The sequence below is a fragment of the Heptranchias perlo genome, chromosome 7 (genome assembly GCF_035084215.1).
Source record: "Heptranchias perlo isolate sHepPer1 chromosome 7, sHepPer1.hap1, whole genome shotgun sequence".
Taxonomy (NCBI): domain Eukaryota; kingdom Metazoa; phylum Chordata; class Chondrichthyes; order Hexanchiformes; family Hexanchidae; genus Heptranchias; species Heptranchias perlo.
In genome coordinates, this window is record NC_090331.1 from 11,667,748 (window position 1) to 11,780,049 (window position 112,302).

Consider the following 112,302-nt stretch of genomic DNA (forward strand, 5'->3'; position numbering starts at 1 on the left):
TTTCACTCATTCATCTGACGAAGGGGATAATCTCCGAAAGCTTGTGATTTTAAAATAAATTTGTTGGACTATAACCTGGTGTTGTAAGATTCCTTACATTACTCCTGAGTTGTGCCTTGTAGATGGTGGAAAGGCTTTGGGGAGTCAGGAGGTGAGTCACTCGCCGCAGAATACCCAGCCTCTGACCTGCTCTTGTCGCCACAGTATATATATGGCTGGTCCAGTTGGAAGTTTCGGGTCAATGGAGACCCGCAGGATGTTGATGGTGGGGGATTCGGCGATGGTAATGCCGTTGAATGTCATGGGGAGGTGGTTAGACTCTCTCTTGTTGGAGATGGTGATTGCCTGGCACTTGTCTGGTGCGAATGTTACTTGCCACTTATGAGCCCAAGCCTGGATGTTGTCCAGGTCTTGCTGCATGTGGGCTCGGACTGCTTCATTATTTGAGGGGTTGCGAATGGAACTGAACACTGTGCAATCATCAGCGAACATCCCCATTTCTGACCTTATGATGGAGGGAAGGTCATTGATGAAGCAGCTGAAGATGGTTGGGCCGAGGACACTGACCTGAGGAACTCCTGCAGCAATGTCCTGGGGCTGAGATGATTGGCTTCCAACAACCACTACCATCTTCCTTTGTGCTAGGTATGACTCCAGCCACTGGAGAGTTTTCCCCCTGATTCCCATTGACTTCAATTTTACTAGGGCTCCTTGGTGCCACACTCGGTCAAATGCTGCCTTGATGTCAAGGGCAGTCACTCTCACCTCACCCCTGGAATTCAGCTCTTTTGTCCATGTTTGGCCAAGGCTGTAATGAGGTCTAGAGCCGAATAGTCCTGGCGGAACCCAAACTGAGCATCGGTGAGCAGGTTATTGGTGAGTAAGTGCCATTTGATAGCACTGTCGACGACACCTTCCATCACTTTGCTGATGATTGAGAGTAGACTGATGGGGTGGTAATTGGCTGGATTGGATTTGTCCTGCTTTTTGTGGACAGGACATACCTGGGCAATTTTCCACATTGTCGGGTAGATGCCAGTGTTGTCGCTGTAATGGAGCAGCTTGGTTAGAGGCACAGCTAGTTCTGGAGCACAAGTCTTCAGCAATACAGCCGGAATGTTGTCGGGGCCCATAGCCTTTGCTGTATCCAGTTCACTCAGCCGTTTCTTGATATCACGTGGAGTGAATCGAATTGGTTGAAGACTGGCTTCTGTGATGGTGGGGATATCGGGAGGAGGCCGAGATGGATCATCCACTCGGCACTTCTGGCTGAAGATGGTTGCAAACGCTTCAGCCTTGTCTTTTGCACTCACATGCTGGACTCCGCCATCATTGAGGATGGGGATGTTTGCAGAGCCTCCTCCTCCCGTTAGTTGTTTAATTGTCCACCACCATTCACGACTGGATGTGGCAGGACTGCAGAGCTTTGATCTGATCCGTTGGTTGTGGAATCGCTTAGCTCTGTCTATAGCATGTTGCTTCCGCTGTTTAGCATGCATGTAGTCCCGAGTTGTAGTTTCACCAGGTTGGTACCTCATTTTTAGGTATGCCTGGTGCTGCTCCTGGCATGCTCTTCTACACTCCTCATTGAACCAGGATTGATCCCCTGGCTTGTTGGTAATGGTAGAGTGAGGAATATGCCGGGCCATGAGGTTACAGATTGTGCTGGAATACAATTCTGCTGCTGCTGATGGCCCACAGCGCCTCATGGTTGCCCAGTTTTGAGCTGCTAGATCTGTTCTGAATCTATCCCATTTAGCACAGTGGTAGTGCCACACAACACGTTGGATGGTGTCCTCAGTGCGAAGACGGGACTTCGTCTCCACGAGGACTTGTGCGGTGGTCACTCCTACCAATACTGTCATGGACAGATGCATCTACGCCAGGTAGATTGATAAGGATGAGGTCAAGTAAGTTTTTCCCTCGTGTTGGTTCGCTCACCACCTGCCGCAGGCCCAGTCTGGCAGCTATGTCCTTCAGGACTCGGCAAGTAGTGGTGCTACCGAGCCACTCTTGGTGATGGACATTGAAGTCCCCCACCCAGAATACATTCTGTGCCCTTGCTACCCTGAGTGCTTCCTCCAAGTGGTGTTCAACATGGAGGAGGACTGATTCATCAGCTGAGGGAGGGCGGTAGGTGGTAATCAGCAGGAGGTTTCCTTGCCCATGTTTGACCTGATGCCATAAGATTTCATGGGGTCTAGAGTCAATGTTGAGGACTCCCAGGGCCACTCCCTCCTGACTGTATATCACTGTACCACCACCTCTGGTCGGTCTGTCCTGCTGGTGGGACAAGACATACCCAGGGATGGTGATGGAAGAGTCTGGGATGTTGGCTGAAAGGTATGATTCTGTGAGTATGGCTATGTCAGGCTGTTACTTGACTAGTCTGTGGGACAGCTTCCCAATTTTGGCACAAGTCCCCAGATGTTAGTGAGGAGGACTTTGCAGGGTCGACTGGACTTGGTTTGCCTTTGTCGTGTTCGGTGCCTAGTGATCCGATGCCGGGTGGTCCTTCCGGTTTTATTCTTATTGTGACTTTTTTTCGCGAGATTTTACAACTGAGTAGCTTGCTAGGCCATTTCAGAGGGCAATTAAAGAATCAACCACATTGCTGTGGGTCCGGAGTCACATATAGGCCAGACTGGGTAAGGACGGCAGGTTTCCTTCCCTGAAGGGTATTAGTGAACCAGATGGGTTTTTACGACAATCCGGTCGTTTCATGGCACCATTACTGATACTGGTATTTTAATTCCAGATTTTATTTAATTAATTGAATTGCTGCCATGGCGGGATTTGAACTTACGACCCTGGATTATTAGTCCAGGCCTCTGGATTATTAGTCCAGTAAAATAACCACTATGCTACCTCAAGGGAGTTGGAACTCAGAAGTGAGGAAGTGATGTTCAGTTGTATAGAACCTTGGTCAGACCCCATCTGTTCAGTTTTGGGCACCAAACATCAGGAAAAATATGTTGGCCTTGGAAGGGGTACAGCACATTTCACCAGAATGATTTTTTTAAATTCGTTCATGAGATGTGGGTGTCGCTGGCGAGGCCGGCATTTATTGCCCATCCCTAATTGCCCTTGAGAAGGTGGTGGTGAGCCGCCTTCTTGAACCGCTGCAGTCCGTGTGGTGACGGTTCTCCCACAGTGCTGTTAGGAAGGGAGTTCCAGGATTTTGACCCAGCAACGATGAAGGAATGGCGATATATTTCCAAGTCGGGATGGTGTGTGACTTGGAGGGGAACGTGCAGATGATGTTGTTCCCATGTGCCTGCTGCTCTTGTCCTTCTAGGTGTTAGAGGTCGTGGGTTTGGGAGGTGCTGTCGAAGAAGCCTTGGCGAGTTGCTGCAGTGCATCCTGTGAATGGTACACATTGCAGCCACTGTGCGCCGGTGGTGAAGGGAGTGAATGTTTAGGGTGGTGGATGGGGTGCCAATCAAGCGGGCTGCTTTATCTTGGATGGTGTCGGGGCTTTGAAAGGTTAAATTATGAGGGCAGGTTGCATAAACTTGGTTTGTATTCCCTTGAGTTTTGAACGTTGAGGAATGATTTAATTGAGGTGTTTGAAATGATAAAGGGATTTGATAGGGTCGATACAGAGAAACTATTTCCTCTGGTAGGGGAATCCAGAACAAGAGGGCATAATCTTAAAATTAGAGCTAGGCCATTTAGGAGTGAAATCGAGAAGCACTTTTTTCACACAAAGGATAGTGGCAATCTGGAATTTTCTCCCCCAAAAGGCTGTGAATGTTGAGTCAATTAAAATTTGCAAGAATGAGAATGATAGATTTTTTTTGGATATGAAGGTATATGGAGCAAAGGAGGATAAATGGAGTTGAGGTACAGATCAGGCATGATCTAACTGAACGGTGGAACAGACTCGAGGGGTTGATTGGCTTACACCTGTTCATACGTTTCCTAAAATTTCTACTGTTTAACCCGTTTTTCACCTTTTTTTAAAGCTACAAATTTTAACCCGTGAAAGTTCACACCTCATCAACTGTGCCTGGGTTTGTTCCTGCAATGATCACTTCTTTGAATTGAATTACGCTGAGAGACTCTGCCGCCGTACCTCTCGCACAGTCCGCAACCATCTCATACACCAACTCTACAGCAGACGCCACAACCTCGAAACCAAGATAGAGTCCATACTCTCAACCTGTACTCAGGACACAGCAGACCAGCTACGATATACCGCCAAACAGACGAGGCAACGGAACTACGCTGCCTACATGAAAACCAAGAGCAGGAAGCTTGAGAAACTCGGCATCACCACCAGCATCGACCAAGCTTCCCCTGGTACCACGGTTGCAACCACAGGGAAGTCTATCGTCAATTTGTCCGACCACACCCTTCAACCAGACGAAATCGAAGTTCTCAGCCGAGGGCTCAATTTCTGCCCCACTACCAAAATGGACCCCACTAGTCTCGCGGCGGACACAGAGGAATTCATCAGGAGAATGAGGCTCCGGGAATTCTACCACAAACCCCAAGATTTCAGCAGCGAACCCAATGAGACAATCGACGTTCCGGAACAGCAGAAGAGGAAAGAGTCAAACTGGACTCCTCCGGAGGGTCGCTGCCCTCAGCTGGACATGTATGCTCAAGCTGTCAGGAAATGCATCAATGCCAGATTCATCAGGCGCACTCAGAAGACAGTCCAGAATGTCACCCGAGCACAACGCAACGCCATCAACGCTCTCAAGACCAACCGCAACATCGTCATCAAACCAGCGGACAAAGGAGGAGCCATAGTCATACAGAACAGAACGGACTATTGCAAAGAAGCATACCGACAACTGGACAACCAGAAACACTACAGACGGTTACCCGCAGATCCGACCAAAGAACAAACCCACCAGCTCAACAAACTGATCAAGACCTTCGATCCAGACCTTCAAAGCATCCTACGCACTCTCATCCCACGTACTCCCCGCGTGGGAGACTTCTACTGCCTCCCAAAGATACACAAAGCCAACACACCCGGACGTCCTATCGTATCAGGCAACGGAACCCTGTGTGAGAACCTCTCTGGATACATCGAGGGCATCCTGAAACCCATCGTACAGGGAACCCCCAGCTTCTGTCGCGACACTACAGACTTCCTACAAAAACTCAGTACCCACGGACCAGTTGAACCAGGAACACTTCTCACCACGATGGACGTCTCGGCACTATACACCAGTATCCCCCACGATGACGGCATCGCTGCGACAGCATCAATACTCAACACCAACAACAGCCAATCTCCGGACGCCATCCTACAACTCATCCGCTTCATCCTGGATCACAATGTCTTCACCTTCGATAACCAGTTCTTTACCCAAACACATGGAACAGCCATGGGGACCAAATTCGCACCCCAATACGCCAACATTTTCATGCACAAGTTCGAGCAGGACTTCTTCACTGCACAAGACCTCCAACCAACACTATACACCAGATACATTGACGACATTTTCTTTCTATGGACCCACGGCAAGGAATCACTAAAGAGACTACACGACAACATCAACAAGTTCCATCCCACCATCAAGCTCACCATGGACTACTCCTCAGAATCAGTTTCTTTCTTGGACACACGAATCTCCATCAAAGACGGGCACCTCAGCACCTCACTCTACCGCAAGCCCACAGACAACCTCACGATGCTCCACTTTTCCAGCTTCCACCCTAACCACGTCAAAGAGGCCATCCCCTATGGACAGGCCCTGCGAATACACTGGGTCTGCTCAGACGAGGAGGAACGCGATGGACACCTACAGACGCTGAAAGACGCCCTAGTAAGAACGGGATATGACGCTCGACTCATCAATCGACAGTTCCGACGGGCCACAGCAAAAAATCGCATAGACCTCCTCAGGAGACTAACACGGGACGCAACCAACAGAGTACCCTTTGTTGTCCAGTACTTCCCCGGAGCGGAGAAACTACGCCATGTTCTCCGCAGCCTTCAACATGTCTTCAATGACGACGAACACCTCGCTATGGCCATCCCCACACCTCCACTACTCGCCTTTAAACAGCCACCCAACCTCAAACAGACCATCGTTCGCAGCAAATTACCTAGCTTTCAAGAGAACAGCGTCCACGACACCACACAACCCTGCCACGGTAACCTCTGCAAGACATGCCAGATCATCGACACAGATACCACCATCACACGAGAGGACACCACCCACTAGGTGCATGGTTCATACTCCTGTGACTCGGCCAACGTTGTCTACCTCATACGTTGCAGGAAAGGATGCCCCAGAGCATGGTACATTGGCGAGACCATGCAGACGCTGCGACAACGGATGAACGGACACCGCGCAACAATCGCCAAACAGGAGGGTTCCCTCCCAGTCAGGGAACACTTCAGCAGTCATGGACATTCATCCACCGACCTTCGGGTAAGCGTACTCCAAGGCGGCCTTCGAGACACACGACAACGCAAAATCGTCGAGCAGAAATTGATAGCCAAGTTCCGCACCCATGAGGACGGCCTCAACCGGGATCTTGGGTTCATGTCACGCTACACGTTACCCCACCAGCGAACAAATGTTATCTGTTTTTAATATAACGGGTCAGTTGCTGTCTTTTCTATGTTTCTACCTCTCTATCTCTGTTTTTTTTTGTTTGTTGTTTTTTTTGGTGATTTGTATATTCTGTGAGACCTGGCAGGTAACACCTGTCTGTCTGCACACTGATTGCCTTGGCAACGGGCAGTTGAAAAAACTGTCTGTAATCACCAAGCATTGTTCTGTGAATTATAAATGCGATTTCATTTCGAGGATTTCATTTCGACATCGTTCACCTGAGGAAGGAGGAAGCCTCCGAAAGCTTGTGAATTTAAAATAAAATTGCTGGACTATAACTTGGTGTTGTAAAATTGTTTACAATTGTCAACCCCAGTCCATCACCGGCATCTCCACATCTTGAATTGAATAGAATGGAGAAACCTTGCATTTATACAGTGCCTTTCTTTTCTTCACTATGTCCCAAAGTGCTTCACAGTCAATGAATTAGAATCGTAGAATCATACAGCACGGAAGGAGGCCATTCGGTTCACCGTGCCTGTGCCAGCTCTTTGAAAGAGCCATTCAATTAGTCTCACTGCCCTGCTCTTTCCCCATAGCCCCGTGAATTTTTCCTTCAAATTACTTTTGAAGTGCAATCACCGCTGGTTTTGTAATCAGCCAATTTGTCTTCAATAAGCTTCCACAAACAGCAACAAGATGAATGACTGGTTAATATGTTGTGGTCGTATTGGTTGAGTGATGAATCCTTGCTCGGACACTGGGAGAACTCTTTGCTTTTATGTCCATCTGAATAAATTAACTTTGATTGTTTAAACATTCTACCCGTGATCTGACTTTGTTAAAATACATGGGACTTAATTTTTTCAGTAGCTGAGCTGTTACAGCATCATTCTTTCACGCAGTTGATGGATTAATCACAATTACAGTGGGTACTTATTCATCTATTCATTTAATTGAATGCACAGCAAAGTGAAAAACATTCATTTGTTTCTCTTCTCTCTGAACCTTCTGGGCATGTTTTTGTTTTTGCAATTTAAAATATGACAGTCGGAATCACAGTTCGTGGTCCTGTCATGTTAATAGGCCAAGAGTGAAGGAGGTTTTAAAATGTAAAAGTTAAAAGTAATTATGCTCCAGAACCTCATGGTTTTTCTATAACAAACGAGGATGTTTAAAGCAAAGGTTGTGGGGGGGGGGGGGGGTGGGGAGGTTTGGGGGGCTGGGGTGGTGGTCAGTGATTTTGTTTTGGAAGCTTCTGAATTAAAAACATTTGACAGCTCAGCACTACTCTTCCCATCCCTGACTGATTGGGCAAGATTTGAAATGCTTCATAGACTCTACAGGAACAGGAGGAGGCCATTCAGCCCCTCGAGCCTGCTCTGCCATTCAATTAGATCAAGGCTGATCTGCATCTCAACTCCACTTTCCCCGCCTTTGCTCTGTGCGCCTTGATCCCCTTACCTAACAAAAATCTATCGATCTCAGTCTTGGAATCTCCAATTGTCCCCCAGCATCCACAGTCTTCTGAAGGAGGGAGTTCCAAATTTCTTCTACCCTTTGTGTGAAAAAGTGCTTCCTGATTTTGCTCCTGAATGGCCTAGCTCTAATTTTAAGATTATGTCCCCTGGTTCTTGATAATCTCCCACCAGAGTAAATAGTTTCTCTGCATCTAACTTATCAAATCCTTCTAACATTTTAAACACCTCAATCAGATCACCCCTCAATCTCCTATACTCAAGGGAATACAAGCCAAGTTTATGCAACCTATCCTCATTATTTAACCCTCTAAGCCCCAGTATCATTCTGGTGAATCTGCGCTGTACCCCCTCCAAGGCCAATGTATCCTTCCTGAAGTGCGGGGCCCACAACTGAACGTAGTACTCCAGATGGGGTCTGACCAAGGATCTATACAACTGAAGCGTAAATTCCTACCTTTTATATACCTTGACCACACCGACTGCAGCGGTTCAAGAAAGTGGCTCACCACCACCTTCTCAAGGGCAATTGGGGATGGGCAATAAATGCTGGCCTTGCCAGCGACACTCATCCCATGAACGCATTAAAAAAAAATTCCAGCCCGCTATAAATAAAGGCCCACATTCCATTAGCCTTTTTGATTGCTTTTTGTACCTGTCTACTGGCTTTTAGTGATTTATGTACTTGGACTCCCAAATCCATTTGCTTTTCTACAGTCCCTAATTTCTCGCCATTTAGAAAATACTCCGATTTATCTTTCCTGGGTCCAAAGTGGATGATCTCACATGTGCCCAGATGGAACGCCATTTGCCATTGTTTTGCCAACTTACTTAGAGTCACTCTAAGGACATTGTCCAACTCTTTCACAGAACATAATCCTTATTAGATGAAAATCCTTACGTTAATTGTCATGTCCTGAAATCTCTCGGTGGGATAGCCATGTTCTCTTCTTCTCTCCTGAAGGAGTTGACTTTTTGCTGGCGTACTGTTTCATGATTCCAGTCATTATCTGGTAGGTCATTTTTCATGTGTGAACCTTGACAATGAGTCAGGCTACTATTCAACCATAGGAGTCATCCCCACTGATCCTGTCCTCACCCAACATCCACATGTGCACCTTCAGCAGGGATTACTGGATAATGATCAGCAGTGGGAACTCAGGCCACTCTTCTCCTCCTGAACTCAGGGTTCTGAGGTCAATTGTAATGATGCCCTGGTTAAGATCAGTTAATTGAGAACAGAACCGGGGATTGAACCCGGCTGTATGGCTAAGCTACTCACGAGATAAACTTGCAATGTGAAAACAGATTTAAGGACGATCATTTGACACAGTTGAAAAGTAAGATAAGACCAATTTCCTCTCATTCTTAAGCACTGAGTTTCAACTTTAGCTGCGCTGCCCTGCAGAGATGTCAAGTTGAGATGAGGAAGAGGGAAGAATGGAGGGACCATCACCCCTGGGCTGCTCTTGCTCTTGAGCTATTTATGCAGCTCCAGTTTCTCAGCAGCAATTGGAGCAGGTCAATCACTTGCCCTTTTGGTCTTGGACATTGCATTGCTCAGGGGACTTAATTATAAAGTAGTAGAGGAGAAAAGTACTCAGAAAGGGGAAGTTTCAATCTCAAAGAAAATAGATCAACTGAACCAGGAACCGTATCGACCACCAAAGTTAATTAAAAAGTAATAGACTTGGTGCAACATTGGTTGGGAGGGAGGGAAGACAGAACTCAAACAGAAGATAGAAGAAATTGCTGATAATATCAGTGATAAACATTGCAACCACGATGTAACCTCTGCCTCTTCAGTGATGTTACAGGATGTATTTCCTTTTCCTCTGTGTTTGTTCCCAACCCCCAGCACTCAAGGATCAAGGCCCTGTCTGTTCATTTTGACATAACAAAGTGGTTTTGGGAAAGAGCATTTAGTATAAGTCAGCAACAATGTCGGGCGGGAGGTCCCTAAAATATCCATACTTTCAAAGGTTAAAATAAAACATTGAAATTTGTACAGTTAAACCTAAATTGCTTTATATAGATGCACGTTCTTTCTTTGCTTTGGATTTAATTTCTGACAGGGCAGGTTGATTTTTCCTTCTGATTTGACCCCCTCCTCAATGTTAAGTCTCAAGAATTAAAGACTACTGTCCCATGAAATCAGTCTGTTAAATTACACTGGTTATATTCACAAGTGCTATCCTCACTTTCAGATAGCCATCCTTAATGCTTTGTTACTGGGCGAGTGGTAGCAGAATCAAAGAAAGAACTAGCATTTATACTGTGCATTTCACATCCACAGGACATCCCAAAGTGCTTCACCGCCAATAGATTACTTTTGAAGCATAGTCACTGTTGTTATATAGGCAAACACGGCAACCAACTTGTGCACAGCAAAGCCCCACAAACAGCAATGAGATAAATGACCAGTTAATCTGTTTTGGGTTGTGTTGGTTGAAGGATAATCGTTGGCCAGGACACTGGGAGAACTCCATTGCACGTCTTTGAATAGTTTCTTGTATCTTTTCTATCCAACTGACCATTCAGATGGGGCCTCATTTTAATGTTTCATCCAAAAGATTGGACCTCTGACAATGCAGCACTCCCTCAGTACTGCACTGAAGTATCAGCCTAAATTATATGTTTAAGTCCTGGAGTGGAGCTTGAATACATAATCTTCTAACTCCAAGGCAAGAGTACTACCAACTGAGCCAAGCTGATTTGTGGTGATACAAGTAAAGGATGAGAGCAAGGAACCAGAAACTAAGAAATGGTGGTGGTGGTGGTGGTGGTGGTGGTGGTGTCAGAGCAGAGGCATTGGAGGAGGAAGAGGGAATGAGAGGCGGTGGATAGGATGAGGGGGACTGGATCAGAGGCATGGGCAGGAGCAAATCATCAATATGGCGGAGAGGGACCAGAGGTACAGGGACCAGAGGTACAGGGAAGCAACTGTAAATAAACAGAGACAAAGGAGATTTCAAATACATTTTAAAAAGCTACTTTGTGAAAGGAAGTAAACAGAGATAACCATTAAAAGAATCAAGAATAGACTCAAGAGCTAAAAAATTGGAAAGAACTTTTTTTTCAAAGAAACCCTCAATCTCCATGAGATGGTTAAGCTTTAAAGTGACTCCCAATGCCTCACTGCATCTTCCTAGTTCCAAACTGACATGTACCTGTTATACAAACATGATTCCTAATGGTCAATTTGCACTAACATACATGAAAAGGCAAATTGTGTCTTGCACAACAGCCAACCCTATGAGTTCTCACCTGTTTCAACATATCTGAGGGGAAATGAATGGGACACAGGGAATGTATAATGACAAGACTCTGGGAAATTAGCAAAGATTTGGGTGAACGTCACCAATTATCTGCATTTCACAAAACACTAGTCTTAACTGAAAAGGAGAAGTCCGCATATTTCAACATGTGTGCAACATATTACTCCGAAAATCATAGTGAGGTTGGAAGTGGTGGCAAAATTCACCAGTGGCTGCCCCACAGTGTTGGTAAAAGAGATGGTGACCTGTTCACCAGGATAGGTAAAGATGAGGGATCTCTGCCTTCTTGGTGTCACACACAAAAACACAAAAAATCAGGGGCAGGAAGCTCCCACCTATAACAGGCAGGAGCTTCATATGGATATAAAAATGTGGACAGGGAAATCTTGAGTGCCATTTCCTTACTTTTGTGTGTGCAGGATGTCAATGTTAAGTGGATGTCCAGGGTTGGTTGATTAATGGTAAGTTAATGGAAGTTCACTTAAAGAGCACAGTAATGTTAAGGTAAGTGTATTTCAGCCATTTCTTGATTGCGTTCCTTCTGCTGGCACTTTTTGCCAATTGTTCTGCTGCATCTTTTCTTTGCCACCAGTACCAATGGGTTTCCCACTGAGAATTCCTAGGCTTTTCTCGAGGAAGAAGAGGAGGGCCAGCAAAGGAATCCAGGCCATTCAGGCTGCCTGTGCCCACTCGATGGTACCCGCACATTCACATCTACAGATTGGTGTGTGCATTTACCTTCCTTTGTCGGAGGATTAATGTGTGCTGATGCTCCTCTTCCCAAAGGAAGCTGGGACTGCAGACCCAAAGGGGTATAAATTCGTCTTGTGCGAGAGAGCAGAAAAGGGACGGCAATGAATCGGCAGCAAGAGATTTCAGTGAGCATACTGGCTCACTCAGCATTGGGAGCAGCTCATCATCTGATTTCATAAACGCTGATCCTGCCATCCAACTCTTCAGTAAACATTGCCGTTTCTCCACTTTATCCTTTCGTTTACAACTTTATCACGGAAATTACGCTGTCCATGTAGGTACTTCAGGCGCACACTTGGGAAATCAGCTGAGAGAACTCGGGGCGATGTCAAGAAGAGCTACCGTCAGTCATGGCTGTACTGCCGCATTAGGTTGTGCAAAAGGAGCCAGAAGTGTGATTTTCCCAATTTCATCCTCAGCTGCCCATGATTTTCAATGAAGTTTCCTGTGACAAATCACTGTCCTTTAGCATAGCGCTACTCAAACCACAACTGAAGTTAGCTGTAGCTTCAGTGATGTGGTTTTAAAACAATATTTCCACATCCAAGTTCAGGTGAGGACGTATTGTTTGATGGAAGCCATTTGCTAAGGCCTGGTCAGAACACCTTTGCAGCTCTGAGTTAAATCAGATTCCCAAGGAAATGGGTGTGCGTTGAGTCAAAATAACCTGCAACAAACTAAATGTTGAGAAAACGTTGGCCGTCTGAATGTGAAGTCATCCACAACCAAAACACTGGAATTTGTACATGTTCTGGGAATTGATGGATTCATAGAGACACACGTCACTGAAAAGTACTGCAAACTGTTTGATAGACGACTCTTATGTTATGAACAGTTACAAAGTACTTTGGCAGCTCAAATTGGCATCTGATCAAAACACTTCAAAAAGAAGCTGCGCATGTTCCAAGAAGCACAAAAACATTAAATGGTTAGCCTTGTACATCAAGCGAGGAGAGCCAAGGCAGCCTATAAGATTCGAAAAACCGGGGCTTCTTTCACTGGAACAGAGAAGGTTATGGTGTGGGGGGTGGGGGGGAATCTATTGGACTTTGAAGAATTGGCAACAAGGGAGTGTAGATGGAGGATTAGCACTCGAAAAACGCAGGGCAAAGTTAGAAGAAATGTTCTCATGCAAAGCGTTATTGGAAACATAGAATGCTTTCCCCTAGGTTACTGTTGAGGCTGTGACTACAACTTTATTTAAAAGGAAATTGGAAAAATCAGGAATGTAAAAAGGTGCGGGGAAAGAGCAGGAAAAGAGTAGTTAGCTCCAGTTGAAGAGCTAGTACTGGTACAGGTGTGAGAGGCTGAATGGCCTCCTTTTGTGCTGTAATTTCTATGATTCCCAGTCAACATCGAGTTACATCGAAACTACAGCACAGAAACAGGTCATTCGGTTCAACTGGTCTATGCCGGCGTTTATGCTCCACATGAGCTTCCTCCCTCCCTACTTCATCTAACCCTAGCAGCATATCCTTCTATTCCTTTCTCCCTCATGTGTTTATCTAGCTCCCTCTTAAATGCAGCTATGCTATTTGCCTCAACTACTCCATGTGGTAGCGAGTTCCACATTCTTACCACTCTTTGGGTAAAGAAGTTTCTCCTGAATTCCCTATTGGATTTATTAGCGGCTATTTTATATTTATGACCTCTAGTTTTGGTCTCCCCCACAAGTGGAAGCATTTTCTCTCTGTCCAGCCTATCAAACCCTTTCATGATCTTAAAGCTCTATCCTATTCTGTAGAACTCAACTAGTTTCTGGGACAATCTTAGACAACTCAGTCAAGACCATGAAGAAGAGTGATAGTTGCATCCGACCCTGTGAGGGCTGGAACAACACTCCCACAGTAATTCGGTTCCACCGTGCACGCAAGATGCTGCTTACATGTTGGGGGAGGGGGGGGGTGGGGAGCAGAACAACCCAGCACGGCATGCCAATATAACATCGCAAGGCAGCACTGAATCATTGTTATGTGGTTGTGAACAGGCAGAGGCCAGGCCAACTGTTTTTGTAAGCTTGACGATACACAAGGCTGCTCTTCAGATGTTGAAGCGTTTTGTTTAAAGTGTCGCTGTTTACATCTGCAGCTGAGTTTATTAGGGCCATCTGCGAGTAAAGGAAATGGTCTGACTGCCGCGGGGCACCTGACACCAGCCATTCTCTCAGCAGCTGTCCTCGTTCTGTTGATGGATAGAGCAGGCCTTGTTTAACCTTCAAATGGTTTCACCGTGGGAGTTGCGGAAGCAGAATAAATCTATATATCTCGGAGCACTGGTAACAATGAAGATTTGGAAAGTTAGGTTTGGAGAACCTCGGGGTCGATTTTAACCCCCAGTGCGCGGACCGAATGCAAGACACACTCGCTGGCCTACGTTTGAAGGCCTGGGGTGTTCTTTTTTTTGTATTCCTGGGCTTCATTATCGTGCCACCGGTCAGCTGCCCGCCCGAAACGGGCAGAAAGCGGCAGCTGGCCGCCGGGCGGGACAGGAAGTTCGGGCGGCTGGCGCCACAGGAAGGCTCGCTGGCAAGCAGGGAAGCTGCACAGGGAGGGGGTTTCGGGAGGGTCCCCCGGGTGGGAAGAGGGGGAGTCCCGTGAAAGGGAGGACCTCCTTGTGGAGCCCGGAGGAGCAAAACTGCACTACCCGGCCCCACAAAGGTACACTTAACTTGCAGGACATCTGCACCCCTCCAGTCAGCTGCCAACCTTCCACCTGGTGGGAAAGCTGTGATGGTCTCCCTGCTCAAGCCCCGGGTTAAAATACAATCAGGGGCTTATTGACTTATTAGGACCCTAATGTGCGTAAATTCATGAGGACCCCACCTTCTTTAGGCAGGAGCCTCAGCCGCCTGCAGACCCCCGTAAGTTGAGACCGCAGGTGGCAGCAAAGGGACGAATTCTGAGTGGGCAACTAACCTGCCTGGTTTCTGCCAGGCGGGTAGGGTTAAAATCGACCCTCTTGTCTGTGTTGTTTTGTTTTAATCTCTCGCCAATTTCCCTTTCCTCTGCTGAAGGAATCGGCTCCCCCGCTGGAGTTCTGTTCCACAGGCAGAGTTGCTCTCCCTTACCTTGTCCAAATGGCCGTTCTTCATGCATGAGGCTTGATCGTGTCAGTAGGCTGATCAGCTGTGGCAGGCGCCACAACCGCACCCGATCCTCTCCCCATCTGATGTCCGCACATTTCGAGGGGGGGGGGGGGGGTCACTGTATAGCGGGCAGAAGCAGAAACCTTGCCGGATCTTCCTCTCCTAACGTAGGGAGACCCCAGCCTGTGCCACTAGGTTTAGAGGGTGCTAAAGTTCAGCACAAACTGGGGATTGAACCTGGGCTCTTCCTTGTCTGCACAGCACAGAGACAGAAACCAGGAATTTCCCAAATGGGCGGAAAGTTGCAGGCCGTGGGAAGAGGAAAATCTCTGCCAGAGACGTTAGCAATGAGCAATGGTAGGAAACTGCCATTGATTGGATCAATAGGTCAGGAATTCCACTTTTCTCTGTGGCTGGATATTGCTTGACAACAACCAAAGAAGGAGACATTTGGAGGGGTCAAAGAGCTGGGTTTTAATATATATATAAAACAAGAAGGTATCAGCTGTGGCTCATTGAGTAGCACTCTTGCCTCTAGAGTTAGAAAGTTGTGGGTTCAATTCCTTGCCCCAGAAGTTAGACCATAAAATTTACACTAACACTCCAGTATGGTACATTGTTAGAGGTGCTGTTGCTCAGATGAGATATTAAACCAAAGCCCTCTCAGATGGACATAAAACATCCTGGGGCACTATTTTGAAGAGGAAGGGAGATCTCCCCAAAGTCGTGACCAATATTTATACTGTACTAACATCACTGAAAACACAGATTATCCAGTCATTATCACATTGCTGTTTGTGAGAACTTGCTGAGTGCAAATTGGCTGCTGCGTTTCCAACATTGCAACGGAGACCACGCTTCAATAATACTTCATTGGCTGTAAAGCGCTTTGGGACGTCCTGAGGTCGTGAGAGGCGCTAGATAAATGCAAGTCTTTCGTTCTTTTTTTTTTCAAATCCAGCCCAGGCTGGTGAGATGAATATCTCCTCTGACTGCCACCTGTAAGGGTCCTATGTGAAATGAGTTTGGCCAGTCTCACTCCATTTCCTAGTGGGCATGGGCCTACTGCACAAACCTGTCCCTAATTTGACACCAATTGGCAACAGGATGTTGGGAAATGAAGAAAAAGAACTATCACACGGGTGCAGCAGGGGGCGTTCTTCTGAAGTTGGGGCTGATGCATGTTGGTACAGCAGGGAGTAGGGTTGCCAACATACGAATGTAAGAAATTGATGGGCAGGAAAAGGTCCGCTGGTCCATCAAGCCTGCCCCACATTCCTGATGGCCAGAGCATCATGACTAAATACTTCCTCCCTTCCTCCCTTCATCACCCCCACAGCCAAGTAATCTCATGGGAGAGGCAGGGTTGTACTGGAGTGTCCAGGAATTGAAAATTAATCTCCAGGACACTGCTGGGAGCAAAACCCAGGAGAAAAATCACAGAGGCATGAAAAAAAAATCTCTTTCAACACTTTTGCTTATTAGATATAAAAAGGGTTGGAGTTGGGAAAGAACGGGATGTTTGACTGACAGTCAAGAATCATCCAAACAGGTCATGAAGAGACTATCCGCTTTCCAACTGGTGTGGGAGGGTGGTGCGTGGGGGAGGGGCAGTTGGAGGGAGGCGGTCATGTGATGAAACCTTCAGGAATACATCCAGCCAGAGTTGGCAACCCGAGAATGGAGGAAGCTTTACTCTGTCTCCAGGCCTGCTGCATCTAGCCTGGAAGTGCTTGATGCTGACACTGGGTGCCTGAAATGGGAGGAATTCCATTGCTCAGCATTAACACCTTGATGCGCATAAAATGTCTGCTAGGGAAAAAATAATCTCAAAGCCCCATCACAGTACAGTAGCCAGTGAAACTGTACAGTATTGAACAACATGAAAAAACTGAGAACTAATATTCTCCCTTTGATTTTAAATTTACTGTCAAAAAAAATCAGAACAGGTGCAGACATATAAAGAAAGAAGAAAGAATTTGGATTTATATGGCGCCTTTCATGACATAATGTCCCATGAAGCCAATTAAGTATTTTTTGAAGTGTAGTCACTGTTGTAATGAAGGAAAAGGCAGGAATAGCACTTCTGGTGATGGTACAGCACAGAGAAGACGACCATTCAGCCCATCATGCTGGCCCTGGCTCTTTGAAAGAGCTATCCAATTAGTCCCACTCCCCTGCTCTTTCCCCATAGCCTTGCAATTTTTTCCCCTTCAAGTACATATCCAATTCTCCCCTTTTGAAAATTACTATTGAATCTGCTTCCACCACCCTTTCAAGGCAGTGCATTTTAGATCATAACAATTTGCTGCGTAAAAAAAATTCTCCTCATCTCCCTTCAGGTCTTTTGACAATTATCTTTAATCTGTGTCCTTTGGTTTCCGACCCATCCGCCAGTGGAAACAGTTTCCCCATATCTACTTCATCAAAACCCCTCATAATTTTGAACACTTCTATTAAATCTCCCCTGGTCTATGAAGAACAATCCCAGCTTCTCTAGATATGTTGTTTGTTACTCACTTAATTTTGAATGAGGACATAGTTAGCCATCCTTAGCAGTGAAGTTTAAATCAGTACTACCGGAACTGCCCTAATCTATATATTTTAAAAATCCTGCATATGATATGCCTGTCTACAAACCTTACTTCCTGATGCCATGCTGTGTGGTCACTTTTTTCTGTCAACATTTACCATTGTAAATTGCTATGTCAATACTTCCCATTCTATTTTGTTATGTCAACTGTCACAATGTAGTTGCAGGATCTGATCACTTGGTGGCTCTGTGGATGGAGTTTCTGTAAACAAATCTTACATTCACCCACTGAACGTAGGCAATGACATGGGCAATTTACTAGTATATTCTATTTATATTACTAATTTTAAATTGTTTCTGTTGCACATAAATTACAAGATAGAGTCAGATGAAGAAGGCCCTCCAGCCCATTTAATCTCATTTGATCTCATCCTTACCATCCCTACCGTCTTATATATCTGTATGCAGAGTACAGCATGGAAGGTGACATGACACATCATGAGTAAAGATAATCAATGTGAATGAAGTGGAATTTATAAAAGCAGAATAGACACTGTGTCGCTTTTCATTCTGTGTTCATTTTACACAACATGTATACAACTGACACAAACCAGAAGTGTTCATTGCTTATGAATTATCAATAAGAACACACAGACTTGAAAGAACAGGAAAAATGTATTTGGTTCAATTCGCTCATCCTTTTTTTGTTTACTTCTATCCCTACCTAGCTGCCTTTTAATCATATCCCTCAATCCTTCCTCTCTCCAGAAATGCATCGAGTTGCATCTTGAGCCATACAACTTAAAGGAGTGGCTGACTCCACCCAACCCAGGTTGACATCTGTGGCAGACTTGAGTTCATAACAGAGAGATTAGGAGGGGCGACCAAAAGCTTGGTCGAAGAGATTAGTTTTGAGGATGTTTTTAAAGGAGAGTGAGGTGGAGAAGCAGAGGGGTTTAGGGAGGGAATTCCAGAGTATTGGGTATCTGAAGTACTCAGTATTAAGAGCACTATGCATCCCAATTACCTTTCCACCTTAATCAAATGTTTGAATTACAAATAATAACATTTGATTAAGGTGGAAAGTTAATTGGGATACACTAATAAGGATCACTTTGAATTCCAAATAATAAGTGATCCTGATTAGTGGTTTGCAAAGTCAAGAAAACTCTCGGAAAAGTGTCAAACTAGTGCCTCATGCATTATTGTACAGGCAGATATCTGTGTCTAGAGCAGCTGCACTTTTCCTAGACTGCAGATGTTAACCACATGAGGTATGCTTACTGAACGGCTAAAACAAACTATGACCTGGTGTATACAGGTTACAGACAAGTTGTGCTCATTCAGTGCCAGTCAAATGTTGACAGACTGATGTTGCGCTGGGTTGTATTTAACAATCGCAGCAGGATTCTCACAAACACAGAAGATTTATCTCATCTTCACAGCTTTTAAACTGCAGCCAGTGAAGAGAAGAAGTGATTTATAAACAGTGTGCATACCTCATGGTTACTAGAGTGACATGATATTTATACAAATGGAGCTAATCCTTTAACATCCAGCCGAGCCGGCAAGTTATATAAATAGAGTACGTGTTATCCTGAGTAGTGTGTTGCCACCCAACTGTGCACTCTCCACTCTCACCACTTCCTCTCAAGTCCTTCCAATATTGGGCCATAATTTGCAATGGCAGGGTATCTAACACCGCCTGCCGTTAGTTAGACTTGCCCTAGCCGGTTTAGGTTTTTAAATTTTTTTTGCGTTGCAAGTTGCTGAAAGTGCGAGCTGATAACGTCGCAGCGAGGGAGACAGGGCATCTGGGACCCGAGTGAACAACTGTGAACCTCCTTTAGCAATCCGATTGAAGGATTGTGAAATAAACAGCACAAGGACTGAGAAGGAAGTGTAAATTAGAGTGGGTGGATTCAATGTCAAATCAGGTACTGAGGGAGAAATAAAGAGAGGGAAAGATTGGATTAAGAGAAAGAGGAAAAAAAGGAGACAGAAAGGAAAAGTAAAAAAAATAAATTAAAAATTTTACATTTTTTAAAATCTCGAACAACAATTAAAACCTGAAGGAATGAGACTCCACGCTTGTAATAGTTAATTTTCAGTGTCAGAGAGGTTGACTGGCGGTAATTAACACTTATCACGTTGTTAAAAGGGTTCTTAGACTGGAATGGACAGTTTCCAATCCAGCTATAGCTCAGAGGCCGCCCCAGTCAAAGTCACCAACGTCCTGTGTGACTGCAACTGTGACTCATTGTAACTTCTCATCCTCTTTGACTTCTTTGCTGCCTTCGACACTTTACCGCTCCACTCTGCTGAGCTGCCTCTCAACCGTGGGTCCACTCTTGTGTCACTGCTCTCTCCCTTCGAGTGCATCAACCTCCCTGGCTAAGCACTCAAGCTGAATCTGATGGTTCACAGCCTCTGAGTTCTGTATGACCCTAAGCTGAGCTTTTTACCCCCATATCTGTTTTGTTGTTTCCTTTCCTGCCTTGTAAAACACTCTGACGAGCTCTACACAAATGTAAATTGTTGTTGTGAAAGGCATCTTTATGGACTCTGATGTGCCAACTGAATTGTGAATGGAATAGATTGAGATGCCAGTGTGAGTTGAGACAGTTTGAATCATGTTAATTGTATGTATATCAATTAGTATTAATTGTATTCAGGTGGTGCATATCAATTGGGCACTCTCTTGTATCCATTTATAAGTGAGCTGATCTCGGGTGTGAGATGGGTATAATGAGGATGTCTATAAATAAAGATGGGGAAACAACATAAGACCAGGCTGTAGTATTCTAACTGTCACCACCTGATCATCCAGTTTATTATAAGTCACAATGCTTGTGTGTTAGCTGTGATGTCCAAAGACTGCAGGGAAGTTATGGGAGGTGAAAGCAGCCTTGTAGGTGTTTAAATTGTAGTGAGTTCATGTAGGGAAGGTGTTGACAAAGGACAAGGATCAAGATCATAGCTGCTGATAAGCAGAGATGTGTTGTCAAAGTGGTTACCCAATCTGTCTCCCAATACAGAGAAAATGGCAGGGTAATTATAGTGTACTGGATTAGAATAAATATGTGTAAGTTGGCATTGCACATGGAGAGACTGTCTGGGGTCCCAGACAATGTGGGAAGAAACAAGCAAATGGTTGGGCACTGCATCTGCTGTAGTTGCATAGGGGAAGTGTCTTGGCTGCTTCTCCACGGGCTAGAGGAATCCAAGAGTGAGCAAATGTGTTGCAGAGGGATCGGTCCCTTTGGAAAGCTGAGAGGGGAGGCAATGATGTGCTTAGTTGTAGGATCACACTGCGGGTGACAGAAATGGTGGGAGATGATCCGATGGAAAGTTAGCAGAACACAGACTCTCATTCCCTCCCTTAAACCCCCCCCCCTCTCCTTTTTAAGTTGCTCCTTAAAACCTAACTCTTTGACCAAGCTTTTGGTCACCTGTCTCTGATCTGTGGTGAACTAATTGGTTGCTGCGCTTGATTGCAATTCAGTGGTCCCTGCTGGAAAGTGCATCTGCATGCATGTTGGGTGAGGGCAGGTTTAGGCTCAACTGTGCGATGTTTATGATAACTCTCACTGTCGTGGTTTTGTTTTATTTCACTCGACTTCTCCCAGTTGTTGCCCTTTTAAATTTTACTTCTGTCTGGTGCTGCTTTTTAAACTTTTGTCAAAACCCTTCTAGGGTCAGTTAGTAACCTCTGGATCAGAAGGTTTGGGGGGTGGGGGTTGAGCCCATACCAGAATCTAAACGTGCATTAAAACTGAGGGATCTGTTTGGATGGTTCAGATGGATGTTAAGGATTCTGTTTGAAGAGCAGGGAACTCTTCCAGGATTCTCACCAACATTCCTCCCTCAAACAATACCACAAAAACAGATTAACTGATCACTCGTCTCATTATTAGCTTGTGGGATGTTGCTGGCACAGAATGACTGCACTTCAAAGTGACTCATTGTGCCAATAGCTTTCAAACATTTTGATGTGGTAAAATGCTACATAAGTTAGGGAATTCTTTTGTGGTTGAGAAACTAAATCGCAGGCCCTATTACAATCTTTCTACGTATCGCTCTACAATTTCGCAGCAGCTGCAATCTTCACTAGCGCTGTACAATGGATGCCAAGAGAGTAACACCTGCCTTTGGCAAAGGTTGATGTTTGCTTTGAGGAAATAATCCGCTCATTGATGAGATGGCAAAAGAGAAATGCTGGAAATCTGAAATTAAAGACAGAAAACACTGGAAATGTACAATGGTCAGCTAGCATCGAGAGAGAAAAATCTGATGATTGGTACCACTGGTATTGGAAATCTGGAACTTTCTCCCTCTAAAAGCTGTTGAGGCTGGGGGTCAATTGAAAATTTCAAAACTGAGATTGATAGATTTTTGTTAGGCGAGGGTGTTAAGGGATATGGAACCAAGGCGGGTAAATGGAGTTGAAGTACAGGTCAGCCATGATCTAATTCTATGGCGGAATAGCCTCGAGGGGCTGAATGGTCTATTCCTATGATCCTATGTTCAGATTAGCCCACCTTTTTGCTTCGAGATGCTGACCGAGTTGCTGTTTTTATTTCAGTTATTGGTTCATTTATGGAGCTACTAGCAGATCTCCTGTGGTGTTGCCCAGGGGTGGCCTGAGGTCTGGAGTCTGATGTTTACTGCAGCCACGTTGCAGGCGGTACGCGACACAGATTGCTTACCCAGCAAACTTATTGAGGTAATATGTCATGTGTCTGACTCAAGGGAATATTACACACGAGGGGGCCATTTTACAAAAAGGAGAGAGGAAGGTAGGAGCAAATTAATTGAAATAATACCAGGGCTTAAAGGGTTACATTAGGAGGATAGGTTGCATCACCCTGGCTTGTATTCCTTTGAGATTAGAAGGTTGATGGGTGATGTAATAGCGGTGTTTAAAATGATAGAGATTTGATGGAGCAGATAGCGAGAAACTACTTCCTCTGATGGGGATCCTGCACAAGGGGGCACAATCTTAAAATTAGAGCTAGACCATTCAGGAGTGAAATCAGGAAGCAATTCTTCACAGGAAGGACAGTGGAAATGTGGAACTCTTTTCCCCCCCCCCCCACCCCCCAAAAAAAAGGCTGTGGATGCTGGGGGTCAATTGAAAATTTCAAGACTGAAATTGATAGATTTTGTTGGGTAAGGGTATCAAGGGATATGGAGCCAAGGCGAGTAAATGGGGTCGAGGAACAGATCAGCCATGATCACATTGAAAGGCGGAACAGGCTGGAGGGGCTGTATGGCCTACTCCTGTTCCTATGCACACCTATGGAGGGAATATTTAAAAGTTAAAGGGCTAGAAGCCGATGTGATTGATCACCCAGTGCACTATACAGTGCTATAAGAACATTTTTTTTTACAAGTTGTTCAGCTAGCGCCGAGCTGTCTGGTCACACTACGCTGCAGCAGACTGTCGTGGTTTCCCGCAGCTGATCTCCACTCTGTGAATGCAAGTTCTTTCTATCTTTCAATGTACCAAGTTGACAGTTTGCAGTCAGTCTGCTCAGTTCAGCCAAAAACTACTTAAGAAACTCATCCTCCTCCTGTATTCTCTGGTGGAATTTGAAATGTTCAGTAATAACCAGAAGTTTTGGATTGAAATGTTTGTTCATCAGGTTGGACAGTTCAATAAACAACTTGATTGGGGGGGACGCTAAATTTCTCATTAAACCTTAAATTTAAGTCCCACGGAAATGTTTCTTAGCTGCATCTGTGATTTTTATTGCTGCAAAATATGATTGCATTGTTTGGACATACTTATCCTGGTCATAGCCTTCTGGAAAGTTTTCAGTTTTTTTCCATATGTTTCCATACTGGTTCTATTCTGTATTTGTACTTTTAGAATAAAAATCCTTGTATCCACTTGGTATCTTTTTAATGATTATTTTAGTGGGGAGACATCCAAAACAGTTTGCATTTCCCATATAAGTCCATGGGAAATGCTAACTGAGTAAAAATATGAAGCTTATTTTAGTACTAGCAGATCCCCAGTGGCACTGCTCATGGAGGAAAGTGAAAACAATTAGTATAAAAAAATTTATATGCTAAATATTATCCATACGAATGAGCACACAATATAGTTAAAATATTATGTTTGTGCACACTTCCTGTCTGTGCAGTTCCCATTATAAATTTCTATATCTACAATTATAGTGGGTTTTGCCTATGTAAGCTTGTTACAATAATTGTAGCATGTTTACATTACTGTGGAGAACATTTCTGGACTTTCTCTTCCAGCTCTGCTGCCATCTTGTTTTTTTTTTCTCAGTGATTTGTCTTCTCCTCAGGTAAGTTATTTTTAGCCTTGGTTTTAAACTACTAGATGCATGGTTTTAATGTACAGGCCTGGAATTTCCTCCATGGGTGCAACCCGGAAGTTAGGCCCGAGAATGTGCCCGTTCTGCTGATATCAAGTTATGCTCAAATTTCCCGCAAATCTAACTAGGATACACCCGAATGTAACATGAGCGGAAATCTGTGTAAAGAATCAGGGCCCAAGGAAGCGCTGAACTCACCCCATATATTTCTTCTTTAAGTCTGAAAATTTAACTTTCTACTCATTTAATCATTATTCATGCACATCAGGTGCGGCATGTTTCAGAACCTGCAATCGGGGAAGCTTTTCGATTTTTAACATGGCTTATACTGATGCCTTAAATATCCATTCAAAGAAAAAGAAAATACAGTGCAGGTCTCAATGAGGATAAATTTTAAAAAAGCTCAAAAAATTGCAATTAACCACGAGGAAAATGGATATTTGGGCGCAACTACACAGGGAATTCCAGGCCGCAGTGTTTTCATATTATCGAGATTAGTGTCTTATTTCTTCCCTGTATTGGTTATGTAGTAAAACTGCTGCCTATTGGTTTACTGCTGCTGGGAGAGGAGAAATTCAGTGGTGCTGAAGCTTTTAAAATGCTGCAGCTGATGAAAGGGGCACATGTTTTTTTGGCAAGGACTAGCAGAACAATGCAGCAATGAGTGAGGGAGCAGCAGCCTCAGTGGGTGGGGTCAGCAGCAGGAAGTGCTGCCAGATTTACTGATGCAGAAATAAGGTCCAGGGGAGAAGGTGTCCCTGGGACTGAGCAGGAATCTCCATAAAGGGTGGTCCAGAACTTATGGAGGGAGGTGGCATAGTTAGTGAGTGCTGCATGGTAGTTAGTGAGTGCTGCCTCACTAACTACCATGCAGCACAGAGAAAAGGATTAATGAGCTCACAAGGTTGGCTAAGGAAAGTGAAGGCACGTCCTATGTGAACGATAAGAGGCATGACACACCTCCTCACCTCTCATGCCCCCTTGGTCTCATTGCATGGGTGATAGGAAAAGTGACCTATTCACAAGGAATTTCTAGAAACAATAATGCATCATGTGTACCATCCACAGGATGCACTGCAGCAACTCGCCAAGGCTTCTTCGACAGCACCTCCCAAACCCGCGACCTCTACCACCTAGAAGGACAAGAGCAGCAGGCACATGGGAACAACACCACCTGCACGTTCCCCTCCAAGTCACACACCATCCCGACTTGGAAATATATCGCCGTTCCTTCATCGTCGCTGGGTCAAAATCCTGGAACTCCCTTCCTAACAGCACTGTGGGAGAACCGTCACCACACGGACTGCAGCGGTTCAAGAAGGCGGCTCACCACCACCTTCTCAAGGGCAATTAGGGATGGGCAATAAATGCCGGTCTCACCTGTGACGCCCACATCCCATGAACGAATAATAAAAAAATAACTCCAAACCACTGTGTAAATTCACATTTCCTGCCACAATGGGTCCCTCCGTACTGCAAAGTGTCAGCCTGGATTATGTGCTCAAGTCTCTGGAGTGGGACATGAACCCACAACCTTTTCACTGAGAGGCAAGAGTGCTACTCACCGAGCCACGGCTGACCCCTGCGAGTGCCATCTCCTCCACAGAGGGGGGAAGAAACAAACACCCTTGGCTGAGGAGCCTATGGACCAAAATTTCAGGGGCCCAGTATTCAAAGGAAGAATGGTGCAGAAGCAAAGTTCTCATGCAGGCAGTGGAGATGGTTTCTATACATGTGGTTGAGATGATAAAGTGCGAGGTGTCCATCGCTTGCATCTGCAACACTTCGCAGGTACATTTCGCTCAAGCTGTAGAATACCCTGGAGAGGGTGACGATCCAGGAGATTTCCTCAGCAACAAGGTGCCAGGAGGAGGTTCTAGGGCACTAGTGGCTTCTGGAATGGCAGCTAACATTGCTCCATGAGATGCCTTGATGGTCAACCTGAACACAACACTTTCACAGGGCTTCCAAGACGTGATTGGGACCAGTCTGTAAAGACACCAACCAGTAGTACCTGTGATCCTGTGCCCTGCACCAGTGGGCTGCAAGGAGGGGGTCACAGAAGTTGTTGTTCTGATGATAATGACAATGCACCTACTTCATTAAGGCTTCCTCCAATGCCAGCAGCTGAGGGGGCTTCAGATCATGACGACATTGGTAGGAGTGACCACCACACAGTCCTTGTAGAGGCGAAGTCCTGTCTTTGCACTGAGAACACCACCCAACGTGTTGTGTGGCACTAGCACCGTGCTCAATGGGATAGATTCAGAACAGATCTAGCAGCTCAAAATTGGGCATCTATGAGGCATTGTGGGCCATCAGCAGCAGCAGAATTGTATTCCAGCACAATCTGTAACCTCATGGCCCGGCATATTCCTCACTCTACCATTACCAACAAGCCAGGGGATCAACCCAGGTTCAATGAGGAATGTACCTAAAAATGAGGTGCCAACCTGGTGAAGCTACAACACAGGACTACATGCATACTAAACAGCAGAAGCAACATGCTAAATACAAAGCTAAGTGATTCCACAACCAACGGATCAGATCAAAACTCTGCAGTCCTGCCACATCCAGTCGTGAATGGTGGTGGACAGTTAAATAACTAACGGGAGAAGGAGGCTCTGGAAACATCCCCATCCTCAATGATGACGGAGTCCAGCACGTGAGTGCAAAAGACAAGGCAGAAGCGTTTGCAACCATCTTCAGCCAGAAGTGCCGAGTGGATGATCCATCTCGGCCTCCTCCCGATATCCTCACCATCACAAAAGTCAGTCTTCAGCCAATTCGATTCACTCCACGTGATATCATGAAACAGTTGAGTGCACTAGATACAGCAAAAGCTATGGGCCCCGACAACATCCCGGCTGTAGTGCTGAAGACCTGTGCTCCAGAACTAGCCGCACCTCTAGCCAAACTGTTCCAGTACAGCTACAACACTGGCATCTACCCGACAATGTGGAAAATTGCCCAGGTATGTCCTGTCCGCAAAAAGCAGGACAAATCCAATCCGGCCAATTACCGCCCTATCAGTCTACTCTCAATGGTCAGCAAAGTGATGGAAGGTGTCGTCGACAGTGCTATCAAGTGACACTTACTTACCAATAACCTGCTCACCGATGCTCAGTTTGGGTTCCGCCAGGATCACTCGGCTCCAGACCTCATTACAGCCTTGGTCCAAACATGGACAAAAGAGCTGAATTCCAAAGGTGAGGTTAGAGTGACTGCCCTTGACATCAAGGCAGCATTTGACCGAGTGTGGCACCAAGGAGCCCTAGTAAAATTGATTCATGGGAATCAGGGGAAAAATTCTCCAGTGGCTGGGGTCATACCTAGCACAAAGAAAGCACAGTGGTTGTTGGAGGCCAATCATCTCAGCCCCAGGACATTGCTGCTGGTGTTCCTCAGGGCAGTGTCCTAGGCCCAACTATCTTCAGCTGCTTCATCAATGACCTTCCCTCCGTCATAAGGTCAGAAATGGGGATGTTCGCTGATGATTGCACAATGTTCAGTTCCATTCGTAACCCCTCGGATAATGAAGCAGTCCGTGCCCGCATGCAGCAAGACCTGGACAACATCCAGGCTTGGGCTCATAAGTGGCAAGTAACATTCACGCCAGACAAGTGCCAGGCAATGACCATCTCCAACAAGAGAGAGTCTAACCACCTCCCCTTGACAATCAACAGCATTACCATCGCCGAATCCCCCACCATCAACATCCTGGGGGTCACCATTGACCAGAAACTTAACTGGACCAGCCACATAAATAATGTGGCAACAAGAGCAGGTCAGAGGCTGGGTATTCTGCGGTGAGTGACTCACCTCCTGACTCTCCAAAGCCTTTCCGCCATCAACAAGGCACAAGTCAGGAGTGTGATGGAATACTCTCCACTTGCCTGGATGAGTGCAGCTCCAACAACACTCAAGAAGCTCGACACCATCCAGGACAAAGCAGCCTGCTTGATTGGCACCCCATCCACCACCCTAAACATTCACTCCCTTCACTACCGGCGCACCGTGGCTGCAGTGTGTTCCATCCACAGGATGCACTGCAGCAACTTGCCAAGGCTTCTTCGACAGCACCTCCCAAACCCGCGACCTCTACCACCTAGAAGGACAAGGACAGCAGGCACATGGGAACAACACCACCTGCACATTCCCCTCCTAGTCACATACCATCCCGACTTGGAAATATATCGCCGTTCCTTCATCGTCACTGGGTCAAAATCCTGGAACTCCCTACCTAACTGCACTGTGGGAGAACCTTCACCAAATGGACTGCAGTGGTTCAAGAAGGCGGCTCACCACCACCTTCTCAAGGGCAATTAGGGATGGGCAATAAATACTGGCCTCGCCAGCGATGCCCACATCCCATGAACGAAAAAAAAATCTGGCACCCCTTGACAATGCAAGAGAATGGCAAGCAGAAACGGGTGCTCAATGACAGGAGCTTCACTGAGATAAGTCACCTCAGTCCTTGAAGAGTCCGGAGGAATCTTCCCAACCTCTCAAACTCTTATCATCAGGGAACACCTCATTGAAGTAGATTAGGAGCTGGAGTAAGTAAGGTAGCTCACATAAAGGGCGGACGTGGTGGCAAGAAATAATTGCAGTTAAATGTAAGAAATTATTGGTAGCTTTTATTGTGGAAAGTAAATATTGCTTGACTGCATAGACTTCAGAGTTCATTTCTGCAAATGTTTGCAACTTAATGGCCTTGGGATGATGAAATGTAATAATGCAGCTTCTGTATTATGAAAGCAAGGTACAAAAGCCTTTGGGAATTAAATAAAAACAGAAAATGCTGATATCACTCAGCAGGTCAGGCAGCAACTGTGGAGAGAGAAACAGAGTTTATGTTTCAGGTCGATGACCTTTCGTCAGAACAAGTTTTTGCTAAAGCTTCAGTCAGGAATTCAAAATTGGCCTTCCCAATGCAATATCTACCTCGGGGATACCACTGTGCTGTTCATGCATTACAACAGTGACTGCACTTCAAAAGCACTTCATTGGCTGCAAAGCGCTTTGGGATGGCGAGGTCGTGAAAGGCGCTATATAAATACAAGTCTTTCTTTCATACCATCACTCATAGTAGCTTGCAGTTGGGATGGAAATTACGTGGAAACCTAAGCTATGCCTACCTGCTTTCATTTATAGGTCAGTGGGATAAGCTCTGGGGTGGGCAGTACAGCAGACTTGTTGGCTTAAGGAAGATAATTTTGGTGGAACGTGTTTGGGACGGTATTGAAGCAGAGGGTGGTGTAAGGCAATAATTTTTGGGCATCATTGGGGCGTTAAGGTCATTTTACAAGCTTTAACCCCCAACAATCCAAAAATGAGCGGTGATAACAATGTGCTACCCTTGAGGTTTTATGGTTTTGCTACGCTGAAGGTGCTTGATAAATGCAAGTTGTTGTTGTACATAGCCAATTGGTCTCGAAAGACTGGAAGCTTATGCACCCCTGCGTAGATGCATATGTTGGAAAATTGACAGAGATTGTTTGCTACGATTAGTTAACAATTCCATTATCGTTGCATCTTGGGACTCACCAGGATGGTGGAAGGGGAACTGGATGGACTTTGGTCTTTCTCCATCCAGCAATTCCTACCTTCCTCAAATGCAGCTGCATTTTGGTTCAAACATGACTTTTAAAAAAAAAATATAAGAACAACTCCTTCTGTTTAAGTGGGTTTTCACTCTTACTCCTCACAAATGTCACTCATCATCCCACCACTGCCTCCCAGGCTCTCCACCCTCCAGGTGAGCAAATAGCGCGCATGCGCAAGACCCGCGCTTTTCGCCCTGCTCGTTACGTCATGGCACAAGTACGGGCATGCGCAGACCGAGCTGCGCCTCTGACAGAAAGGCGCATGCGCGCGTTGACTTACGGCGACGCGCCGTCTACCCGGCCGGCGAGAAGGGATTTGAAATTCGGACACGAGAGGCGGAAGGAAGGGTGGTGAATATGAGCCAAGGTTAGCCCCCCCGCCCCCGCCCCCGCCCCCGCCCCGGCTGTGACTGGCCGGATATTCGTATAGGAATGAAAAAGTGTTGTACGGGGGCGGCGGCCGTGGGCCGTGTTGGTGGTTACCGGGCACTGGTGCGCTGCTGATCTCCGTCCCCCGAGTGCAGGGGCCTTCTGCCCGGAGTGCGTTGTGTAGGTTCAGTGCCTGAGAGTGTATTGGAGCTGCTGCCACTCACACTCCTTCACACTCACTCACACACTCACACTCTCTTTCTTTCACACTCACTCTCACTTTCTTTCTTTCACACTCACTCACTTTCTTTCACACTCACTTTCTTTCACACTCACTCACTCACTTTCACACTCACTCACTCACTTTCACACTCACTCACTCACTTTCACACTCTCTCATACTCACTCACTCTCTCATACTCACTCACTCTCTTGTACTCTTTCCAGGACTAACAGAATTGTTCAGCTTCAACCTCAAGTGAGATTATTAGGCAGCTGATCCAACCCTGAACTTCTCATTTGCAAGACATTGGGGGAAGATTTCTACCGCTTGCTATTTATAGCAACATCTTTAAATGCTTTCTTTATGATTTTTTTTTGCATGAATAGGAATAGATAGGGGCATGGATGCTGAGTCCTTTGGGGAGAGATTAGGATGGGTGACCGAATGCTTGGTTGAAAAGATGGTGAGCTCCGGAGGGTGTATGAGGGAGTTCTAAACGGTGGGGCTGAGGTGGCTGAAGACTGGCACCATTGGTGAATGACGGGGACTGGATGCACAGCTCGATTGCTAAATTTAAATCTGAGATAGATAGCTTTTTGACAATCAAAGGTATTAAGGGATATGGGCCAAAGGCGGGGATATGGAGTTAGATCACAGATCAGCCATGATCTTATCAAATGGCGGAGCAGGCACGAGGGGCTGAATGGCCTACTCCTGTTCCTATGTTCCAATGTTTTACAGATGGTCAGAGTTGCAGAACCAAAGTCACGGGATGGGATCTAAAGCTGGAGGAGTTTTCAGAAGTATTTGTGGGAGGAGGGAATGAAGCTGTAGAGGAATTTGAAACTTCATGCATCAGGGGCTAGTAGCCAGTGTAGGCCAGCGAAGGCAAAGGAAGTCTGCTCTTTGACTCCTTCAGTGTATCTTACCTATTCTTCCTTCCAAAATATGTCACCTCACATTTCTCTTAATTAAATTTCATCTCACGTCCTGCTGAAATCACTTACGTTTTTGTGTCGTCAACAAATTTTGATATTGTGCCCCATAAGAGTCTACATCACTTTTATATATTGAGAAGAACAATGGTCCCAACACTGGCTCTTGGGGACATTTGTCTTTATATCCTACTAGTCCAAAAATCATCCATTAACCGCTAACATAAAAGCAGAAAGCGCTGGAAAAGTGCTGTAGGTCAGTCAGCATTTGCGGTGAGAAGAGATGAGTTAGATTTTTTGGTGTAGACCCTTTATCAGAATTGTTCTGACGAAGCGGCGACACCTGAAATGTTAACTTGTCTGTTCGTGCCACAGATGCTGACCAGCCTGTCTATTGCCAGCATTTTCTATTTCTGTATCAGATTTTGAGCTTTTGTTTATATCCATTAGTTACAACTGTTTTCTGCCCTTTAGCCAATCTCCTATCCATATTCTCTTTGATATACTGCAAGACAACCTTGTCAACAAGTCTCCTTTGTGGCACCTTATTGTTACTCTCTTACTTTTTCAAAAAACTATTAAACTGATAGGATAGCTTGCCATTTACAAATCTGTGCTGGCAGAATCTTAATTAACCTATGCCATTCTAAGTGAGTATTAATTGTATCTTCGTGTTATGGTCTCAAGAAACTTTACTCACAGCTAGTTTTAGACTGCCTGTTGTACAATTACCTGGTTTATCCCTTTCTTCCTTCTGGAGCAGAGATGTTACATTGGCAACTGTCCAGTCCTGATTGGTAACTTTGATTAGGGTAGCCTTGGTAGTCTTGGTAGTCTTGTTGAAGTTGTACAGGGCATTGGTGAGGCCACACTTGGAGTACTGTGTACAGTTCTGGTCACCCTATTATAGAAAGGATATTATTAAACTAGAAAGAGTGCAGAAAAGATTTACTAGGATGCTACCGGGACTTGATGGTTTGACTTACAGGGAGAGGTTAGACAGACTGGGACTTTATTCCCTGGAGAGTAGGAGGTTAAGGGGTGATCTTATAGAAGTCTATAAAATAATGAGGGGCATAGATAAGGTCGATAGTCAAAATCTTTTCCCAAAGGTAGGGGAGTCTATAACGAGGGGGCACAGATTTAAGGTGAGAGGGGAGAGATACAAAAGGATCCAGAGGGGCAATTTTTTCACTCAAAGGGTGGTGAGTGTCTGGAACGAGCTGCCAGAGGCAGTAGTAGAGGCGGGTACAATTTTGTCTTTTAAAAAGCATTTGGACAGTTACATGGGGAAGATGGGTATCGAGGGATATGGGCCAAGTGCAGGCAATTGGGACTAGCTTAGTGGTATAAACTGGGCGACATGGACATGTTGGGCCGAAGGGCCTGTTTCCATGTTGTAACTTCTATGATTCTATGATTCTATGGTACTGTAGGCAGGGGAGAAAGTGAACTGAAGGGATTCATACAAGGAGTAGTGGGAGAGGTGAACACTTGGTGGCAACAATGAAGACCTCAGAGAGGAAGGGTAGAGCGGGGCAGTAGTTGGAGAGGACAAAAGAGTGAAGGATGACCCTTTTGAGGAAGGGATCATGATGCAACTTGGAATGGATGGGGGAACTGAACTTAGAGAGGGAGCCATTGATGATGCTTGCGACCATAGGATCAAAGAAAGGTGGTTTTGCGGTCAAGAGTTGGATTGAGGAGGATTGGTGCCAAAGATGCAAGATGTCGGTGTTATGGAGGAATTGTAGCAAAGGAAATGAAGGTTGGGGAGGCTGATGAAGATGAGCTTGGACCGCAAAGAAAATCAACGAGTTCCTCAGTTGCCATTGAAGGAAGCGGAGGATGTGGTTAGTTGTCAGAAAGATACTTCTTAGCCTCCAGGATAATCCTGGAGTAATTGGATGATTTGATCCCTCCTCCCTTCCTTCTGCTTCCTACCCTACCCCACCTCAATCCAATTATCCCCCTCGACTTTAACCCTGCTTGAACTGAGTACTGCACTTGGTCTTGACTCCAGTTTGCAACACCATGGGAGAACAAGTAGTATATACTTCTAAGTCATAGGATTAATAGGAACAGGAGTAGGCCATTCAGCCCCTCAAACCTTTTTCGTCATTCTATTAGATCTGTACCTCAAAAGTGTTCGAATCTTTAGTAGTAGCATCCTTTTGATGAGCACACAGAGGGGGGGGGGAAATAAATTGCCGGATAGTTTAAATGGACAGCAAATCATTGATGGTTGTTGCTCAAAGCCTGAGTTCTTGTTTTTGTGATTTTAGATACACCTTGCATTGAGTCAGTCTGGTGGTGGTTTGCACCGACTAAAGTTTACAGCACGAGGTTAGAAAAAGCTTGGTGATCCTGGTAATCACGTGAGAGAGAAACACGCTAACATTTTGCGAGGGGACGTTTTCAGTAAGGGCACTTCTTCTTTTGATAAATTATGATGATCCGATTAAATGCGGTACAGTAATCTGTCATTTTTATGTATTTTCCTTTTGTTAGATACTAAGCCGTTTAACCCTGGGGAGGTCAGGGCTATCGTGGCATCATTGCAGCAGCCTGCAGTGTTTCTTAACATGGTTTCTGATTGGCCAGCACTGAAGTGGGATGTGGCGTATCTTTCACATCTCATTAATGGAAAACCATTAAAGTTCAGGATTGGTGAGAGGATGATGAATAAAGGTAAGGGATTGCAGCTGAACTGTCTCATTTACTGATCACACTTTGGCTTTTTTATATAACAAAGTAACTGAGTTAGACAAATTTTTGATCAGCAAGGGAGTCAATGGATATGGGGAAAAGACGGGAAAGTGGAGTTGAGGTAAAAATCAGATCAGCCATGATCTCATTGAATGGCAGAGCAGGCTTGAGGGGCCGAATGGCCTACTCCTGCTCCTATCTCTTATGGTCTTAAGTAACATAAAGGCGTGTAATTAAAGTTACACGCTTATCTCACACTTTTTAAAGTCAAAATTTGCATTTAACACAATTTACTAATGCTTTATTACAGAGAAATACCACAGTTTTACGGTGCATTGAAGCACCAATGTGTGGTGTCACACATATACAGGTGATATGTGGGTTCATGGCTATTGTCTCCCCGACTGCTGAATTCACTTCTATCCTACAACCTTTTTTGTCACTTTTATTGGTATGGACATTGCTCCTCAGAACTTTTCTCTTATTTCTTATAAGCAGCACACCATCCTTCATGTTCTTCCACCTCTGCACATCCCCACTGTGTTGAAATCAAGGCTCCTACTCTTAATTCATTATTTTCCAGGATCTCAAAACTATGGAACTCCTTTCCTCCCTCAGTCTTCCTTCGTTGCACAATCATGGCTTATAAAACCCACACTTGGCACTGCTTCCCATTTGCTACTTTTCAATTTAACTCGCGTTCTCTTCTACTCTTTTCAACCTTGCAGTGCCCTGCACTCTGGTCTTTGGTTTCTCACTGTTCCACATCTCAGACATGTGGTGAGAGGGGAGAAGTGATGGAGATTCTTCAATGAGCTGTGCTAACGCATGTTTAGTGGCTAGTTCGTTGTGACAGTGGCTCCTGTTTTGGCAACAGTTGATGCATGTCTTCACAAGCCCAATGAAGTAGGTGAGAAAAATAACTAAGGGTGAGGTAGGAGCGAGATTTTCATATCTTTACCAAAAAAACCCTTTTATTTTGGTTTTACTTAAATTGACATTGACTGCTGTTGTCAGATTTGGAGTTGGCTTCAAAAATTGGTTCAAAAACTGTTGTTTTTCAGATTGGAGGGTGTTCCCCAAGGGTCAGTATTAGGACCACTGTTCTTTTTGATATATATTAATGACTTGGACTTGGGTATAATTTCAAAGTTTGCAGATGATACGAAACTCGGAAATGTAGTAAACAATGTGGAGGATAGTAACAGACTTCAGGAGGACATAGACGGACTGGTGAAATGGGCAGACACATGACAGATGAAATTTAACGCAGAGAAGTGTGATGTGATACATTTTAGTAGGAAGAATGAATTTTAAAGGGGGTGCAGGAGCACAGAGACCTGGGGGGTGTATGTACACAAATCTTTGAAGTTGGCGGGACCATTTGAGAAGGAAATGGAATCTTGGGCTTTATTAATAGAGGCGTAGAGAACAAAAGCAAGGGAGTTATGCTAAACCTTTATAAAACACTGATTAGGCCTCAGCTGGAGTATTGTGTGGTGCCCAGAATTGAACACTTTAGGAAGGATGTCAAGGCCTTAGAGAGGGTGCAGAAAAGATTTACTAGAATGGTGCCAGGGGTGAGGGACTTCAGTTATGTGGAGAGACATAAGAAATAGGAGCAGGAATAGGCCATACGGCCCCTCGAGCCTGCTCCGCCATTCATTAAGATCATGGCTGATCTTCAACCTCAACTCCACTTTCCTGCCCGATCCCTATGTCCCATGATTCCCGTAGATTCCAAAAATCTATCGATCTCAGCCTTGAATATATTCAACGACTGAGCATCCACAGCCCTCTGGGGTAGAGAATTCCAATGACTCACATCCCTCAAGACTGGAGAAGCTGGGGTTTCTCTCCTTAAAGCAGAGAAGGTTAAGGGGAGATTTGATAGAGGTGTTCAAAATCATGAACGGTTTTGACAGAGTAAATAAGGAGAAACTGTTTCCAGTGGCAGAAGGGTTGGTAACCAGAGGATACAGATTTAAGGTGATCAGCAAAAGAGCCAGAGGTGACATGAGGAAGCATTTTTTTTACGCAGTGAGTTGCAATGATCTAGAATGCATTGTCTGAAAGGTGGTGGAAGCAGATTCAATGTTAACTTTCAAAAGGGAAGTGGATCAGTACTTGAAGGAAAAAATTTACAGGGCTGTGGGGAAAGAGCAGGGGAATGGGACGAATTGGATAGCTCTTTCAAAGAGCCAGCACAGGCATGATGGGCTGAATGGCCTTCTCCTGTGCTGTACCTTACTATGATACTGTGATTGGTACTTGCCGTATTGTTTTGTGTAGATCTAAAATTGATTGGTCACCTTGAAAATGGGAAGGAAAAATGCCTTTTCTGAATTTTAATTGACTTCATAATTCGATTTAATGTTGTAAGGTTTTTTTCTACAATTGGTGCACCTGAAGCCATTTCCACCCACTCCTATGAAAATTAACTTACTGTCCCAGTAATTTTAAAATACTTCATTATGTGTTTCCACCAGATTGAAATGCTGTTTATATTACCACAGCATACTGTTCATATATATATAGATATACCTATATCTTGTGTGCTTTCATGTTTGTAATATTACCATATCTCCGTTCGTCTCAACGGTGATTATTTTCTATTCGTTCATGGATGTGGGCGTTGCTGGCAATTTATTGCCCATCCCTAATTGCCCTTGAGAAAGTGGTGGTGAGCCGCCTTCTTGAACCGCTGCAGTCCGTGTGGTGAAGGTTCTCCCACAGTGCTGTTAGGTAGGGAGTTCCAGGATTTTGACCCAGTGATGATGAAGGAACAGCGATATATTTCAAAGTCGGGATGGTGTGTGACTTGGAGGGGAACTTGCAGGTGGTGGTGTTGCCATGTGCCTGCTGCCCTTGTCCTTCCAGGTGGTAGAGGTCGCGGGTTTGGGAGCTGCTGTTGAAGAAGCCTTGGCGAGTTGCTGCAGTGCATCCTGTGGATGGTACACACTGCAGCCATGGTGCACCGGTAGTAAAGGGAGTGAATGTTTAGGGTGGTGGATGGGGTGCTTTGTAAATTCATTTTGAAGCCTAGTCTCTCCACTATCTCTCATTTGTCACACTGCTTGTCCGATGAGCAAACATTTCCTCCAGCAAACTATTGGAAAGACCAAAGCCATTGTCTTTGGTCCCTGCTGCAAACTCCGTTCCCTAGCCACCAACTCCATCCTTCTCCATGGTCACTGTCTGAGGCTGGACCAGACCGTTTGCAACCTTGGCGTCCTGTTTAACCCTGAGATGAGCTTCTGACCACATACCCGCTCCGTCACCAAGATCGCCTAATTCCACCTCAATACCATCACCCATCTCCACCCCTGCCTCAGCTCATCTGCTGCTGCAACCCTCATCTATGCCTTTGTTACCTCAAGACACAACTATTCCAATGCTCTCCTGGCTGCCTCCCACCTTCCACCTATCCAAAACCCTGCTGCTTGTATCCTAACTCGCACCAAGTCTTGTTCAACCATCGCCTCTGTGCTCGCTGACCAACATTAGCTCCCGGCCCAGGAACGTCTTGATTTTAAAATGCTCACCCTTGTTTTCAAATCCGTTGATGGCTTTGTCGCTTCCTATCTCTGTAACCTCCTCCAGCCCTACAACCCTCTGAGATCTCAGCGCTCCTCCAATTCTTGCCTCTTGCGCATCCCCGATTTTAATCGCTCCACCATTGGCGGCCATGCCTTCAGCTGCCTAGGCCCTAAGTGCTGTAAGTCCTTCCCTTAACCTCTCCGTCTCTCTACCTCTCTATGCTTTAAGACGCTCCTTAAAACCTAACTTTTTGACCAGCTTTTGGTCACCTCTCCTAATATCTCCTTATGTGGCTTGGTGTCAAATCCTGTTTGATAACGTTCCTGTAAAGTGCCTTGGGACGTTCTACTACGTTAAAGGCGCTATATAAATGCAAGTTGTTGTTGTAGTCTCCCATTCTTTCCACAATTGCATTTCTGAGACTATTCATGGTCTTATTGCCACGTGAAATATTAGTAAAACTAATTGAAGTTAAGCTGCTTATTGTGTCTCGACTCAACAGCTGTAGTAGTGGTACTTGTAGTCAGAGGGCTTCCGGTTTTAAGTCCCAGCTTCAGACTGCACCTTTTGCCGATTCTATGAAATTAACAAGCCTAAAGCATGACTTAAGACCACAGAATATGTGAAATAGACTTCCATCCAAAGAAGCTGATACTGTGTTGATAACAACCTTTAATGAATAGCTGGTGGAACACCCAATTAAGAATGGGATTGAGAGTTATAAGGATAAGTACAGCTAGAGATAATTAAATGCTGTGTAAAATTCATTTGTGTGTAACATAAACGCTATTTTATCTGTGCTTTTCGGTATGGAAGTTTTATTCCATCTTTTCCTCCCCAACCCCCTCCAACCTCTGTAACTTCCTCCAGTCCTACCACCCTCCGAGATCTCTCCACTATTGTCGGCCGTACCTTCAGCTGCCCTAGATCTTAAGCTCTGGAATTCCCTCCCTAAACCTCTCTGCCTTTCTACCTCTCCTCCTTTAAGACACTGCTTAAAACCTACCTCTGACCAAGCCTGTCCTAATACTCCCTTATGCAGTTCGGTGTCAAATTTTGTTTGATGATGCTCCTGTGAAGCGCCTTGGGACGTTTCACTGCATTAAAGGCGGTATATAAATGCATGTTGTTGTTGTGCCGGTGTTGGAGAGCTAGATCTTGGGATGGAGCAGGCTGGGAAGAATCAATCAGTTATAGGGACTGTACGAGAACCCAACCTGGCAAGTTCCACCTGCCCGACAGCTGCAAACTGGCTTCGGGACCTTGTGGGTCTTATCTGCGTAAAACAGATAGATTTTTGCTCACTAGAGCAGAGAGGGAGAGAAAATAAGTATTTTAGAAGCACAATAGCCATTTAAAAACAAAATGTTGCAACTGAGATTATGGTATATTGGAGAGCGTGCTAATGAAGATTTAGTGTAATGTGTTTTGGCTTCCCCAGTGCTCAGGCAAAGTTGCTAAATTGCGCATAAATGTAACCTGAGATCATTCATGCTTCATATTGGATTGGGAGTGTTGGAGGGGGGTGGGGTGGTGGAGTTGTAACTGGGCCATTTAGGATTGATTCTTATATAAGTACACTTTCTGACAGAGGTGCTCTTCCCCATCTCAGGCCAGATCGGAAGAAGAATCAACCGTGTAATTGTCCAAAAGGAGGACAAGAAAAGTAGAAGGAGAAATGTGAATACAGATTATGTTGCTTCACTCCCTAGATATTAAGACCCCAATTTCCCCAAGAGTTTCACTGGAAAAAGACAATAACTACCAGGATTGTGGCCTGTGGATTTTCAGGGCCTATTTTCCCATTTACTCAACTACCGTGTATAATAAGTAATGCTCAATGGGAATAATAACATAGTGACAAATTCCTTAAAACAGCTAAGATTGTTGATGGTTTGGCATTCTGTTATTGCACTTCTTCTTAGATGTACATTTGAGCCCAGGCCAGACTTGATGACATGACCATCTCCTCTTGCTGATGGCGGTGCGGGCTGCATATTGAATGTATTGAAGTTACTCAAAGCAGTCGTTTAAGCACAAAGTTGCCCAAAGCTTGCTGCAAATTTGGCACTAATTTAGGTATCTCCAATAGAGGGGCTGCAGAAATGGTTATATTTTAAGTAGAAAGATGCATGTTAGAAAAATCACACCGGTGCAGTAGGAAGTGCACTTTGAGGTTTCAATTAAGGCACATTGTTAGGGCAGAAGACAGGGGGAGTTTAACTCTGCTTCTAATTGATCTAGGAGTGCTAACTGCTGATGTGGGGTGCCAAAAGTGAAAATGTTCCATTCCTTAGAGCTAACTATAAAAAAAAGACTTGCATTTATATAGTGCTTTTCACAACCTCAGGACGTCCCAAAGTTAGGAACATAGGAACAGGAGTGGGCCATTTAGCCCCTCCAGCCTGTTCCGCCATTCAATGCTATCATGGCTGATCTGTGACCTAACTCCATATTCCCGCCTTAGCTCCATACCTCTTAATATCTTTGGTTAACAAAAATCTATTATTTTCCGACTTAAAATTAACAATTGAGCTAGCATCAACTGCCATTTGCAGAAGAGAGTTCCAAATTTCTACCACCCTTTGCGTGTAGAAGTGTTTCCTAACTTCACTCCCGAAAGTCCTGGCTCTAATTTTCAGACTATGTCCCCTAGTCCTAGACTCCCCAGCCAGCGGAAATAGTTTCTCTCTATTTATCCTATCAGTTCCCCTTAATATCTTGAAAACTTCGATCAAATCACCCCTTAATCTTCTAAATTCCAGGGAATACAACCCTAGTTTGTGTAATCTCTCTTGTGATTTAACCCTTGGAGTCCAGATATTATTCTAGTAAATCTACGCTGCACTACCTCCAAAGCAAATATATCCTTCCTAAGGTGCGGTGCCTAGAACTGAACACAGTACTCCAGGTATGGTCTAACTAGGGCTTTGTATAGTTGTAGCATAACTTCTACCCCCTTGTATTCTAGACCTCTGGATATAAAGGCCAGCATCCCATTAGCCTTTTTGATTATTTTCTGTACCTGTCTGTGCCATTTTAATGATCTATGTACATGGACCCCTAAGTCTCTTCGGACCTCCACTGTTTCGAGCTTTTCACCATTTAGAAAGTACTCTGATCTATCCTTTTTAGGTCCAAAGTGGATGACCTCACACTTGACTACATTGAAATCCATTTGCCACAGTTTTGCCCATTCACTTAATCTATTAATATCGCTCTGTAATTTGATCCTTCCATCTACACTGCTTACAATGCTGCCTATCTTTGTGTCATCGGCAAACTTGGATATGTGGCTGTCTATCCCGTCATCTAAGTCGTTGATAAATACAGTGAATAGTTGAGGCCCCAATGCAGATCCCTGTGGGACATCGCTAGTCACATCCTGCCAATTTAAGTGCCCGCCCATTATTCCTACTTTCTGTCTCCTGCCACTCAGCCAGTTTCTTAACCAGATCAATAATTTGCCCACAATTCCATGAGCTTTAACTTTAGCTAATAGTCTCTTATGAGACACTTTATCGAATGCCTTCTGGCAGTCCATATAAACAACATCCATAGACATTCCCCTGTCCACTACTTTAGTCATCTCTTCAAAAAAATTCAATCAGGTTCGTCAGGCATGACCTACCCTTTACAAATCCATACTGGCTCTCTCTGATCAGCTGAAAATTTTCAAGGCATTCAGTCACTATCCTTAATTATAGACTCTAGTAATTTCCCGACAACAGATGTTAGGCTAACTGGTCTACTACTCCCTAGTTACCCCCTCTCACCTTTCTTAAATAGCAGAGTGACATGCAGTTTTCCAATCTAAAGAAACGGTTCGTGAATCGAGAGAACTTTGGAAGATTATAGTTCAGGCATCTGTGTAATGTTCTCACCTACTTCCTTTAAAACCCTGGGATGGAAACTATCTTGTCCTGGGGATTTGTCACTGTTTAGTTTCTTCATTACTGTTAATTTGCTAATGTTAATTATGGTGAGTCCCTGTCCCTGATTCAAGATTAGTTTCCTTGGAGTGTTCGGCATGCTTATCCTCTTCCTTTACTGTAAATACTGACGCAAAGTAATTATTTAACATGTCCGCCATTTCCTTATTTTCATTTACAGTATCACCATTGTCAGTTTTTAAGGGGCCCACATTGCTCTTGACACCCTTTTTCCTAATATAATTGTAAAAACTCTTTGTGTTGATTTTGATAAACCTTGCAAGTTTCTTTTCATACTCCCTTTTTGTAGCTCTTACTATCTGTTTTGTTAAATACTTTTGAAATGTAGTCATTGTTGTAATGTAGGAAATGTGGCAGCCAATTTGCACTCAGCAAGGTCCCACGAGCAGCAATGTGATATTGACCATATTTTGGTGGTGTTGGGTGAGGGATAAATATTGTCCAGGACACTGGGGAGAACTCCCCTGCTCTTCTTTGAAATAGTGACATGGGATCGTTTACATCCACCTGAGGGGGCAGACAGGACCTCGGTTTAATCTCTCATCCGAAAGACGGCACCTCCAACAGTGCAGCGCTCTCTCAGCACTGCACTGGACTGTCAGCCTATATTTTGTGCTCCAGCCTCTAGAGTGGGATTTGAATCTACAACCTTCTGATTCAGAGGCGCGAGTGCCAAATTTACCATGCTACCATTGAGCCACAGCTGACACTGTATCTTCGTACTAATGAGCTCAAGTGTTCGTTTTCTCTTTGTCCCTTGTTTTTTTCCCCTCTCCTCCCCTTCTCAGATCGTTCTAATCCATCAGCAGTTTTGTCAGTTATGATTAGTAAATCATCAGCTGGGCTACTGCATGGGTTTTTCCCCATCAAAAAAGTTCCTAATCGATAACAAGGAACAGTTGCTCAAAATCTGAAATAAAAACTGAAAATATTGGAAATGCATAACAGGTTTTTCAGCATCTGTTAGGTTAATGTTTTGGGTATGGGCCCTGCATCAGAACTGGAAATTGCAAAGGTAAGAGAAACTGGGATTGTTCTCCATAGAGCAGCGAAGGTTAAGGGGAGATTTAATAGATGTGTTCAATGTTATGAGGGGTTTTGATAAGAGTAAATAAGGAGAAACTATTTCCACTGGCGGGAGGATCGGTAACCAGAGGACATAGATTTAAGGTAATTGGCAAAAGAACCAGAAGGGAGATGAGGAGAATTGTTTTTACACAGTTGTTCTTATGATCTGGAATGCACTGCCTGAAAGGGTGGTGGAAGCAGATTCAATGGTTCCTTTCAAAAGGAAATTGGATGTATGGTTGAAGGGGAAAGAATTGCATGGCTATGGGGACAGAGTGGGCGAGTGGAACTAATTGGATAGCTCGTTCAAAGACCTGGCACAGGCAGGATGGAGTGATGTCATAGACAACAGGAAAATAGAAACTGGGTGCAGGTGGAATTGGAAAAATCCAATGTTGCAAATTGGTCATAGATGCATGAGCGGGCAAATACAGCTTGGTGGGATCAGCTATGTTGATAGCATTTATGAGCAACTGTGTCAGAGATTCAGAGATATTTTGTAACTAGTACAATGTTGTTATTATCTTAAATTCCTTAGAGGAGAAGAAAATTCCAGTGATAGCACTTTTCGTAGTGGAGTAATTCCTTCTCCATCTCATATGCTTCTCTTGTTAATTTTGTGTGTTTTTGCCCTTGTGGAGACAGACGTTTTGTGTCTGTACTTCCTTCCAGAGCATTTCTGGTCAGGCAGGTTAAAAGGGGGCAGTCTGTGTGTATCCCTCAGCAGCTCCGTTGACTTTAATGGGAGCCAGTACTTTTGCTTTGAGGAAGATGAGAACCAAATACGGAGCCACGAGAATACAGTACTGCTGTGTGGGCAAAGGATTGAGTTACATTCCAACTTTGGCAAGACTGTAAAACAAAGCAGCTTTTATTCTTTTATCTCCACTGAATCACTGGTTCGGTTTTTCTGCTTTCCTTTTGGGTCTAATCATTTGTGGATTGTTGTAGCTCTTTCCTGTCTCACTGACTGGCCATGTTATTTCACCTGCTGTGTAGATTACTCCTTTTTTTTAAGGATTAACGTTCTTCTGATTAAAGTTCAAGCGACTATTTTTGGCAACAAGAAAGTAAGTACAAAATCTCCTCAACAAAGAACAAGCAAATTTTTAAAATCATTTTGTATGAAACTTGTATAATGATAGTCAATGCTCAACGAGGAAAGAGAATGTAGTGACGCTACTTTTGTTCAAAGCTCTCCATTTTTATAGAAGGAAATCACTAGACATTTCTTAGACTTTTTTTTCTGAATATCAATTTTAGCGCTGACCTGGAGATCATCCATTCCTGCTTGGGCTCTCTGGTCATATCAGTTACAGGGGGCGTCTGAGAATGGCTGCTTTGCCAGTGGGGGGAGGGGGAGGAGGAGGAGGTGGAGGTGGTGGTGGTGGGTGGGGGAGATTGTGTTGACGGCTTCACACCAGCTTATGCCCTGGAGTCATCAGGGGCCGGCTGGGAATACCTTAGTGGGGCTTTGTAGCATCCTTCAAGGCAAGGTGGAGTTGCAACCTCCCACTGTTTGCACCTCGGCTGGTCTGCAGTGCAGTTATCTGTAATTGCTGTTGTCAGAGTGGCCGAGCAGGGAGGGAGACGCCACTCAAGATCTACAGGTCAGTGCTAAAATTGATTTTTTTCTCTTTTTATTAAAAAAAAAGTTGAAATATCTGGCAATAGTATCATTTTCTTCTACAACACTGGAGAGTAGTTTGAGCAAAAAGTACACATCCCTTACACTTCTTCCTTTTTCAGAAAATGGAAACTTGTAGCCCCTTTTTGCTCTTGAAGTTTTCCCAGATGCTCACCTTCTGTTCCCAAGGGAGATGAGCTGGAGACTGGCTTCCAGCCCTTTACATTACTGTACGGCTGGCTGCTTGGAGTCGTGCAGGAGTGGCTTCGGACTCCATTTGACGTCTTTCCACAATGGCTGAGCTGAGATTGGAAATCTCACTCCGTGGGAAATTACGGGTGGAGAACCCACACCCTATCGTTTGTTGGAGCCCCACTGAGGATGTGGATGTCAAAATAACATTCACCTCCAGAGTTTTCTTCTCCTTTAATCAAAACACAATTTAAATTACTTTTTAAAATAAAACTACAGCCACGTGAACTTGCTTTACTATGTTTTTGAGGAACGTGGGTGATCAGCTATAGTCCCGCAGTGCAGACTGCACCAAATTAGAAAGGAGTAGAAGAGAAGATGAGGTAAATCGAGGAGTAGTGATTAGGGAATGTCAGTTTTGGTTTTAAAAGCCTAAGGATTTTCGGAGAAAGGATGGATTTGAGGGGAGGTAAAGTGTTGTGAAATTTACTAGCAACATACTATGCATAACAGCCGAAATGAACTTTTCAACTTCTTCGTGCAGCTATGCAAACACTGGGGCTTTGTCCAAATCATAAATTTGTGACTTAGTTGCTGCATCAGAAAAAGGATATGCACCCTTCTGCAGAGAAGGGAAGTCGAGCTTTTCCTGCATCTCATCTCCACTTTAAAATTACATTTCTCTCACAATATTGGGCCTTGCTCCCTGTTTGGTCATCAAGTCAGTTTGTCCATATTCTTCCCTCTGCTCAAAATACTCCATTGTTGAAAGAAAGATAGACTCGGGCCTTTCACGACTTCAGGACGTCCCAAAGCGCTTTACAGCAAATGAAGGCCTCGGTTTAACGTCTCATCTGAAAGACGGCACCTTCGACAGTGCAGCACTCCCTCAGTACGTCAGTGGAGTGTCAGCCTAGATTTTGTGCTCAGGTCTCTGGTGTTGGACATGAATCCACAACCTACTGACTCAGAGGTGAGAGTGTGCTACCCACTGAGCCACAGCTGACACTTTTTTTTAAAAGAGAACATTCTCCACATTGAGGTTAAATTACAGTCTGATTCTAAACAATTTTACAACACCAAGTTATAGTCCAGCAATTTTATTTTAAATTCACAAGCTTTCGGAGGCTTCCTCCTTCGTCAGGTGAACGATGTGAAAATGAAATCCTCGAAATGAAATCGCATTTATAATTCACAGAACAATGCTTCGTGATTACAGACAGTTTTTTCAACTGCCCGTTGCCAAGGCAATCAGTGTGCAGACAGACAGGTGTTACTTGCCAGGTCTCAGAATATACAAATCACCAAAAAAAACAACAAACAAAAAAAAAACAGATAGAGAGGTAGAAACATAGAAAAGACAGCAACTGACCCGTTATATTAAAAACAGATAACATTTGTTCGCTGGTGGGGTAACGTGTAGCGTGACATGAACCCAAGATCCCGGTTGAGGCCGTCCTCATGGGTGCGGAACTTGGCTATCAATTTCTGCTCGACGATTTTGCGTTGTCGTGTGTCTCGAAGGCCGCCTTGGAGTACGCTTACCCGAAGGTCGGTGGATGAATGTCCATGACTGCTGAAGTGTTCCCCGACTGGGAGGGAACCCTCCTGTTTGGCGATTGTTGCGCGGTGTCCGTTCATCCGTTGTCGCAGCGTCTGCATGGTCTCGCCAATGTACCATGCTCTGGGGCATCCTTTCCTGCAACGTATGAGGTAGACAACGTTGGCCGAGTCACAGGAGTATGAACCATGCACCTGGTGGGTGGTGTCCTCTCGTGTGATGGTGGTATCTGTGTCGATGATCTGGCATGTCTTGCAGAGGTTACCGTGGCAGGGTTGTGTGGTGTCGTGGACGCTGTTCTCTTGAAAGCTAGGTAATTTGCTGCGAACGATGGTCTGTTTGAGGTTGGGTGGCTGTTTAAAGGCGAGTAGTGGAGGTGTGGGGATGGCCATAGCGAGGTGTTTGTCCTCATTGATGACATGTTGAAGGCTGCGGAGAACATGGCGTAGTTTCTCCGCTCCGGGGAAGTACTGGACGACAAAGGGTACTAGAATCATAGAATCATAGAAGTTACAACATGGAAACAGGCCCTTCGGCCCAACATGTCCATGTCGCCCAGTTTATACCACTAAGCTAGTCCCAATTGCCTGCACTTGGCCCATATCCCTCGATACCCATCTTCCCCATGTAACTGTCCAAATGCTTTTTAAAAGACAAAATTGTACCCGCCTCTACTACTGCCTCTGGCAGCTCGTTCCAGACACTCACCACCCTTTGAGTGAAAAAATTGCCCCTCTGGATCCTTTTGTATCTCTCCCCTCTCACCTTAAATCTGTGCCCCCTCGTTATAGACTCCCCTACCTTTGGGAAAAGATTTTGACTATCGACCTTATCTATGCCCCTCATTATTTTATAGACTTCTATAAGATCACCCCTTAACCTCCTACTCTCCAGGGAAAAAAGTCCCAGTCTGTCTAACCTCTCCCTGTAAGTCAAACCATCAAGTCCCGGTAGCATCCTAGTAAATCTTTTCTGCACTCTTTCTAGTTTAATAATATCCTTTCTATAATAGGGTGACCAGAACTGTACACAGTACTCCAAGTGTGGCCTCACCAATGCCCTGTACAACTTCAACAAGACATCCCAACTCCTGCATTCAATGTTCTGACCAATGAAACCAAGCATGCTGAATGCCTTCTTCACCACCCTATCCACCTGTGACTCCACTTTCAACTCTGTTGGTTGCGTCCCGTGTTAGTCTCCTGAGGAGGTCTATGCGATTTTTTGCTGTGGCCCGTCGGAACTGTCGATCGATGAGTCGAGCATCATATCCCGTTCTTACGAGGGCGTCTTTCAGCGTCTGTAGGTGTCCATCGCGTTCCTCCTCGTCTGAGCAGACCCTGTGTATTCGCAGGGCCTGTCCATAGGGGATGGCCTCTTTGACGTGGTTAGGGTGGAAGCTGGAAAAGTGGAGCATCGTGAGGTTGTCTGTGGGCTTGCGGTAGAGTGAGGTGCTGAGGTGCCCGTCTTTGATGGAGATTCGTGTGTCCAAGAAAGAAACTGATTCTGAGGAGTAGTCCATGGTGAGCTTGATGGTGGGATGGAACTTGTTGATGTTATCGTGTAGTCTCTTTAGTGATTCCTTGCCGTGGGTTCATAGAATCATAGAATCATAGAAGTTACAACATGGAAACAGGCCCTTCGGCCCAACATGTCCATGTCGCCCAGTTTATACCACTAAGCTAGTCCCAATTGCCTGCACTTGGCCCATATCCCTCGATACCCATCTTCCCCATGTAACTGTCCAAATGCTTTTTAAAAGACAAAATTGTACCCGCCTCTACTACTGCCTCTGGCAGCTCGTTCCAGACACTCACCACCCTTTGAGTGAAAAAATTGCCCCTCTGGATCCTTTTGTATCTCTCCCCTCTCACCTTAAATCTGTGCCCCCTCGTTATAGACTCCCCTACCTTTGGGAAAAGATTTTGACTATCGATCTTATCTATGCCCCTCATTATTTTATAGACTTCTATAAGATCACCCCTTAACCTCCTACTCTCCAGGGAATAAAGTCCCAGTCTGTCTAACCTCTCCCTGTAAGTCAAACCATCAAGTCCCGGTAGCATCCTAGTAAATCTTTTCTGCACTCTTTCTAGTTTAATAATATCCTTTCTATAATAGGGTGACCAGAACTGTACACAGTACTCCAAGTGTGGCCTCACCAATGCCCTGTACAACTTCAACAAGACATCCCAACTCCTGCATTCAATGTTCTGACCAATGAAACCAAGCATGCTGAATGCCTTCTTCACCACCCTATCCACCTGTGACTCCACTTTCAACTCTGTTGGTTGCGTCCCGTGTTAGTCTCCTGAGGAGGTCTATGCGATTTTTTGCTGTGGCCCGTCGGAACTGTCGATCGATGAGTCGAGCGTCATATCCCGTTCTTACGAGGGCGTCTTTCAGCGTCTGTAGGTGTCCATCGCGTTCCTCCTCGTCTGAGCAGACCCTGTGTATTCGCAGGGCCTGTCCATAGGGGATGGCCTCTTTGACGTGGTTAGGGTGGAAGCTGGAAAAGTGGAGCATCGTGAGGTTGTCTGTGGGCTTGCGGTAGAGTGAGGTGCTGAGGTGCCCGTCTTTGATGGAGATTCGTGTGTCCAAGAAAGAAACTGATTCTGAGGAGTAGTCCATGGTGAGCTTGATGGTGGGATGGAACTTGTTGATGTTATCGTGTAGTCTCTTTAGTGATTCCTTGCCGTGGGTCCATAGAATCATAGAATCATAGAAGTTACAACATGGAAACAGGCCCTTCGGCCCAACATGTCCATGTCGCCCAGTTTATACCACTAAGCTAGTCCCAATTGCCTGCACTTGGCCCATATCCCTCGATACCCATCTTCCCCATGTAACTGTCCAAATGCTTTTTAAAAGACAAAATTGTACCCGCCTCTACTACTGCCTCTGGCAGCTCGTTCCAGACACTCACCACCCTTTGAGTGAAAAAATTGCCCCTCTGGATCCTTTTGTATCTCTCCCCTCTCACCTTAAATCTGTGCCCCCTCGTTATAGACTCCCCTACCTTTGGGAAAAGATTTTGACTATCGACCTTATCTATGCCCCTCATTATTTTATAGACTTCTATAAGATCACCCCTTAACCTCCTACTCTCCAGGGAATAAAGTCCCAGTCTGTCTAACCTCTCCCTGTAAGTCAAACCATCAAGTCCCGGTAGCATCCTAGTAAATCTTTTCTGCACTCTTTCTAGTTTAATAATATCCTTTCTATAATAGGGTGACCAGAACTGTACACAGTACTCCAAGTGTGGCCTCACCAATGCCCTGTACAACTTCAACAAGACATCCCAACTCCTGCATTCAATGTTCTGACCAATGAAACCAAGCATGCTGAATGCCTTCTTCACCACCCTATCCACCTGTGACTCCACTTTCAAGGAGCTATGAATCTGTACTCCTAGATCTCTTTGTTCTATAACTCTCCCCAACGCCCTACCATTAACGGAGTAGGTCCTGGCCCGATTCGATCTACCAAAATGCATCACCTCACATTTATCTAAATTAAACTCCATCTGCCATTCATCGGCCCACTGGCCCAATTTATCAAGATCCCGTTGCAATCCTAGATAACCTTCTTCACTGTCCACAATGCCACCAATCTTGGTGTCATCTGCAAACTTACTAACCATGCCTCCTAAATTCTCATCCAAATCATTAATATAAATAACAAATAACAGCGGACCCAGCACCGATCCCTGAGGCACACCGCTGGACACAGGCATCCAGTTTGAAAAACAACCCTCGACAACCACCCTCTGTCTTCTGTCGTCAAGCCAATTTTGTATCCAATTGGCTACCTCACCTTGGATCCCATGAGATTTAACCTTATGTAACAACCTACCATGCGGTACCTTGTCAAATGCTTTGCTGAAGTCCATGTAGACCACGTCTACTGCACAGCCCTCATCTATCTTCTTGGTTACCCCTTCAAAAAACTCAATCAAATTCGTGAGACATGATTTTCCTCTCACAAAACCATGCTGACTGTTCCTAATTAGTCCCTGCCTCTCCAAATGCCTGTAGATTCTGTCCCTCAGAATACCCTCTAACAACTTACCCACTACAGATGTCAGGCTCACTGGTCTGTAGTTCCCAGGCTTTTCCCTGCCGCCCTTCTTAAACAAAGGCACAACATTTGCTACCCTCCAATCTTCAGGCACCTCACCTGTAGCGGTGGATGATTCAAATATCTCTGCTAGGGGACCCGCAATTTCCTCCCTAACCTCCCATAACGTCCTGGGATACATTTCATCAGGTCCCGGAGATTTATCTACCTTGATGCGCGTTAAGACTTCCAGCACCTCCCTCTCTGTAATATGTACACTCCTCAAGACATCACTATTTATTTCCCCAAGTTCCCTAACATCCATGCCTTTCTCAACCGTAAATACCGATGTGAAATATTCATTCAGGATCTCACCCATCTCTTGTGGTTCCGCACATAGATGACCTTGTTGATCCTTAAGAGGCCCTACTCTCTCCCTAGTTACCCTTTTGCCCTTTATGTATTTGTAGAAGCTCTTTGGATTCACCTTTGCCTGATCTGCCAAAGCAATCTCATATCCCCTTTTTGCCCTCCTGATTTCTCTCTTAACTCTACTCCGGCAATCTCTATACTCTTCAAGGGATCCACTTGATCCCAGCTGCCTATGCATGTCATATGCCTCCTTCTTATTTTTGACTAGTGCCTCAATCTCCCGAGTCATCCAAGGTTCCCTACTTCTACCAGCCTTGCCCTTCACTTTATAAGGAATGTGCTTACACTGAACCCTGGTTAACACACTTTTGAAAGCCTCCCACTTACCAGACGTCCCTTTGCCTGCCAACAGACTCTCCCAATCAACTTCTGAAAGTTGGCCTTTCCCCAATTTAGAATTTTAACTTTTGGGCCAGACCTATCCTTCTCCATAGCTATCTTAAAACTAATGGAATTATGATCACTGGTCCCAAAGTGATCCCTCACTAACACTTCTGTCACCTGCCCTTCCTTATTTCCCAAGAGGAGGTCAAGTTTTGCCCCCTCTCTAGTCGGGCCATCCACATACTGAATGAGAAATTCCTCCTGAATACACTCAACAAATTTCTCTCCATCCAAGCCCCTAATGCTATGGCTGTCCCAGTCAATGTTGGGAAAGTTAAAGTCCCCTACTATTACCACCCTATTTTTCTTGCAGCTGTCTGTAATCTCCTTACATATTTGCTCCTCAATTTCCCGTTGACTATTTGGGGGTCTGTAGTACAATCCTATCAAAGTGATCTCTCCCTTCTTATTTTTCAGTTCTACCCATATGGACTCAGTGGGCGAACCCTCGATGTATCTGGTGTATAGTGTTGGTTGGAGGTCTTGTGCAGTGAAGAAGTCCTGCTCGAACTTGTGCATGAAAATGTTGGCGTATTGGGGTGCGAATTTGGTCCCAATGGCTGTCTGACTAGTCTGATTCTAGTTCAGGGCTTCCTGTAACTGTTCAAATTGAATTTCCCTACATTACAACAGTGACTACACTTCAAAAAGTATTTAATTGGCTATAAAGTGCTTTGGGGTATCCTGAGGTCATGAAAGGCATTATATAAATGGAAGTCTTTCTTTCACTATCTGTATTTCTAATATTTTTTTGCTGATTTTTTTTTTCATTTGGTGCATTTTAAATCTGCCCTTCCCTTATTCCTCGTATTCAGTCCCTTGTGATTTTAAACTCTGCTTAAAATAGTCTGATTTTTAAAAAAAATTTCAAAAATCCTATGAAATATGGATCTTGTCGTTATGTAAGGCTCATTTGCACAAGTGGGGGTTTTTTGTTGCAGGTATTCCATCTGGTTCCTAAAGGTGTGTGAGCAATGATGGTAATGATACCACTCTCACTCTGCTGGGGATCAAGAAGGAAATGTGAAATAGTTGCACCAGGGAGAAATAATAGAATTTCCCAGTTGGGTTTAGCCAGTCCCTCTCTGTTTTTCAGATCGAGTTTTTAAAAAAAATGATTTCCTCAGCTTCTGCCATGCTGCTTGATTTATTATTTCTCCTTGCGGTATTATGCAGGGAATATTTAAGTGTTTCGTTTTGTCCACTGTTAATCCTTTCAGTCTCAATAGAGTTTTGATAGATTTAACAGTTTTAATTTGCTCCGGTGTTAGAAACAGCCAGTGCGTGAATTACACCAAAGCACATTTAGCGTCTTATCGAAACAGGATTTGTTTCTAAAAAATCAAATTGGAAATCGTATAGGGCATGACCTTTTCCTGGAAGTTAGCTACATCTCATCAGCAGCAGTCATCTTTGGAACTTGGGTCATTTGTGATATTTTCATTAGCCTATTATGCTAAATTCTGATGAAACTACTGACCCATTCAGCTTAACCTTTGGTTCAATGATAGTTGAAGAATTGTCAAGGTTACGGCGTGTATTGTGATACACGTAGACTATTATAATCTAATTTAATCCTGATTTCAACATTTAAATTTTGACATAGATTTTAATTTTTACGTAGTCTGGGAGAAGCAGAACAGCTCAAGTAGTAAAGGCGATTAATTCCTATAATGACAAAAAGCAAAATGCTGCGGATGCTGGAAATAAAAACAGAAAATGCTGGAAACACTCAGCAGGTCAGGCAGCATCTGTGGAGAGGGAAACAGAATTATCGTTTCAAGTCGATGACCTTTTCTCAGAACTGGAAGAAGTAAAGATTTAACATTTTTTAAGCAAGTACAGAGTCAGGGGAAGGTGGTGGGGGGAGGGTGTGCGGGGAAAGGAGGGAAGGAAAGAACAAAAGAGTTCGTCTGTGATAGGGTGGAGGGCAGGAGTGATTAAGTGACAAATGGGATGATGCTGCAAGGCAAGGAGGGTGGTAATGGGGCAAGTAAAGGAACAAAAGATCGGTCCAGAGGAGGTGTAAATGGCAACAGCAGAACCATTACCAGCACATGCTCTCCGAAAAAGTGGGACAGTGGTTATGATCTGAAGTTATTGAAATCATTGAGTCCGGAAGTTTGTAATTTGAGCTTCATTGGAACAGTGTAGGAGGCCGAGGTCAGAGTAGGAGTGGGACAGAGAATTAAAATAGTAAGCGATTGGAAGCTCAGGGTCACGCTCGCAGACTGAACGGAGGTGTTCAGCAAAGCGATCACCCCAATCTGCGTTTGGTCTCCCCGATGTAGAGGAGACCGCATTGTGAGCAGCGAATATAGTGTACTAAGTTGAAAGAAGTACAAGTAAATCACTGTTTCACCTGGAAGTAGTGTTTGGGGCCCTGACGGTGGGAACAGAGGAGGTGAAAGAGCAGGTCTTGCATCTCCTGCGCTCTCACGGGAAGGTGCTGTGGGAAGGAGATGTTGAGGGGCGATGGAAGAGTGGACCAGGGTGTCGCGGAGGGAACGGTCCTTTTGGAATGCTGAAAGTGAAGGGGAAGATGTGTTTGGTGGTGGCATCGCGTTGGAGGTGGCGGAAATGACGGAGGATGAATGTGGAGGCTAGTGGGATAGAAGGTGAAGACAAGGGGGACCCTATCATAGTTCTGGGAGGGAAGGGAAGGGGTGAGGGCAGAAGTGCGGGAAATGGGACAGACACGGTCAAGGGTCCTGTCAACCACAGTGGAGGGGTATCCTCGGTTGAGGAAAAAGGAAGACACTGGTGTGGAAGGTGGCATCGTCAGAACGGATGCGACGGAGACGGAGAAACTGGAAGAATGGAAGAGAGTCCTTACAGGAAGTGGGGTGAGAAGAAGTGTAATCAAGGTATCTGTGGGAGTCGATATTGGTTGACAGCCTATCCCCAGAAATGGAGATAGAGAAGTTGGGGAAGGGAAGGGAAGAGTTGGAGATGGACCATGTGAAGGCGAGGGAGGTGTGGAAATTGGAAGCAAAGTTGATGAAATTTTCCAGTTCGGGGCGAGAACAGGAAACTGTCTTCAATGTACCGGAAAAAGAGGTGAGGGAGGGGACCTGAGTATGACTGGCGCAAAGAATGTTCCACGTATCCCATGAAAAGGCAGGCATAGCCAGGACCCATGCAGGTTCCCATAGCGACACCTTTGATTCCACTCACTTCCTCCAAATAAAAGGAGTTATTGTTTAATGTAAGAACAAATTCAGCCAGGCGGCGGAGGGTGGTGGTGGATGGGGACTGGTTTGGCCTCCGTTCAAGAAAGAAGCGGAGGGCCTGCAGGCTGTGCTGGTGGGGGATGGAGGTGTAGAAGGACTAGACGTCCATGGTGAAAAGGAGATGGCTAGGGCTGGGAAACTGGAAACTGTTGAACTGGCGGAGGGCGTCGGAAGAGTCGCGGATATAGGCTGGAAGAGACTGGACAAGGGGAGAAAAAGAAAGGGTGGAGATAGGAAGAAATAGGTTCCAAGGGGCAAGAACAGGAGGAAACGATGGGTCTACCAGGGCAGTCCTGTTTGTGGATCTTGGGAAGGAGGTAGAAGTGGGCAAGGCAAAGTGGGTGGTAATGGGACAAGCAAAAAAAACAAAAGGTGGGCCTAGAGGAGCTGTAAATGACAACAGCAGAACCATCACCAGCACCTGCTGTCCGAAATTTCTATAATGTATTCAGGACAGTTTTCTAGAACAATACATTTTAGAACCGACAAGGGAACAGGCCATGCTGGATTTAGTGATTGAGTAAAGAATCAGAATTAGTTAACAATCTGATGGTAAGGGAGAGTCTTTCAAATAGTGGCCATATTATGATTGAATTTGATATTAGGTTTGAGAAGGAGAAGGGAGGGTTTTAAATTTAAGTAAGGCAAACATCGAAAAATGAGAGATGAATTGACCAGAGTTAATTGTTTAAAAAGCATTGGAGCTAATTACTTGCCATTAATCATATTGGTAGGAAAAAACTTGTATTTATATAGCACTTTATCTTATCTCTCAAACTTCCCAAAATGCTTCACTTACAATGAATTACTTTGATGTGCACAGCAACTATTATGTGCACAGTAAGATTCCCTACAGCAGTGAGCCGAAGATCAGTTAATCTCCTGACTCCCCAAAGCCTTTCCACCATCTACAGGAGTGTGATGGAATACTCTCCACTTGCCTGGATGAGTGCAGCTCCAACAACACTCAAGAAGTTTGACACCATCCAGGACAAAGCAGGCCACTTGATTGGCACCCCATCCACCACCCGAAACATTCACTCCCTTCACCACCGTGCACTGTGGCTGCAGTGTGTACCATCTACAAGATGTACTGCAGCAACTCGCCAAGGCTTCTTTGACAGCACCTCCCAAACCTGCGACCTCTACCACCTAGAAGGACGAAGGCAGCAGGCACATGGGTACAACACCACCTGCACGTTCCCCTCCAAGTCACATACCATCCCGACTTGCCAATATATCGCCGTTCCTTCATCGTTGCTGGGTCAAAATCCTGGAACTCCATAACTAACAGCACTGTGGGAGAACCTTCACCACACGGACTGCAGCGGTTCAAGAAGGCGGCTCATCACCACCTTTCTCAAGGGCAATTAGGAATGGCAATAAATGCTGGCCTTGCCAGCGATGCCCACATCCCATGAACGAATAAAAAAAAATCTGGTTTTGTTGGTGGTAGAAGAAGCATTGTTGACCCGGGTACCAGGATCAACAAGGTCATCTATGTGCGGAACCACAAGAGATGGGTGAGATCCTAAATGAATATTTCACATCGGTATTTACGGTTGAGAAAGGCATGGATGTTAGGGAACTTGGGGAAATAAATAGTGATGTCTTGAGGAGTGTACATATTACAGAGAGGGAGGTGCTGGAAGTCTTAACGCGCATCAAGGTAGATAAATCTCCGGGACTTAATGAAATGTATCCCAGGACGTTATGGGAGGTTAGGGAGGAAATTGCGGGTCCCCTAGCAGAGATATTTGAATCATCGACAGCTACAGGTGAGGTGCCTGAAGATTGGAGGGTAGCAAATGTTGTGCCCTTGTTTAAGAAGGGCGGCAGGGAAAAGCCTGGGAACTACAGACCGGTGAGCCTGACATCTGTAGTGGGTAAGTTGTTGGAGGGTATTCTGAGGGACAGGATCTACAGGCATTTGGAGAGGCAGGGACTAATTAGGAACAGTCAGCATGGTTTTGTGAGAGGAAAATCATGTCTCACGAATTTGATTGAGTTTTTTGAAGGGGTAACCAAGAAGATAGATGAGGGCTGTGCAGTAGACGTGGTCTACATGGACTTTAGCAAAGCCTTTGACAAGGTACCGCATGGTAGGTTGTTACATAAGGTTAAATCTCACTGGATCCAAGGTGAGGTAGCCAATTGGATACAAAATTGGATTGACGACAGAAGACAGAGGGTGGTTGTGGAGGGTTGTTTTTCAAATTGGAGGCCTGTGATCAGCGGTGTGCTTCAGGGATTGGTGCTGGGTCCATGTTGGGCCGAAGGGCCTGTTTCTATGTTGTAAACTTCTATGATTCTATAAGTCCCTGCCATAAGACCATAAGAGATAGGAGCAGGAGTAGGCCAATCGGCCCCTCGAGCCTGCTCCGCCATTCAATGAGATCATGGCTGATCTGATTTTTACCTCAACTCCACTTTCCCGCCTTTTCCCCCATATCCTTTGACTTCCTTGCTGATCAAAAATGTGTCTAACTCAGCCTTGAATGTATTCAATGACTCAGCCTCCACAGCTTTTTGGGGTAAAGAATTCCAAAGATTCACGACCCTCTGGGAGAAGATATTCCTCCTCATTTCCGTCTTAAACGTCTTATTCTGAGACCATAGAATCATAGAAGTTTACAACATGGAAACAGGCCCTTTGGCCCAACATGTCCATGTCGTCCAGTTTATACCACTAAGCTAGTCCCAATTGCCTGCACTTGGCCCATATCCCTCTATACCCATCTTACCCACGTAACTGTCCAAATGCTTTTTAAAAGACAAAATTGTACCCGCCTCTACTACTGCCTCTGGCAGCTCGTTCCAGACACTCACCACCCTTTGAGTGAAAAAATTGCCCCTCTGGCCCCTTTTGTATCTCTTCCCTCTCACCTTAAATCTATGCCCCCTCGTTATAGACTCCCCAACCTTTGGGAAAAGATTTTGACTATCTACCTTATCTATGCCCCTCATTATTTTATAGACTTCTATAAGATCACCCCTAAACCTCCTACTCTCCAGGGAAAAAAGTCTCAGTCTATCCAACCTCTCCCTATAAGTCAAACCATCAAGTCCCGGTAGCATCCTAGTAAATCTTTTCTGCACTCTTTCTAGTTTAATAATATCCTTTCTATAATAGGGTGACCAGAACTGTACACAGTATTCCAAGTGTGGCCTTACTAATGTCTTGTACAACTTCAACAAGACATCCCAACTCCTGTATGCCCCCTAGTTTTAGATTCCCCCATGAGGGGTAACATCCTCTCAGCATCTACCCTATCGAGTCCCCTCAGAATCTTATATGTTTCAATAAGATCTCCTATCGTTCTTCTAAACTCCAATGAGTATAGACCCAACCTGTTCAATCTTTTCTCATAAGGCAATCCTTCTTTACCCGGAATCAACCTAGTGAACCTTCTCTGAACTGCCTCCAATGCAAGTATGTCCTTCCTTAAATAAGGGCACCAGAACTGTACGCAGTACTCCAGGTGTGGTCTCACCAGCACCCTGTACAGTTGTAGCATGACTTCCCTGCTTTTATACTCCATCCCCCTAGAAATAAAGGCCGATATTCCGTTTGCCTTCCGGATTACCTGCTGCACCTGTATGTTGACTTTTTGTGTTTCATGTACGAGGACACCCAGATCCCTCTGTACCGCAGCATGTTGTAGTATTTCTCCGTTCAAATAATATTTTGCTTATTTATTTTTCCTCCCAAAGTGGTTGACTTCACATTTTCCCACATTATATTCCATCTGCCAAATTTTTGCCCATTCACTGAACCTGTCAATATCCCTTTGCAGACACTTTGTATCCTCCTCACAACTTGCTTTTCCACCTATCTTTGTATCATCAGCAAATTTGGCCACAAGACACTCTGTCCCTTCGTCCAAGTCATTGATGTATATTGTAAATGGTTGAGGCCCCAGCACTGATCCCTGCGGCAACCCACTAGTTACGGATTGCCATTTTGAAAATGACCCTTTTATCCCGACCCTTTGTTTTCTGTTAGTTAGCCAGCCCTCTATCCATGCCAGTATATTACCCCCAACACCATGAGCTCTTATCTTGTGCAGTAATCTTTTATGTGGCACCTTATTGAATGCCTTTTGGAAATCCAAATACACTGCATCCATTGGTTCCCCTTTATCCACCCTGCCCATTACTTCCTCAAAGATCTCTAATAAATTTGTCAGACATTATTTCCCCTTCATAAAACCATGTTTACTCTCCTTGATTGTATTATGAGTCTCCAAATGTCCTGCTACTACTTCCTTAATAATGGATTCTAGCATTTTCCCAATGACAGATGTTAGGCTAACTGGTCTATAGATACCTGCTTGCTGTCTCACTCCCTTCTTGAATAGGGGTGTAACGTTTGCGGTTTTCCAATCTGCTGGGACCTTTCCAGAATCTAGTGAATTCTGGAAGATTACAACCAATGCATCCACTATCTCTGTAGCCACTTCCTTTAAGACCCTCGGATGCAAGCCATCAGGTCCAGGGGTCTTGTCAGCCTTTAGACTCATTAGTTTACCTAATACTTTTTCTCTAATGATAGTGATTGTTTTTAGTTCCTCCCTCCCCTTTGCCTCTTCTTCAGATAGCGCTATACTGCCCGCCTGAACCGCTGGAGGCAGATGGAGCCTTGGTTTAATGTCACAGTCCACGGTGGCATCTTGGACAATGCAGCACTCCCTCAGTACTGCACTGACGGTCAGCATTATGTGCTGAGATCGTGCAGCATGACTTGAACCCACAACCTTCTGACTCAGTGGTGAGAATACTACCGAGTGAGTCAAGCAGGTACTGCTAGTAAGTGCTAAGCATAGATAGTCATTAGTTCTTGGTTTTCTGTTATCATAGATAATCTAAGGGTAAATATGGAGCAACCTCACCTTTAAGGGTAGCAATGAATTAAAGCAGTTCTCTACCATAACACAAACTAACCTTGATAGCAGTTAATGTTAGTCAAGGAATAGGTTGATTTGTTTTGTATGTTAGTTGAAACAGAATTTGTAGGGAAGGTCTAACGAAAACACAATAACCCATATCTGAGTACAGCTGCAGTTGATGAGGCATAACTAACCATCAGCAAAGGGTTATGACCTGAATAAAGCAGAAAACAAAACTATTTCTCAACAAAGTTTGGGTGCCATTTGCTCATTGTTTGTTATTCTACATGAACGGGTTACGAAGCTTGATTAAAGAAATACCACTAAGCCAGAAAGAATTAACGGACAAGGAGGAAGCTTAAATAATGTCTGTACAAGTAGTTAAATATCAAGTCACTTCATCAATGTCTTTATTGTTTTTGCGGCTGTCTGACCCAATGAAAGGAGAAGTTGGGCTCTAATCTTTTCTGGGTTTAACAGACGCCATGAACGTTTTCATATTAATTGTGGCAAATGGTTATATTTAAATCATTTTCTTGTGAATTTTGTACTCATCGAGGCAAGGAATATTAATGCTGGGGAAATGAATATTTTCTATTTCGAGCGCCCGTTCTCTGCATCAAGCATTCCGAGGTTAGGCATAGCATCGGTTAGGGGCAGTGTATTAATTTGCCTCAGGCCCAACCTCAGAAGAGTGTTCCCTACTCTGCCAGTGTAACATTTTTCCATTCTTCATAATAGCCGTCCTGTAAGCTCTGTGAATGAGATTGACAATTTAATGCCCATTAATATAGGAAAAGTGGCAGTTGTATGCTGTGATTCTACATTTACTGGGGACTGAATTGAGACTGCCGAAACTCATGTCACGTAGGGTGTTTACGACCAGCTTTACTTCATTTTTTTTAAAAAGCAAGCAATGCTAAATATATTAAAAATAAAACCCTTTAACATTACAATAAAAGCACGAATTTACTTCCTTAAACTTTTAGAAAGCACAAGCTTTTCCTCTCATTTTTTTAAACCTATATGTAATTTATCATTTATTTACCAAGAGAAAAAAAAAGCTATGCTAAATTTGGATGCTAATTGAATTTCACATCAAAAATTCTAGTGTCATCATACATTATGCGTCATACCATTCTGCGGCATAATCGAATGGTGTGCCAACTGTCTGCAGCTTTAACTGTCGATTGTTTAACGAGTGTAAGGGTTTATGTGTTACCGTCACACATAATTTTGAGAAGTGTCCACTTAGGAAAGCTTTTAATCTATTTAAATCAGTGTACCTTTGTTGGTCACTTTTTCTGTGACGTTCAGACTGCCTTTTAAATCGTTTTTTGTAAATAGAATCCCATGGGGTATTTTTGGAATGTGGCGCACCTTTCTATTTTAACGATTGTAAACAATTTTACAACACCAAGTTATAGTCCAGCAATTTTATTTTAAATTCACAAGCTTTCGGAGGCTTCCCCCTTCGTCAGGTGAACGATGTGAAACGAGGCATAGCACATTTTAACCTACTTCTTTCCTAATTTTAATATTCTGCTGTTAAAGCGCAAGATAAAATCTGAGTACTGTCATTTAACAACCTTCTGCTCTAGCTAATAAAGAACATTAAACGATGATTTTGTAAAAGGGAGAGTTTAAGATGTGCTACTGGGCATTATATAAGAAAAAAACATTAGTAGTTTGATACTATTGTTTAGTGGTGTTTTGTGTTCCAAAGGAGTTGGGGGTGGGTGGGTGTTGGTTGTATTTGTGTGCAGAAACAATATTTCAGTGAGCGAGTGGTCAATCTGTGGAACAGACTCCCTAGGGAGACTGTGGAATCAGTTCGTGTTGATTCATTCAGATGCAAATTTTTTTTTTTATATTCGTTCATGGGATGTGGGTGTCGCTGGCGAGGCCGGCACTTATTGCCCATCTCTAATTGCCCTTGAGAAGGTGGTGGTGAGCCGCCTTCTTGAACCGCTGCAGTCTGTGTGGTGAAGGTTCTCCCACAGTGCTGTTAGGAAGGGAGTTCCAAGATTTTGACCCAGCGACAATGAAGGAACGCCGATATATTTCCAAGTGGGGATGGTGTGTGACTTGGAGGGGAACGTGCAGGTGATGTTGTTCCCATGTGCCTGCTGCTCTTGTCCTTCTAGATGGTGGAGGTCGCGGGTTCGGGAGGTGCTGTCAAAGAAGCCTTGGTGAGCTGCTGCAGTGCATCCTGTGGATGGTACACACTGCAGCCACTGTGTGCCGGTGGTGAAGGGAGTGAATGTTTAGGGTGGTCATGATGTGGAGATGATGTGGAGATGGCACCCCATCCACCATCCATAGGGTGGTGGATGGGGTGCCAATCAAGCGGGCTGCTTTGTCCTGGATGGTGTCGAGCTTCTTGAGTGTTGTTGGAGCTGCACTCATCCAGGCAAGTGGCGAGTATTCCATCACACTCCTGACTTGTGCCTTGTAGATGGTGGAAAGGCTTTGTGGAGTTAGGAGGTGAGTCACTTGCCGCAGAATACCCAGCTTCTGACCTGTTCTTGTAGCCACAATATTTATATGGCTGGTCCAGTTAAGTTTCTGGTCAATGGTGACCCCCAGGATGTTGATGGTGGGGGATTCGGCGATGATAATGCCGTTGAATGTCAAGGGGAGGTGGTTAGACTCTCTCTTGTTGGAGATGGTCATCGTCTGGCGCGAATGTTTGTTAGATTTCTTTCAGAAAATAACATTTTGGGATACTGTACATGAGTAATTTGAGATTTGATGTGGTAAGTGTAGCATCGCTTGGGAGGAACAGGTGACTTTGGACCTATGGTTCCCAAAGCTCTCCACCACTGGGGTTCTCCTCACCTCATGTCTGAGTCTGTTGTAGATTAATTGATGGAGATTGATTGCTACGTTTAGTCAACAACTCCGTTATCATTGTATAATGCGACTGCCAGGAGGGTAGAAGGCGAACTAGATGGACCTTGGTCTTTTCTCGCCTAGCAATTCCTATAGTTAGAGGTGTAAACGCGCACATTATACGCAAGTTCAGTGCACAATATACTCAGAAACCTAGGGTAGGGCTGCTTTCCTGTACACAGCTCAGTCACCTTGAATGTGTATCTTTCCTAGTTCCTCAGTTTGAAACGCACTGTGAGTATGTACAGGCCACGCTGCAGGAGTTCTTAGTCTGGCTTCACGGCGAACCCGATCTCCCACCAGGACCGTTCAGCTCTTTCCCTCGCTCTCAGTATTGGGCCTATGCGGACTATAAGTACATCGCCATGACGTTTGAAGAAAAGGCTGAACTCTTTCAGGTAAACAAATGGTTCAGAATTTGTTCAGACCAAACTCGCCGTTGTGAGATTTTGTAAAAATACCATTCAACACCATTAGCCCAGAACAAAATGTTTTGTTAATCAGAAGCACATGCTCGTTACAGTTGTAACGAGATGCTTGTCTTTTGGAGGAGACGTTAAACCGAGGCCCTGTCTGCCCTCTTGGGTGGGCATAAAAGATCCCATGGCATTATTTCGAAGTAGAGCAGGGGAGTTCTCCCCAGTGTCTTGGCCAATATTTATCCCTCAAACCAAGATCACTAGAACAGATTATCTGGTCATTATCACACTACTTAGTGGCATCTTGCTGTGTGCAATTTGGCTGCTGAGTTTCCTACATTACAAAAGTGAATACAGTTCAAAAGTACTTCATTGGCTGTAAAGTGCTTTGGGACATCCTACGGTTGTGAAAGGTGCTATATAAATGCGTGTCTGTCTGTCATGCTTTCTTTATATAAAAAAAAATTCTGGTAGAATATTGATTGAGATTTCAGTGGATAAAAAATGAAACATTCCTGCCAGTGATGGTTTCTGTCCTGCTGGCCACAGTGCACACAGGGTTAAAATTAGGTTCACTTACAGAAAACAGTTCTGTCTGGCTGTATGTACACACACAAATCAGGACAGGCCAGAAACGAAGGACAGTTCAGGAAGGCCTTGATATGCGAGTGTTTGGGGCAGTTGTTATTGTTGGATGGGGGACATGTCTCATCAAATGTCCAGTATTTTTGGATAGATTCATCTGTTTCCCCAGGAAGTGGCTAAGCCATTCAATTGGTGTGTGTGTATCTATCTATCTATCTATCTATCTATCTATCTATCTATCTATCTATGTCTATCCCTCCATTGAGTTTGAGGGATACAATTTTTTAAGATTCCTTTGTTCCGATACATCATCAAAGGATTTTGGAGGTGTATTTGGGGCTGACTTCCTCAAAGCCATCAGAGATAGGGGCAGGTGAGAGATGACTTTGTTGCAGGTCAGCAGCGAACTGCTGTGCAAGATTAATCAGAAACCGTGTTTCTGAAACCAAGTGGCAAATGGTGTTCAACCCAGAGAAGTGTGAGGTAACGCACCTGGGGAGGTCAAACAGTAAAAGGGAATACGCAGTAAACGGGAATATATTGAGAGGAGTAGAGGAAGTGAGAGACCTTGGAGTGCATGTGCACAGGTCCCTGAAGGTGGCAGTACAGGTAGATAAGGTTGTGAAGAAGGCATACGGAATGCTCTCTGTTATTAGCCAAGGTATAGAATACAAAAGCAGGGATGTAATGATGGAACTGTATAAAACGCTGGTAAGGCCACAGCTGGAGTATTGTGCGCAGTTCTGGTCACCACATTCCAGAGAAATTACATCCTTCCTGTAGAGAGTGCAGAGAAGATTTACAAGAATGTTGCCAGGGCTTGAAAATTGCAGCTTCGAGGAGAGATTGGATAGGCTGGGGTTGTTTTCCTTGGAGCAGAGGAGGCTGAGGGGAGACTTGATTGAGGTGTACAAAATTATGATGGTCCCAGATAGAGTAGACAGGAAGTACCTGTTTCCCCTGGCGGAGAGATCAAGAACTAGAGGACATAGATTTAAGCTGATTGGCGAAGGATTAGTTGGGACATGAGGAAAAACTTTTTTATCCAGAGGGTGGTGGGTGTATGGAATTCGCTGCCCAAATTGGTGGTCGAGGCAGGGACCCTCAATTCTTTTAAAAAATACCTGGACCTGCACCTAAAGTGCTGTCAACTGCAGGGCTGCGGACCGGGTGCTGGAAGGTGGGATTAGAAAGGGCACCTAGTTGTTCATCGAACCAGCGGGGACACGATGGGCCGAATGGCCCCCCTTCTGTGCTGTATCTTTTCTATGGTTCTATGAAGGTTCATATTCAGTGTTAGCACAGAAGCGACTTTGTTCTTTTCTGTCTCCCAATGGGATGTAGTTAACTCTGTCTGTCTGTCGCCCGCCCGCCCGCCCGCCACAGTCGGATGCGTCTTTTTGAAGTCACGAAATGATGTGGTGCCACATGATGTAACCTGTAAGCCAGAACACAGTGCCGAGGTTTTGAACCCCTGGGCTGACTGCAGTTACCTGGATATTGGGCACCTAAATGCAAAATGCAGTTCTTGAATGTGAGGCCTAGCTTACAGGAGTGGTCTGTGGCGCTGAACCCGAGGAAAATAGCTAGTGTGTGGAAAAAAAAAGCCCAAAATATAACGAGCGCACAAAAATGTTGCACTAGGTGCTCACTGCAATGCCCTCTTAAAAATTGGATGTTTACCAATAGAGAAAACATATAAAGAAAACTGACAACAAGAAGACCGTTTGTTCCAGCACTCTTTCGAAAGACTTGTATTTATATAAGTGACATCACATTTCAAAGCAACTTCTCAGAATGCATTGTTTTAATTACTTTAGATGTACAATGGCGGTCTGTCCTTACTAAGATCCCACAAACAACAATGTGTCTTTTGGTGGTGTTGGTTAAGCCAGAGAATGCAGGCCAGGACACCAGGAGAACTCCCTATCCTGCTTCATAAGATGCCCTGGAGCCTTTAACGTCCACCTGAACAGGCAGATGGGGCCTCTTTTTAAAGTCTGATCTGAAGGATGGTACTTCCAACAGCATTCCCTTCCTCCAGTCTGACAGACATTTAAACAGACATTTGACAGACATGTTAAAATGAGGCACTATTAAATTATGCTATTTTGTGTGCCGGGGGAAAATGTGGAATTGAGTGCAGGAAGTGGCTAAAGAAAAATGTTTTTTTTTTATTCAGTCATTCATTCATGGGATGTGGGCGTCGCTGGATAGGCCTGCACTTATTGCCCATCCCTAATTGCCCCTGTGAAGGTGATGGTGAGGCCCCTTCTTGAACCTCTGCAGTCCGTATGATGAAGGTAGCAGGATTGTACAACTGAGTGGCTTGCTCGGCCATTTCAGAGGGCAGTTAAGAATCAACCACATTGCTGTGGGTCTGGAGTCACATATAGGCCAGACCGGGTGAGGACGGCAGGTTTCCTTCCCTAAATGACACTAGTGAATCAGATGGGTTTTTACGACAATCCGGTAGTTTCATGGTCACCGTTACTGATAGTAGCTTTTTCTTAATTCCAGATTTTATTTAATTAACTGAATTTAAATTCCCCAGCTGCCGTGGCGAGAACTGAACTCGCATTTATTAGTCCAGGCCTCTGGATTACTAGTCCAGCAGCATAACCACTATGCTACCGTACCTGGTTGATCGTCAGCGAGCTGAATGCAAAACTGCTGAATCGGTCTGCCAGGAAGGACCTGTTTTTAATGGGTCTTCCAGGTTGCTGATCGTAGCCAGTCCCTGCAATTTGCATCCAGCTTACATAAGAACATAAGAACATAAGAAATTGGAGCAGGAGTAGGCCAATCGGTCCCTCGAGCCTGCTCCGCCATTCAATAAGATCATGGCTGATCTGATCCCAACCACAAATCTAAAGAACACAAGAAGTCGGAGCAGGACCCGGCCACACAGCCCCTGGGCCCTCTCCGCCACCCACAGGGCATTGACCGATCCGAACTCAGCTTCATGTCCAATTTCCTGCCCGCTCCCCATAACCCCTAATTCCCTTTACTTCTAGGAAACTGTATTTCTGTTTTAAATTTATCTAATGATGTAGCTTCCACAGCTTCCTGGGGCAGCAAATTCCACAGACCTACCACCCTCTGAGTGAAGAAGTTTCTCCTCATCTCAGTTTTGAAAGAGCAGCCCCTTATTCTAAGATTATGCCCCCTCGTTCTAGTTTCACCCATCTTTGGGAACATCCTTACTGCATCCACCCGATCAAGACCCTTCACAATCTTATATGTTTCAATAAGATCGCCTCTCATTCTTCTGAACTCCAATGAGTAGAGTCCCAATCTACTCAACCTCTCCTCATATGTCCGCCCCCTCATCCCCGGGATTAACCGAGTGAACCTTCTTTGTACTGCCTCGAGAGCAAGTATGTCTTTTCTTAAGTATGGAGACCAAAACTGTATGCAGTATTCCAGGTGCGGTCTCACCAATACCTTATATAACTGCAGCAATACCTCCTTGTTTTTATATTCTATCCCCCTAGCAATAAAAGCCAACATTCCGTTGGCTTTCTTGATCACCTGCTGCACCTGCATACCAACTTTTTGATTTTCTTGCACTAGGACCCCCAGATCCCTTTGTAGTGCAGTACTTTCCAGTCTCTCGTCATTAAGAAAATAACTTGCTCTCTGATTTTTCCTGCCAAAGTGCATAACCTCACATTTTCCAATATTATATTGCATCTGCCAAATCTCCGCCCACTCACCCAGCCTGTCTATATCCCCTTGCAGGTTTTTAATGTCCTCCTCACTCTCTACTTTCCCTCCCATCTTTGTATCATCTGCAAATTTTGATATGTTGCACTCGGTCCTCTCCTCCAAATCGTTAATATAGATTGTAAAGAGTTGGGGACCCAGCACCGACCCCTGTGGAACACCACTGGTTACTGGTTGCCAGTCCGAAAATGAACCATTTATCCCAACTCTCTGCTTCCTGTTCGATAACCAATCCTCCACCCATGCCAGAATATTACCCCCAATCCCGTGATTTTTTATCTTAAGTAATAATCTTTTATGTGGCACCTTGTCGAATGCCTTCTGGAAGTCTAAATACACTATGTCCACTGGTTCCCCTTTATCCACCCCGTACGTTATATCCTCAAAGAACTCAAGCAAATTTGTCAGACATGGCTTCCCCTTCATAAAGCCATGCTGACTTTGTCCTATTAAATTATGCTTATCTAAATGTTCCGTTACTGTCTCCTTAATAATAGACTCCAAAATTTTACCCACCACAGATGTTAAGCTAACTGGCCTATAATTTCCAGCCTTCTGCCTACTACCCTTTTTAAATAACGGTGTTACATTAGCAGTTTTCCAATCTGCCGGGACCTCTCCTGAGTCCAGGGAATTTTGGAAAACTATCACCAAAGCATCCACAATCCCTACTGCCACTTCCCTCAAGACCCTAGGATGGAAGCCATCAGGTCCAGGGGATTTATCCGCCTTGAGTCCCATTATTTTACTGAGTACCATCTCCTGAGTGATTTTAATCGTATTTAGCTCCTCCCCTCCCGAGAGTCCCCTGTTTGTCCAGTGTTGGGATATTCTTAGTGTCCTCTACAGTAAAGACTGAAACAAAATATTTGTTCAGCATTTTTGCCATCTCCATGTTTCCCACCATTAATTTCCCGGTCTCATCCTCTAAGGGACCTATGTTTGCCTTAGCCACCCTTTTTCTTTTTATATAACTATAGAAACTCTTGCTATCTGTTTTTATATTTTTTGCTAATTTCTTTTCATAATCTAACTTCCCTTTCTTAATCAATCCTTTAGTTACTTTTTGCTGTCTTTTGAAGAATTCCCAATCTTCTATCCTCCCACTAAGTTTGGCTACCTTATATGTCCTTGTTTTTAGTCGGATACTATCCTTGATTTCTTTACTTAGCCACGGATGGCTGTCATTTCTTTTACACCCTTTTTTCCTCAGTGGAATATATTTATTTTGAAAGTTGTAAAATAACTCCCTAAATGAACACCACTGCTCATGTACCGTCTTACCCTTTAATCTATTTTCCCAGTCCACTTTAATCAATTCCGCTCTCATACCATCATAGTCTCCTTTATTCAAGCTCAGTACGCTTGTTTGAGAATCAACCTTCTCACCCTCTAATTGGATATGGAATTCAACCATGTTGTGGTCGCTCGTTCCAAGGGGATCCTTAACTAGGACATTATTAATTAATCCTGACTCATTACACAGGACCAGGTCCAAGGTTGCCTGCCCCCTTGTAGGATCAGTTACATACTGCTCAAGAAATCCATCCCTGATGCACTCAATGAACTCGTCCTCAAGGCTGCTCTGCCCAATTTGATTTGTCCAGTTAATATGATAATTAAAATCCCCCATAATTATGGCTGTTCCCTTATTACATGCCCCGACTATTTCCTGATTAATACTTCTTCCAGCAGAGTTGCAACTATTAGGAGGCCTATATACTACGCCCACTAATGTTTTTTTTCCCTTATTATTCCTTATCTCCACCCAAACTGTTTCATTATCTTGATGCTTTGTCCCAATATCATTTCTCTGTATTACAGTGATTCCTTCCTTTATTAACATAGCCACCCCACCTCCCCTTCCTTCCTGATTGTTAAATACCCTGGCATATTTAATTCCCAGTCGTTGTCACCCTGCAGCCATGTTTCTGTAATGGCCACAAGATCATACCCATACGTAGTTATTTGTGCCGTTAACTCGTCCATTTTGTTACGAATGCTACGTGCATTCAGATAAAGAACTTTCAAATCTGTTTTGTGACGCTTAGTTCCTGCTTTTTCCTTTTTTAACACTTTACCTATTACTCCATACCTTCTGTCCCTTCCTGTTACGCTTTCCTCTCTCTCCCTGCTCAGGTTCCCAACCCCCTGCCACTTTAGTTTAAACCCTCCCCAACAGCACTAGCAAACACTCCTCCTAGGACAGCGGTCCCGGCCCTGCCCAGGTGCAGACCGTCTGGTTTGTACTGGTCCCACCTCCCCCAGAACTGTTTCCAGTGTCCCAGGAATTTGAATCCCTCCCCCTTGCACCATTCCTCTTGCCACGTATTCATTTGAAATATCCTCCTATTTCTACTCTGACTAGCACGTGGCACTGGCAGCAATCCTGAGATTACTACCTTTGAGGTCCTATTTTTTAATTTACCTCCTAACTCCCTATATTCTGCTTTTAGGACCTCATCCCCTTTTTTACCTATATCGTTGGTGCCTATGTGCACCACGACAGCTGGCTGTTCGCCCTCCCCCTCCAAAATGTTCTGTAGCCGCTCCGAGACATCCTTGATCCTTGCACCAGGGAGGCAACACACCATCCTGGAGTCTCGGTTGCGGCCGCAGAAACGCCTGTCTATTCCCCTTACAATTGAGTCCCCTATCACTATAGCTCTGCCACTCTTTTTCCTCCCAGCCTGTGCAGCAGAGCTACCCGTGGTGCCAGGAAGTTGGCTGCTGCAGCCTTCCCCTGATCAGTCATCCCCCCCAACAGCATCCAAAGTGGCATATCTGTTTGAGAGGGGGATGGCCACAGGGGACCCCTGCACTCCCTGCCTGCACCTCTTACTCTTCCTGGTGGTCACCCATTCACTTCCTGCCTGTATACCCTTTACCTGCGGTGTGACCAACTCGCTAAACGTGCTATCCACGAGTTTCTCTGCATCGCGGATGCTCCACAGTGAGTCCACCCGCAGCTCCAGCTCCGAGATACGATCGGTCAGTAGCTGCAGGTGGACACACTTCCCGCACACATGGTCGGCAGGGACACTGGTAGTGTCCATGACTTCCCACATCTTGCAGGAGGAGCATATCACGGGTGCGAGGTCTGCTGCCATGACTTGCCTTAGCTTAGTTACCCCTTTTAAATTACGTTGAAATTAGAAAATGTTAACTATACTAGGGACCTAGGTTCACTAAAAAAAAACACTATCTGCTATAAAACCTGCAGATCTGCCCTTTCTTATTACTTTACTTACAGTAAAATGGTAGAAATACTCACCTGAACCTACTCACCAATCAGCTGCCTCCCCTGTGCCTCGTCACTTTCTGACTGGTGACGTCACCCCGAACTGCCGCTGGTCTCAGAGTCTCGCTCTCAGAGTAAGCTCTGGTCTCGCTCTCTCCCGCCGCTCACCGACTGGACTCTCGCTCTCTCCGCGCTGTTTATATCTCCGCTCTGGTCTCGCTCTCTCCCGCCGCTCACCGACTGAACTCTCGCTCTCTCCGCGCTGTTTTTATCCCCGCTCTGGTCTCGCTCTTTACCGCCGCTCACCGACTGGACTCTCGCTCTCTCCGCACTGTTTTTATCCCCGCTCTGGTCTCGCTCTTTACCGCCGCTCACCGACTGAACTCTCGCTCTCTCCGCGCTGTTTTTATCCCCGCTCTGGTCTCGCTCTCTCCCGCCGCTCTCCGCTCTCAGGTCCACTACCGCTCTGCAGGAAAAGCAAGGCAAAGCAGCACCTCCTTCCCCCACTTCACCAAACTCCCACACGTACCGAACTCTCAGCACACTGTGTTGTCAGCACACTGTGTTGTCCTCACACCGGCTGGCTGCGCAAAACGTGCCCTTCGGGAGCCCAGTGGCACTGCAGCAGCTTAAAAGCACCTTCGTAGGTGGCAAGTGAAGGCATTGAACGCTGTTACGTTGCAGCACTGCCCTTAACTACTTGCAGTCACATTGTAAACAGAAAAAAAAAATCATACAGCAAGCAGAGCATCAGCAGTGGCGTTAGTGATTGTAGCAGACACACATCGCATGTGGAGAGCCCTTCAGCCAACTTAATCATTGCCTCGCTGAGCTAAAAGAAGCATCGTTAGCCAGAAGGGAACACTAAACGTGCAATGCCATCAGCTAGGTCTGATGTGTAGTGGATTTGAAACCAATATGGAAATGTTGCTACGTTTTAAGGGCTTTTTTTTGTATAGTTGTTTTGGACAAAATTCCAGTATCTTTTCTACAATACGAAGAGCCGACACAGGCACGATGGGCCGAATGGCCTCCTTCTGTGCTGTAAGATTCCATGAGTTTTCTTTTTTTGCCCATCCCTAGTTACCACAACACCATTAAGAGTCAACCACATAGTGTGGAACTGGAGTCGTGTGTAGGCCAGGAGTGGCAGGTTTCCTTCCCTGAAGGGTGTTAGTGAACCAGTTGTGTTTCATGGATATTTTTTCTGGTGCCAACCCACAAAATTAATTCAAATTCACAACTTGCCTTGGTGGGATTAGCACTCACGACCTCTGGATCACTAATCCAGTAACATAAAAACGACACTGTCGTACCAGGACTATAAACCCAAAAACACAGCTGGTGTTTAGCTGGTTAGTACCTTTTTTTTGTGGCTGTTTCATCCCAAACAAAAGGTTAAGCTTTTCATGACTGATTGTTAAAGTTGCAAATTCGCAGCATTTCATCCTACTCACTGTTAGAATGGTTCAAGTTATTGCCAACAGTAAATTTCTATCAAGGAATGTAGACTGTACAGTTTTTGCAGATCATCTATTAGTCGTAAAAATGCTTTCCTGCAGGATTATTGCTCCCGTTACATTGAGTAAATGTCTTGGAAAAGTCAGATTGAATTTTCTTTTAATCCGATAAGCTATCAACTGATGTTTATCAGGTTCAGATTCCAAATAAAAGATTTCAAAAATGATGCTGAAGCCATAAGATAATTTGTACGTTTAAACAGTATTCTATCATGTTTCTCTGTTCCACTGTACAGTAAGTGCACCTCCCGTTGATTGAAGTGTGATGTGGAATTAGTGGATGCTCTTGAGGGTCCACATACCCTTATCTGTGGACACTCTTAGTATCATCGAATCATAGAAGGAGGAGGCCATTTGGACCATCGTCCTGTGCCGGCTCTTTGAAAGAGCTATCCAATTAGTCCCACTTCCTTGCCCTTTCCCTATAGCCCTTCACGTTTTTCCCCTTCAAGCATTTACCCAATTCCCTTTTGAAAGTTACTATTGAATCTGCTTTCACCGCCCTTTCGGGCAGTGCATTCCAGATCGTAGCAACTCTCTGCATAAAAAAAATTTCTCCTCATCTCGCCTCTCATTCTTTTGCCAATTACCTTAAATCTGTGTCCTCTGGTTACCAACCCTTCTGCCACTGACAACAGTGTAACACTTGAATTGACCAACAAGTGTAAAAGATAGAGTGGTGGAATCTTGCTCTTCACCAGGCTACTTTTTTTTTCCACTAAGGAGTCTGGAATTGGAAAGGGACGATTCCGCGTGTTTGGTGTGAGGAACGAGTTAGAAAAAAATTAAAATACTTGAAAACACTCAGCATCTGGTACAAGCTAAGGATATTAATACGAAGTAGACAAATACGTGATCTCATCCAGTTGGCAGCATTCGGGTTATGATCGTTCCTAGATGACATCAGCATTATTACACCTAACAAATTGGTTTGTGTAATTTCCCTTGAGACTGGCTTGTTAACAGGCAAAGATCCCAGTTTCTAATCTAAGCATTATGTAAGTGACAAAATGGATTTTGATAACAAAATGTGGAGAACATGCAGAATTGGGAACATTTTGGACTGAACGATAAATTCATTTAGAAAAAGTAAGAAATGGACAGTGGAATACAGACAGGGAAGGTGACAAATGTTCGGTCAAATTCTGAGGTTTATGTCTTGGGGGACTGGGTGGTGTAGCCATTAGTTCACTGTCTTTTCACTTGTACTTGGGCTCAAATCCAGGCCAGACTGATGGAGTCAACATATCCTTTCTCCGCCAGCTGCAAGGGTCTGGTGTAAATGCGATTAGGATCAGCTGTGCCACTGTGAAGAAGCACAAGGGCCAATAAAAGAGAGAGAAAAGTGGAGGATCAATCATTTTGGGTGGCTCCTACACACCTCCTGGAGGTCAGCTACAGAATAGCATCAATGGAGACCAATTAAGCATTGCCATGCAAGGAGACTGAGGGGAACGAAGGCTTGAAAATTAAATAATGGTATGCTAACATGTACATTTCTTTAGTAGGACGTAATCTGGTCTGACTTTGGGTTCCCTGGGAGAGATGGACGAGACAGCACACTGTGGATTGGCAGTGAAGCAGCAAACACCCCCTGTCACCTTGATTCTTACGGATGCAATCTAGTTTTGCAAGTACAAGGAAGGTACAGCAAAATTCATTTTAGATATCTTTCCCTGTTTTAAAATTTTTACTTCCGAACATATGAAATTGACGGGCAGGAAAAGACCAGCTGGTCCATCAAGCCTGCCCCACACTCATGGTAGTCGGACCATCATTGCTAAACACTTCTTCCCTCCACCACCACCCCCCTCCCGCTCCCCCCTCAGCCGTGTAATCTCCTGGGAGAGGCAAAAAAAAGAGAAAAAACCCAGGGCCAATAATGGAAAAAATCACTCTGGAGAATTCCAATCCGACCCCCTCAGGCAATTAAAACCAGTCCAGGACATCACATAGTACAAGTGTTACCTATAAAAAGATAACACTCCTCCCCCCACTGTCCCATGCTATTCATAGTTTGCTGACCGAGGTGGCGGGAAAACTACTTCCTCTTCCCACCATTGCTGTTCTATAAATGGCAATTAAGAGGAACACCACAGCGGTTTCCCCAGATATCTTAGTGAGTTTAAAAAAAACACTGAATCATGCAGAATGAAGGGCCCAGATTCAATTCCTGTTCTGTGCTGAGTTAGCAGATCTTTGTCAGAGCACCAGGTGGGGATTTACAGTTGACCTCCGCATCTCCTGGGGGCACAGAAGGAAAAAAAAGAAATGCTTGCATTTATATAACTCCTTTCACAACCTTAGGACGTCCCAAAGCGTTTACAACCAATTAAGTACTTTTGAAGCGTAGTCACTTTTGTAATGTAGGAAATGCGACAGCCAACTTGTACGCAGTATGATCCCACAAACAGCAGTGTGGTGATGACCAGATTATCTGTTTTATGGGTTGGTTTGACAGATGAATGTTGGGCAGGACACTGGGGTGGGAGGAGGAGGAGGAGGAGGAGGAATCACAACTGAGGAATGGGCAAAGGCATTAGATGGCTATTGGTGCTGATGGATCTGGATGACAGCAAGAGACATGCCTTTAGGAGAAAAGAGATAATTGGCAATTATAAAGAGAGGAAGCACAAGAATTGCCTTGGGTATTGAATTTCCTCTCCTGTTCTATAGAGAAACACTGACCCCCCTCGCTCTACTGTTCCAATTCAGAGTGTGGTCAAAAATTGGAAATTGTCAGGTTTGCGGGTGCAAAATATAAAGGTATTTGATAAAGGGCTGTATGGGGGATTGTTAATAAAATGTGGCACAAGATATTAAAGTGTATGGATAGTGTTGATTAATGGACAGAAAAGAGAGTGTTGGTTAATGAATTGTTTAGTACTGGAGGGATGTAAATCATGATGTCATGGGTCAGTGTTGGGATCACTGCACTTTTCATACATAAATCACTTGGGTATCAGGGCACAATATCCAAATTTGCACACAACACACAAATAGTGAGCATGATTAACTGTTAAGCAGGTTGTAAGTGACCTCGGGAGGACATAGACAGATTAGTAGATTGAGCACATAGATGTCTGATGAAACTTATTACGGAGAAATGTGAGGTGGTTTTAGGAGGAAGAATAAGGAGAGGAAATATATGCAAATAAAGTAGAGAAGCAGAGACTTAGTGGTTCAGATACACAAATCTTTAAAAGCACAGGTGCAACAGGCCGAACGGGCTCCTTCTGTGCTGTAAGATTCTGTGATTCCAACCCACACTGCCACTATTGTTTTAACAGGGTTTGGGGCACTGCCAGCATCACATAAGATTAATCTCTTCATAGTCTGATACTGATGTTGGATAACGTCCAGAATCTGTTTCACAATGCAAATTAACTAAATTAAATGTGTTGATCCAGTGCCAGTTTTCATCTGATCAATTTATGGGGCAAGCTTTGTGTCCGTGCCAATTTTGATGCATACCTGTATAAAACTGGAAGTTAACTTTTGACCAGATTACCCCATTCATGCTCCATCTGCCATTTGCTCTGACTGCCTTCAGAACAGGTGTAAGCATGTAAGTTATACTCCCCAAGAAAGAAATAAATGGAATTGCCTCACTGAGAGTGAGGATACAATCTGTGCGCAGTTTCATCTGTGTTCTTGGAGGTATACAAGAAGTCTAGAGATACAAGGATGTTACCAGAATTGAGAGGATGCAACTATCAGAAAAGTCTGAGCAGGCTGGGGCTCTTTTCTTTGGAGAAGAGAAGACGGAGAGGAGACCTGCTTAGAGGTTTTTAAAATTATGAAGGGGGTTCGATAGGGTGTTTGTGGAGAAACTATTCTCACTTGTTGGTGAATCCAGAACAAGGGGGGGGGGATAAATATAAGATAGCCACTAACAAATCAAATAAAGAATTTCTTTGCATAGAAATATGTGAGAATGTGGAACTCGTTGCCAGTGGAGTGGTTGAAGCAAATAGCACTGATGCATTTAAGGGGAGGCTCAATGATGAAAGAAGAAGAGAATTGAGGGGTACGGGGTGGGGGGGCAGTTGGGAAGAGGTGATTAAAGTGGAAGGAGGCTTGTGTGGAGTATAAACACCGGCATAGACCAGTTGGGTCGAATGGCCTGTTTCTGCGTTGTAGATTCCATGTCGACTCGGGTATCAAGTCCTGGTATGAAAAGAAAAACAAACTTGCATTTATATAGTGTTTTTCACATCGTTAGGACATGCCAAAATGCTTCACAGGAAGAGGTTTACAAAATTATGAGGGGTTGATTCTACTGATTGGTGAGTAGATAACTAGGGGATGTAAATTGAAGATCACCAAAAGGACAAGAGGAGAGGTTAGGAGGTGGAATGTTACAGTGATGGAAGCAGAATCCATAATACCTTTTAAGAGAAGTGGATATATAGTTAATAAATAAAAATTCAAAATGGTATGGGGAGAGGGCAGGGCAATGGATTAAGCAGGTGGCTCGCTCAGAGAACCAGGACAGGTACGATGGGCAGAATGGCTGCCTTTGGTGCTGTAAAACTCTATGTCTTGCTTTGAATGTGCTTTCTCAAACCTGACCAGTCTTCAGGACAATTGGCAAATAAGTACTGGGGCTGAGATATTGCGAAAACCGCATACACAAACTGAATTTTGGAGAGAATACTGAGTACTAGTTGGTCCCACTTGTAATTGCTGACTGTTCTCAGGAAGAGCACTGCAATTTTGCAGTGATGCAAATTTTAATGAGATAGTAAATGAATAGAAGAGGGGAGAAAAGACAATGTAAATTGTTGGGTATTTTATAGTTTTTTTTATCGGTTTAGTAGAGAGAGTCCCATTTACAGATTCTTATTGTGTTGTTTTATGCAAGATTTGCAAGAAAGACTTGCATTTATATCGCGCCTTTCACAACCTCAACCAATGAAGTACTTTGAAGTGCAGTCACTATTGTAATATTTGAAACGTGGCAGCCAATTTGCGCACATCAAGGTCCCACAAACAGTAATGTGATAATGACCAGTTGGTCTGTTTTTTTTTTTAAGTGATGTTGGTTGAAGGATAAATATTGTTCTTCAAAATAGTGCCATGGGATCTTTTATACCCACCTCAGAGGGAAGATAGGGCCTCGATTTAATATCTAATCTGAAAGAAGACACCTCCGACAGTGCAGCATTCCCTCAGCATTGTACTGGAGTGTCAGCCTAAATTATACTCGTACATTCGTAGAGAATAGACTGAGGATAAATATTGGTGATGTACACAAAACCATTTTTTCCAACTGTAAGATTTTTTTTCTCCCAATTTCCCCTGAACTTTTGACTCCATGGCACCCCCCCCCCCCATTTTACCCCTTTTTAAAATTTGTTGTCTGGATGTGGGTGACGATGGCAAAGCCGATATTTATTGCCCATCCCTGGTTGCCCTGAGCAAGTGGTGGTGGGCCGCCGCCTTGAACTGCTGCAGTTCTTGTGCTGGTGAAGTTTCTGTGATGGTGTTAAGACAGGGAATTCTAAGATATTAACCCAACAATGATCAAGGGAATGGCAGTGTGTGTTCAAGTCAGGATAGTGTGTGACTTGGAGGCGGTGGTGTTTCTTTCACTTTGCTGCTCTTGTCCTTCTCGGTGTTGGACTTAAATGTAGGGCATGATTAAGAAGTTTGCAGATGATACAAAAATTGGCTGTGTGGTTGATAGCGAAGAGGAAAGCTATAGACTTCAAGAAGATATCAGTGGATTGGTCAGGTGGGCAGAAAAGTGTGAAATGGAATTCAATCCGGAGAAGTGTGTGGTAATGTATTTGGGGAGGGCAAGGGAGTACACAATAAATGGGAGGATACTGAAAGGTGTAGAGGAACAAAGGGACCTTGGAGTGCATGTCCACAGATCCCTGAAGGTAGCAGGACAGGTAGATAAGGTGGTTAAAAAGGCATATGGAATACTTTCCTTTATTAGTTGAGACATAGAACATAAGAGCAGAGAGGTTATGCTAGAACTGTATAAAACACTAGTTAGGCCACAGCTTGAGTACTGCGCACAGTTCTGGTCACCACATTACAGGAAGGATGTAATTACACCAGAGAGGGTACAGAGGAGAGTTGTGAGGATGTTGCCAGGACTGGAGAATTTTAGGTATGAGGAAAGATTGGATAGGCTGGGGTTGTCCTCATTGGAACAGAGGAGGCTGAGGGGTGATTTAATTGAGGTGTACAAAATTATGAGGGGCCTAGATAGAGTGGATAGGGAGGACCTATTTTCCTTAGCAGAGAGGTCAATAACCAGGGGGCATAAATTTAAAGTAATTGGGTAGAAGGATTAGAGGGGAGCTGAGGAAACTTTTTTTCACTCAGAGGGTGATAGCGGTCTGGCACTCACTGCCTAAAAGGGTGGTAGAGGCAGAAACCCTCAACTCATTTAAAAAGTACCTGGATGTGCACTTGAAGTGCCGCGACCTACAAGGCTACGGACCAAGTGCTGGAAAGTGGGATTAGGCCGGGTGGCTCATTTTTGGCCAATGTGGACACGATGGGCTGAATGGCCTCCTCCTGTACCATAAATTTGCTATGATTCTATGGTGAATGCAGGGTAGGGACGTGCTGTCGAAGCAAGCTTGATGAGTTGCCGCAATGGGTCCTGTGGACAGTACATACTGCAGTCAGAGTGCACTGGTGCATACTGAATGGCAGGGGCATCGGTCAAGTGAACTGCAGCAACTCGCCAAGCTTGCTTCAGTAGCTTCTCCCTCCCTTGTGACGTTTACCACTGAGAAGGACAAGAACAGCAATGTCTTGGGAACCCCATAACCTCCAAGTTGCCCTCTTGAGTTGCACACCATCCTGACTTGGACACATATCACCATTCATTCATCGTCGCTGGGACAATATCCTAGAATTCCTTACCATCGCGGGAACACAATCATCACAGGGACTGCAGCGGTTCAAGAAGGCAGCCTTTCTCAGGGCACCTAGGGATGGGCAATAAATGTGGCCTTTCCAGTGATGCCCACATCCTGAGAGCAAATTGAAGAAAAAAGAGGGCTTTCAAAGAACCTTTCTGTTCTGAAGATAAGTTAGATGGGAAAATTCACAAAAAATTTTTTTTTTTTCTTCTGGTGGGGGGGGTGGGGGGGTATATTAGTGGGAACAGGGAGTGTCAGATGCTATGATTGATCCTATAAAGAGTTTTACAGCATTGTTTTTCGAGACAAGGGCAGTCTATTAGGAGCAGGAGTAGGCTATTCACCCTCTCGAGCCTGTTCTGCTATTCAATTAGATCATGGCTGATCTGTACCTTAATTCCATTTACCCGTCTTAGTTTTATATTCCTTAATATCCTTGTGAAACAAAAGTCTTATCAATCTCCATTTTGAAATTTTCAATTGACCCCCAGCCTCAACAGATTTTTGGGGGAAGAGTTCCAGATTTCCACTACCCTTTGTGTGAAGAAGTGCTTCCTGACATCACCCCTGAATGGCCTACCTCTAATTTTAAGGTTATGCCCCCTTGTTCTGGACGCCCCCACCAGGGGAAATAGTTCCTCTCTATCGACCCTATCAAATCCTTTAATCCTCTTAAACATCTCAATTAGTTCACCCATTAATCTTCTATACTCAATGGAATACCAAGCCTTATTATTATTAATTGATCACAATTAAAGTATCAGTAGTTCAAGAAAGTGGATGCTACTAGAATAGAGAAGTTGCAGTTTTATCACAATTATGAGGGTAGTTTTGCCTAGCTCAAAAGAGGGAACATTCTGGTTTGTATGAGGAGCGAATTGGGCTGCATTGTAGATTTAACTAAATTGCATTGGTTGTGTACAATCTGCTTGGTTTATGTAATTTCTCCCTCCAGGGCTTCAAACTCTCTTTCAAGATTCTGAATCTGTTTCAACTTTGAATTTTTTGTGAGTAGATGCATAGTAATGACTGCACCTCTGAGGAAGCTTTGGCCGTCTCCCATAGGAATGTGGGAGATACATCTGGAGTGCTGTTATTATGTAAGAAGCCTGTTACTTGCTCTGTTTAAAAGGGTCAGAAATTTAGCTTTGGTTGAACAAAGCAGTGGGGACGGTTGCCTCATCCACTGGGGTGAGGGAAGAAGAAATTGGACAGTGATCTAAAAAGATTGTCTGCTGATTGTTTAGACGAACTGCCCTGGTGCAGCTTGGGCAGGTGACTTTGAAGTCATTAAAGAGATCATTTCGAAAATTACAAATCGTATGGCGGTGAATGAAAGGGAAGACTTGTTCCTGTGTAGTGCAGCAATCTCCAAACATCTATCAGACCTATCTCTTGTGCCAAGTCTCAAATGCGGTTGGAGATTCTGGCAATGATTTACCGGATTTGTCCAGGCTCGGGTTTGTGACCGAGTTTAAATCCCCTCCCACTGCACATGGATCCTTAGTGAACTGGAGTAAAATAGCTGTAAACTGAGGCAGAATAAGATCTGAACACATTTTGAGGTGTCAGTATTTGCGATTTAAATCCATTTTAATCCTAGTTTACCTGACATCACAATCATTGTAAGAGGTCAAAATGATAGAAGGAAAGGATTTTCTGCAAATGCATATTGAAATCTGCCAACCATCTCCCCCGTTCATCCTCTTTTCTCACCAGAATAACTTATTTTATTCCCAATCCTTTAAAGGTCTTACATCAGACGCCATTACCCCACTGAAAGGTTGGGCAGATAGCTTGCTTCACCCCCTTCCCCGACAATATGCATTCATTTTTTTTAAAAAAGGAAGCTACAGTTTATGTTTGAGTCTGCTGAGCTCTTGACTCTCTGGAGAAGGGTCCTTTGCTGTAGAGCCAATTTGCTGAAAATCGACAGCTTTTAACAATTATCTCTTCAGTTCAGAGACAGGATGGTGCAGTGGTTTAGAATGTTGTCTATTCATTGCTGAGACCTGGATTTAAATACAGCCCAGACTAATTGGCTGAAAGTTTCCTTTAGCTAGTTGCAGTAGGTGAAATGAGTTTAGGGCATTCTTAAGTCAGAAAATAGTAAGCATGGTGCCACAGCATAAAATTGCTCTAATTTGACACTTAAATTGTCAATTTCACTCGAAGTGATTGTAAGGTGTGGGAGGTAAAAATAAAATCATTAGGTCTTCTGAGGCTTTGGTTGAAGCTTAAGGAGAGCTTTACTCTGTGTGATGCCTGTACTGGGAAGGTGTCTGATGCCGATATTAGACGCTCAAATGAAAAAGCAATATATTCCCAGTGGTCAAGTCCCTCACCTTAAATGCACACAAAAATGTACCAAAGAAGTTCACAATATAAGAAATATAAATGTATATTTTGATTGGGGGTGGGGTGTGGTGAGTTGGTTCAGCATTTTGAGTGCTATTGTGTAAAGCAACAGCACTGCAGAATGCAGGATCCATTTACTCCCCCCACAATCCTGAATTGCCAGCCTCGGCTAGGCGGAGAGATGCCAAGCAGAGGCCAGGTGCCACTTACGGTGATGGAAGGACAATTGGAGTGAGAGTAGTCCCACGGCTGCTGTTGCGCACCTCCTAGCGTCAGAGCGACACTGGCCTTAGGAGAAAGTTTGCCACTTGCCCTTTCAGCTGGAGACTATACATGGCTCCTAGAGACAGGGCGGTAAGTTTCAAGAAAAAGAACTTTTAAGTATTATACACAAGAAAACAATTTTTTTTTGTTGGAATAATTTAAGGACTTTTGTTTTATATATTTGCAGAAAAAGATGGCACCTTTTCCCCCCAGAAGACACTTCCTTACTTTATCCCACCAGAATTCCGTATGAAGAGTCCAGTATATTTAGCAGTGTGAACGTGGTCAACCCTGATTTGGAGCACTTCCCTCGATTTCGTGGTGCCAGGCCGCACGTTGTGACCTTGAGGCCAGGAGAGGTAAGATTGTGCTTTTTTGCCAGAACTTAAGTTCCAGAGTGTTGGACTGTCATTGTGAACAATGTGCTGCAGTGCGCTCCACTTCTCGGTTTTAGTTGCAGTGGTCCTTTAGAGCTGTGCTACAAATAAAAACGGTTCTTAAAAAAAATACTTGCAATTATGTTGTGTCTTATCGCTTCAATAGAATGTCTGACTTTCACATAATGGATGACCTTACTTTTAAGCAGTAGTTTAGCGAGCAGCCCTCATAGAGCAATATACCAGTGTCTTCAGGAGAGGAATGAGGTGTTTTTAAATAAAGAATGTTTTCTGGATCTGGGCAGTGCAGGCAAGGCTGCATTTATTTCCCATCCCTAGTTACCCTGAGAAGCTGGTGGTGGGTCTTGTTGGGCCACTTCAGAGGGCATTCCATGAGTGCCAGCAGCTCTCCAGTGTCTTGATCTCACCTCATTAACCATTCCTTCTGTGTAAACCCAGACAGCAGGTGTTGGCTGGGTATTTCTCCATGGGGGAGGGGGGCATTACAGCTGAGCCTGAGCCTGATCCTGATCCCGTGCTCACTCAAAGTCCAAAAGTATGCAATTCCACTACGGGTCACTGGATAGCAATCAGGAAATCCTCCCTGCTCCCCTCACCAACTTAGCTCAGAATTGATGAGACGTCCTCTACAGTTGAAATTGGGCCATTGGGATCGAATTTGGGACCTATCTTGGTACCACACCACATGGTGCATTCATTCATTTGAGCCATTTGGGAGCCTAATAGTTATGGTGCAGTGAAATCACCCTGTCTTGATTTCACCTTGTTCTTACTCTATATAGTTGGCTAAAAACCACAGTAACATTCAACTTTTAGATTTATTATGGCTTAGAACATTGTTGCTGTACTATCCAGAATTTGGGACGGTTACAAGAAAGACAAAATATGTTTGAGAAGATCTCCACTGCCTACATTTTTTAGTGATATTGAAATAGGCCAAAGCCCTGTAGGCCAAGACCGGAGAGAAGCTGCAGTTTTAAGACAGGCATATATGGTTGGGCAGTTGTTATATGTTTGAATATCCTCCTTTTGTAATACATTTGTCATCATTTAGACAGAGACATCTGTGAACTGCAGTATGAACTTGGCATGGCCACAAAGACCCCAAACATTTTATGGTGAAAACAAACCAATTAAACATTTGACATGCACTGAGAGTGCACATTCCGTATGGGCAAGGGCAGTCATTTTTTTTATGTCTATGTTGAAATCGACTGGGAAAAAAATCAGTTTTGTTGCATGAATTTCATTGTGATCCTTTTCTGTGTCAAATGTTGGAATGTGGGGTCTGTGTAACTTATGGTAGCTCAGAATCTTGAGCAGTAGCTTCCAACCAAACCTTAGGGCTGCATTAATTAATTTGCTTTTGTCAGTTTCTAATGAGGCTTGTAGATGTGAGTGAGGATTTCCTTAGGGAAGTGAGAGACATTTTGCGCGGCTGGAGAGATGGTGCAGGAGGGAGGGCTTTATATTCCTGGGGCGTTGGGACCACTTCTGGGGAAGGTGGGACCTGTACAGGCTGGACGGGTTGATACCTCAACGGAGCTGGGACCAATATCCTCGTGAGGAGGTTCGCTAATGCTGTGGGGGTGGGGGGGGTTAAACTAATTTGGCAGGGGGAATGGGCACCAGGATGTAGCAATGGATAGGGAGAAACCAGGGGCACAAAGGATTGGGGGAGATAAATAGCACTAAAGCAAGTAATAGTACAGTATTAGGTGGGATCAGACTAAGAGAGAGTACAACTTGAAATAACTTGTGCTAAATTTCCAACAGCTAAAAGAAAGAAAGAACTTGCATTTATATAGCGCCTTTCACAGCTTCGGGACGTCCCAAAGCGCTTTATAGCCAAAGTAGTCACTGTTGTAGGGTAGGAAACGCGGCAGCCAATTTGCACATGGCAAGGTCCCACAAACAGCAATGTGATAATGACCAGATAATCTGTTTTTAGTGATGTTGGTTCAGGGATAAATATTGACCAGGGGTGAAACCCCCTGCTCTTCTTCAAAATAGTGCCATGAGATCTTTTACCTGAGAGGGCAGACGGGGCCTCGTTTTAATGTCTCACCTGGAAGGCAGCACCTCCAAAAGTGCAGCACACCCTCAGTACTGCACTGGGGTATCGGCTTAGATTTTGTGCTCAAGTCCCTGGAGTGGGACTTGAACCCACAACCTTCTGATTCGGAGACAAGAGTGCTGCCCACTGAGCCACGGCTGACATCATGGTTTCACCAGAAAGGCAATGGTGAGGAACAGAAAAACTGAATAAAATTTACTTTAATGTAATGTTTCGTGGTCAGCCGAGCCTAGGGTTGGAGGGGTGAGACTGCAACTGATTGGAGCCCCGTCCTTTCACCTCTAAGGCCAGTGCTTTGGAATAATGGGAAATCTTACTTCAGAAAAAGGAAAAAAAAACTTCTCGCTTGTCTTAGCCTTTGCACAGTACAGTCTCAGAATGAAGTTTTGTGATTTGCCTAGCTGAAGGCTTTCCAAGCACGTGCACTTGCAGGAGGAAAATAAATTTTAAAAAACAAATGACTTTGTTAACAGCAACCGCTTATTCGACCCATTTAACCTTTGGAAATTGTTCATTATGTTATTTGAAGTGCGATGCTGCATCAAAGAGCTGCAGCATCCCAAAGTTCATAGAATCATACAGCACAGAAGCAGGCCATTTGGCCTATTGTGCCTGTGGCTGGCTTTGTGAAAGAGCTATCCAATTAGTCCCACTCCCTTGCCCTTTCCCCACAGCCCTATAAATGTTTCCTTTTTAAGTATTTATCCAATTCCCTTTTGAATGTTACTATTAAGTCTGCATCCATCACCTTTTCAGGCCGTGCATTCCAGATCGTAACAACTCGCTGAGTAAAAGAAATTCTCCTCACCTCCCCCTGACTTTTTTGCCAATTTTCTTAAATCTGTGTCCTCTGGTTACCGACCCTCCCACCAGTGGCACCAGTTTCTCCCCATCTACTCTATCAAAACCCCTCATAATTTTGAACACCTCTATTAAATCTCCCCTTAATCTCCTCTGCTGTAAGGAGAACAATCCTAGTTGTGTTGACTTTCGTCACATGCTGGTTTGGGTAGGAATTCAAGGTAGCATTGACTGGGGCTGGCAGGGAGGAGAGGCATGGAAATATCATGCTGGTCGCACCATGGCTTTTTAAATCGAGTTGAATTTTTTTGCAGTGGAGTTGGAAACCATGCAGTTTCAGTACTTGCTCTGCTCACCCCTCCGTTCTGCCTTTGTGAGTGGCTGGTACCGGGAGGTGAGGATCGGGGGAGACAACAGTGGGAGCGCACAGATTGCACATTGCTAAAAACTTCAGACAGAGGGCACAAGAAATCAGATGTTGGAAAAATATTGGAGGCGGCAGTCTTTATTGTTTACCCAGTCACAAGGACAGGTTAATTGCACTTCATGATTTGAAACTAGTGTTTTTATTATTGTAATTGTTCTATCATCACAACAAATTAGCCTTGTAGTATTTAGTGTGTGCGGTACAGTGATACTGAGCCAGCCTTACAACATAGCGTGGGCTGTCAATGATCATGTGGACGGTTTTTTTTTGTGATGTTTTTCCCTTCCCTTTCCTGCCATTGTGCACAAGTTATTTTTTTGTCAGTTCATCAGTATGATACAAATTTCAGTCGTGTGTTCAAACACAGTTTAATCCATTGAGTGATGTATAGAATTAATTTCTCATTCATTTAAGCTTATTTTACAAAAGTGTATGAAAATTACTTTCTGAAATGTGACAGTAAATTAGAAAGCTTGAATTACGATTTACTAAATGGTGGTGGTGGGGGGATGGGGAAGAAAGGCATCGTTCTGAGTATAAACTGAGTGCTACAAAATCCACAGTAGATACAGTTGTGAAATATCATGTTTTGTGCATTAACATGATGGATGGCATTGCTCATTTATGGTAATTTCAGACAACATCTTAATGAAGACTAGTTAATTTTGATAATATTTGACAAGAAACCCTACGTGCAGATCAACAATTTCTGAATGCTGAAACATAACATTTTTTTGCTATTATGTAAACCAGAAAAATATTGATGTAAGAATATGGGAACAAGAGTGGATGATTCATCCATCCAACTTGCTGGTCATTTATGTCTTTTGGACTCCTAGGGACCATTTATTTTTAACTCTTCTCTGTCCTAACCCCATTTACTTGCAACTACATTAGGAATTAGTGCAGTTGTGTTTTGATTTCTTCAACGTTTCGGTGGCTTGCAATTTTTTTATGACTTTCACAACCTCAGGATGTCTCAAAGCTTCACATCCAATTAAGTATCTTGAAACGTGGTCACTGTTGTAATGTAGGAAATGCAGCAGCCAATTTGCGCACAGCAAGGTCCCACAAACAGCAATGAGATAATGACCAGATAATCTGTTTCATGATGTTGGTTAAGGGATAAATATTGGCCAGGACACTGGGGTGTTCTCCCCTGCTCTTCTTCGAATTGTGCCATGGGATCTTTTATGTCCACCTGAGAGGGCAGACGGGGCCTCGGTTTAATTTCTCAATCGAAAGACAGCGTCTCCGACAGTGCAGCACTCCCACTGTACTGCACTGGAACATCAGCCTAGACTTTGTTCTCAAATTTCTGGAGTGGGACTTGAGCCCACAACCTTCTGACTCGGAGGCGAGAGTGATACATTTAATTTGTAAAAGCTAAGTAAATGTCACAAACTGGATAGCCCGGTGGTGAAGGATAGAATACTAGAGCCTGGTCTTCAGTTGCTTCTAAGCCTTTATTCACAGAGAGCCACATTACCACCCCCTAGATAAGCTCTCATATAAATGGATATGAGAGTCTCCAATTGATACCTGAATACAATTAACACGAATTGATATTATTCACACGGATACAATTAACAGATTCCCTTCTCTCTTTAAATAAAAAAATTAAACTATAAAAATCAAAAACTTCCATACTCTGTACAACTTATACTATTTAAAGCATTACATTGTGAGGCGACCCTTCTCAAGGACCAATAATAATTTCTTTGTACAGTGATTAGTACTTGCAGCAATTTGCTGACCATTGAAAACCATTGGGTACGGTTCTGCTGGAATCAAGGTTTTGTATTTCATTTGTTACACCTGAATCAGCTATTGTGCTGAATGGGATGCAATTGGGCAGAGGGCGAGTGTGAATACAGTGATCACTTGTATTGGGTGTGTATTGAGGTGCATTTTCTGCCTGTCACATTTCAAGTGTGCTTTTAAATTTCAAGGCCACAATTTCTTTTAAAAAAGTATAAAGGAAAGAAAGTGCAGTTGTTTGGAATGTACAGAGAAACTCTCCAGGAACAGAAAATACCAGAGTCAGAATCTCTGCAGCCTCTTTAAAACAAACCCCTACCAGTAATACTTAAATAAGACAAGCAAACCTGCAGCCTGAATAGATGTTAGACTCTAAATGAACACAGCCAGTGTTTAATTAACAGCAATTAGACTTTTGCGCCCTTGAAGGGTCATAACTTTACCCCCCCAGCAACAAAATATGTTTTGCATTTCATAGCAGAACACTGTTGTCCTTTAGCTTCCTCAGAGTAATAACATGTGCTAGTGTATATGTAAAGAATAACACAGATTGGATGGTGTCTTAAGCTAGTAACACATCTTGGATTGAAATGATTTTTAAAGACTGCTGCTTAGGCAGCATGTAGTCTTGGTTATTCTGAAAGCAGCTGGCCCGGTGCTGGCAGCGTTCAGGGCAGCCCAATTTCAGGAAGGGGTCCTGAAATAGGCCCACTATTTACATATGCAAAGGGACAAAACGCCTGTTTCAGTTGCAGGACCTGGATGCCTATACTTCATCCTTTACCAATATGGTGAGCGGCCCTCTTCCGGCATGGAATGTGCGTGCCCAGGGCGTCCACCAAATTAGACGCTTAGGCGCCCGCTTTAAACCTGTAAAACGGGTGCGGCGTCAACAAAATTCTAGGCCTATAGGTTTGCATTACGCCGTTAACTGTTGTGTTCCTCTCCTGGATTGTCCATTGTGTTGCAATACTGAGTCAGTGCCCTGCTGGGAAGCGATATAAACACCAAGGGAAGAGGCTGACTGTGACACTTCATTGTAGGGTCTGACAATACCTCAGACTTAGTCCCCCCTCTTCTCCCACCACCCCCCCCCCCCACCTCTTTTCCCCCCCCCCCCCCGCCTCTTTCTCCCCCCCCGCCTCTTTCTCCCCCCCCGCCTCTTTCTCCCCCCCCGCCTCTTTCTCCCCCCCCCGCCTCTTTCTCCCCCCCCGCCTCTTTCTCCCCCCCCGCCTCTTTCTCCCCCCCCGCCTCTTTCTCCCCCCCCGCCTCTTTCTCCCCCCCCGCCTCTTTCTCCCCCCCCGCCTCTTTCTCCCCCCCCCCGCCTCTTTCTCCCCCCCCCCGCCTCTTTCTCCCCCCCCCGCCTCTTTCTCCCCCCCCCGCCTCTTTCTCCCCCCCCGCCTCTTTCTCCCCCCCCCGCCTCTTTCTCCCCCCCCGCCTCTTTCTCCCCCCCCGCCTCTTTCTCCCCCCCCCGCCTCTTTCTCCCCCCCCCGCCTCTTTCTCCCCCCCCCGCCTCTTTCTCCCTCCCCCCCCCGCCTCTTTCTCCCTCCCCCCCCCGCCTCTTTCTCCCTCCCCCCCCCGCCTCTTTCTCCCTCCCCCCCGCCTCTTTCTCCCTCCCCCCCCGCCTCTTTCTCCCTCCCCCCCACCCCAAGTATTGCACACAAATCGATGCCTATGATTGAATGACCTGACCACACAGTGACACAAATGAATCTGTTGTTGAGATGTTTGGTCTAACTGTTGAAGAAATATATCCAGCAAGTGCCTGGTATGATTACATTACCAAGCTAAGCGTTTTTAAAGCTTACTAAAGGTTTTTTTAAAAAAAGCACTGGAAGTGAGATGCATTTACCAAGGATTAAGTTGATGCAGTCCACAGTGATGTCATAGGAAGAGGAGGGGACCATTCTCTGAGCCTACTCTGCCATTTTGTTAGCTGTGGCTGCTGTTTGTCTTTTTGTCCCAATTGCTGGCCTTGCCTCCGTATCCCTTAATACCTTTAGTTCCCAAGGATACCTGTCTCCTTTTTAGACACTAATTGACTCTGCATCTCTGGTCTTCTGGGGCAGTGTCTTCCAATTTTGTCACTGCTTTGTGTGAAGAAGCTTCGTGTCATTTAAGATGTGTAGAAATTTTATACCGAAAAGTGTGAAACACTGCACAAAGAAAAAAAAATGGTACCACAAGTATTTCATGAATGGTGTCAAAGAAATTGAGAGAGATCGAGGATTTAGTCGACTTGACATTGAACTTGCCCTTCACTGTGGAACAGCAACCAACAAAGCCAATAGAATGGTGAACTACATCACCAAAACAGTAGAGGTCCGATCATAGAATGTGTTGCAAAAACTGTACAGTATTCCGGTCAGATTACACCTCGAGTACTGTGTTCAGTAGTGGTCACCGAGAAACATGGTGGATATTCAAGCCCTGGAGGTATATTTAAATCTTTCTTGGATGAAGGCTTGAATGTTTAGCCAATTAAAACACTCACTGATAGAGACATTTCACATGCAGGTGGGGGGAGTATGCTGCTGCTGTGATTGATATTTTATGGTTGACATCTCATAAAGGCCCTTGCCCTTTGTGATTTTGTTTTCCCCACAGATCCCTGGCTCTCGTGCTTCGTGCATCCTTGTGTATGGGCTTGCAGCTAACACACTGACAAAGCTCAATACTCGAATGGGTCAAAAGGAAAATAACAATTCCAAGAGTCATGCCACTTAGCAATTAGTATTTGTGGCAACGCTATCACTAACTTATATTTGATTTGCTTTAAAGTAAAGCAGTAATGAGCTCAGTTGCAGTGCTGGCTAGGAATCATGCCCAGAAAGCAATATCTGCAGTATTAATATTTGGAATCCATTGGAATGAATCTTTCTGAGCAAAAACACACTTCAGCTGAGCATTCCCATTAACAGGGGTATCTGTTAAGTGGCTTCTACTGTGCTTTGCTTTTTATGGGGTACTGGGAACGCAAATGGTAATCGGCTTGTCATGTAGCCAAAGCAGCAAAGGGTGTGAGGGAGATAAAGAGGGCCAAATCTTCCAAAATTTGTACATAAGTTGTAAGGCGTGCCTTAAGCCTCAGCCAAGTGTTTTGGATGGACACCATGTATCATGAAATATTATGGTGAAGAATTTACATAAGAGCAGGGTGTTTGTTCGGTTGCCATTTGGATTTTTTTTTGGCTGCACGATTTAATGAGGCAGTCTGAGAGGAATGCAATCATGGCATCGATGACACAAGAGAAAAAAATTGATCACACACTTCAAGGCATCAATTTTTTTTTTCTACATTCACCACATTTGCAGCTAGGATCCCGCCTGCTTCTTTTGGATTGCACTGTCCAGTTTTGAGTTCTGGAAATTTCTAAAATGTAAGACAGCAGCTGAAATGTTTTCTTTTAAAATACTGCTAACAACAACAACTCGCATTTATATAACGCCTTTAACATAGTAAAACGTTCCAAGGCGCTTCACAGGAGTGTAATCAGCCAACAATTGAACCAAAGGAGGGGACATTAGGTCAGGTGAACAAAAGATTGATCAAAAAGGTAGGTTTTAAGTAGCATTTTAAAGGAGTTAGGGAGGGAATACCAGACCTTCGAGCCTATACGGCTGAAGGCACAGCCACCAATGGTGGGGCAAAGGAAGTGGGGGATGCACAAGAAGCCAGACTTGGAGGAACACTGAGTTCTCAGAGTCTTGTAGGGCTGGAGGATGTTAGAGAAGTAGGGAGGAGGGAGGCAATGGAGGGATTTGAACACGAGGATGAGAATGTGAAAATCGAGGCGCTTCCGGACCGGGTGTCAATGTAGGTCAGTGAGCATAGGGGCAGTGGGTAAGCAGGACTTGGCACGAGTTAGGATACGGGCAGCAGAGTTTTGGACGAGCTCAAGTTTACAGATGGTGGAAGATGGGAGGTCGGCCAGGAGAACATTGGAAGAGTCGAGTTTAAAGGCAACAAAAGCATGAATGAGGGTTTCAGCAGCAGATGGGGCTGAGGCAGGGGCAAAGATGGAAGATATTACGGAGATGGAAGTAGGCGGTCTTTTGTGATGGAGAGGATATGGAGTTGGTGCTCAGCTCAGCGTCAAATAGGACGCAGAGGTTGCGAACGGTCCAGTTTAGCCTGCGACAGTGGCCAGGAAGGGGGATGGAATCAGTGGATAGGGAACGGAGTTTGTGACAGGGACCGAAGACAATGGCTTCAGTCTTCCCAATGTTTAATTGGTGATAATTTTGGCTCATCCAGGACTGGATGTTGGACAAGCAGCGTGACAAATCAGAGGCAGTGGAGGGGTTGAGAGAGATGGTGGTGAGGTAGAGCTGAGAGCCGTCAGCATACATGTGGAACCTGACGTATTTTTGGATGCTGTTGCCGAGGGGCAGCATGTCGATGAGAAATAGGAGGGGGCTAAGGAATGATCCTTGGCGGTCTTCAGATGTAACAGTGCGGGGGCGGGAAGAGAAGCCATTGCAGGAGATTCTCTGTCTGCGACTGGATAGGTAAGAGTGGAGCCAGGCGATGGCAGTCCCACCCAATTGAACAACGGAGCAGACGTGTTGGAGGGAAATTATGTGGTCAACCATGTCAAAGGCTGCAGACAGGTCGAGGAGGATGAGGAGAGATAGTTTACCATTGTCACATAGGATGTCATTTGTGACTTTGATTAGGGCTGTTTCAGTGCTCTGGCAGGGGTGGAAACCTGATTGAAGCGGTTCAAACATGAAATAAAAGGTTTTTTCTCTATTGCGTTCACTGCTGTTTCTTGTGTGTAGAGGCATTGGTGATCATGGTTAGCAATGAAATAAAGAAAAAACTTGTATTTATATAGCACCTTTCACCACCTCAGGACAACCCAAAGTGCTTTACAGCCAATTAAGTACTTTTGAAGTGGCCACTGTTGTAATGTAGGAAAGGCGGCAGCCAATTTGCGCACAGCAAGCTCCCGCAAACAGCAATGTGGTGATGACCAGATAATCTGTTTGTGATGTTGGTTGAGGGATAAATATTGGCCAGGACACCGGGGTGAACTCCTCTGCTCTTCTTGGAAATAGTGCCATGGGATCTTTCACATTCACCTGAGAAGGCAGACGGGCCTCAGTGTAACGTCTCATCTGAACGATGTCACCTCTGGCAGTGCAGTGCTCCCTCAGTACTGCGCTGGACTGTCAGCCTGGAGTGGGGCTCAAACCCAAAACCTTCCGACTCAAAGGCAAGAGTGCTACCACTGAACCACGGCTGACACTTAAGTTGCATCATCAGTAAGCCAAATATTAAAACTCAAGCTATGATTCCACCCTTTGCTTCCTCGCCCATCTTGCTTTCTCCTTGGTTTTGGAGTTGGCAAAAGGAGACAACTCCATGAAGCCCCTTTGCTGTGATCTTTTCCTAGTGTGGGTTCTGCAAAGAATGCTGGATCAGAGCAGATGGAATGCTTGATTCCCGTATGAGTGAAAGAGAACAATAGAGACTGCAAACTTCAAACCGTGGCGTAGCCTTAATAGCAAAGAATTGTGTCTGCTATATTTTTTTCAGGTTTACCTTTTTCTAGAACGTATTTAGAATTGAATGATACCACAAGTGTTAATAATCAGTGAAGCAATCACGAGAAAATGCAGACTGATTTTTCTTGCGGTGGGTTTGTTGCTGCTGATGTGATCTTCATGCTTATCTTTGCTTTCTCCCTCTAGGTCCTGTTTGTTCCCAGGCATTGGTGGCACTATGTAGAATCCTTGGATCCTGTCACTGTCAGCATTAACTCCTGGATTGAACTGGTAACATATACAACCCCTACCTGTTTCTTTTTTGAAGAAAGGAATCTTTAGCGACAGTGTTAATTTATAACTTAGTGCCTTCATGTGCTATAATCACCATCCTAGCCCTTCTCCAGGTGTCTGCCGCGACTCGGTGTGTAGCACCCTCGCCTCTGAGTCCGAAGGTCATGGGTTCAAGTCCCACTCCAGAGACTCTAGGTTGTCACTCCCAGTGTAATACTGAGGGAGTGCTGTACTGTTGGAGGTGCTGTCTTTCGGATGAGACGTTAAACCAAGGCCCCGTCCACCCCCTCGGGTGGATATAGAAGATCCCACGGCACTATTCGAAGATGAGCGGGAGAGTTTCCCCCGGTGTCCCGGCCAATATTTATCCCTCAACATCACTTGTGGGACCTTGCTGTGCTCAAAATGACTGCTGCGTTTCTTATATTGCAACAGTGACTACACTTCCAAAGTACTTCATTGTCCGTAAAGTGTGTTATATCTGAGGCCGTGAAAGGCGCTATATAAATGCAAGTCTTTCTTTCTCCCTCCTTCCTTCTCCGGTCATTCAGTTTGCTGAGTGTAATTTTCCCATACTGCAGTTGGCGCTGACTGTTCAGTAGCACTGTAAGGAAGGTTAGCAGAAATAGCTGACTGATTCTATTGGGACCGTGAACTTTTAACTCTTTCTGCATCAAAATCAGAAGAAGTACTTGTGTTTCAGAAGGGCTGAATTTGCAAAAATGGCAGAGGACCTGCATCAGGGAGATTGAGCAGCCTGCTAGGCAGGGATCTCACCAAACACAGGAGGAAAGTAACCTTTTAATGCAAATATGTATGTGCCTAGAGTCAGGTGACGAGCACATGGTAAAACAGAGCAAAGTGTCCAACTGGTCATGTACAAGGACATATCAGACTTAAAGCAAAAATACTCCGCAGACGAAAGAAAAATAATGGCCATAGTGATAGGGATAGGTATCGAGCTCAGCTAAGGACAACGAAAACTACCATCAGAGCAACCAAAAGCTCAATGCAGCAGCAGTAGCTATAGTTTTTTTAAAAAATATTTAAATTCTGCCGAGGTCCCTCAAAAGACTGGTTATTAGTGGACTCCCACAGGGATCTGTGTTAGAACTGTTACTCTTCATTATCTATATTGATCTGGATGAAGGCATTGAGGGATCTGTCAGTAAGTTCACAAATGACACAAAGATTTGTGCTGGTGTTAAAACCCTGGATGAGGGAAAAAAAGATTGCAATCAGATGGGAGAATGGGCCCGTGTCTGGCAGATGACATATAATGCCGATAAATGTAGTGTTAAATGTATATGCAGGACTCCGTACTAAAGTCTGTTGAGCGGGAAGTTATAGTGCATGAGTCTTTAAAGGTTCATGATCAGTGCTGCGAGGCTATGGTGAAGACTAATAGAGTACTGGGTCGTGTTGCTAGCTCGTGTGTTGCTAGGACGATTCAATATAAAATAATGAGCACTGTAATGCCCTTGTATAAGATCTTGGTTAGACCTCATCTAGAGTACTGTGTCCACTTTTTGTTCCCTTACATGGTCGGATATATAGAAACCCTGGAAAAGGCTAAGAGGAGAGCCACTAGAATAATAGCTAGTTTAAAAGCCCTTAGTTACCATGATAGGTTTAGAGAGCTTGGTCATTTTACTCTAGAAAAGTGTGGAATTCAGGGAGATTGTGGGTTGAGGTATTTAAAATAATGAAGGGATTAGATTACTTGAATTCGATAGCTCAGGGAGAACCAGGGCGCTCGAGTGTAAGATACGTAAGCACAGAACTAGGTTGGATGTCGGGAGATTTTTCCTTTCAGAGGGTCATCGACGGTCACTGCATACAAAAGGTAGGTAAGTTGCTGGGTGATGTGCCTCATGTTCACTGTGGTCTCCTGAAGTCGGTTTGATCAATTTTGCGGGAGGGAATTGAAGAGAATTTTCTCAGGATTTTTGTTCCCCTGATTTGGCCTAGGGCTTTTTTTAAAACCGCTCCCAGGACGATTACATGGCTGTTGGTAGGTGGGGAGCATTGGGGGTCATGATGCATAATTGCGACGTGACTGTATGGGATGGGCTGGTCGTTTCCTGTCTGTCATATTCATATATTCAGTCCTGGCCAACATTTATCCCTCAACCAACATCATTAAAAACAGAATATGTGGTCATTCATCTCATTGCTATTTGTGGAACCTTGCTGTGTGCAAAATGGCTGCTGCGTTTCCTAAATTACAACAGTGACCACACTTCAAAAAGTACTTCATTGGCTATAAAGCACTTTTGATATCCTGAGATCGCGAAAGGCTCTATATAAATGCAAGTTCCTTCTTTTTCTCTTATGTTCGTACGGACAGGAAAAACCCTGTTTGAAATTTTTTGAGCTTTATTCACTCATCCTTCCCGGAAGGCTTCTCTTGCTTTCCTTCACTGCCGTGCAGAAGTGAGGAGCGGCACTCAGTCCTTGTGCTCGCAATCCAATTAAGCAGCTGGGTAGAATGATGTACGGAGCAGAGGCACAAAAGGTGAATCATTTACTTAAATACAAACGGGATTTGCATGTAAACAACTCACTCATAAAGAAGCAAAGTGGTATTGCTGTTGGTTTGAGAATTTAGACAACTTGCACACGTTATGGGATATGTGTGTGAGTGCATTGCATTACGTGCATGCCTATTCGTGCACACAGTTGACTCTTGTTGCAGCATTGTCTCCTGCGTTGTCATATGTTTAAAGGTCTTGGCTTTCAAAAGAATCAGGAGCTATAACTCTCATTGTGCAGAGTAATGTAAATTTATGAACATGACCTTTTTCTAAATTAGAGACTGATTCAGCATATGTTTTCAAAAGCAAAATACTGCGGATGCTGGAAATCTGAAATAAAAACAGAAAATGCCGGAGAAGCTCAGCAAGTCAGGCAGCATCTGTGGAGAAAGAAACAGAGTTAACGTTTCAGGTCCAGTTCTGACGAAAGGTCTTCGACTTGAAACGTTAACTCTGTTTCTTTCTCCACAGCTGCTGAGTATTTCCAGCATTTTCTGTTTTTATTTCAGCATATGTTTTGTTTATTCATGTCACATTCTACACCCAAGTATCATGATACGCTATCAGTATTTACAAATTATGTTCTTACCAATTGTAAATGAAGAGCGCAGCAATATTTGCAATACTGAGAGATAGTTTAAGGAGCCAGGAGAGAATCAACTAAGGAATCAGCACATAGAAATAAACAAATCACATTTATATAATAATAAACACAACGACTTAGATTTTATATATCGCCTTTAAGTAGAAAATGACCCAAAGTGCTTCACAGAGACATTAATCAAGAAAATGGGTGATGAGCCAAAGAAGGAGATATTGAGGAGGGGAGAGGTGGTGGGGTGAGTGGTAAGGAAGGAGGAGGAAAGGGAGATGGTGAGGCAGAGGGTTTTGGGAGGGAATTCCAGAACATTGGGCCTAGACTGCCTGGAAGCCAATGTAGGTCAGCGAGGACAGGGGTGATGGGTGAGCAGGACTCAGTGCAGGATAGGATACGTGTAGCAGAGTTTTGGATGAGCTGAAGTTTACGGAGGGTGTTGGGTGGGAGGCCGGCTGGCCAGAAGAGCATTGGAATAGTCGAGTCTGAAGATAACAAATGTAAACAATTTTACAACACCAAGTTATAGTCCAGCAATTTTATTTTAAATTCACAAGCTTTCGGAGATTTTCTCCTTCCTCAGGTAAATGTTTCAAGATCTCCTTGAAGCCTACGCATTTATACATATTGAATAATACATGGTGTTTACAGACTGCCCCTGCAACTGCCCGTTGCCAAGGCAATCACCGTGTTCAGACAGAGAGGTGTCATCTGCAGAACCCCCGAATACACATTCAACAAAAAAACAAACAGGGAAAAAAAAACAGAGAAAAAAAAACACAGAGAGAGGCAGAAACATCCGGAAGGCAGAGAGAGCCAGCAAATGACCCATTATATTAAAAATAGATAACATTTGTTCGCTGGTGGGGTAACGTGTAGCGTGACATGAACCCAAGATCCCGGTTGAGGCCGTCCTCATGGGTGCGGAACTTGGCTATCAATTTCTGCTCGACGATTTTGCGTTGTCGTGTGTCTCGAAGGCCGCCTTGGAGTACGCTTACCCGAAGGTCGGTGGATGAATGTCCATGACTGCTGAAGTGTTCCCCGACTGGGAGGGAACCCTCCTGTTTGGCGATTGTTGCGCGGTGTCCGTTCATCCGTTGTCGCAGCGTCTGCATGGTCTCGCCAATGTACCATGCTCTGGGGCATCCTTTCCTGCAACGTATGAGGTAGACAACGTTGGCCGAGTCACAGGAGTATGAACCATGCACCTGGTGGGTGGTGTCATCTCGTGTGATGGTGGTATCTGTGTCGATGATCTGGCATGTCTTGCAGAGGTTACCGTGGCAGGGTTGTGTGGCGTCGTGGACGCTGTTCTCTTGAAAGCTGGGTAGTTTGCTGCGAACGATGGTCTGTTTGAGGTTGGGTGGCTGTTTAAAGGCGAGTAGTGGAGGTGTGGGGATGGCCATAGCGAGGTGTTTGTCCTCATTGATGACATGTTGAAGGCTGCGAAGAACATGGCGTAGTTTCTCCGCTCCGGGGAAGTACTGGACGACAAAGGGTACTCTGTTGGTTGCGTCCCGTGTTAGTCTCCTGAGGAGGTCTATGCGATTTTTTGCTGTGGCCCGTCGGAACTGTCGATCGATGAGTCGAGCGTCATATCCCGTTCTTACTAGGGCGTCTTTCAGCGTCTGTAGGTGTCCATCGCGTTCCTCCTCGTCTGAGCAGACCCTGTGTATTCGCAGGGCCTGTCCATAGGGGATGGCCTCTTTGACGTGGTTGGGGTGGAAGCTGGAAAAGTGGAGCATCGTGAGGTTGTCCGTGGGCTTGCGGTAGAGTGAGGTGCTGAGGTGCCCGTCTTTGATGGAGATTCGTGTGTCCAAGAAAGAAACTGATTCTGAGGAGTAGTCCATGGTGAGCTTGATGGTGGGATGGAACTTGTTGATGTTATCGTGTAGTCTCTTTAGTGATTCCTTGCCGTGGGTCCATAGAAAGAAAATGTCGTCGATGTATCTGGTGTATAGTGTTGGTTGGAGGTCTTGTGCAGTGAAGAAGTCCTGCTCGAACTTGTGCATGAAAATGTTGGCGTATTGGGGTGCGAATTTGGTCCCCATGGCTGTTCCGTGTGTTTGGGTAAAGAACTGGTTATCGAAGGTGAAGACATTGTGATCCAGGATGAAGCGGATGAGTTGTAGGATGGCTTCCGGAGATTGGCTGTTGTTGGTGTTGAGTATTGATGCTGTCGCAGCGATGCCGTCATCGTGGGGGATACTGGTGTATAGTGCCGAGACGTCCATCGTGGTGAGAAGTGTTCCTGGTTCAACTGGTCCGTGGGTACTGAGTTTTTGTAGGAAGTCTGTAGTGTCGCGACAGAAGCTGGGGGTTCCCTGTACGATGGGTTTCAGGATGCCCTCGATGTATCCAGAGAGGTTCTCACACAGGGTTCCGTTGCCTGATACGATGGGACGTCCGGGTGTGTTGGCTTTGTGTATCTTTGGGAGGCAGTAGAAGTCTCCCACGCGGGGATTACGTGGGATGAGAATGCGTAGGATGCTTTGAAGGTCTGGATCGAAGGTCTTGATCAGTTTGTTGAGCTGGTGGGTGTGTTCTTTGGTCGGATCTGCGGGTAACCGTCTGTAGTGTTCCTGGTTGTCCAGTTGTCGGTATGCTTCTTTGCAATAGTCTGTTCTGTTCTGTATGACTATGGCTCCTCCTTTGTCTGCTGGTTTGATGACGATGTTGCGGTTGGTCTTGAGAGCGTTGATGGCGTTGCGTTGTGCTCGGGTGACATTCTGGACTGTCTTCTGAGTGCGGCTGATGAATCTGGCATTGACGCATTTCCTGACAGCTTGAGCATACATGTCCAGCTGAGGGCAGCGACCCTCCGGAGGAGTCCAGTTTGACTCTTTCCTCTTCGGTTGCTGTACCGCGGATCCCTCTGTCTGCTGTTCCGGATCGTCGATTGTCTCATTGGGTTCGCTGCTGAAATCTTGGGGTTTGTGGTAGAATTCCCGGAGCCTCATTCTCCTGATGAATTCCTCTGTGTCCGCCGCGAGACTAGTGGGGTCCATTTTGGTAGTGGGGCAGAAATTGAGCCCTCGGCTGAGAACTTCGATTTCGTCTGGTTGAAGGGTGTGGTCGGATAAATTGACAATAGACTTCCCTGTGGTTGCAACCGTGGTACCAGGGGAAGCTTGGTCGTTGCTGGTGGTGATGCCGAGTTTCTCAAGCTTCCTGCTCTTGGTTTTCATGTAACCTCTGCAAGACATGCCAGATCATCGACACAGATACCACCATCACACGAGATGACACCACCCACCAGGTGCATGGTTCATACTCCTGTGACTCGGCCAACGTTGTCTACCTCATACGTTGCAGGAAAGGATGCCCCAGAGCATGGTACATTGGCGAGACCATGCAGACGCTGCGACAACGGATGAACGGACACCGCGCAACAATCGCCAAACAGGAGGGTTCCCTCCCAGTCGGGGAACACTTCAGCAGTCATGGACATTCATCCACCGACCTTCGGGTAAGCGTACTCCAAGGCGGCCTTCGAGACACACGACAACGCAAAATCGTCGAGCAGAAATTGATAGCCAAGTTCCGCACCCATGAGGACGGCCTCAACCGGGATCTTGGGTTCATGTCACGCTACACGTTACCCCACCAGTGAACAAATGTTATCTATTTTTAATATAATGGGTCATTTGCTGGCTCTCTCTGCCTTCCGGATGTTTCTGCCTCTCTCTGTTTTTTTTTTCTCTTTTTTTTTCCCTGTTTGTTTTTTTGTTGAATGTGTATTCGGGGGTTCTGCAGATGACACCTCTCTGTCTGAACACGGTGATTGCCTTGGCAACGGGCAGTTGCAGGGGCAGTCTGTAAACACCATGTATTATTCAATATGTATAAATGCGTAGGCTTCAAGGAGATCTTGAAACATTTACCTGAGGAAGGAGAAAATCTCCGAAAGCTTGTGAATTTAAAATAAAATTGCTGGACTATAACTTGGTGTTGTAAAATTGTTTACAATTGTCAACCCCAGTCCATCACCGGCATCTCCACATCATGAAGATAACAAAGGCATGGATGAGTGTTTCAGTGGCAATTAGGTTGAGGTAGGGGCGGAGGCAGGCGATGATACGGAGGTGGAAGTAGGCAGTCTTTTTGATAGAGAGGATATGATGGCTGGAGCTCGGCTCAGAGTTGAATATGAAGTAGGGACTGCGGAGAGTCTGATTCAGACTGAGAGAGTGGCTGAGGAGGGGATGGAGTCGCTGGCAAGGGCACAGAGTTTGTGGCGAGTGCCAAAGACGATGACTTCAGTCTTCGCAATGTTTAGCTGGCCTTATCACATCTTCAAGATGTCCCAAAGCACTTCACAGCCAATAAATTACCTACGTAGTGCAATCATTGTTAGGTAGAGAACCACAGCAGCTACTTTGTGCGCAGCAATGCCCCGCAAACAGCAAATTAAGAAAATTACCAGTTAATGTTGGCAAGAAAGAACATCCTGCTCTTCAAGTAGGGCCACGGGATCTTTTATGTCCACATGAGCGGGCAGTCAGGACCTTGGTTTAAGATCTCACCCGAAAGACGGCATCTCTGACAATGCAGTATTCCTCGAGTACACACTGATGAGTCAGCCTAGATATTATGTGTTGGAGTGGGGCTTGAATTGACAGTCTTCTGACTCGGAAGGGAGAGTGCTACCAACTGACCCAAGCTGACGAGGATAAAAGGGAATAGAATTCCTCAAATATGTGGAGGACTCCATTCTAAAGCAGTATGTTCGAATGCCTACTATGGGAAAGGTGTTGCTCGATCTAGTTATGAGTGACAAAATAGATCATGTAGATGAGTTAAACTTGACTTGAAAGACTTGGGAAAAAATGGGGCTGTCTTTGTTATAATAGGGATCACAAGGTGATATGAAAGATTTGTTTAAAATTATGAAAGGGCGGGATAGAGTAGAGAGAAAAATAATGTTTCAAGTAGTTTATGGGACATAAATATAAAGATTAAATGTAAAAGATTTAGGACAGAGAGCAGGAGACACTTTTTTTTACAGAGGGTTATGAGGCTGTGCAATGCACTAGCTGAACTAGTGATTAAAGCAGAGGCCATGTCAACATTTAAGAATAGGTTAGACAGGTGGTTAAAGGAAAGGGCGATAAAGGGATATAGGAACAGGGCCGGCACATGGGATTAGGACCACTGCTCGTGTGAAGGATAAACATCAACATCAACATCGACTGGCTGAGCTGGACGGCCCGTTTCCGTGTTGTAGTTTCTATGTAAGATGTGCGTTCAAAGCCATGAGAGGAAAATGAGATGCTGGAATAAATTTTAGAAGTCTTGAGGGTGAGAATAAGAAAAATTGAGGAGAGTTGTGTGTCCATTCCAATCCAGAAAACTGGCAAAAAGCTGACCAACAGCACCAAAAAAAAAGTTGATAACTGGAAAAGAGACCCGAATAAATGACAATGATGTGCAAAAAGCAACTAATTACATACAATGTGCAGTGGGACATAGGCTTGTAACTTAGGCTATGCGTATGCCCACATTCCATCCCTTGGAAGTACATGAAAGTCTGACAGAGGTTTATTTCCAAGGGGGATCTGGGGCCATGTCCCCTCCCCGCCCCCACCCTCCCCAAAGAAAATTTAGTTTTTTTTTATTGACACTATTTGTTGCATTTCCAAAATTTTAGAAACTATAATTAATGAACATGGTGTTGCATTCTTCTTCATCGAAAAAGAATGGGACATATGCTCAATTATACTGAAAACTACCCTCTGCTATTTTTGGAATGCATTTAAGGGGAAGATAGATAAGCACATGAGGGAAAAAAGAATAGAAGGTTCTGCTGATAGGGTCAGATGAAGAGGGTGGGAGGAGGCTCGTGTGGAGCATAAACGCTGGCATGGACCAGTTGGGCCGAATGGCCTGTTTCTGTGATGTATGTTCTGTGTAATTCTATGAATTATTTTCCTTTTAAACTTTTCTTTCAGTTATAGCAAATGATCTGTTTCTGGAGGAAACGTGTTTTTTTAAAATTGCTATCGGCACCCAGTGAACCTTCACCCAGTCTTATTGACTGGATCGTTCAAGTCAGGACTAGGCAGCCAATTGAGAATTTTAACAGGCCTCTCCAACAGAGTTTGCAGTTGATGAGTGAATTTCTAAAGATAGCCATGGGTATGCTCCTCTGGGAAATGGTAATTTTTTACATCAAAATTAACCAGAATAAACTATTTTATAAAGTATAAATGTTATTAAGGTTGTTTTTCCTTTTTTAAAAATAACAAAGACCAGCGAGAAACAGTTTCCCGAAAAGTGCTGCTTCTGGCTTCCCATTCTCCTTCTCCCACCTCAAGAAATGCTGCTTCTCTTTTTCTCCCTCCTCCCAACGAAGTGCTGCTTCTGGCTGCTGCCCTCCCTCTTTCTCTTCTACCGCCCCCCCCCCCCTACCGAGTGCTGCTGCTGGCTTCTTTCCCTCCCTCCACCCCACCCCCCAAAAAATGTTGATTCTGGCATCTACCCGCCAACTATATTTCTGTCTGTTCCCCCAATTCCTCCAAACTGCTGCTTTCCCTTCGCCTCCTGTGTCTTTCTCTCTTCTCCCCCCCCCCCCCCTCCCCCACCTCCAAATGCACTCAAGCTCTTACCTTGGGGGCTCCTGTTGGGATTGATGGTGCTGTGCAATATGATAGCTCACTTTATAAAACCAGTGAGCCATTGGGTGAGCCTGAGAATCGTGTTGAACACACTGGAAATCTACATATAGCATGCTACGGGTTAAAGAATGAAGAGAGCCTCATGGTTACTGAGTGTTGGTTGCTACAACACAAGCTTAGTCTGGCTGCCAAGCACATTATAACAATGGTTTACTGTATTTGTGTTTAGGTGCACCTGATATACACCCCACCATCAAATGTAACACTATAGCAATTTTATTACAAAGGTAAAGAGTTCCTAGTGTCTCATTAAGTAATTGCACTGCCCAATGAATAAAAAAGAACGAACTTGCATTTATATAACGTCTTTCACGACCTCAGGATGTCCCACAGCCTTTTATAGCCAATGTAGTCACTGTTGTAATGCAGGAAATGCGACCGCCAATTTGAGGCACAGCAAGGTCCCACAAACAGCAATGTGATAATGACCAAATAATTTGTTTTTTTTTAGTGATGTTGGTTGAGGGATAAATATCGGCCAGGACACTTCCCCAGCTCTTCTTCAAAATAGTGTCCTGGGATCTTTTGCGTCCACCTGAGAGGGCAGACAGGGCTTTGGTTTAATGTTGCACCTGAAAAACGGCACTACCGACAGTGCAGCACTCCCTAAGTGCTGTACTAGAGTGCCAGCCTAGATTAGGTGATTAAGTCTCTGGAGTGGGACTTCAACCCACAACCTTCTGACTCAAACACGCGAGTGCTACTCATTGAGCCACAGCTGACACCTAATAGCTGAACCATACACACCAGGCAGGCCGTAGGCCCGATCCACTGGCCTGTGCCGAGTTAGCTGATCTTCTGTAGGCAGCAGCGTGAGTCTGAGCCCCTGTACTCATGAATGGAAATATCAGTCTGAATTTCCTGAGTGTCAGCCATGGCTCAGTTGGTAGCACTCTTGTCTCTGATTCAGAAGGTCGTGGGTTCAAGTCCCACTCCAATGACTTGAGCATAAAATCAAGGCTTGACACTCCAGTGCAGTACTGAGGGAGTGCTGCACTGTTGGAGGTGCTGTCTTTCGGATGAGACGTTAAACCGAGGCCCCATCTGCCCTCAGTTGGACATAAAAGATGCCATGGTGGTACTTCGAAGGAGAACAGGGGAGTTCTCCCCAATGTCCTAGCCAATATTTATCCCTCAACCAACACCTCAAAACTGATATTCTGGTCATTATCACATTACTGTTTGTGGAACCTTGCTGTGCGTAAATTGGCTGTTGCGTTTCCTACATTGCAACACTTCAAAAGTACTTCACTGGCTGTGAAGCTCTTTGAGACGTCCTGAAGAAAGGCGCTATATAAATGCAAGTATTTATTTTTTCCACTCTTGCTCGCTATCCTGTGGCTTTCGGTAAAAGGTTTCTTTGCTTGGTTGTGATGTCTCGCACAACGGACTACCTTGCTGGCACTCGCTGTTCAGGCTCTCACATAATGATTGGCCATTTGGGTAGGTGCTGGGAGGGCAGCTGACACCAATGGAACAGGTCAACGCATCGAAGAATGGGGTGGGGTGGGGGGGTCAATCGGACTTCCGAACCTTGGCCAACCTTTTCATGCAATGCTATCCGCGTTAACTCCAGAAGAAAAGTTGTTAGAAAGGACAAGATACCCGACTCCTGGGAAATAAGTTACAAGAAGAATGGAAATGCTACCTCTCTATGTTTCTGTCTTGAACCCATCACCGGCGCTGCATGGAATTGAAGAAAGAAGTGAAAATAAACCCAAATGTATTGCGTGTAATCCTCAGTGCCAAATTTGTTTTATATACAATATATAGTGTATGCAAGGGAGAGAAGAGAGGAAAATGCAAGTCACAAATTTTGAGCGCAACCTTGTAAAAATATGAAAGGATCCTGTGAGAGTCTCAGAAGTGTGGTATAATTAGACGTCACAATACAGCATTTGCTGACTGCATTAAATTAATTTGTGAATTGTCATAGGACCTCAGTAATTTTACGGTAATTTCTCCAACAATTTCAAGTACAAAATAAATTCTCGTTTATGGTATATCATGGTTTATATGACTGCTGTAATATGGGTAGTGAAACAGCAGGATTTTTATGAGTCATTACTTATGATTTGATGGGCGAGGGAGTTTAAGATCAAGGTGTTATTATACATTATGCAATACTCTTGCTCAAGGGTAATTCCTTATTACTGCCCCACCACCTGCTTCATGTTGAGCACGAAATGTTTCCTTATTGTCCCCCACACCCACTCAAGCACCTGCTTTGTGTTGAGAGCTGCGAATTTCGATAATGCTCCCCCGCCCCCCCGCCCCCGTACTTATTTTCTAACAGCAGCCTTGAGCAAAAAGAGAGATTTAAGCGTCCATGTAAACACATCGCTAAAAGCTGGTGGACCGATATCAAAAGTACTCAAAAAGGATAATGGAATGTTGGCCTTTAGCTCAAGGGGACTGGAATATAAGTGTGAGGAATTTATGCTTCAGTCGTACAGAGCTCTGGTCAGATCCCATCTGGAGTACTGCGTTCCAGTTCTGGACGCTGCATCTCAGGAAGGATATATTGGCCTTGGAGGGGGTGCAGCCCAGATTTACCAGAATTATACAGGGGCTTAAAGGGTTAAATTATGAGGACAGGTTGTATAAACTTGGCTTGTATTCCCTTGAGTATAGAAGATTGAGGGCTGATCTAATCGAAGTGTTTAAAATGATAAAATGAGTCAATAGGATAGATAAAGGGGGGGATTCAGAACAAGGGGGTGCAATCTTAAAGTTAGAGCCAGGCCATTTTGGAGCAAAATCTGGAAACACTACTCCATATAAAGGGTGGTAGAAATCTGGAACACTCTCCCCAAAAAAAGCTGTGGGTGTTGGGTCAGTTGAAGGTTTCAAGTCTGAAATTGATAGATTTTCGTTAGGTAAGAGTGTCAAGGAATGTGGAGCAAAGGCGGGTAAATGGACTTGAAGTACAGATCGGCTATGAGCTAATTTAATGGCAGATCAGGCTTGAGGGGCTGAATGGCCTACTCCTGTTCCTATGTTCCTAAAAACATTGCTGTTTTCACATTTGGCCATTCTAGTTCGTATTCATAACTGAAAGGTTAAGCCGGAATTGTGTCATTGATCTATCCTGGTGCATAAAAGGGAAGTCTCGCTCTCAGAGCTCTTTTAAAAGAGGGAGTCGCTATTTGGCGCCTTCTGTCGAGGAAGCTTTGTGCTTTGTTGCGATCGAGACGTGTGGATGAAATGAACCCTTCAATGCTGCAATCATTTCTAAAGCAAAATGGTTAAAATTCACATTTTCACATCCAGTCTTGGAAACTGAGAAGATAACAGCCTAGTTAGGAGGTCAGACACCTTGGAGTGAGTTTAGAAAAAAAAAAGATAGGTACCATTATTGTGACTTAAGGTTCTGGTCAGGGGGCTTGGGTCACTCTTAGCATATCATATTGACCTAAACCAGATGGACCGTAGTTAAAGTTGACACTTGGTTAACCGTGTTAAAATGTTTTTGCATTGCTGCGTGTGTTTTGGGAGAGCAGTGCTCTCCCTTTTTAGTTTTTTTTTAACGCCGGTGATAGTAGTGTTTCTGTTACCAGGCTGATGACGATGAAGCCAGAGTTGGAGAGGCGTTGACGCGTACTGTCGTCTGTGCCCTGAAGTCTGCAGATCTTTGCCATGATACTGCCAGCTGGCTGAACACCACAGAGGTGCGTGAACCAATGATTAGTCTGTCAGATCTTTCATGCAGCAGTTCCAGTTTCCATATTTGGAAATGTAAAGTATACCGACAAGTATTAAGTTCGGCAATTATGGGCATTTAATGAATTAACTGTTGGTGTCATTGGTGATCTTATATGGTACAAACACAGAAAGTGCTAGAGATGCAGAGCAGGTCGGTCAACACACTGTTTCCAAAGAAGGATCTCACCGGAAATGTTGACCTATCTTTTTGTTTCATTTGCTGACTGGCTTATTGTACATTTCCAGCTTAGACAGGTAAGCATACATTAGTAGATCTCTCGTGTGGTGTTGCTCATGGTGAATATCTGAGAAGTTTGTACGAGACGTGGTGAAAGTAAAGTAAATGGTTAGTGGTAAAGTGTTTTTTGACTGGCTCAAATATCCCATGATCCAATCAGGACAAACGGATGGGCCTGGAGTTTCCGCTTTGGGCGCAATCGGAATTTGGGCACAAATTGCACCAGAAGATTGCGCTGGGGCATTTTACGCCGAGTTTCTGCCCTAGGAAGCTGTGGAAGCTACATCATTAAATAAATTTAAAACAGAAATAGACAGTTTCCTAGAAGTAAAGGGAATTAGGGGTTACGGGGAGCGGGCAGGAAATTGGACATGAATTTAAATTTGAGGTTAGGATCAGATCAGCCATGATCTTATTGAATGGCGGAGCAGGCTCGAGGGGCCGATTGGCCTACTCCTGCTCCTATTTCTTATGTTCTTAAAATGCATTAACAGAATCTCAAACGTAAAATCTGCCATGAATCAGTGCAATTTGGCAGCTTAACAGAGTGTAATCTTTTTTAGCAATCAAAAATGATCACCGATGTATTTAAGAGATGTATTTAAGACTGGTAACATGGTGCAGTTTTATTAATACAGCTGGAAATGGGTTTATCACTAAAAATAAGCATTTTTAATAAAGGTGTTTAGTCTTCCGCCTGTGAATAACCTGATTTAAACTTACTGAAAATGACTTAAAAAAACTATACTGAAGCCTTTACTTTCGTAGGTGTAGACTAGTCAGATTCTTAGTCAATTAATATTTTTTACTATTTAAAAACGTTTAAACCATGCCGACTAGTGCCTTTGCGCCTAAGAAGGCGAGCTTAATTTTAAAATCCTCCTCGAATGGCTGCAGATGGGCACAATTGACGGAGATCGGAGAGTCATCACCCTCGTTGTTTCGAGTGGGGGGGAGGGGGGGCGGCCAGTTTTGTGGGCAGGACCAGTTTCAGTTTTTTTTTTCTTTCAGCCAGCACAAAAGATCGCAGAAACTCGAATTACGCCGGCTGTTCTGCGCTGAAAAAGCCAGCGCAATCAAGTGCAAACTCTGGGCCGTGGTATCGGAGTGTTTATTGATCGGCTCAAATTTTCCAGGGGCCAATCAAAAAAAAAGTGTAACAGATTTTTTGTGTTACGGACACATTTAAAGTGCATCTGTGTCGTATACAAAATATTAATATATTGAAATAATAAGTGTATATATTTATAAATCAAAATATTTTAATAGTGCTTCTCTTTCTGTGTTTAGGTTGCTGTCACCTCACACGAGACCAACCTGCACTATGTAAACCTTGCAGTTCAGGCTTGTTTAGATAAGCCAAAGATTTACCCGGCTAGCTCCACGAAGAGTGGAAACCACCCAGTACGGGGTTGGTCTGCTTTTTCTAAGAAACGGAAATGTGATTCAGGTGAAGGAGCAGGGCAGTCTGCAGCCACAGATGCTGTGAGGAGCCCTGTGAAGGAAAAGTCCGTCCTCACCCCCAGCATCTCTTTCGGACCTAACCTCATTCCCGTTTGTCGAGAAGCAGATGCCGCAGTCGAGGACAGCGTATCGAGTGTCTCTGAGGACCATAACAACTCTCTGACCAATAACCTGGAAGTTAATAATTATCGTGAAAGAATGGACTGTCATTCCAAACCTGCTGGCACAGGGATTCACAGGACGACGATATCCACCGACGATTTGCTAAACTGCTTGGTTCACCCTGACGTCATCCGCTTAATGACTGAAATTCTGCTGGACAGGCACAGCTCTCATTAGTTAGACTAGCTCATTGATTTTTTTTTTAAGTGTGGAAACAAAAAAGGATCATTACTAAGAGGAAGTGTCTGTCTCGATGTACCTGTATTATTAAAAATCCTATGCCGGGCATGCACTCCTTGGCTACAAACCTTACTTTCTGTTGTCATAATATTTGGTCACATTTTTCTGACAGCATTTACCATTGGCAATTACTTTTGTCAACTGTCTGGATGTATTTGTAGGCTCTGGCTGTCAGATATCTCTGTGGAGTGAGTTTCTTGTTTCGCCATCTTGTAAATATAAAATAATACTTATTTATCAATTGACTGAGCAATTCCACAGAGAAAGTTTACCAGTATCTGTAATATTTATAAACGGTCATCACATTTTCTATGCTTATTAGTTTTACATTAGAATTAGATCCGAACGTGACCTGCATTGGAGGATATTAAATATAAAACAAGACAAGATATTGGGACTGAGCAGATCATCTTGGTGTGGCAGAATTATCAGAAGTTTGATATGTCGTTTCACAGGCTGTGATTCAGATTATGACATCTCAAAACCCATAAATAATTATTTTTAAAAATTGCAGCTTTTTAAATGAAGAATTTGAGTGCTGACCTGCCCTAGAACCTTGTACATAAATCACCCTCTGAGGTCTGAGAAATATACCCATAATCCATGCGCATTTTGATGTAAAAAGCTGCTTTTAAAACAGTTAGCTTCCTATCAGCGATATAACTCTATTGAACTCGGAATTTGTGTTGAGTTAGTTTGAGGTAACATTGTTATCTGTGATATGACCAATGCCTCTATTTTAAAATTCTCCTCCCTCCATGGCCTCGCTCCTCCCAATCTCTGTAACCTCCTCCAGCCCTTTAACTCTCTGAGAACTCTTGAGTTCCTCCAACTCTTGGCCTCTTGTGCAGCGCCCCCACTTCCTTCGCCCCACCGTTGTCGGCCGTGCCTTAAGCCGTCTAGGCTCTAAAATCTGGAATTCCATCTCAAAATCTCTCTGCCTCTGCACCTTTTGTCCTTTTAAGAGGAAACTCTTTGACCAAGCTTTTGGTCACCTCTCCAAATCTTTGCTTGAGTGCCTTTTTTTTGTCTGGAGTCGCACGACACCAGGTTATAGTCCAACTGCTTTATTTGAAATCACAAGCTTTCGGAGCTTTGCTCCTTCGTCAGGTGAAGTGAAGAGATGCATATAGGCACAGCATATATAGTCAGAGAACAATGCCTGGTGATTACAGATAATCTTTCTAACTGCCCTTTATCACACCTCGGCAGAGAGATAATCACAGCAATCAAAGGAGTGAATGGTGTTCAAACAGGTTAGTCAGGGAAACATTACTTCCAAGAATACTGAGGTGGGGTCACAAGGGGTCAAATGTAGCAGATGCTTGGGGTTTGTATTAAAAACAGATAATTTTTTTTGCTGGAAATCACAGCAGGTCCGGCCGCATCTATGTATGGAGAACGAGCCAACTACGACTTGAGTCTGGATGACTCTACGTCAGGTGGGGTTACATGTAGCGTGACATGAACCCAAAATCCCGCTTGAGGCCGTCCTCATGGGTGCGGAACTTGGCTATCACTTTTTTTTATTCGTTCACGGGATGTGGGCGTCGCTGGCGAGGCCAGCATTTATTGCCCATCCCTAATTGCCCTCGAGAAGGTGGTGGTGAGCCGCCTTCTTGAACCGCTGCAGCCCGTGTGGTGAAGGTTCTCCCACAGTGCTGTTAGGAAGGGAGTTCCAGGATTTTGACCCAGCGACGATGAAGGAACGGCGATATATTTCCAAGTCGGGATGGTGTGTGACTTGGAGGGGAATGTGCAGGTGGTGTTGTTCCCATGTGCCTGCTGCTCTTGTCCTTCTAGGTGGTAGAGGTCGCAGGTTTGGGAGGTGCTGTCGAAGAAGCCTTGGCGAGTTGCTGCAGTGCATCCTGTGGATGGTGCACACTGCAGCCACGGTGCGCCGGTGGTGAAGGGAGTGAATGTTTAGGGTGATGGATGGGGTGCCAATCAAGCGGGCTGCTTTATCTTGGATGGTGTCGAGCTTCTTGAGTGTTGTTGGAGCTGCACTCATCCAGGCAAGTGGAGAGTATTCCATCACACTCCTGACTTGTGCCTTGTAGATGGTGGAAAGGCTTTGGGGAGTCAGGAGGTGAGACACTCGCCACAGAATACCCAGCCTCTGACCTGCTCTCGTAGCCACAGTATTTATATGGCTGGTCCAGTTCAGTTTCTGGTCAATGGTGACCCCCAGGATGTTGATGGTGGGGGATTCGGCGATGGTAATGCCGTTGAATGTCAAGGGGAGGTGGTCAGACTTTGGCTTGTTGGAGATGGTCATTGCCTGGCACTTATCTGGCGCGAATGTTACTTGCCACTTATGAGCCCAAGCCTGGATGTTGTCCAGGTCTTGCTGCATGCGGGCTCGGACTGCTTCATTATCTGAGGGGTTGCGAATGGAACTGAACACTGTGCAGTCATCAGCGAACATCCCCATTTCTGACCTTATGATGGAGGGAAGGTCATTGATGAAGCAGCTGAAGATGGTTGGGCCTAGGACACTGCCCTGAGGAACTCCTGCAGCAATGCCCTGGGGCTGAGATGATTGGCCTCCAACAACCACTACCATCTTCCTTTGTGCTAGGTATGACTCCAGCCACTGGAGAGTTTTCCCCCTGATTCCCATTGACTTCAATTTTACTAGGGCTCCTTGGTGCCACACTCGGTCAAATGCTGCCTTGATGTCAAGGGCAGTCACTCTCACCTCACCTCTGGAATTCAGCTCTTTTGTCCATGTTTGGACCAAGGCTGTAATGAGGTCTGGAGCCGAGTGGTCCTGGCGGAACCCAAACTGAGCATCGGTGAGCAGGTTATTGGTAAGTAAGTGTCACTTGATAGCACTGTCGACGACACCTTCCATCACTTTGCTGATGATTGAGAGTAGACTGATGGGGCGGTAATTGGCCGGATTGGATTTGTCCTGCTTTTTGTGGACAGGACATACCTGGGCAATTTTCCACATTGTCGGGTAGATGCCAGTGTTGTAGCTGTACTGGAACAGCTTGGCTAGAGGCGCAGCTAGTTCTGGAGCACAAGTCTTCAGCACTACAGCTGGGATGTTGTCGGGGCCCATAGCCTTTGCTGTATCCAGTGCACTCAGCCGTTTCTTGATATCACGTGGAGTGAATCGAATTGGCCGAAGACTGGCTTCCGTGATGGTGGGGATATCGGGAGGAGGCTGAGATGGATCATCCACTCGGCACTTCTGGCTGAAGATGGTTGCAAATGCTTCAGCCTTGTCTTTTGCACTCACGTGCTGGACTCCGCCATCATTGAGAATGGGGATGTTTGCAGAGCCTCCTCCTCCCGTTAGTTGTTTAATTGTCCACCACCATTCACGACTGGATGTGGCAGGACTGCAGAGCTTTGATCTGATCCGTTGGTTGTGGAATCGCTTAGCTCTGTCTATAGCATGTTGCTTCCGCTGTTTAGCATGCATGTAGTCCTGAGTTGTAGCTTCACCAGGTTGGTACCTCATTTTTCAGTACGCCTGGTGCTGCTCCTGGCATGCTCTTCTACACTCCTCATTGAACCAGGGTTGATCCCCTGGCTTGTTGGCAATGGTAGAGTGAGGAATATGCCGGGCCATGAGGTTACAGATTGTGGTGGAATACAATTCTGCTGCTGCTGATGGCCCACAGCGCCTCCTGGATGCCCAATTTTGAGCTGCTAGATCTGCTCTGAATCTATCCCATTTAGCACGGTGGTCGTGCCACACAACACGTTGGATGGTGTCCTCAGTGCGAAGACGGGACTGACATCTCCACGAGGACTGTGCGGTGGTCACTCCTACCAATACGGTCATGGACAGATGCATTTGCGACAGGGAGATTGGTGAGGACAAGGTCAAGTAAGTTTTTCCCTCGTGTTGGTTCGCTCACCACCTGCCGCAGGCCCAGTCTGGCAGCTATGTCCTTCAGGACTCGGCCAGCTCGGTCAGTAGTGGTGCTACCGAGCCACTCTTGGTGATGGACATTGAAGTCCCCCACCCAGAGTACATTCTGTGCCCTTGCTACCCTGAGTGCTTCCTCCAAGTGGTGTTCAACATGGAGGAGGACTGATTCATCAGCTGAGGGAGGATGGTAGGTGGTAATCAGCAGGAGGTTTCCTTGCCCATGTTTGACCTGATGCCATGAGATTTCATGGGGTCCAGAGTCAATGTTGAGGACTCCCAGGGCCACTCCCTCCTGACTGTATATCACTGTACCGCCACCTCTGGTGGGTCTGTCCTGCCGGTGGGACAGGACATACCCAGGGATGGTGATGGAAGAGTCTGGGACGTTGGCTGAAAGATATGATTCTGTGAGTATGGCTATGTCAGGCTGTTGCTTGACTAGTCTGTGGGACAGCTCTCCCAATTTTGGCACAAGTCCCCAGATGTTAGTAAGGAGGACCTTGCAGGGTCGACTGGGCTTGGTGTTTTGCCGTTGTCGTGTCCGGTGCCTAGTGGTCCGATGCCGCGTGGTCCGTCCGGTTTTATTCTTATTATGACTTTTCGTAGCGAGATTTTACAACTGAGTGGCTTGCTCGGCCATTTCAGAGAGCAATTAAGAATCAACCACATTGCTGTGGGTCTGGAGTCACATATCGGCCAGACCGGGTAAGGACGGCAGGTTTCCTTCCCTAAAGGACATTAGTGAACCAGATGGGTTTTTACGACAATCCGGTAGTTTCATGGCCATCATCACTGATACTAGTATTTTAATTCCAGATTTTTATTTAATTAATTGAATTTAATTAAT

The 112,302-nt window shown here is 44.8% G+C and overlaps 1 protein-coding gene across 1 annotated transcript; it reads left to right on the forward strand.

The window, feature by feature from the left end:
* Window positions 1-29,897: 29,897 nt before the first annotated feature.
* Window positions 29,898-107,635, forward strand: hspbap1 (hspb associated protein 1). Its single transcript, XM_067987083.1, has 8 exons — window positions 29,898-29,980; window positions 33,652-33,831; window positions 61,896-62,080; window positions 72,685-72,821; window positions 80,879-81,050; window positions 91,856-91,939; window positions 105,315-105,425; window positions 106,988-107,635. The coding sequence occupies exons 1-8, from the start codon at window positions 29,971-29,973 to the stop codon at window positions 107,498-107,500; spliced, it is 1,392 nt and encodes a 463-aa protein (XP_067843184.1). The 5' UTR covers window positions 29,898-29,970; the 3' UTR covers window positions 107,501-107,635.
* The last annotated feature ends 4,667 nt before the right edge of the window (window positions 107,636-112,302 follow it).

Coding starts and splice junctions, on each gene's coding strand:
- hspbap1 (XM_067987083.1), top strand. Junction 62,081..72,684: donor AAAAGGCTGAACTCTTTCAG/GTAAACAAATGG, acceptor TTTCTTTAGTAG/GACGTAATCTGGTCTGACTT. Junction 105,426..106,987: donor GCTGGCTGAACACCACAGAG/GTGCGTGAACCA, acceptor TTCTGTGTTTAG/GTTGCTGTCACCTCACACGA.